Below are 121,896 nucleotides of genomic sequence, written 5' to 3'. Positions count from 1 at the left end.
GACAACCAAGGGCCTTGCAAACACCCTTCTAGAATGACCAGATCTCTCATGTGTGGAGTTAGGAAGTGGCCACTGGCCTCTCCATCATTTCACCCCATCTTGGGTTTGAACCATCCACTCACCCACACTGCCCCTGTCTCTATAAATATCACAGGCTGACAGCCACAGGGCTGGCGATGGCTCTTTCTGAGCTGGAATTTCTGACAGCTCAACTTCCACAAGCTGTTCATGAGTTACTTCAAGGGACATTTGGCTGTCAATCATGCACCCCAAGGTGGACGCAGGGGTTTACCTTGTGCCCCAGGATCATGAGCAGGGAGAGGATAATATTTACTTCTTGGAAATCAGCTCACTGGTTTCTGACCCATAAAAGGAAGCTGAGGAAAGGGATACGATTCTAAACAAGGAGAGGAAACTTCTTACCAAGAATCCGGTCTCATTAAGCTAGCTTGCCGTATCCTCACAAAAACCCTGGCATACCCTGGGGTGCTGGTAGCTCCTGCCTGTAATCCCAACTACTCAGGAGGCTGAGATCTGAGGAGATCTCAGGTCAAAGACAACCCAGGCAGGAAAGTCTATGAGACTCTCTTATCTCTAATTCACCAGCCCCCCTCCCCCCAAAAAAATGCTGGAAGTGGAGCTGTGGCTTTTGAGCAAAAAGCTAAGGGACAACACCCAAGCCCTGAGTTCAAGCACCAGAAAAAAAAAATGCAGCACAGAGAGACAAAATAATGTGCCTGAGTTTGTATAAATAAAAAGATTGAACTCAGCCTGGCTGAAAAATCCAGAAGACTCCCATTTCCAATTAACCAGAATAAAAGCAGGGCTGGAGGCATGGCTTAAGTGACAGAGCATCAGCTGAGCTAGCAAGCCAAGCAGGCAGGAGACCACAAGCTCAAATCCCAGTTCCAGGGCTGGGCTCAAACACTGATCCTCCAGACCTCAGCCTCCTGAGTAGCTAGGATTATAGCTGTGAGTCATCCAACACACAGCTGAGTTTTAATTTTTTTTGGGGGGGGCAGTACTGGGGCTTGAACTCAGGGCCCTGTGCCTACTAGGTAGACACTGTGCCATCTGAACTCAGGTCTGAACCTGGGGCCTGGGGCTGCTAGGCAGGTACTCTGTCTCAGCACTCACTTGTGTTTGTGAAATACTTCAAACCGTTCCTGACACATAATAGGCACGCCTAAATGTTACCTCTTGTGACCTTCCTGATCACCCTTGCCCTCCTTTCCCACGCAGAGTGTGTGTAAATACAAGCGTAAGGCTTGTAATCCTAGCTACTCAGGAGTCTGAGATGTGAGGATTTCAGTTCAAAGGCTGCCTGGATAGTAAAAGTCTGTGAGACTCTTACCTTGAAGTAATCATCAAAAAGCCAGCAGTAAAGCTGTGACTCAGTGGTTGGAGAAACAGGTGAGTGAGAAGACTAAGGGACAGCCCCTAGGCCCTGAGTTCAGTACTGGGGGGCGCAGGGGTACACACACCACAAAGGTGCTGTCCAGGGTTCAAAAGGATTTCCAACACTCCAACAAGAGCTCTACTTCTCTCTGAATCCTGGCTTCAGCATCCTTCTACTGTAACTAGCCGGCCCAATCTGCATTCTGTAAGTCCAGCCAGTCAGATTGGCTGAATCCACTTCCCACTGCCTTCTCATTGGTTGAAGCCTTTTCTTTTCTTTTTCTTCTTTTTGACAGTCATGGGGCCTGAACCCTGGGCCTGGGCGCTGTCCCTCAGCTCTTCAGCTCAAGGCTAGTGCTCTACCACTTGAGCCACAGTGCCACTTCTGGCTTTTTCTGCTTATGTGGTGCTGAGGAATGGAACCCAGGGCCTCATGAATGCAAAGCAAGCATTCTGTCGCTGAGCCACCTTTCCAGCCCCTGGTTGAAGCCTTTTCTAACTAGCTACCTGATAAGACATTGTCTGACTATGAGAATGTCTCTGGTCCAATCACCAGCTACCGACTCAAGAAGACTGTTTTGTGGGTAAGGCAGTTGTCCCTGAAAAGAGAGTGGTGACCATGTTTGTAGCATAATATCTTTAATTTTTACTTTTATTTTTTTGTCAGTCATGGGGCTTGAACTATGGGCCTGGGCACTGTCCCTGAGTTCTTTAGCTCTACCATTTGAGTGCTCTACCATTTGAGCCACAGCACCACTTCTGGTTTTCTTAGTGGTTCATTGGAGATAGAAGTCTCATGGACTTTCCTGCCCGGGCTGGCTTTGAACCGCAATCCTCAGATCTCAGCCTCCTGAGTAACTAGGATTACAGGCATGAGCTACCAGTGCCCGGCCTTTTCTGAGCTTTTTTTTTACTCAAGGCTAGTGCTGTACCAGGGCTCTACTTCCTTTTTTTTTTTTTTTGGTGGTAAACTAGAGGTAAAAGTCTCATAGACTTTCTTGCCTGTGCTGGCTTTGAACCTTGATCCTCAGATCTCAGCCTCTTGTGTAGCTAGGATTAAACGCATGAGCTACCAACACCCAGTTTAGGATAATATCTTACAGCCGCCACCTACAAAGGACTCCTTCCAAATTTAAGGCCTTGTAGGTTTATTTACCTGGTGAGTCTCAACTTAAGAATGACTTCTTCCTTAGTCTCTCTCCCCCGATTTGAATCAGACACACCTAAATACCCAGGACCTGGCCGTAACTTGCCTTGAAGGATTTGTGACATTTCTGTCATCCTCCACTCACTCCAACTGGAACCACCCCTGGTCTGCCAGCTCACCTACCACTTTCTCCCTTGCTTCAAGAGCCCCTTGGGTACTGGCATCTCCAGGAACAGCAACTGCACCATCTTGATTTCCTCAGCCAGGTGTTAACTCCTCCGGCTGTGTGGAGTCTGACAAGTAAGCCTTATCTGATTTCCTCGAATTTATCACTTGGACTGAAGTTTCGTTTCCTCGCACATCTGTCTCTGCCTTAGATGGCGTTTGTGGAGGGGCAGAAGGTCTCCATTCGGAATCCAGGATAGGCCTGGAATGGCATCTACGCTCTGTACTTGTTTGTCAGATGAATGAATGAATGAAGTGTGAAGAGCTATTCCAAGAAAACCCCTAAACCCTGTAACTTAAGTCTTTGAAACGTAATTTTCTTGTCACGGACCTCCTTTCTCCATTGTGTTTGGTCCGACTGAAGCTATTAATCTCGTTCTATTGTTTCTGCAGTTTTCCTGAGCATCTTCCAACTGACTAATAAAAGTGAGGGAATCCAAAAATACTTGATAGGGCACCGCCTGGAGACAGCCGAGACTTGCTGTAAACTTTCCCAAGTGGTTTTTACATGACTGTGTTGCCCAAATAAAGTCTTAGTATTCACTTGGATGAAATGCAACATTCCTCTACCATCCCTGGCCATTTTTTTTAATGATGTTTCTCTCCTTTTCTGGCTTTTGCATTCCTAGGTCTGAAAAATGAACACTATGCAACACGCCAAGGTATCTCTGTAGGAATTCCCACCCCCCCATTAGTACTGGGGCTCAACCTCAGCTGCCTCATTCAACTTTTGTTGTTGTTGTTCAAGCCTGGCACTCTACCATTTGAGACACACCTCCACTTCTGGTTTTCTTGCTGATTCACTGGACACGAGTCTCTTGGATTTGTATGCCTACCACCTCTCCTGGCTCTGAGCACTGATTCTCAGATCTCAGCCTCCTGAGTAGTAGCTAGGATAACAGGCATGTCCACTAGTACACAGCCAAGGAGCATTTTTAACGGAAAAGAAAAACAACCCAACAGAACTTACTTCTCCATGCTTGTTAGCTCGATAACAGCCCTTCCTCACCTTGGACATGAAATTCCAGACCTAAAAACAAAACCAAAATGAAAGACTATGAGGAAGGAAAATAATATCATGTTAAACTTCCATAGGAAAAACACATTTCTGACTGGGGGCTGATGGTTCACACCTGTAATCCTAGCTACTCAGGAGGCTGAGATCTGAGGATCATAGTTCAAAGCCAGCCAGGGCAGGAAAGTCCATGAGACTCTTATCTACAATTAACCACCAGAAAACTGAAAGTGGAGCTGTGGCTCAAAGTGGTAGAGCACTAGCCATGAGCAAAAGAGCTTAGGGACAGTGCCCAGGCCCTGTGCCAGGCTCTGAGCTTAAGACCCATGACCATCACCACCACCACCACCACCAACAACAACAACAACAAAGGATTTCTGAAATACTGCAGGACACTATAAAGAATCACACTAAAGCGTCATCACCAGTAGACTGTCATTCAGATTTGTATCTCCATTACCTTGCTGGATCCTCTGGTCCAACAGATCCTTGCTGAATAAATGAACTAATTATTTAAACTGACATGACCACTTTAGGAAAAAAAAATCTCATTCTTCCTCTCCATTTATCATTAGAATGATGCCTTGGGAAAAGGTTTTCGTTGGGTAACATCTTGTGATGCTCTCAGAGCTAAAGCTTTAAAACACATTTTATGGTGAAGTAGTTGTACAGAAGTTACATTCTTTTTTCTTTTTTTTTTTTGTTGGTTGTGGGGCCTGAACTCTGGGCCTGGGCACTGTCCCTCAGCTCTTCAGCTCAAGGCTAGTGCTCTACACTTGAGCTGCAGGGCCATTTCTGGCATTTTCTGCTTATGTGGTGCTGAGGAATTGAACCCAGGGCCTCATGCATGCAAGGCAAGCACTCTACCACTGAGCCACCTTCCCAGCCCCCAGAGGTTACATTTCTGTAAGTCAGGTTGTGAGCACCATGCATCTTGACCAATGTCACCCATTCCATGGTTCTCCACAGAGACCTAGAGCTTTTGGTGAGAGTAAATAGTGCACATGTTCCTGACAATTTCCCCAAGGTTCCCTTCTGAAACAGACCTCCTAGCCCATGTGGTCCTGACCTCGGGGCTGTGGGAAGTGCAGTTACTGTGGCTTCTGGCTGAATCTTGCAAGCTCCCCCAACCACTGAGCTTTGCTGACTCACTTTCCAGCTGGAAGCCTTTGTCTGCAATGCTTTCATGCATCCTCCAAGGTGTAAATTGCAAATCTTACAGCTTCACTCTCCAGAGCAGGTTAAATGACTTCTCCAGGGCCAGGCAGCCAATGATAAAATACGTGATGTATCAAATTGGAATAGGGGTGTGTGTGTGTGTGTGTGTGTGTGTGTGTGTGTGTGTGTGTGTGTGTGTGTGTGTGTGTGTGTGTGTGTGTGTGTGTTCCTCTGTGCATGCTCCTCTATTTGGCTGCACATTTGTGATCATCAGGGTAAGAAGTCCCTCCCCCCACCCCCAAACACCACAACTACCAGATTTAGTTTTTGAGAGAGAAAATTTTCCCCTTAAGTTGGGCACCAGTGGCTCATGCTTGTAAACCTAGCTATTCAGGAGTTGAGATCTGAGGATCACAGTTTGAAGCCAGCTGGGGCAGACAAATCCAAAAGACTCTTATCTGCCAATTAACCGGCAAAAAGCCAGAAACCAGAAGCTCAAGTGTTGGAGTGCCAGCCTCGAGAGGGAAAAGCTCAGCAAGAGCATGAGGCCCTTAGTTCAAGCCCTAAGGGCACCAAAACAAAACAAAATTTCTAGCTGGGCGCCAGTGGCTCACACCTGTAATCCTAGCTACTCAGGAGACTGAGATCTGAGGATCATGGTTCAAAGCCAGACTGGGCAGAAAAGTCCATGAGGTTTTGGTCTCCAATAAACCACTAGAAAACCGGAAGTGGCTCTATGGCTCAAGAGGTAGAGCACTCACCTTGAGCTGAAGAGCGCAGGAACAGCACCCAGGCCCAGAGTTCAAGCCCCACGACCGACAAAAAAAAAAAATTCTTTTTTAGTGAATACAAGGATGAAAAGGGGATTATTAACCCTTCTCCCATGTAATCCCTTTGCACATTCCAAGTGATGATGGTGACTATTATTATTATTATTATTATTATTGTGTCAGTTCTGGGGATTGAACTCAGGGCCTGGCACTGTCCCTGAACTTGTTTCTGCACAAGGCTAGCACTCTATCACTTGAGCCACAGCTTTACTTCCAGCTTTGTTTGAATAGTTTTTTGGAGATAAGAGTCTCACAGACTTTCCTGCCTGGGCTGGCTTCAAACCACGATCCTCAGATCTTAGCTTCTTGAGTAGCTGGGATTACAGGCGTGAACACCAGTCCTTTTTCTTCAGGTTAACATTTACAGCTCTTTCACTGGAGACTCATGATCATAATCCTACAAGCTGAGCCAGGCCTCCAACCCCATGCTTATAATCCTACCTATTTGGGAAATTGAGAAGATTTGAGATTTGAGGCCAATCCTGGACAGAAAAGCGCTGGAAACCCCCTCTAAACCCATGGCTGGGCACAGTGGTATATGCTGCATGGGAGGCTGAGATTTGGAAGATTGTGATGCCAGTCAAGCCTAGGCAGAAAAGTCTTTGAGATTCTGTCTCCACTGAGGAAGGCTGGACACCAAGGTGTAGGCCTGTGCTCCCAGCAACCCATGAGGAGCCTAAAGTAGGCAGGGGCTGGGAAGGTAGCTCAGTGGTAGAGCGCTTGCCTTGCATGCATGAGGCCCTGGGTTTGATTCCTCAGCACCACATAAGCAAAAAGAAAAAAGCTGGAAGTGGCACTGTGGCTCAAGCCTTGAGCTGAAGAGCTGAGGGACAGTGTCCAGGCCCAGAGTTCAGGCTCCATGACCAGACCCCCCCCCAAAAAAAAAAAATACCTAACCTCTCTAAAGTAGGCAGATCAAGACCCTGTCCTAAAAATAATCATGGAAGCAAAGCTGGAGCTGGGGCTCACACCTGTAATCCTAGTTACTCAGGAGGCTGAGACATACAGGAACACAGTTTGAAGTCAGTGAGACTCCATCTCCAGTTAATCAGCAAAAAGCTAGACTGGAGGTGTGGCTTACGTGGTAGAGCACCAGTTGTGAGCAAAAATCAAACAAACAAAAAGCCAAGTAAGAAAAGCTCTGAGGTCAGGCCCTGGTGCCAGCATATATACAAGAAAGTCTGGAGGCCTGTGCACTATCACACTAATTTAGCAAGCTCCAGGTTATGGCCAAGAACTCTGTAATAGTTCATCCAGTGCAAAAGGGAGTTCATAGTCTTTCTGTGGAATTGACTCAGTTCCAATTTCTGATTCTAGATCAGTTTTGTAACAATCTCCCCCCAAATCTGCCAGCTAAGCAAACATGTCCCCTAGCTTGTGACTCTTCCGTGCATTGGATAAATGAGAGAAGTCAGTGTTAATCTCTCCTCCCACTGTGCTTCTGAACAGCTTCTAGGACATAGATACGTTGGGCCTGTCTGTGTCACCCTACAGTCCCTGAGCGATCTGCAAGAGAGCAGCAGACTTTGCAATTCCAGGAACAGAGTGGAAAGGAGAAACAATCGATGGCTTTCTGGCCGTGTGCGGCCTGCCCCACATGCCTGCCATGATGGGGTCAGCTCTTCTGTCTTCTCTGCTGAAACTGGGCTTTTCTGGAAAGCCCACGGCCACCCGTTGGTGTCGATGACAGTGGGCTAATCTTAGGGAGATGAGGGATCATGACTTGGCAGGTTTTTGGAAGGGATCTGCACATGCGCCAAGCTGCCAGCCCATAATTGCAAGTGTCTTATCATGAGATGCGACCCACATGCATGAGGCCGTAAACAGCGGGTTTTCAGAAAAGGTCAGGTTAAGGACGCACAGGGTTCCACTGCGCAGGTGCCTCAGGGGTTCTGATCCACTGTGTTTCCACGCTCCCGGAGAAGCTCTAACCGCAGACTGACCACAAATCATCCACGGGGCGCGGCTGTGAGGAGGGGCACTAAGGAGAAGCGAGGAATGGAGGGTGTTTGGCATCCAGGGTGTGATTGGGAAGAGGGATTGGTTCTAGCATTCTTTCCCTCAGTTGACCTGTCTCAGTGCCCTGGTGTTGCCAAAGATGACCTGATCATTGGTCTGGATTTTCCAGAAAAGAAATTCCTTAAAACATGAAAAACGGACTTCTTTCCAAACATGCTGTATTCTGTGGCTTAAGGAAAATGGCTGCACCTTAGACCACCCTGGTAATCTGATTGGAGTCTTCTTCCCTCCCCTGAACCTCAAAACCCATACTGCTCCTTTATTTTTGCCCCCGTTCCGTGATAGTGTTTGCCTGAAAAGCTGGCTCTCTTCTCCAGGTTTATTTCCATTATGATTGAGATGGAAGTTCCCTTGTGCCCAATACATTTCCATTTGGAAAATTAAATGAACCTCAATCCATATCTCATGGCCCAAAGACAATTAAATGCAAGAAGGATCTTATGTCTAGATAGAAAAGTCAGAACCATGGAGTTTCTAAAAGAAATCTCTAGAGGAATATGGGTATAACTTTACAGTAGTCAATGTTAGCAGGATACAAAACCACTAAAAAAGAAAAGAAAAGAAAAGAAAAGAAACACCTAGAAAACTAACAAGGGTTTATCCATTTTATTTAACATTTGCTCTTTGAAAAACATTAAAAAAAATTAAGCCAGGCACTGGTGGCTCACTCCTGTAATCCTAGCAAGTCAGGAGACTAGGATCTGAGGATCATGGTTCAAACCCAGCCTGAGCAAGAACTTCTGTGAGATTCCTATCTCCAATTAACTAGCAAAAAGCCAGAAGTGGAGGTGTGGCTCAAGTGGTAAAGCACCAGCCCTGAACAGCAAGAGCTAAAGAACAGCACCCAGGCCCTAAGTTCAAGCCCCAGTACGGGTCCAAAGAAAAATAAATAAAGTACAGTTGCACTTTAATTAATGCAACAGCTTTGTCTTTAAAACAAAACATATTGGCTGTTAACAACACGGAGTAACTTACTCTGCCTTCTTCCCCCTCCTAGAGTTTAAGCCTCAGGAGAGAAAAAGCTTGATCTGTTCTTGCGTCATGCTGGGTACCCTTGAACATTCAAGTCACATTAGCTAATATTGTGACTTCATCCTTGCCTCCGTGCACTGAGCTGTGGTTTTTATCATCTTCGCCTCTGCAGACATGATCTCCTCTTGGCAGCCACCGGAGGCACCAGAAGCTGGAGCACAGGTGCACCGTCTAGGAAGCAAGCTTGGGGGTGGGAGCCCAGCAGGGCCCTGGTGTCCTTGGGCACTGACTGCATCCCGCCACCAGGCAAGCACCATCTGCTCCTGTGAAGGGTGTCTGGCAGCTGCAGTCCGGGGCCTGGAAGGTGAGATCCTCTGAGACCCAATGTCAGTCTCCGGCTCCCATCCTCCCTTCCTGGACTCAAAAAGTCGTGTTAACTCTGCAAGCAGAAAGTCCCAACGTGCCCGCCATGGTGGGTGGTACACACCAACCCAGTGTTTCCCCACAGATGTTCTTACTTCATTCTGTCTGTGACCTTGTAAGGTGGCTATTTAATAGCGTTACAGAGAGGTTGTACGAGTTCCCCAAGGTCACACAGCTGGCGGGGGTATAGATGTGAGACTTAAGCCAAGTTTTCAGCTATTGACTACTATTCTAAGTGTAGTACTGTTGTGTCATTTGAGGATCTTTCCGAAGCAGTTCTTGAACTTTGACCCTTTCGGTAAACATGACTAGACCAATAAAAAGTTAGGTAACAATGCCAGACACTGGTAGCTCATGACTGAAATCCTAGCTATTCAAAAGGCTGAGATCTGAGGATGGTGGTTCAATGCCAGCCAGAACAGGAAAGTCTGTGTGACTCTTATCTCCAATTAACCAGCAAAAAGTCCAAAATGGAGCTGTGGTGCATGTGGCAGAGTGTCAGCCTTGAGTGATAAAGCTTAGAGACAGAGCCCAGGTCGTGAGTTCAAGCCCCAAAACCAACACACACACACACACAGAGTAACAAATTCTTGGCTTAAAAGTAATTTATCCCCTCTGCTCTTGAGAAATTGACCATCCCAGACCTTCTCTGGGGGAATGTCACTATAAGATACCCTCATTTTAGTCACCACGGGAAAACTGAGCAGTCATGGTATACTACTTTTTTTCCCTCACTCAGCTTAACAGACTCATCTTAGAAAACACCTTCACATTCTGGTTAGTTCTGTGATCATCCCAGCTCAATGTCCCCTCCACAAGGAACTCCACTTTTCTCCATCTTGGAAAACTTTCTCATCTTTCATAGATATGTGTGTGTATGTTTGCTGGTCCTGAGGCTTGAACTCAGGGCCTGGGTGCTGTCCTTGGGCTATTCTGCTCACAGCTAGCTCTACCATGCTCAAGTGACTTTTTAGTGGTTCATTGGAGATAAGAATCTCATGGACTTTCCTGCCCAAGCTGGCTTTGAACTTTGAAAAATGATCCTCAGATTTCAGCCTCCTAAGTAGCTAGGATGACAGGCATGAGCCACCAGTGGTAGGCTTATTTTATTCTTTAACCTCACCTGAACTCTCCCAGCACATGGCATTCACTGAGATACTATGGGTGTATTTGTGTCTTGCTTTGTCTTCTTTATTAAATCTCAGGTCCCAGAGGTTAGATGACTGAAGCCAGAGCCAGACTGGCATAATTGTTTACCCACAGTGGATATTCCTTACTCTGTAAAGAGAACAAGTCACCACTTTTCTCCATCACTCTTCATGTACTTCGTTCTCTTTGGTCTGTGTAGTTGGAAAATTATTTGCATTTTGATTATCTCACAGGTGTCTGGTTAACACAGTGGCCCAGATTTGACACCCACTGTATAAATACCTAAATTTTCTTTGCAAATAGGACGGACACACCTGGGGGGGGGGGAACACACGGGGAGCCTGTGGGGGATCAACACTTTTACAGGGCCATTCTCTGACCCTAGACAAAATCAGGACTGGATGTGGGATCTTATGGGACCCTGTCTAGTCCACGCCACTGATTTGTGTCTTTAACTCGCAAGGATGTTGGGAGGATACACGGAAGGACGGGTGTGGAAGTGCTTCGTGGACTCTAAGTCACCAGGGAGCGTTGCATCGTGGCACCTGAGTTGGATGGACACCCACTTTCCGTGGCCAGCAAGTCCAGGCGCCCTAGCCTTGGTGGCTGGAGGCCTGCAGCTGGATGGGGCCCAGCTCTCATGGCTGGCTGTCTACCCACCTGCTCCCCACACAGGGTGCAAACGCTGAAAATCCCTCCAGGGATACAGGATGGCGTCAGGAAGTACCACACCGCGCAGCCAGTTCCAGAAACTTCTCCAAGTCCAAGCCCCTCTTCATAGGCGAGAGGAGGCCTGCTCATGGCGGAAGTGACTGATGTCGCCCAAGGTCCGGAAAAGCCCGCTCAAGCAGCCTCAGACGTCCCATTGGCTTCTGCAGCCGGGAGGGCAGGCCTTTAAGGTCACCTTGCTTTCTGATTGGCTTGCTGCCTGGCGGGGGGGGGAGCCTTTCTCCACCGGAAGCGCATGCTCGGGAGGCTGCACATGGCGGCAGGTGCGGGAAAAGTGGCCGACTTGGGACTTCTGGGAGAAGTGGCGCAGTGGCCTCTGCAGCGGTATGGCCGCTTCATGCTCTCAGGTGCCCGAGAGTCGTCCGAGCCTGAGCCCGAAGCTGCCACGGCTCCTTCTCCTACTTGGAAGGTGAGGCCTGAGGGCAGCAATGGCGTCGGGCGCTCCTCAGGGAGGGAGGAGGAGGTGAGGTACAGGGTGGGGAGTGGGAGGAGGGCGGAGGTGAGCAGGGGAGAGGGGAGGGGAGGTGGTGGAGGGAGGGGGGAGGTATGATGGGGTGAGGGAGGGGTGGGAGTGGAGAGAGGGGAGTTGAGGGGTGAGGGGAGGTGGGGTGAGGGGAGGTGGAAGTAGGGGTGAGGGGAGGTGGGAGGAGGAGCCACATTTGGTCTTAGGCCTCCTGGGCACACATGGAAACATTTCCTTCAGCCAACAGGTATCTGTTGAGCGTCATGTGTGTGCAACTTCCCGTGGAGTCCTAAATTCAGGGATCGTAGTGGCAAGCAAGAAATAACAAGACTGTTATCCTAGTTTTTCATGAGGCTGAAATCAGAGTGTGGTTCAAAGCCAGCCGAAATTCAAAGTCCATGAGACTCTTACTTGAAGCTAGAAGTTGAGTGGGGTGGCTTAAGAGGTAGAGCGCCAGCCTTGAGCAGAAAAGCTCAAGGACAGTGCCCTGGCCCTGAGTTCAAGCCCCAGTTCCAGCATTCAAGAGAGAGAGAGAGAGAGAGAGAGAGAGTGCCACTTGTCCCTGAGCTCTTTTTGCTCAAGACTAGTGCTCTACCACTTTGAGTTACAGCTCCACTTCCAGTTTTCTAGTGGTTCATTGGAGATAAGAGTCTCACAGACTTTCCTGCCCAGGCTGACTTTGAACAGTGATCCTCAGATCTCAGCCTCCTGAGTAGCTAGGATAACAGGCATGAGCCACAGGCATGCCCAGTTTTCATAGGATATATTACTTTGCAGTAACGTATCAATCACCTCACACAGTGCCATAACAAAAATGGCATATGGTGTGTGTTAAATTGTACATGTGTATACACACACACACATATACATATGTATATTTATGTGTTTGGGGGCAGCTGTGCATAGTGGAAGAGTACAAGGAAAGAGATTAAATACTGCAAGTGGAAGACACTATGCATGCAAAGACTATGCACCTGGGAAAACCTGAGTACTTACTGAGGAGAAGGGTGAAGGAGAGAAGGGTGGTGATGATAAAGGAATATTTTAGAACCAAAGGAAGGTTGGTAAGATAGGGCTGTCTTGGGACGTAGGCAGGTGTCTTGCGTTATTCTGAAAATCAACAAGAAGCCACTGGAGGATTTTTTTTTTTTTAAAGCAGGGGCATTTTAATCCTGGAAAGCTCACTCTGTTGAGTGTAGTGGGACTGGGCAGTAGTGGGAAGGATGAGTAGATTCAGGAAGGTCACTTAGTGTAGGACAGAGATGGTGCTATGGGATGATGGGAAAATGGGATATGTATTTTGGAGGCCCAAGATGGCGGCCATGGTCATTGATTGGACATGAGAGTAGGAACGACTGGCAGTTGCTTGGGGAGTGGGAAACGTTGGAGAAGGGGAAGATCACAAACACATTGGCTTGGGATAGAGTGGCTTTAAGACATTTCTGAAGCGTCCCGCGGAGACACTGAGTGGACGGTTGGGCATACTGTTTTGGACTCAGAAGGCAGATCTGGGCTGGAGGTGTGAGTCAGCAGCTTGAAGGTGACATTTCCAGTCACAGGGTTAGATGAGATTCCAGCACAAGCCCCAAGGTAGTCCAAGGTCTGCAGGGCAGGTAGAGGGGCCGGAGTCCCAAGAAGATTGGCAGGGGACAGAGATGGGAAGTTCCCAGGGGATGAAGGAAGGTGTTGGATGTTGCAGCAGGAAGATCTTTCACGGTCTTTACCAAGAGGTGTTTCCCTCAAGCCAGACAGGTGTGTACTGAAGAATGAGGGATAGAAAAGGAAAATGAAGTAAAGCACTAAGAGACAGGCTTGTGAATGGGAGTAAAGGTAGGGCATCATGAATTATTTGTCACATTCCAGAAGACTAAAGGGCACTCCAAAGCTTGAAATCAGTGTGTGTGTGTGTGTGTGTGTGTGTGTGTGTGTGCATGCGTGCCAGTCCTAGGGCTTGAACTCGGGGTCTGGGCTCTGTCCCTGAGCTTCTTTTTGCCCAAGGCTAGGACTTTCCATTTGTGGCTTTTTCTGAGTCATTTCTTGAAGACAAGAGTCTCACAGCCGAGCGCCGGTGGCACACGCCTGTAATCCTAGCTACTCAGGAGGCTGAGATTTGAGGATCATGGTTCAAAGCCAGCCTGGGCAGGAAGCTCCGTGAAACTTTTATCTCCAATAAACCATCAGAAAACCGGAAGTGGTGCTGTAGCTCTAGGGGTAGAGTCTCACAGACTTTACTGCCCCTGTTGGCTTCCAACTGCAATCCTCAGATCTCAGAGTACCGAGTAGCATAAGGCACCAGCACCTGGCTTGTAGGCCCATTTTTAAAAGTACTAAACACTAGTTGTGCTCTCTGAGGAACTGTATATCCTGAAAAGTGACTCAGACTGAAACTACAACACGGGGGAAAGAGTTAAGTTCAAGAGTGATGGATCTGCTGGGCGCCAGTGGCTCCTGCCTGCCATCCTAGCTCCTCAGGAGGCTGAGATCTGAGGATCGCAGTTCAAAGCCAGCCCAGGCCGGAAGGTCTGTGAGATTCCAGAAAACTGGAAGTGGTGCTGTGGCTTAAGGAGTAGAAAGCTAGCCTTGAGCTGAAGAGCTGAGGGACAGCGCCCAGCCCAGAGTTCAAGCCCCACAATGGTCAAAAAAAAAAAAGTGATGGATCTGTAACTGGGGCTTGGGAAAAGCTAGAACTGTTTGAGTGCTGGCAGATCTTACTTTAGAGACGGATCCAGAAGGTTCCTTAATAACGTCTCTCCATCCTCTTCTAGCCCTTTCTCCTAAGGCATCTGTGTTGGATACATTGGTGCAGACACAGTGCGGTCCCTCGTACATGACAGAGGCATATGGATGCCTGGCCATTTGGTAGAAGTTAGTTTTTATGACAGTCCCCCATTCCCTTTACAGAGCTCTTTATAATTGCTTATAAGAAGCAGCACTGTATTCTACAGTTCTCAAATGCTTGGCATAGATCCATGGCCGTGGCCACAAGAGATGAAGTTGGCTTTTGCAGAGCTTTTGAAACGGAACATTTGTACCTTTCTCTGAACCTGTGCTGAGCCATCCTGCCTGCTGTGATCTGTTACAGCCTAGAAATAAGATTTGTTCTATTTTATGGGCACAGTGACTATTGTGCAGTAATATTAATAATAAAAGATGAGCCATCTGAAGAACGATACCCTCTTTAAGTCTTAGGTGAATTTCTTATTTTAAAAATATGTGATACCTGCAGTTTTAAAAAAATCTGTTAGGGTAAATTAAGCACACATAAAAAATTATGGTGAAGGATAGAGTCATTCTGGTGGCTTCTTTTCCCCCTGAGCAATTTGCAAAATCAACTTTGGATAAGCCTATTTTGAATTTTTTTTTCTCTGAAATTGTGGAATCTGTTCTCCTGGTTCTGTGATGTATAACTTGTTTAGTTCTAGAAAAAAAAAATTTGCCAGACCTGGGCTTGAACTCAGGGCCTGGGCGCTGTCCCTGGGCTTCTTTTGCTCAAGGCTAGCACTCTGTGTATGTGGTGCTGAGGACTTGAACCCAGGGCTTCCTGCATGGTAAGCCACACTCCCAGCCCAAAGAAAATTTTTATCACAGTGGCCATGTGCGAAGACAGAAATGTCAACCTGAAAGGAAAAAATGAGATTCCTCACACTTGAAGTCCTAGCTGAAAGATAAGACTGTCTGAGACATAAAGATTATTGTATAGAATATGTGTGTGCTGACTGATGTACTGTTCTGAATTGTTAACAAGTCACTGTCTGGAGAAAATTTGACAAGAATTTTTAAAAAAAACATTTCTTTAAGTAGTTGTATAAAGGAGGTTCAGTTGAACCACAATTTGGACGTAAATTTCTTTGTAACCATCCAAGAAAAAAATAACAACTCTCTTTCTCTCTCTCTCTCTCTCTCTCTCTCTCTCTCTGTCTCTCTGTCTCTCTCTCAAACCAGCTAGGTGCTGGTGGCTCACGCCTGTAATTCTAGCTACTCAGGAAATTGAGATCTGGGAATCGTTGTTCAAAGCCAGTCCAGGTTATCTCCACCATGAACCACCAAACATTCAGAAGTGGAGCTTTATTCCAGTGGTAGAGTGCTAGCCTTGAGCAAAAAAAAGCTCAGGGACAGCACCCACAACCTGAGTTCAAACCCCAGGAACGGCACCAAAAAAGAAAAGAAAAAGAAAGTGAAAGAAAACCAAAAAAAAAAAAAAAAAACCCACAAAAATTTCACAGCCGCGTCCGCTGGTCTACACATACTTAAAATGCATAGGAATCATGTGGGATTTTTTGTTAAAGTGCAAATTCTGGCTCAGAATAGATGCGGCATGGGAGTGTGTGCAGTTCTAACAGCCTCCAGCTGATGCCCAGGCTGTTGGCTGGACCACTCAGAGTGACAGGTTTAGGAAACTGAGTCAGGTGGGCATCCGTGCAGTGGAATTCATAATGTGAGTTTTTGGAGTTATAAATTAAGTTGATCAGCTGTGTAATGAATATTCAAGTATTTTATTAATAGGGTTAATATTTAAGCCATCTGCCATCATTGAAGGAAAATGAGCAAATGAAATACAAACTTGAACTTGATTTTTGTTCCTTACATCTGTTGGCCCAGCCTTGCTGAGAAGATTACCATAATAGCAGATCGGTCCATCTTATGTATTTTGGCTGAATATAATTTAGTTGGCTAATTTGAGAATAATTTTGAAAGGTGATGTTAATTGCAGGTTGCTTTTAAATTAAAGTTTTACCATATTTTTCAGATTCCAAGTGTTTCACAGACATGCCCTAATTGCTTGATCCTGACAACTTTTTAGATTTTTTTTTTTTAACTTTCCAAGGGGAAAAAAATCATCCTCTAATTTTTATAGGAGGAACTTAAAATAATTGCCCTACTTAGAAATTAAAAAACAGAGTATGAAGCTTGACTTGCAATGAACTTTTAAATGTGGGTTCAACGCAAGCTGTTCTTTGGGTCCTTTTTTCCTTTTGTATCCCTAGTACCAGCCTACTGCCCAAGCACCATGGGCCTTTGAAAATATTTGAGTATGTCGTGTGGAAATGTGTTATTAGGAAAGGATAGCTATCTCTAATTAAATATATATGCTATATATTCATACACATACATATATATATGTATATATATATATATATACATACATATATACATATATATATATATCTGCTGTTGCAGCCATGGGAAGAAAATAAACCCATTTCATGGAAAAGTCCACTGACACTCCAGAGTTTCCCCGGCTTTTCTCCAAACTTGGAGATAAGTTAGGAAGGAAGAATTCAGACCTGGTTTTCTTTTTCTTTTTTGCCAGTCCTGGGGCTTGAACTCAGGGCCTGGGCACTGCCCCTGAGCTTCTTTTGCTCAAGGTTAACACTCTACCACTTGAGCCACAGTGCCACTTCTGGCCTTTTCTGTTTATGTGGTACTGAGGAATCGAACCCAGGGCTTCATGCATGCTAGGCAAGCACTCTACCACTGAGCCACATTCCCAGCCCAGACCTGGTTTTCTTGTCCCCAGAACTTGGGTGCTTCCTGTGGGCACTGGCATGCAGCCATTGCAAAGGAGAGATTTGGGGATGATCATTGAAAATGATAGAAATGACAGTTTCTTTTTAAAGAGAAATCGAAGATTCTGTAAAAACCCCAGGGAAACTATTTGTGAAAACAGTAAGAACTTTGCACTCCTGATGGGTTTTGACAGAATCATTATTGTGAATTTTACCTCATTGACTACAGGGTATTTTTGGACTCCCCTAGGGATTCTTGAGGGCCTTCCCACCTCCACTGCCTCCCCTTCCCCCGTCCCCCGTATGTTATTTGCAAACAGATCCTTTCAACGCTTGCTTTTAAACCGTGTCAGGCGAGACTACAGGAACATTTGGTCCAGGATTGATTTTTTTTTCCCCCTACTCTTGAGGCAAAAATCTTCAGAGAACTCCACCTAATACCCCATAAATTAAAAGATTTTTCAACTCTAGCCGATTCTCTGTCCCGTGTGAGCTCTTCGGATTGCTTCCTTAAATCCTCTCAGGAGGTGTTGCCCAGCCTACCTGCCCCCAGCTCTGACGAGGGCTCAGCAATCGTCTGCATTCCCTGTCCACATAGCCCTCTCCTCTTGTGTTCTGTCCTGCCTGCCTTTGTTGGCCTTTCTCTCCGCACGTCAGGCTGGAAACCGCAGCAAGTAAGCAACCCGGGCAGTGGTAGGACTTGCCTGCACCGTTTCTTGTCCTTCCTTGGGAGTTGTGTTGTGCCTCCTGATGCTAGCGGGTTTAGTTCTTCCATTGTTTCAGGCAGGAGAGTGACTGATCCTGTCACTCCATGCCGCCCTGAGATGGAGTCCACTTTGCTCTGTTCCACCACTGTTACTAAATAGCTCCTGGGTCTCAGGAGCTGGAGGTGTGAGCTTGCACATCAACTTGGTGTTTGGTTTGGGTTTGGGTTTTGAGACAGGCTGGCCTCAACTTCACCATCCTCCTGCCTCAGCCTCCCAAGGGCTGGGATTACAGGACTACACTATACCTGCCCTCACTTCTTTTTCCTTTCCTGCCAGTCTCAGGGTTCAAGCTTGCCCGCTCTCAACTTGCTCGCTTGGCTGGCACTATCACTTGAGCCAGGCCTCTAGCACAGCTTTGTTTTTGCTGGTTATTTTGGAGGTAGACTCTCTGTCCAGATTGTCTTGGAGCTGCCCTCCTCTAGATCTCAGGCTCCTACAGTAAAGTAAGCAAGGATTACAAGGGGAGCCACTGGCGCCAGGCTCGGCCTCACCGTCTTAAAATAGGGTTGTGTATGTCCATGTTTCTCTTTATGACAGGTCTGTTCTGAGAAATGCATCACGACACAACTTTTTTAGTCACGCAGACGTTAAGTGTATATATTTTGTACAAACTAAGAAAGGCTGCCCTGTCACTGGGCGGTGCATTGGTGACTAAAACGTGTTTCCTCAGCCAGGACTGTGTTAGTGGAGCCAGGTTCCCAGGCCACAGTTGGGAAAACAGTGCTTCGTGCTTCCCAGGCCAGACCAAAGCATCAGTCCCCGGAGAGGCTCTCGCAAGACATCCCCGGTTCTGAAGGAAGGGGCAAAGCGGAGAGAGCTGACACGGTGTGGTCCTTACACTGTGGCACCGCTTATATTTCCATTGACCCCTTCCCACAACCCAGACAAGTGGCCATGGCTGGGCTTGGTTAAGTGGCCCACAGGAAGCAGGGAATGAGTTCCAAACCCTGGTCATCTTCAAGCCAGGCGACCTCCAGCTGTGCCCTGTAGGTGTATCTTCAACCGTTATTTCGTAGCACTGATACTGGGGCTTGGAGGCAGGGCCTCTGGTTAATGGGAGGTCAGTCTCCTGGATTTGCATCTGTGGGGCTGGCTTTGTACCATAATCCTCAGATCTCAGCCTCCTGAGTAGCTAGGATTCCACTGGCTTTCAATCATATCTTTTACGTGGTAGTGACATCTACCAAATGCTCAGATGTCACATACGTGTCGTGTGAGGGGCTGGCCAGTGGGTGTGGGCAGGGCTGACCCCAGCCATGGTAGAAGCTTCAGGAGCAGGGCCTGGCATCTGTGGCCCAGTGCTGCAGCAGTGGCTTCTGTGACAGCCGGGGTCCCGTGGTGGTGAGGATGGGTTGGCGTGTAAGCATGAGCTGTCACGGGACGGTCCACGCCCAGATGCAGTACTTTGCTTGGGGCCACGTGGAGCCAGGTTGCATGGCGTATGCACTGCAGACTACGCGGGCATTTGAGGGAAAGCCTTCTACGTGACCTTACAACACTTCCATTCCTCTGACAAAAATCGTCACTTGTTCCAAATACCAATTTATAAAGACCCGTTTCTGCCCAGGTGCCATCTCTGCGCTCTATTCTGTGGAGTACATAGCTTGTCTGCAGAACTCGATTTAAGGTGGAATGTATCTGGATAAACTGCAAAGAAGATTTTTTTCCCCAGCTGTAGTGCTTTCAGGAGATTAAGGAAGTCACAGTTTTAAAACGAGCCCATGATAGAATTCATTCATCCTCCCCACACCCCGGAAGTGCCAGGCGACACGGTGCCAGGCTGTGGAGATGGCCAGGGGCTCCGCTGGGACAGGGTGCCGCATCAGCTCTGACACTGCTAGGGTGTGAGCGTTGCTCAGTCCCGGGAGAGGCCAGCAGGAGGCGCTGCTGTGTAGTCTCGGGGGCTTCGTAAGGTTTGTTACTCTGGGAAATCTTGGGTGATGCTGGGGATTGAACGCAGGGCTTTGGGCTTGCTAGGTAGGTGCTCTACCACTTGAGTCACACCACCAACTCTTTCTTCTTTCATTTATGCCCAAGCCAGCCCGGACTTGGGTTCTCTTATTTGTGCTTCCCACACAGTTGGGATGGCAGGACACAGCCCTATGTTCAGCCATTGGTTGGTTGAGCTGGGGTCTTGGGAACGTTCTGCCTGGGCTGGCCTCCCAATCTCAGTCTCCTTTTGCTTTTAGTTGGTTTTTGAGATAGGGTCCTGAGCTCACTTTGCCCTGCCTGGGCTGGCCTTGAATCACGGTCCTCCTGCCTCTGCTTCCCCAGCAGCTGAGATCACAGGCACGTACTTTCACACCTAGGCGCAGACTTTTGAGATAGGATCTCACTAATTTGCCTGAGCAGGCCTCAAATTGTGATCCTCCTGTCTCTGCCTCCCAGTTAGCTGAGACTGCAGGAGCTGCAATGGTAGTGGCTGAGATTGCAGGGGTAAGGCACCATACCCAGACCAGTCTGAGAAACCTGCAAGGAGAAGCATCCTCAGAGGTGCCTGGATTGATAATTTCAAAGACAAAGAACTTGCTCCTCGGGGGCATGAAAGATGTTTTGCATACATCGTATTCCATGTTAACTCCAAGAGCTAGGTTTGAAGACCTGGGTGCTCTCGGGGTCAGTGCTCCTTTGTAGGGCCTTGTGGGAAAGAAGGAATCACACCTCATGCTTTGGTACAAGAGGTCTGTTTTTGTAGGTTTTAAAGGGAAAAAAATTCCCATGTGTGTCTTTGCTCTTAGGAGCGGGGAAGGTCTGTGGCTTTTCACTCTTAGCCTTGTTTTTATTATTGCTCCTAGCACTCTGCATTTCTGTGGGAAAAGCCAAAAGGCATGAAAGTTCAGCTGGCTGCATCTCTGTGCCGCAGGTTCATGTGATTTTTGTTGTTGTTCCGTCTGCTGTTTTCTTGTGAATTGATGGTTGAATAAATAGAGGTTGATCAAATTCAGTCGTATTTCCCTGAGAGGAGATTACTCCAGGTGGTTTGGTTCCTATTGGGTATAATCTATTTTTCCCTTTTTGATGTCACAATGCCTACAGGCATTAACTGGGGATTACAGAAGGCTGATAGTGTACTTTTATCATTTTTCTTATCCCAGTACCCAACTACTTATGTAAAGATGGGCTCCCTGCATCCACTCTAGTTACCATGTGGTGGGATTGGTGTAGGGGCCGTAGACTAAATGCTTCTCTCCATTTACCACTTCTACAAAATTACTTACCTGATGGGCACTGATGGCTGAGATCTGGAGGGTTTGAAGTTAGCCTCGGAAGAACAGTTCTCAAGATCTTATTTCCAAAATAACCAGCAAAAAGTTGGGCTTGAGGCATTGCTCAGGTGGTAGAGTAGCAGCTAGCAAACTTGAGGCCCTGAGAGCTGGGAGTTCACACCACCCCACAAAAGTTCTCTAGAATCCTCAAGAATTGAAGTCGGACAGCGTGGATGGATGGATGAATGGATGGATTTTGCCAGTCCTGGGGCTTGAACTCAGGGCCTGGGTTCTGTCTCTGAGCTTTTTGGTGGTTAATAGGAGATGAATCTCATGGGCTTGGGAGCCTAGGCTGGCTTCCAACTGTGATCACATCTTGGCCTTCTGAGTTGCTAGATTACAGACATGAGCCATGAGAGCCTGGCCTGTTTCTGTTTTTAACTGGAAGCTTTCAAGATCACTGGGAAGATGAAGTTCATTGGGAACTCTCTGCTAGGGCTGACCCCGTCCTCACATTCCCTGTCCATGGATGGTCCCGAGGTTCAGCGGAGGGCCAGGAGTTAAAGGAACTGGACCGCACTCCCGGCAGGCTACCTTGTGTCTGGAATTCACGATGCCTAGTTGTTGACTTTTCCTCCACCCTGATTATGGCTGGAACCTGACCCCTTTCCATCTTTCTGTGGCTATGGGGTGTTTTCTGTTACTTGCTGAACCAGAGCCTTTCTTCGCCCCACTCTAGCGGGTCTGTAACATTTGTTCTCCTGTGTATCTGCATCTTTGCCACAGGTCTTCTATTGCATTTCTTCTCGGCAGTCTTGTTCTGCAGTTCTAAATATCTCTGCTTGATCTCGCCAACCGTTCATTTTGGGCTCAGCTGTGGTCATATAGTTTTTAAACTAACTGTTGGATTTTTACATTCACAAAGCACACTTTTGGCTCTGAGGCCCTCCTTCAGTGTCATTACAAATAATCATTATTTTGGTTCAGACTATTGATTTCCTTCAACAGTTTTGTTCCTCTAAACCCAGGCTGGGTGGGTTGGTTCTTTTTTTTTTTTTAAGTGTATATTGTACAAAACAACGGTTTCATTATGATGTTTTCATACATGCATCCTTCAACGCAGTAGCCTGGTGAGTGTGCGTTTGAGTTCTTCTGACTCCTGGCCCTCTTCACCGCTGAGCCTTGGTGTCATCCACAGACACTGAATGAGACGGGATCAACCCTCGGGAGTTCCCGACGCACCTGATCTTCCTTAGTACAACTTTCAAGGTGTTCAAATTGTGTCCGGTCTGGGAAAGTTGATATTATTAAGAGCTTCACTTTTGATTTGTAATAACGTTTACAACTTGATTTTTTTTTTTTTGTCGGTCGTGGGGCTTGAACTCTGGGCCTGGGCGCTGTCCCTCAGCTCTTCTGCTCAAGGCGAGCGCTCTACCACTTGAGCCACAGCACCACTTCCGGTTTTCTGGTGGTTTATTGGAGATAGGAGTCTCACGGTCTTTCTTGCCCGGGCTGGCTTTGAACCGCGATCCTCAGATCTCAGCCTCCTGAGTAGCTAGGATTACAGGCGTGAGTCACCAGCGCCCGGCTCACAACTCGATTTTTTTAAAGTCCAATGAACTATACTTGTTAAAGATCTTAAATTTTTTGAAGAAGTTATACTTGGAAGCGCTGGTGGCTCATACCTGTAATCCTAGCTAATAATCAATGATTAGCCTTGTGCAAAAGCAGCTCAGGCTCAAGTTATATATGTAATTCCAGCCCTGTGAGTGGTCAGCCCACCAGGTCCTCCTCCCCTTTGTTCAAAGACTATATTTAGGACTTGGACCAACAAATGTTGTGTGCATGTCATTGCTGACATGCGTGGTAGGTAGCAGTGGCTGATTATTGGCGGGTCTCCCTGGAGACAGGGCGGCCCTGTGGCTGCTGGGGTGCCCCGCCCGCCGCGGCCCCACCCACCGCAGCCCCGCCCGCCGCGGCCCCGCCCACTGCGGCCCCGCCCCCGCGGCCCCGCCCGCCGCGGCCCCGCCCGCCACAGCCCCGCCCCGCGACCCCGCCCGCCGCGGCCCCGCCCACCGCGGCCCCGCCCGCCGCGGCCCCGCCCGCCACAGCCCCGCCCGCCACAGCCCCGCCCCGCGGCCCCGCCCGCCACAGCCCCGCCCACCGCGGCCCCGCCCGCCGCGGCCCCGCCCACCGCGGCCCCGCCCACCGCGGCCCCGCCCGCCGCGGCCCCGCCCACTGCGGCCCCGCCCCCGCGGCCCCGCCCGCCGCCCTGGGCCGTGCCTCTGCAGCCCACCTTCGCCCTGGAAGGCAGGGGTGGGGGGTCCAGCGATGGAATGGAACGCCCGGAGTAGCCCTTGGCAGCCAGCGGTTGCCCAGCAAACATTTTTCTTGCCCAGCTTATTTGTAAGAGGGTCCGGGTGTCACTGGCGCCTTGTTAACGTTAGCTGCCTCCATGCCCCGCGCATGGTCTCTCTGCTTTGCACCCTTGCGTTTCCATCGGAATCTTGGAAGTAGCTGAATTTCCACCAAAAAAAAAAAAAAGAAGTGAGGCATTTGGGTGGTTGTCACCAGTTTGCATCGATGGAATTGGGGAGAGTTAGCGTCTGGTTCGCCACATGTGGTACACCCACCGTGGCGGCCTCACGCACTTAGCTTGCAGGTCTGGGCATCACACTGGTCTGAAGGGGGGGGGGGGGCTAACCTTTATGTACGGGTGGGGCTGCGTTCCTTCTATAGGCTCTGGGGAGAATCTCTGTCCTGCAGCGGCGTCTGCAGCCAGTAGGCTGCCCACGTTCCTGTCCTGACTTCCTCCTCCTCTTCTAAGGACCTTGGGATTTTCTGAGCCCACTTAGCTGATCTAGGACAGACTCGTCTCCAGATCCCTGAGCACATCTGCAGAGGCCATTTGCCATGGAAGAGCATCCATGTGCTCCAGCTGTTGGCTGTGGACATCTCTGGAGGATGCTGTTCTGCCTGCTGACACCTTGATCATCCCAGAACCTCTCTGCTGGTCCCTAGATCCTCTCACATCTCAATGTGCCAATCTTCCATTAGATGTATCCCAAAGTTGCTCCTGTTTTTGACGTACTCCAAATTTTGATGTTTCAGAAATTAAGTTCCAGGTTTTTTTACTAGTCTATGTAAATGTAATTGCTTTTCCCTTATCAATCTTGCTTATGCAAGCTTCTTAAAATTAATGTATTAGTTCTAGTAAAAATCAGTTAGATTTTTCCACATAATCATAATGTCTGATTAAAGACAGCTTTGCTTCTTCCTTTGCAGTCTTGAGTGCTTTTTATCTCTGGTCTGATTGCAGTGGTTAAGAACCCCAGTAACAACACTGAATAGAAGGGGCAAGAGTGGACACCTTGTTTTTCTTCTGTACGGAGGGAGAAAGCTTTCACTGTGTGAGGTCACGTTAACCGTGGCCGCCTCCATAGAATGCCACAGCTCTTCTGCAGTCAAGAATGAAGGCTGGATTTTGCCAGGTGCTTGTCCTAGTTTTTCATAAGATGGTACTTTGTGTATGTGTATGCGCATGTGCACGCTCGCATGCATGTTATTGGCTTGAACTCAGAGCCTGGGCACTGTCCCTTAGCTTTTCCCTCAAGGCTGGTGCTCCACACTTGAGCCACACTTCCACTTCTGGTTCTTTGGTAGTTAATTGTAGATAAGAGCTCTTTACATGGACTTTTCTGCCAGTTTTGAACCAGTCCTCAGACTTCAGCCTCCTGAGTAGCTAGGATTATGGGCAGATGTGAGCCACTAGCACCGAGCTTGCTTCCACTGTTTCTCAAATAGGGCTTCACTTTTTGCCCGGGCCCACCTAGACCACAATCCTCCAATGTAGGCTCGGATGACAGAAGCGCTACTACACCCAGTTATTAGTTGAGACCCATGAGGGCTTGGGAACTTTATTCATTTTTAACCAGGATAACTTCAAACTGAGATCCTCAGGTTCTCAGCCTCCTGACTAGCGAGGATTAGACATGCACCACCATGCCTGGCTTCTCTTGTTTGTGAATCTTGTTTCAAAATGTTAGATTTATGCTTTTTGAAAGCCTAGCTGATCGCTCCTATGTGTGTAAGAGGAGACACTTCTCTGTAAGGCAGTGATTACAGGTTCAATAGGAAAGATCAAGATAGAAACACTAACCAGCAGTTGGTTATTAGGCTTGTATGTTTCACTAGTACAGAGATGTACTGGTTTTGCTTGCTGTTGTTTTGTTTTGCTTTTAAACCTATTCCTCTCTCTTCCAAGGTTTTTGATTCCAATGAAGAATCTGGGTGCCTCGTTCTCACCATAGTCATATCCGGTCACTTCTTCATTTCCCAAGGAGAGACACTACTGGTATGTACTTTGATATATATATGCAGGGTTTGTGTGGATCCTGGGGCTTGAACTCAGGGCCTTCTGTTCTCACTTGTCTTTTCCGTTCAAGGCTGACGCTCTACCATTTGAGCTATACCTCCACTTTCAGCTTTTTGCTGGTTAATTGGGGATTAGCGTTTCCTGACCCAGCTGGCTCTGAACTACAGTCCTCAGATCTCAGCCTCTTGAGTAGCTAGGGTTACAGGGATGAGCCACTGGGGCCTGGCTGCTTTCCTTCTTTTTGAATAAGGTCTCATTTTTTTTTGCCCAGACTGGTGTGGACTGTGATCTTTCCATTTCTTCTTCCTGTATAGCTGGGATGGCAAGCATGTGCCACCATGCCCAGCTTGTTATTTGAGATGGAGTCTTGCAAACTTTTACCCGGGCTGGCTTTGAACTTTGATCCTTCCAATCTCCAGGATCTGAGTAGCTGTTAGAGGCATGAGCCATTACATCCAGTGTGATTTTTTTTTAAATATATTTTTAGTGTCTTGATGAATAGACCGAGTTTAAATTTTTGAAGTCTATATTTTCTCTTCTACTTCATACTTTTTGACTGCTGTTTAATAAACTGATGCCTGCTCCAAGATTGCAGAGATAATTTTGTTTCCCTCTCGAAGTTTTATGCAGTTGTAGCATCTATATTTAGACACATGATCTTACTATTTATTGTTTTTATCATTTTGCATAGAATCCTTTCTTCCCTCAATTAAAGCAATCCAGTATTCATAATCCTCATATTTAGGGAGTGTGATCATAGGTCTGGGGGGGGGGGTTGCTTCTTGCGTTTTTGTGGGGCAGTTGGGAGCATAGTACTGGGATTGAACTTGGCCTTGGCCTTGCTGAGCAGCCTCTCCACCACCTTAAGCTGTACTCCAAGCCCCTTGGCTTTAGTTTGTTCTTCAGACGAGGTCTGGTGCTTTTGTCTGCATTATTCTCTGACTTGTGATCTTCCAACCTCTACCTCCCAAGTAGCTGGGATTATAGGCATCTACCACCATACCTGGCTGACATCATTTATTTTAAATATATGGTGAAAGTTAAAGGATTTGGGTTTTCTTTTTTGGCACATGGGCATTAATTGATCCAGCACCTTTAGTTGGACGGTTTTCCTCGTTGTATTGATTACCCTGGCTCGTCTATTGCAAACTCACTGGCTAAGTCTCTGTTGTTGTTGGTTTTTTTTTTCTGCACTCATTTCTAGCCTCCCTTGAATAGCACTGTCTGGATTATGTTTGCTTGGTTGTAAATTTTGAAATCCATAGCGTAAGTTCTGGACTGTTCCCGCCCAGAGTTGTTAGGGCTCTTCCAGGCTGTTTGTGTTTCCACGTAAATGTCGGGATGACCAGCTGTTTGTTGTTTAGATCGGGCTGCTCTGAAGTTGTCCATCAATTGGGGCCGAGGCTGCCGGCTGTTGAGTCTCCATGCTGTGAGCGCTTTACCCGCTCCTTCCTCCCCCCCCCCCCCCCCCCCCCCCCCCCGCCCCAGCAAGTCTTGCAAGTCCTTAGCTAAATCTGTCCACAAATACGTCATCTTTTTTTTTTTTTTGCTGTTGTAAGGAGTTCTGAAATTTGAATATCTAATGGATTCCTCTAATGTGTAGACACATGAGGTCAGTATTTTAGAGGTCACTCGGATCTTGTGATCTCACTAAGCTCCTTTCTGTTGCTTGAATGTCAACTCCTTAAGGTTTCTCTGCATAGATGACCCCATATCCGTGAGGGAAGGTTGACGCTCCTTCCTTCCCAGCTCTGCCAGCGGAGCCCGCCCCCTCCCACCAGAGCCACTGGCCGAGCCATCCTCTACCTGATGCCTAGCAATGCCCACAGGGGGCATCCCGGCTCGGTCCAGGCTTGGGGAGGAAGCACTCAGTCAGCACCATTAAGTAAATGCTCGCAGAGATGACGTCTTTGTGGATAGAACGAGATTGAGGAAGTTGCTTCTATTGCTAGACGTGCCTCCTCCTCTCCCTTTGAGACTGCTTTCAGATGAAAATGGTATGTATTGTAAATGAATGTATGTACTGTGAATGATGTGTGTGTGCACTGTATTCAGGTCACTGGGTGTGTCCTTGAGGGGGTAGTGGGGCGCAGGCCTCCTCTTGTCCTCACATTCTGCTTCCTGACCATAAGAGGCATGGCTTCCACCTCCAGCACCCACCCCACCTCGTGTCCTCCCCCCCGAGCAGGCCAGGCGCATGCGCAGGGGGAGCCGCACCTCTGGGAGCCGAGTGAGCCTTTCTCTCCCTGAGCTGATGGCAGGCCGCACAGCATGGCCCTTGGCCTGGGCCGGGGACTGAGCAGATACTTGGCCCGTTTTAAACCGGGTCGGTTCGGTGTTGGCTATTGAATGTGAGTTCCTTATTCATTTCACATATTAACCTCCTGTCACACTGAAGGTTTGCAAATATTTCCTTCCATTGTATGCACTGTGTTGATTGTTTCCTTTGCTACGGTTCACTGAGTTTTTAATCATGACCAGTTCAATTTTTGTTGAATGCTTTTCTGTCTCCAGAGGTTCTGTTTTTTTTAGTTCTGTTTAGCCCTGTTAAAATAAAAATTTTAAATATTCAGTAAGGTTGATTCGGGAAGCATCAACCTTTGTTGTAAAAGTATGAAGTTTAAAAGTAAAAAGACTTTTAAAAGTATGCACATGTGTGAGTGTGATAAAAAATACAAATACATGTTTAAAAGATATTTTTCTGCCTACAGCACTTTGTCAGTTTGTATAATTTCTTTTTTTTTTTTTTTTTTGGTCATTCATGGGGCCTGAACTCTGGGCCTGGGCGCTGTCCCTGAGCTCTTCAGCTCAAGGCAAGCGCTCTACCACTTGAGCCACAGCGCCACTTCCAGTTTTTAGTGGTTTATTGGCGATCAGAGTCTCATGGACTTTCCTGCTCGGGCTGGCTTTGAACCATGATCCTCAGATCTCAGCCTCCTGAGTAGCTAGGATGACAGATGTGAGCCACAGGCGCCCCGCTTGTATAATTTCTTCAGAGTATTTTCTGAAATCCATAAAACTCACATCTAGAAGAGCAAGCAATGCATAGTACCACTTGTCAACGGCAACTTTACGTTGCTATCGCATTTACAGGCCCTCGCTCCTCAAGTGCCCTGGGATGGAGTATATCTTGAGAGTTTTCTAAGAAAAGGTGGGGAGTGGACCGCTCGCTCGCTGTTGAGAGTTTTAGCCGTTCAGTGTCTGTATGGAATGCAGTTGTTGGCATGGATTAAAATGTGCTCAATTCATTCTGAGTTTTCATGGCGGCTACACCCCCTCTTCACCCCCAGAGTCACTTCTTTCAGGGAAATGGATGGCGAGGACCCAGTTAGAGCTCCGTGGGTATCCCGCAGGCCGGGGGGCCGCAGGCTCTCGGTGTGGTCCTGAGCAGCCGTGTGAACACATCCGCTCTGCAGGGCTGGGCCTCACCGCCGTCAGCGCAGGCGGTCTGCGCGGGGCCTACCAGCACCCGCTTCCCACGCATAAACGTCAGTTGAGTCTCTGCCTATACCTGGGGTACACTGTGGGGAGGCGCAGTGCAGATGCCCCCCGGCCTGCTGTGTCCTTCGTGTCCAGCCCCTGCTCCAGAGTGGCCACGGCTGCTCTCCTCTTCCACTCTTGGCAGTCTGAATACATCCCTCCCCCCCATTTCGGGCTTTTTATCTTTTTTCTGATTGTAGTAAACACATAGAATTGACTATCTTAACCTAAATTGTGTGAGGCGGTCCTGGGGTTTGGACTTAGAGCCTGGGTACTGCCCCTGAGTTGGTTTTTTTGTTTTTGCTCAAGGCTTGAATCACAGCTCCACTTCCCAAGTGTCGGTGGGGAACTGGAGATGAGTCTCACCGACTCTCCTGCCCGAGCTGGCGTTGAATTGTGATCCTCACATGCAGCCTCCTGAGGAGCCAGGATTACAGGCATGAGCACCAGTGGCCGGCCAGGGTTTGTCTTTTTGAGATGGGTTCACTTCACTAAGCTTACTGTCCTTAAAAACGCATCCAGGTTGTGTCCTGTGGGGCTAAGTAACAGTCTATGGTATTTATATACTATATGTTGTTTGCTCCTGTCAATGGACTGAACATCAGTATACGGGTATCTCTGGAAGTCTGCTGTTTTGGGTCTCTGCCCATAAGTAGAAAGGCTGGATCAGATGGCAATTGTATTTTCAGTATTTTTTGAGGCACTTCCATATTGTTTTACCCACTGGCTGCACCATTTTACATTCCTTCGAACAACGTACCAGATTCCAGTCTCCACACATGCTTCGCAGTGCTTGCTCTTTTCTGTTCCCTCGGGGAGAGGGGCGTGCGGGGCGGCTGTGGCAGGGTGCAGCCATTGTGAGGCTTTGATCCCCAGCGCCGCAGCTGCTCCCCTCCCCTCCCGCAGTGGACACAGGCTGGGGCCACGCGTTCTGAATGGTGTTAACGCTCCCCCTCGCTGCGGCTCCCTGTGTGCAGGGCCACGGGTTGCTGGGTTCCTGGTTCTGCCTCCGGTGATCCCTGCCCGCGTCTCCGCCCTGCGCGGTCTCCAGCTGCGCCTCCCAGGCCACCGGGCCGCTCTGAGCGCGCACGTCCCCGCAGCCGTCCTGTCTGCACCTCCCCACCCAGATGCCCGGACGGGGGCAGTTCCCACACCCCGCCGCTCCCTTGGGCTTGAGTGGGTTCTCACCCAGCAGGCCTGTCTTCACCTAAGAACAGTTCCGCCCGACACCTGGAGGTCAGGCAGGCCCGGCGCGTCCTGGGAATGATGGACGGGCTCCGGGTATGGTTTGGCTTTAGATGCCTTTGTTTTCACACCCCGTGCAAATACTCTTCCAGAAGCACTGTCTTTGCGTTCACCGAAGTATTACATTCCTATGTATGTGACCCTTGTAACTGTCACAAACTAACTTCCATCTGGTTCTTAAAATGTCCAATTCACTCCCAACTGTGTGGGGTGGGAGTGGGGGGGGGAACCTCTAACTTGGCCTGTGTTCACTTTTCTTGCTCGGCACTCTACCACTTGAGCCACACCTCCAGCCTGGCTTTTTGCTGGTTAATTGGAAATGGGAGTCTCATGGACTTTGCCGCCTGGGCTGGCTTTGAACTGGGAATCTTGCAGGTCTCATCTTCTAGTATTACAAGCACGAGCCACTACCATCTGGCAGCATAAACTTCTTTTTGGTCAGTCATGGGGCTTCACCTGAAGGCCTGGGCACTGTCTCTGAGCTTTTGTGCTCAGCTGGAGCTCTACAACTTGAGCCAAAGTCTGCTTCCAGCTTTTGGCTGGTTAATTGGAGTCTTACTGTCTTTCCTTCCTGGGTTGGCTTCAAACCACAATCCTCAGATCTCAGCCTCCTTAGTAGCTAGGATGACAAACGTGAGCCACCAGCGCCCAGCTTCATTTCGCTTCCTAGAGTAACGGCCAGCCCTCCACACTCAGGACCACATTCTCGGTGTTCCCTTCTTGGTGCTTTCTGTCTGTCACGTTAGCTGTTTTGATAGATGTGCAGTGACACGTGTTTGTGGTTCTCATTCGTATTTTATCAACTGCTGATGAGCACGCTATGGCTTGAATATGGTTCGGGTTCTCCAGAACTCACATTGCAACGAACACAGCCAGGGCCTGGTGGGAGGATTAACGTGCATTGCTACAGGAGAGGTTCTTTAGTTATTGCACGTGAGTCGGCCATTCTTGCTTCTCTGCACACCAGGCTGTTTCTAGCTTCTGTCATGAGTTAACCAGCAGAGTCCCCAACAAAAGCCGCGAGAGCCAGCATCACGCTCACAGACCTCCCCGCCTGGAGTCCTGGACCAAAACAGCCCTCGGCTCTAAGTCACCGTCTTAGCATCTGTTGTGTTCAGACAATACACAGAGAGGACCAAGGCCCTTGCAGCGAGTACTCGGCTCAGCACCTGCTCTCCTGAGCAGTCTGTGAAAACCGGCTCATTTCCACCGTGCTTTCATGTAGCCTTTACTGCGATTAGGATTTTTTTTTTCTCCCTCTCTTCCTGTTTTTCTTCATTCTTCTGTATCATCATCCTTTTTCTACTTAGGAACCGTTGACAGCCACGTCAGCCAGAAAGGGGAATGAATGACTACAGCATACAACTGGCTGGCGGAAAGAGGTGTCCTTCCCATTTATGCTTAGATTTAGACCTTAGATTTACTTATACTTCCTTGAGCGGCAGGACTGGGTTTGAACTCAGGGTCTTGCACTTGTTAGATGCCGCAAGGCAGCCACACTTGCCATTCTTGCACTGATCAGGGTCTTGATTCCTGTAAGCCTGGACTGTAATCCACCCCTTTGGGGCTTCCGTTCTTAATGGGATGCCAGCCATGTGCCACCACAGCCAGCCTCTTCCCACTGCAGTGGGATCTCAATTGCAATGGAACTGCTCTCCTCCCAATCTCGGCGTCTTGCATGTATGCGCATGCGCGTGGCTGGGATGGTAGGCGTTCGCCATTGTGCCTTGGTATTGAGGAGGAGCCTCACGTGTATGCCTGAGCGGGCTGTTTTCCTGATGTCAGCCTCCTGAGAAACCAGGAACCCAGGTAGGTGCTGTTGGGTGGTATGGTGCAGATGTGTCAGTGTTGGGGGTTGGTGGTAGGAGAGTGGGTTCTTCAAGAGGGAGCCCCTTATTTTTTACCAGTTCCCTCTCTCTGGCCACATTTCTTCGTGGTGGTGTTGCCTGAATCTCCTCTGTTCTCTGCCACCTCCTGCTCAGGAAGTCGGCCGCTCATTGACGCCTGGCATCTTCCTCCGAGCAGCTCTGGCCTCCGAACCAGGTCTCACCCAAGTCCTCGGCTCATCGTGGGCCTGGCATTCCTGCCTACTTGTGCTGGTGTTCTCTCCTAGTCTCTGTCTCAGCATTTTAGCTTGGCTAGATGAAGCCTCGGTTCAAACTGTGTTCTTATCTGGGAATCTAAAACATTTAGATTCGGGCTGGGAAGGTGGCTCAGTGGCAGAGCGCTTGCCTTGCACGCCTGAGGCCCTGGGTTCGATTCCCCAGCACCACATAAGCAAAAAGAAAAAAAGCCAGAATCTGGCACTGTGGCGCAAGTGGTAGAACGCTAGCCTTGAACTGAAGAGCTGAGGGACAGCGCCCAGGCCCAGAGTTCAGGCCCCATGACTGGACCCAAAAAAAACAGAACAAACAAACAAAAAACCATTTAGATTCCTTTTTTTTTTTTTTGTCTATTCCCTCCTCCCCACCCCTTTTCACTAAAATCCTCAATTTAAAAAGTACACCTTTGCTCCTGGTGAAGTAACCAAGAGTTCAGTTCTGGGGGCATTTCAAGTCTTCATGGTATCTCTATATGACGAGGTGTCTGCTATCAGTGGGCTGAAATTTCTAAATATAAATCAAGAACATTTCTGTGGATGTAAATAATTCACTCAGCTCTCTAACCGGGCAGCTGAATGGTGATCTTTGACCGGAGCCTTCCTACCCTGGGATTGTGTGGGGAAGGAAGTCTGTGTCGTTTCCTGACACGGTAATGGTTCTGATAGGCACTCGGCTTATCAGCCTGCCTTGCTTTTAAAACTGTAATTATGCATTTGTTCCATTGCATTTCCATTGTGACCTCTCTGTAGTTTCTTGACCTTCTTTCATTAGGACTATCTCTTGGCAGTACTTTTTTTTTTTTTAAGAGGCTTCTGTTGTGTATTTAGTAAGAAACGTCTTAGGCATATGAAGCCAGCAGTAGTGACCAGTTCACTTTTCCTTTCTGCTCTCCCTAAGGTGAGTCATGACTTTGGATAATACCCCGGTACTCAAGAAGACAGTAATTTAGACACTTAAAAACCTAAGTGCCTTTTTCCCCCACTTTTTTTTTTTTTTCATTTCCTAGCATTGTAGCCTAGCAGATTTGGCAGATTTTTGTAGATGGGGTCTTTATTTTTAGCTATCCCATTGTGTTTCCTACAGTGTGATTTGGAAGGGAAAATGCCATTGAAACCGAGTCCTCCACGTGGTCCCTGTCCACAGAAGGGACAGCTTAGTGCTCACTGAGTGCTGCTGAATCATGGATGTCAAATGTCGTATCTACCAGTCCTCAAAACATTGTTTGGGGGACTGGGAAGGTGGCTCAGTGGTAGAGTGTTTGCCTTGCATGCATGAGGCCCTAGGTTTGATTCCTCAGCACCACATAAGCAAAAAGAAAAAAGCTGGAAGTGGCACTGTGGCTCAAGTGGTAGAGTGCTAGCCTTGAGCTGAAGAGCTGAGGGACAGTGCCCAGGCCCAGAGTTCAGGCCCCACAACCAGCAAAACAAAAAAAAACAAAAAACATTGTTTGGTATCCATCATTTAAAAACTTATTACTTTTACTGTAATGAAGTAACTCTTGGAGATATATATATATTATCAGATGGCATGAGGTTACTTACTTCATGGTATTCTGCCAGAATTCTGGATTCTTTCTCTTGTGAAGAGGTAGAGCAGCTTAGCACTGGTGACTCATCCCTGTCATCCTAGCTACTCATGGGGCTGACATCTGAGGTTTGCTGTTTGAAGCCAGCCCTGGCAGAAAAAGCCCATGAGACTCTTATCTCCAATAAATACTCGAAAAAGCTCAAGCAGTAGAGCACTAGCCTTGAGCAAAAGTAGTTCAGGCACAGTGCAGGCCTAGAGTTCAAACCCCAGGACTGGGAGACGAAAAAAAATACTCAGAACAGTGCTCAGGCCTTGAATTCAAGCCCTAGGACCAGCACAACAACAAAAAGGTTATAGAACATAAGGTCTTTTTGAGAACATGTATTTGGAGTAAGATTCCTTCCTTCCTCCCTCCACCCCCAGAGTATCTAGGTTCAGTTAGTTATGTTTTTTTTAGTAGTAAGTCTTTATTATTATTATTGGAGAAAAGCTGTCATTTGTAAAAAAAAAATTATTATTGAAGGGGAAATGAGCAAATTTCACTATTATTGTTTGCACTCTATGTTCCAAGCTTTCAGGTAATGAATACTGGTCCTTCGGTAGGGTTTACTGAGGAAGCACAGTTTAGATACTGGAATCAAGGGAAGTATAGTTCCAAGTGACATGATTCAGATGAGCATCAGGATTGTCAACTTTTTTTGGGGGAGAGAAGGGGGGCCAGTCCTGGGGCTTGAACTCAGGGCCTGGGCACTATCCCTGAGCTGCTTTTGCTCAAGGCTAGCACTCTACCACTAAGCCACCTTCCCAGCCCAGATTGTAACCTTTTGTGATGAACACCTCAGGCCGCAAAAATAGTATACAGAATTTCCACTTACCATTCCCCCAGCATGAATGGCACCTAGCATGTGGTAGGAGTCCGAACCAGGAGGTGACCCTGGCACCAAATCCTGCCCTGGAACATGCGTGTCTCTAGAGCGAGCTCCCAAACTGTGCTCAGGTGTTAAGCAAATGGATTCTTAATGCATGGCAACTGTGGCTGGTTGGCTTCCCCAGCCTGGGACAGCCCCTCCCACCCCCACCCTTTGTATTTGATGGCCTTGACGTCATCGAGCAGCACTGGCCAGAGGCATTCAGCCCTTCTCAGCCCAGCGGCCCAGGAGCCTTGTAAAGTGGCACTGGGTTAAGGCCTGGCTACTACTCTCCTCCATGCGTGATCCCTCCTTCTCCCCTTGTAAGCAACAAGCGCTTATGAGGATGACAGCCTGTTTCTCCCTTCTCCGAGTCCACTGCTGTTCCTTCCTGCCCCGGCTCCTGCTCCAGAGTTTGCCTAGTGAAGGCTTTTCTATTCCTGTCATTCCTCCTGTATGTTTAGTAAGCGTTCTGCCGGCTTTCCACCTGCACAGACTTCGTGCGTCACTGTGGACTCGTTTCCTCATTGGGCATCCTCCACCTCTGTTACTTGCTCCTTGACCCCCGCCTTCAGCACTGTATTGTCAACGATCCAGTCTCCACCCCAAGCAACCAGCTCGCTTGGTGCCGGGGAATGGCACGTGCTCACCTGGATGTGGACCATTCAGTCCAAGTGGCTGTGCAGTCTTTCGGTTGCTTGATCGCCTGTGGCAGTCGGAGCAGTCTCTCCTGGAAAGACTTGAGAGTTCATTCTTTAACCCTCTGGCTTCCTTTTCCCCTCTGGCTTCTGGAGGCTGGAGGTGACGAGGACCAGGTGTGTGGAGGCCAGAGGCAGAGGGACACCCAAAGGCCACGCAAACAGCGGTGCACGCTCCCACGTTTGCCATGTGCACACGTTTTCTGCACCCCTTAGAAGATTACCCAGTCATACATCTACTTCTTTTCCTATTAAGTTTTGAAAACTTGGTTTCATATAAACCAAATAGATGACTACCTTAAACATGGCTTCTAAAAGCATGCACTGACTTCCTTCTGCACCTTGAGCAGTTTGGTTCTGGAGGGACACAGAACCCTCACACTGGGCTTCATCCTCCAGCCACGGGTGACCCGGAGCCCGGCCTTGACCTGGCTTTTCCTATTAACACAGGACCACTGGCTCCTCCATCCCGTGCGCTATACATTTACAGGATTGATTGAGCACAGACGGGTGGTTTTAAGTTGGCTCCTCCCTGTCCTCACTCCCTTCTTCCCCCTGCCACTATCTTTGGGGATAAAGGTTTTATTTCTTCCACAATAACTGGGCAAAAATAGTAGACTCAGCCGCTAAGTAGGTCAGCCTGCCTGCGCACCGAGGGGCGGCAGGTGCTAATGAGGGTTCCTGACTTCAGCATGGCGAGGGGAGCAGTAGAAATAGCAGTGTCTGCACTCAGATCCCGGGAACCAATAAGAGTTCCTGCCTTGGTCTAACGTAGGTAACTGAGGAAGTGGCTTTCACACCATCATGGGGGGGGGGGGGGAGGTCTTACATGATTTTTAATGAAGATGGCCAAATAAAGCACAGGACCTGCCGGGAGGAGCGCAGAGCGCGGCTGATGGTTCAGTTACTAGATGGAGGCTGCCAGAGGCTCGCTCACTTGAATGCACGGGAAAACCAGTGGACGAACCGAAGCTATTAAGAGGGTCACTGGTTCCAATGACTGAGGATCCCCCAAAAGGGGTCTGAGACAGAACCAGGAGGGACACCGTGACTCCGCTTGGGGCTCTGGGCGCGAGCTTAGCCCTGTTCTGTTTGCAGCTCCGTCTTTTTCTTGTTTTTCACTGGCGTGGCCACTGCCCCGTGTCCTCGCGCTGCACTCCCGTGGTGGGGAGACCGCTTCGACTCCTTCCATGAGGGACACGTGCTGTGGAAAGCCGTGTGCGACTCCCGCGGAGCCGGGGGCTGTGTTAACTAGCAGAAGCCACTATTTCCTCATCAGCACGCACCTGGCCACGGGATAACTCCATCTTTCACGCTGATTGGCAAAGGGCAGCCGGGCAGCTCTCAGTCATCAAGCACCTGTGGCAGTGGGGTCAGCCACAGGCCCCGCAGCGCCCCCTCCTCTCTTGCCGGGCTCTGGGGCGCTGCCTGCGGCCACCTCCTCTCCCATCCCAGCAGTCACTGTAAAATACGAATCTGCCCATTGGTCCGTGTGTCCGTGCATCCCACGGGGTGAGCTTTTCGACCCACCGCCCCCCTGGGTGCCCCAGGGGCAAAGAAACGTATTGTATGTGCATAATGTGCAATTGCGTGGCATCGCCCAGGGCAAGGTGTGTTTCGCACAAATATTGCCACGTTCCCTCGGTTGATGTGGGGGTGGTGAGGTCAAGGCCACGGAAAGATCCAAAATGCTGGGGTGCATTTACTTATCCTTTGGGTCCCTGCAAGCGGGCGGACTTGTGATTTCTTCCTGTGGGCCGAGGCCCTGGCGTGGCCAGGGCTGTGTGGAGAGCACTGGCAGCCGCCCGTGGGTGGGATGGCATCGTTCTGTCAGATTTCTCCGGATTTAAGAGCATCGGGTTGTGCCCTTGGTGGGGCAGGCGTCATTTCAGGGCCTACGTGTGGCGCCTCACCCTCTGCCGCCATGCCATTCAGGGGTCACCCGTGCTGTGTGGCAGCACCCGGGTGAAGGGGGACTTTCCCTAGTCACACCTTTTCTCACAGGACTTGGAGGTTTTGCTTAAGCAGAGTCTGCTGTCAACCTTGTGTGCCGATAGCCCTGCAACCCTCGCCCGTTCCGAGTCTCCTGCCTGCCCTGGCCCTACCTTGACCGTGGAAGCTGTCCTGACGCACGCATGCGCTGTGAAGCCGCTCGCTCTCAGGCCCGGGAGGAGGGGGTGAGGCCAGCCTGGCTGTGCCTAGTACTCCCTCCCCCCACTGACAGTGGACAGTACCCCCACCCCCACACCTGTACCCCCCACCCCACCCCCCCGCCCCCGCCCAGCTTGCTTGTTCTCTTCGTAGCTATTTTTGTACTGATTGCAAGTCTCAGAAATGAAAACTATTTCTTAGAAGTGAAAAGTTTTCCTTTTCTGCACTTAGTCTTTTGTCCGGTCTATTTTCTTTTCTTCCTTAATGGTCCTGGGCTTGAACTCTGGGCAGCGCACTGTCAGCTTTTGTGCTCAGGCACTAGCTCTGCCACTCAAGCCACAGCTCCACTTCCAGCTTTTTGTGGTTAACTAGGGATTAAACCTTGCAGGCTTTTATGCCCAGGCTGGCTTTGAACCGTGGTCCTCAGAAATCAGCCTCCTGAGAAGCTAGGATGACAAGCACGAGCCACACCCCCACCCGTCTGTTTTCCTAATTCTGGATGTAAGAACTGGGAGCAAGGCTCCGAGGCCCGGCTGTGTCCTGGCTCCTGCTTCTGCTGTGGCTTCTTGTCATCTAAGCTGTACTCAAATAGCAGGTGGTGGCATTATACTTACCTCAGCCAGGTTGCTATGTGCTTATATTTACTACTAAACTTCCAAGTTTACAACGACGCCTGCCGTGCCGACACACATGGTGGAAGCCACTAGAAGCAAGAATGTGGCCAGAAGTGACGGGGATCTTTAGAATCACATCTGGTCATTTGCCACCGACGGGAACCCAGCGGGTTCCACACAATGAGGTTTCGCACATCCTATTTTGTGCCTCAGACCCCAGGGACTAGTCCCGCTCGCAGGCTCTGTGAACACCAAGAGCAACACAGGCAAATATCTTGTGTTGGCTCCATTGAATTCTCACGTGTGTGTGTGTGTGTGTGCATGCTGCTCCCAGTATTTGAGCATAGGGCCCACCCTGTAGGGCTCTACCCCTCGAGCCATGCCTTCAGCTCCGTCTTTCTGCTGATTAACTGGAGATGATGAGAGTCTGTTGTACTTCCCTGCCCGGGCTGGCTTTGAACTGTGCTCCTCCAGGTCTCCACTTCCCTAGAACAGCTAGGATCACAGACATGAACTCAAGGCTTCACATTTTTTAGGCAGGTGCTCTCCCACTTGAACCATGCTTTCAGCACAGGAAAGATTTTTTTTTTTTGGTCGGCCATGGGGCTTGAACTCTGGGCCTGGGCGCTGTCCCTCAGCTCTTCAGCTCAAGGCGAGCGCTCTACCACTTGAGCTACAGCGCCACTTCCGGTTTTCTGGTGGTTTATTGGAGATAGGAGTCTCATGGTCTCTCCTGCCCGGGCTGGCTTTGAACCGCGATCCTCAGATCTCAGCCTCCTGAGTAGCTACGATTACAGGCGTGAGCCACCAGCGCCCGGCTCAGCACAGGAAAGATTTTTAAACCACATGGAAAAGAGCACTGACTGCATAAAAAAATGGAAAACTTGGGTATGTCAAGTAAAATTCATAGCCAAATTAAAAATTAACCCTTTCCCCCTCCCCCACGGTATAACCCGTTTTCACTGTATTTGATGTTGGTATAATTTGGGGAAGGGAAGGGAAAAAAGCAAAATGTTTAAATAGGGATACAGGTTGACCCACTGCGACAATGAGATGTACAAGACACTATGTAAAAAAGCAAACTTTAAAATTGGGGGGGGGGGGGGGAGAGGGAAGGTAGGTGTAGGGTGTAGTTGTAGAGGTGGGAGGGAAGGGATGGTAGGGGAAAAACAAAGGAGGAGGCAACAATGCTTGTTAAGACATGTACTCATTACCTTGCTCATGTAACTGTAACCCCTCTGTACAGAATTCTCACAATAAAAAACTTAAGAAATGAACACCTTTCCAATTTTTGTGTGCGTGTACACGCGCATGCGTGCACTGATCCTGGGGCTCAACTCAGCCTGGGTGCTGTCTCTGACTTTTTGTGCTCAAGGGTAGAGCTCTACCACTTGAGCCACAGCTCCATTTCTGGCTTTTTTGGTCATTAATTGGAGATACAAGTCTCACAGACTTTCTAGCCAAGCTGGCTTCAAACTGCTATCTTCACATCTCAGCCTCCTGAGTAACTAGGATTATAGGCATGAGCCACTGGCATCTAGCCCAAATCAAATTTCAAAACGTATAATCTATAGTAAGAACAATTAAGTTAAAATTTCTGCTCAGAGACAATCCTCTAAACTAAGCTTAAAAAAGAAAATCGGGGCTTTGGGCTGGGAATGTGGCTCAGTAGTAGAGTGCTTGCCTTGCATGCATGAGGCCCTGGGTTCGATTCTTCAGCACCACATAAGCAGAAAAATCCAGAAGTGGCACTATGGCTCGAGTGGTAGAGCACTAGCCTTGAGCTGAAGAGGTGAGGGACAGCGCCCAGGCCCAGAGTTCAGGCCCCATGACTGGCCAAAACAAAAAACTGGGGCTGGGAAGGTGGCTTAGTGGTAGAATGCTTGCCTTGCATGCATGAGGCCCTGGGTTCGATTCCTCGGCACCACATAAGCAAAAAGAAAAAAACAAGAAGTGGCAGTGGCTCAAGTGGTAGAGCGCTAGCCTTGAGCTGAAGAGCTGAGGGACAGTGCCCAGGCCCAGAGTTCAGGCCCCATGACCGGACCCAAAAAAAAAAAAAAAAAAGACTAAAGCTGAAGTAATAATTATAACCCAGCTAAAGAATGGCCACAGGCTACAGAGACTGTCAAAATGATTAAATGTCATACATGTATCTGTATATACACATACATACATACATACATACATACATACATACATGTACACACATACACACAGTCCAGAGGTTTCCTAAGAATTTTATTTCAGTGACTGTCTCCAGAGAGGGGAACTGAGTAGATAGAGGACAAGGATGAAAAGAGGAATTAACTCTTGAAAGCAAAGCATTTTGTCACCTTTGGTGTTTATAGACATATGTATGTGTGTGTGTATATGTATAGTAAGTGTATATATAGTGTATACACACTGGCATCGGCTGCCCTGTGCTGGGACGGGATCCACGGATGAGGCTCGAAGCTTGCCATTGAACTGGCTGCACCTCTTCTGACCTCCTTGCTTCCGCTGCTAATTTGTCTAATTCCTTCATTTCAGGAAGGATTTTCACTCATTGGCAGCAAGAACTGGCTGAAGATTGTGAGGCGCATGGACTGTCTGTTGTTTGGAACGACAACAAAGGCAAGATGAAGCTAGCGCTGGGCTCAGGCTGACACGGGGGAGGGGACAGGGCAGGGCGAGGCCTCCAGCAGCACGCCTTCACTGGAAGAGAGTTCCATCTCAGGGGTCATCAGAGAAATGGGATTTTGAATTTGGGGGTACAGCCTGAGCGGTAGATGCTTTCTTTAGCCAGTGCCAAGCCCTGGGCTTTATCTCCAGTATGGAAGAACACAAAGAGCTCTGTTCGCTTAGTGTGTCTGTGAGTGTGTGTGTTGGGGGCAAGGATGCTCTCTCCCAGCCAGGAATTTGCATGGGCTCTAGCAAGCGGATTCTAGGTATGGACCCTCAGACTTGGGGGCTGATAGGAAAAAAACCAACCGGATAGAACCTAGATGTTGGTTAGTAGGGGTCAGTTAAATAAGTAGCAAGCTGCATTTCTATTTTCATATACCAACTGTAAAATAAAAAATTAAGCTACAGAGCAGCAGTGTCGTTTTAAGTTTACACGAGGTATGTAACCTATATTACATGTAAGACCTCTAAAATATTTGCGTATGTCCCCTGATGTCTTTGTATACATTTGAAGTGGCCTTTTCCCGTTTGTTCAGTGTGGGAGGAGGTAATAATGAGTCAGGTTTATTCTAGAGAGAATCAAACGAAGTAAAACGCAAAAAGTGCCTGTCTTCCTTCATGCCTCACCTTTGCTAGCCTGGCGGACAGAAGGGTGGCCCCAAATCTGTAGCTCTATTCAGGTGGCTTTTCTGTAAATCCACTCATGTAGTCCAGGAGTATGAGATAGAGAAGACACCGGAGTCCTGGTGGTCAAGTGTGGTCAACCTAGGTCTGCTTACCTCAGTCATGGGCCTGGGCGCTGTCCCTCAGCTCTTCAGCTCACCACGAGCGCTCTACCACTTGAGCCACAGCACCACTCCCAGCCTTTTCTGCTTATGTGGTGCTCAGGAATTGAACCCAGAGCCTCATGCATGCAAGGCAAGCGCTCTACCACTGAGCCACCTTCCCAGCCCCTAAATGTAGTAAAGGAAGGCTTTTCTACAACTGTTGAGTTGCATCTGGCTCCCGTGTCTGATAACAGGTGCACCCCACTCTGCTCCCCCCGTGAGGATGGAGATGCAATCCTGACCTGCCGTGCCAGGCTGGTGAGCACCTGGGCTTCCCCACTTCTGCTGTGTAACTCAGGTCTCCACAGGAAAAGCCTTCCCAAAGGGGAAAGAAAGGGAAACCCTCGCCTTTTCTGGCCCTGCACCATGACAGCACCCTCCCCGCCAAGGGCACGCTTACTAGGAAGCCCTGGAGGAAGTGGCGCTGTGGCTCAAGCGGTAGTGCACTCACCATGAGCTGAAGAGCGCAAGGACAGCGCCCAGGCCCAGAGTTCACGTCCCACAACGGACCAAAAAAAAAAACAAAAGGAAGTATAGAAGGCCCTGGAGGTCGCGCACCATCAGGATGACCTCTGACCTGTAGCCTGTTCCCACAGGACAAGAGCCGCATGTTCCGGGTGCAGTTCGCTGGAGAAACCAAGGAGGCAGCCCTGGAGCTGTGCCGCGCCTGCGTGCGGAGCCTGGCCCAATACATCACCGTGGAGGCGCCCGATGGCAGCCCGGAGCCTCGGCCCAGCCCCAGGCCCCAGTGGGCAGGCGGAAGCCGGGAGGACAGTGCAAAGCCTCCGTGGCACAGGGTGAGCACACTTCTGAAGTGGAGGCTGGTGGTCGGGGGCAGGGAGGGAGGCCTGGGCTCCTGGCACTCAGTCACTTACGTGTCTCCCAGATGCTGTAGCCAGGGACTCTTCTGACCTGTCACTTGTTCTGAACAGACGTGCAGACACCTAAATTAGAGCCATTTGGTCCTGGCCTATTTCTTGGCGGCTGTGTGAGGTCCTGCAGGACACAGGGAGCCGCAGGCCACAGCGGCCAGCCCCTGACCATGGCCTGCAGTTACCTGTCTGCCTGACCTCAATGGGCAAATTGCATCCGGGCCAACTGGCGGGGACCAGTCAGGAGGGGACGGAGGACAGCAGCCCCAGTGTGGCAGGCTGTGGCCAGGCTCCGGCCACCATGCACCCGCCTTCATTTTCTAGTTCCTGTGTTCTTTAGTCTGAAACCACCGTTGCCTTCTTCGAGGCTGGGATGAGTCCATGTCTATTTCAAGTGCTTGAGTCACTTCCTGGCTCCTGCTTTTTAACTTTTTGTTCAGCCTTGTAATCTTGTTAATTGCAACCTAACCACCAGGTGTTTCTCTGTCTGAGAGAGGCGGGGAGTAGGGATGTTTGTGGACGCTTTCCTATGTAGCCGGGGGCTCCAGAACCTTCCCCCCCGCTCTCACCAGCCTCAGGAGCTGCGGTGACAGGTGCGTGGCACAGATCTGCTCAGCTAAGGAGCACTGGTTCCTTCCGCCCAGCCCCTCCCCACTGACTCGCTACCTCCAGACAGGACAAGAGCGTGTCCACCCCTGCCTCCTGGCATGGGGTGGGTGGGCCGAGGCAGCCGGAACACAGCCAGGGGCTGCAGGGTAGAGGCGCGGCTTCCTCGCAGCTCCTGACCATGTGGTCTCATTACAGCCCTGCCCAGACCTGGAGCGGGTGCGCACCATAGCTGCCACAAGCATGGCTGAGGAGAGGGTGTCGGTGCCACGGCTCGCTCAGGTACAGTCTGTTTCTGGTGGGGGGTTAGGAAAGCGTGCTCTGAAAATGGTATGACAGTAGAGAACCCGTAGTTATTAGAGAAGATGGAGATCAATTCAATTTCAGAAATGCAATTCGGGAGCTACTGCAAAACGAATAGCGGTATGGGCTCTCCATTGGCCTGTGGCTGTGGGACCCGGAAGGACACAGCCCACCGGCTGTGACCCCCCCCCCCCCGCCCCGCATCCTGAGCACCAGGTGCTGGCCACACACTGTGGGAGCGCAACAGTATTAAGGATTTTTTTTTTGGGGGGGGGGGGGGGGTCAGTTGTGGGGCTTGAACTCTGGGCCTGGGCACCATCCTCAACTCTTCAGCTCAAGGCAAGCGCTCTACCACTTGAGCCACAGCGCCACTTCGTTTTCTGAGTGGTTTATTGGAGCTAAGAGTCTCACAGACTTTCCTGCCCAGGCTGGCTTTGAACCACGACCCTCAGATCTCAGCCTCCTGAGTAACTAGGATGACAGACAAGAGCCACCAGCACCCGGCTAAGGATGACTTTTATGAGCATGTGTTACAAAAATAAGGATCCTCAACTGGGCAGTCACAGAATGAAGAAGTCAAGAGGTCAGAAGACTTGACTTGGGCTGGAGGCAGAGTGCAGGTCCGGGTGCCCACCCCAACACTAAAGCCGGGCGGGGGTCTTTACCACAGCAGTCAGTGCTGTGTTGGCACAGGGAGAGTTTGAGTCCCAAAGAACTCTGCTCGTGTCTGCGCTGGTGTGCCAGCCCGGCCAGTTTGCACAGCACACATGAGCCGCGTCCCAGGAGCAGCAGCGTGGGGTTGGCGCCCTTTGCGCCCACCTTTCCACATCCTGGCAAGTTGGCATAAACCCTGTCCCGGAAAATGCTCACCGCACGTTTTCTTTGAAATAAGGTGAGATTCTGCCTGTCATAAGCGCATACAGGGGAGTGGCAGCACCATACTAACTCGCCTTTCCTTATAACTTTAGGCAGAGCCTGAAACGCTCCAGCAATGTTAGACAGTGCTGTTTCTCCATGTGTGTGTGTGGGGGGGGGGGGGGGGGGGGGGGGGAACACAGACCCACATCCAGGCCACATGCAGCAGCAGGGCCTGCGTGATGGCGCTGTGCACCCTGCCCACCACACCTCCCTTTTACTGGAACTCTCCCATGGCTAAATGTTTGCAGTGCGCCCCCGTTTCATAAGAACTGGATGGCAGATAAGCCAGGGAAGGGGAACGGTGCTCAGCAGCGTCCCTGCACGCGTCACGGGTCTCCCAGTGACAGGTGACAAGGCTGCGCCCGTGCAAGGGTACACATCCACAACCCAGCACAGCATCCCATGCCGGGGCACTGACTCAGCGGAATGAAAAGTTCACCAGGGGGTTGGCACACGGCCTGCACCACAACCGCAGCCAGACCTTGGCGCCACACTGTGGACTGCGCTACAGAAATATTATCCTGTGTCCAAAGTGCACGTCACCTGCGCAGCTCTGGAACATGGCTTTCAGCTGGTAGCATGCTGGTGAGAGGCCTCCACCGCCAAGAACTAGCCAAGTCTGAAGCGCAGTTTCTATGGGCCATGTTGCCGTCACCACCAAAGGAGGAACTGCAGGAAGGCATCTGCCCTGTCTTGCCATGGTTGCATGATAAGTTTGTAACCATTCTTTTCCCCTTCAGTGCTAGGGATCAATCCAAGGCCTTGTGCATGCTAGATATGCGCCCTAAGCCCCACTGTTCTTCCACCCTGGGCTTCCTGTGCCCACAGCACAGGTACAGTGAGAAAGATGAGCACCCCCAGCATGCTGTGAGGGACCAAGGTTATCTCCCTTTCTTGTGTACTCAGAACACGCAGAGCCTGCACCAAGCACGTCAAAACTCAATCACCAGGGCTGGGAATGTGGCTTAGTGGTAGAGTGTTTCCTGGGTTCGATTCCTCAGTAACACACACACACACACCTAGAATGGGTGCTGTGGTTCAAATGGAAAAGTGCTAGTCTTGAGCAAAAGCAGCTCAAGGACAGTGCCCACAGGACTGGCAAAAAAAAAAAAAAAAAAAAAGGAAATGGGAGAGCCAAAAATGAGGAAAGGAGTAACAAGTTTGACAAGGAATATACTTATTATCTTACTTATGTAACCCCTCTGTACATCACCTTGACAATTAAAAAAAAAGCCAGGAGTGTTGGTGCACTGGACTACAGAATGAGACCCTATCCTGAAAATGGAAAGTGTAAATACAAAATAGACACACATTGTAAGGCTAAGCTGCTGTCTCTTATTTTGTCAGACTCTCCTGGCATCGGAGGAACTGCTGCTGAGCTGTGAGCAATCGCCATGGTGTGCAGAGGAATTAGGCCCCTTTCTACGCCTGTGCCTCTTGGACCACAACTTTCCTGCCTTTGTGGAAGAAGTGGAAAAAGAGCTTCAAAAGCTGATGGGGCTGAGAAATTAATGTTCCATGTGTGATTAAAGAGTACCCCAGAGACCTTTTATCAATGATTTATTGTTAAAAACGTGAGTCCACTTTTTGTACATCATTGCACTTCAACAGTTACACAAGTGCATGCATCTACAATTATATACCGGACCTGACCGGGTTATAAAACCTGCCATCAACCACTTAATCAGTGTGAAAAATACAGTGCCAAACCAAAGAGTCTAACTAGAGTTGCATAGAATCTCACCATGCTGTAACATTTCAAAGTCATTGAAAACAGAAGGTAAATTATAAAAGTTTGCCTTGAATGTACAAGAAGGTTCAACACAGTCAGTGCAAAAGGATTTAAGAATTTACATTTAACAGGAGAAAAAATAGTCACTTAAAAAGCAATCTTCTACATTTATACTGCAACTCGTTCTATCCAGCAAGTGGACTGCTCCAGCTTCTGAAAGTTGTAGGTTAAGCCCTTAGAATGAGAGACTTCAGTTTATATATATGACTCCTCTCTATGGACCAGAACCACAGTTTCCCATTGAACATGACCAGAATGAGATCAGCAGCTTAAATATGAAACAAGCATTTATTTTTGGATTTCTCCCACCCCCAAAAATATAAATATATATTTATATATATATCTATTTGTATACTGTATATATCTGTAGGTTTTGCTGTACTTTACAAAAATTTACCACTAGATGGCAGCAGTGCGTTTTTTAGAGCTTTGCCTTAAGTAAAAAATGGCGCATGCATGAACTGATCCCCAGAGGACCTTTTCACTTCTATTTAAATATTTGAACAAAGGGGGGATGGAGGGGGAGGGGGGGGAAGCAACATTCACAGCACATCAAGCCCAAAATAGTTTACACCTTCTACACTGAAGCGTTGTTTAAAATGTACCTGGCTAGGTCACCCTTACAGGAGAGGCTATGTAAGGCATGCTTTAGACGGTCGTCGTGCTGCTCACTTGAAAGGGGAGACACCAGAGGTCCAAGCAGACAGTTGAGCAGGTCAGGTTGCCACCAGTGTCAGGAACCTAAAGATCTACAGGGAGATAAGTGTGTGGAGGTTAAAAGGGAACATTTCCCGGCACTCAGTGCTCTTCTCTACCAAGGGCCACTCAAACGCATGCTCAGGGATGTGGCGTGAAACTCTGATCTCCATGTGCTTAGCAGAGAGCCGGTGCTCTGGTTGCCATCCTGTCCTTGTTCTGCCCTCAGAGGTAGACACTGCAGCACTGAGACTAAGGTACTAAAGGTAAGGTGCTTATTATGAAACATCATAATAGACTCGAAAATGGCAGGCACTTGGCTTCTTTCTCAGTACTGGCTGCTCTGAAGTGAGCTACAAGGACTTCCTACAACACCAACCACTGGCAGTTTGTTACAAGGTCAACAGCACAATTCATTTGCAAATCTCTAAAGAAGGCCATACTTACATTATAAGCGGTACTTAATTTGTGTTTCTCTGGCGCAAGTTTTTATCTTTGTGATTGTTGGTAGAGTTGGTTTTCCTTTGAAGGAAAAAATTGCACTGTATGAGTTAAGATGACATTTGAAATGTAACATGGAATACGAGGGTTGTTAAACTAGCCACATCTGAACACATGGAAATACAGGGGCTCTTTCACTTCTGCCATCCCTGGTGTCCTAGGAGACGTGAACACACGGTCCTGTGTGTAACAGTATTCCATAGGGAAGATCTCTCCATGTCTTCAACTAATGGATCCTCTTTGACTCCCAAGGCAGACCACATACAGGCAACTTTCCCTTTGATTTGTGGACTGTACAATTCAATCACTGTGAATGGGAGAGTCACTCTGCCAATTACTTCTCAATCACCCTCTGGCATTTATTGATAGGTACTGGGTGTGCCTCCTGCCTCTAGGAGACTCTGCCAATCTGTGGTAAGATTCCACACTTGCAGCTCCATCTCTCATTATTGGAGCTAGTTTGTCCAAATTTACCAATAAAGCCATGGCATCATGGCAGACTGGCCGTTGCACAAAGCATCAACTCAAACACAGACAGTGCAGAACTTTTAACAACTTTTTTTTCCCCCTCGGTCGTGGGGCTTGAACTCTGGGCCTGGGCTCTTTAGCTCAAGACAAGTGCTACACCGCTTGAGCCACAGCGCCCCTTCGGGTTTTCAAGTGGTTTATTGGAGATAAGAGTCTCTTGGACTTTCCTGCCCGAGCTGGCTTTGAACCGTGATCCTCAGATCTCAGCCTCCTGAGTAGCTAGGATTACAGGCATGAGCCACCAGTGCCCAGCTAACTTGTAACCACGTTTAGCATGACATTCCACTTGTGTGCAGACTGACCTGGGATCAAATGGTCTTTGGTCAGGCCAAGACACACCCCCCTCCCTCCCATTTAAGCTGCAAACACAACAGAATTCAACTGATACTTACATTGGCCCAGCTGGTTCATCATCTACATGGGTTTCATTTTTTTTTAATCCATGAGAAGAGAACAAAGGAGAAAATTATTAGCGTGCATAAGGATAAACAACAGAGCAAACTGTAAGTGGCAGACATGGCTGTCAGCACTGACTAAAGGCCATTCCATCTGGAGGTGCAGCAGCTCATGGAGTCACTTCTAAGGTCAAGTTTTAATGACAGGTATGTAGTTTCGATGGTTTCAGTTAACACTTTGAATGCTTGTCATGAAAAACTGCAACTGTAGCGGACAGATAGGCTGCAATGCCAGTCGACTCATCTTGTCCCCAAGTTCCAGTGGTTCACTCTTAAGTAGATGAGAAGACAAACCAACATTTCAGTTGTAAAATCCTGCTGTTAGTTTTCTCGTGGGGGGTGCTTGCGGTTTCGGCTCGGTCCTGCCATGTAACTGGACGTGTGCCTGCGTACGCTTAGCCACGCATCCTCACTGCCCCAAGGGCAACTTTTCTTGCTGTTTTGTCATCTCTCAATCTTTAGGAGATGTTTTTAAGTCTGGAGATAGCTCAACGTAACACTAAGTCAGCCAGGGCTAGGACAGGCCAGCAACAAGCTACGCACAGCAGAAGATGTTCTGTGCCACAGAACAGCGGGTGGGGAGCTGAACAGTAATGTCGTTCTAGAAAAAGACTTCACGTACAAAGATAGGCTGGCTTACTCTGTGCCCTGGCCCAAACCACTCAAAGCCAGGAGACAGCTTCTGGTTCTGTTTTTTTTATTTTTAAATCAAAACGATTATATTATCTGAGTTTAGAAGCCTTCTTAAATTGATACTTTATCATTAAAAAGTTTTCTTTCCTGTTTTAACACTAAGGGCAACTTAGTTCCCTGTTAGCAGACACATGAACATAGTGTCATCTTTTTTTAAAAAAAAAAAAGAAAGAAAGAAAGAAAATGGAAATAGAAGACCCACAGAAGGGCGGGAACAAGTGCACGTTCTTAGTTTGTCAAGTAGACAGGACAGTCTGATTTCACTGATGGCCTAGAGAAAACCTCGAGCAGGATTCCACAAGGGGCTTGGTGCACATGAAGAAGCCATTATGGAGGCTGCAGGCTCGCAGCATCTGCAGGAGCACACGCTGGGAGGAATGTCTGCGGGAGGGAGACATTGCTCCACCTGTTCCTTCCAGGCAACGGAGAGGCAAAGCCACTGCCAGCACACACAGTGACTGGAGCAAAAGAGGGTTTCAAAAAAACAAAACAACAACAAAAAAAAACAAAAACAACTAACCACGTAACCACGTATTGATGACTCATCAGCCAACAGTAGGCTAGCCACACCAGTGTCCACAGGAGTCCACTACCAACAATACACGCTCGGAACAGGAATGGAGAACAACAGACTTGGACTCGAGGACACCCAGGAGAGCTACAAAGACGGCACACAAGCCCTCACAGGGCTCGGACCTTAGCATCCCAACTAGGCCCTCAGCTACGGGCTAGGAGCTGAGAATCAGCACCTTGAGGATTTAGAGAAGACACAGGAGCAAGCAGTATTTTTAGTGCTCTGGCTGTGCACCCCAAAATACAAAATTCCAACACAAGATGGCCAAATCAAGAGTACCAGCAAGTCTACTCCCAACTTGCAAAGGAGAGGAGGGAAGAGCACAAGAGCGGCTAGTGCTAGTCCTGGGAGCCTGACTGTCCGCACAGCCCAAGCACCTTGGGCCACAGGCCATTTTTCTTTGGGAGGGCTGGTCCTCTGGTGTCTTGTCAGAAACATCGCTTGACAACCTAATAAGCTGGTTACATGCACAAGACTACACACCACATGGCAGTGTTCTAGCCATGCCTAGGAGTGGGAGCAGCAGGATTCACACCAGGGCTGGAACCCCAGAGGTCTCCTCCTCTCTCCCCAAATCCACCTTCACACTCAGAGAACCACCACCCACCTCCACCCGCCCCCCACCTGCGCTGTCCACAGCACTATTCCTCGCAGCGCAGACACACGCATGACTTGGCCCCTACGAGGGAAGTCAGGAGAGGGGGAGAGAACAGAACTACAGAAAAAAGGGACAAAAATCAAAGTAAATGCAGATTAAACAGCAAACTGAAATCCAAATTAGTCGTGAAAGTGAATGAAGTAAACTTGAAGTTGTGTTAACATTATGAACTGCATTGTAGACTGAAGCGGATTAAACGAACTCCAAAAGCATGCATTTTGCTCACTTACCACCAAGTTTTAAGGGTGTGATTGCAATTGAAGGGGGAAAAAAAAGAAGTCACAGTAACCGACAAACATCAGCACATCCCAAACCCTCAGGCCCTCAACAGTGAGTGTGCTCTCCACTTGGGGGCTGCACACAGCCACTGGCTAGATGAGAGGAAGAGGGCTGGGGGATGGAAATAAGATGCTTCTGGAATCTTCTGAGGAGTGTGACATTCCTGGAGGAGCTGGTGTGCACACCACCCAGTTACCTGCGTGTCTGGTTCCCCGCTGAGCGTGGGGCAGCTCTCCTCCCACCCTCTTTCCACCCTCCACACCCATTTTGTGAGACCCCATAAATAATAGATTGTTTTAGAGTCAAAAGAACTGGCTCAGGTCAAGTTCCTTTGTCACTGGCTTTATATTGCTCAGAAAAAGTTTGCTTCTGCGGAGATTAACTTAAATCTCCTTCCTCCAGTTTCCTGAGCAATGGGATTACAGGCCTGGACCATCACACCCAATTCGAGTTTTAGGTTTTGCCTGATCTCAGCAGCATAGCAAACTTCATCTCCTACATTTTGCACTTTTTCCTTAAGGGAACTTGTAGATTTTTTTGTGTGTGTATATGCCAGCATGACCTGAATTCAGGGCCTAGACACCACCCCTTAACAAAATTTTTTTGCTCTAGACTGGTATTCTATCTATCACCTGAGCCACATCTCCTTTTCCAGTTTTTTGGTAGTTATTGGAAGTAAGAATCTCAGGCTTTCTTGCCTAGGCTGGCTTGGAACCATGATCCTCAAATCTCAGCCTGGGATTTCAGGCGTGAGCCATTGGCACGTAGACATCTTTTTCAAATGTCACATTTCTTTTGCAACAGTCCTATCCTCCTAGGAAGCTTTGTAGGGCACCAAACGCTTTAACCAACTAGGAGGTTGGGGGACGTGACCAGTGCACCAGATGCACTGCTCGGAAAGGACATGCTCGGAAGATGTCCTTCACCAATGACTTACTTTGTTTGTAAGAACTGACTGGAAAATAGGGAATCCAATCAGTTGTAACATCTGTGAGATTGCTAGAATGTCCAGTACAACGAATAGCCAGAGACTGAGCAGGTTTGCCCCAACTCTGGGGGGAAGAGGAACATGCTCACTGCACTCGCGTGCTCGGGCTATGTCCAGCTGAGTAGGCAAAGACTTGATGGGAACATGCTCAAAGCAAAAAAGCCCCAAAAAAACCAACGTTCTTATTTTGCTCCTGATTCCCGTTCCTGAATCACTGCAGGTAAAATGGGCGTGTACAAGGCAACTCATTCCATCTGGTCCCCTCCTCAAGGAGATCCAGAAGGAATGTAGGAGACGAGATGGCCTCTGTAAACTGGCCTGGGCACTGCTGGAGATAAATGGATGAGGATGGCCATTCTTAAAGCAGCTAAGCTTTTAAATCTAAAACAATACCTGCTTTTCTAGTATGACATATTCAAGCTAAATTCTGTGTAAGTTCACATTTGTATGGCTTGTACTTTGTTTGGTACCTGGTTCTCAAGCTTTTCTAGTAAAAGGAAAAGCCACCAAGAACTCAGACTGCACAAAGTAGGAACACTAAGAAATCAAATTAAAACAAAGTTCAGTGCTGGTAACAAAGTACCTACTTAGCATGGGAAAAAAAAGCAAGTCAGGCCTACAAAAATATTTTCCATTTTCACAAAAGAATAAATGAACACGGAGCCAGAAGATGGTTGCAGGCAAAACATTTTACCTCCAACACTCCAAGTTTGTATCAGACAGAATAGACCTCTCCAGTCATCCTCCTAAAATGTAACACGTATTTTAAAATATAAGCATGTATCTGCATGTAAATTTGAGAAGCCAAGAGGTTGTGCACACAGCATCAATGAGTGGAGAAAAGGCCACAGCTCAGGGAAAGTTCACTGGAGATGAAAATACTAACTTCAAAAAAAAAAAAATGCTTCCAGAAGAAGAAAGGGAGCAGAAACAGGAGGCTTTTGAGAAGAGGTAGACGAAGCAGGGGATTATGGAATGGAAGTGCTGGAGGGTGAAGAAATGAAGAGCGGAGCTTGAACAAACGGGCGGTTAAGGAAGGAGTGGAGAGAAGGCAGGCACCGGTCACCGCTCCAACCACCCACCACTTCAGCTCAATTCAACAAGAAACGAGACCGGTGGCAAAGAGGTTTTACTCTGCACTTACCCTGCAGACACCTTACTTTGTGTAGCATTCATTCACTGTCTACAATAGTTTAGCCTAAGCGCTTACTGTCCCTCCAGGACACTCTTCAGAAGACTGGCTGGCCACAGACATCTCTCACCTGAGTTCAATAATCAAGGAACGCTGAGAAGAGACATCTTCAGTTACACACCAGCACTGACTATTCCTCAAGTCTAACCTGAGGGGTGTCATGTTTGCTAGAACAGTTACCTCAACAATAAAGCAACCTGTTTTCCTCTCTTCCCTCTTGGAGGTGAGAAGGGTCAGCACTGGGGCTTGAACTCATTGCCTTGCTCTTGACCTACCACCTGAGTTGTTTCAGATAGCATCTTTGCCAGGCTGGCCTCATCTCTGCCTCAGTAACAGCTCTGAGTGACTTCTCATCAAGAGGACTGGATCTCAGACACAGTAAGCCAAGGTGTTGTCACCATGTGAGCTGCAGCCACATTCATGTTTAAAACCAGCCCTTGAGGCCCATCTCTGCCTTTCTTGGCCTGACTTTTTGCTTTTCCACCTTTGTAAAGGGCAGACTGAGGAATAGGGTATCTGGCAAAGCGTCTGGAGTTAAAGCAAGTGTTCTACCACTTGACCCACAATTCCACTTCTAGTTTTTTGCTGGTTAGAAATAGTCTGTTGTACTTTTCTGCTTGGGATGGCTTTGAACATGCTCCTCTGATCTCAGCCTTTTAATAGCTGGCATTACAGGTGTGAGCCACTAGTGGTGCCCCACAAAGCTAGAATTCCGAGGTAATGAAGAGGGCCTTTTTAGGAATAAGGCATCTTTATTCCCAAAGAATGAAAGTTGAAAATTTATGAAAAGACAGACAACTTCCTTTATACTCCGGTCTAAATGTCTGCCTTGGTAGTCTTCACATATAGCAGGCAAGAAAAAGATCTGGAGGAAAAAAACAGCACTGGGGATACATGAAAACCCCAACAAAGGACTCTCAAGGTATAAGCTGGGGGCTTCCCCTACTGTGAGCAAGGAGATGAAGGCCTCTCTGCTTCCAGGGGGTGCCCAGGCATTCGTGCATCCACCCTGTGAAAGGCCCGGAGGGCTTCCCTGCAGAGGTGCCTTCGTACTCACTCGGCAACACACTCCCCTCTTGGTGTAGGAGAGGGCTTTGGGCTGCTGAGAAGGAAGCAGGCCTGTGCTGCACGCGGAGGTCACACCCATTCCACTTGGTGAGGCACAGCAGAGTCTGCACTGCACACCAGGGCTTGAACTGCACAGGCCCAGGACAGCCGGTTACCACAAGCAGCCCTCAACCACCCCAGGTGGGTTTGCTCCAAGCTTGGGGCACATCCTTCTAGTCTAGCCAGTGATAGGGAAGTGGAGCTTTCTACTGATGAGGTGACAGGTGGGAGGAGAGGGAGCTAGTTAGGAATCTGAAGTAGTGACGCTACAAGTTTCCATAGTAATGTCCCACTAGTCATAAGCACAGGGTTAAGACATTAAAATCTATGCCCAAGGCTTCAGCTCTTGCTCTGGTGTTAATAGTTCACCATGGTTCTGCTGCCATGGGGGTGGAGGGGTTAGTACTTAGCTAATGTCTTAAACTGAGAGGTGAACAAACCGCCTTCCACCATGTTTGTTTATGAAGGACAAAAAAGCCCAACCAAGGAACCAACCCCTGGACTCAAAGGCCGGCTTGACTGGTAGCTTCCAGAGACAGACTGCCTGGGCTGGGCAGTCACCTACAGGGGCTACACCAGGCAACCATGTGATTAACCAATTAGATACCTTAAATCTGCCTGAAAGGACAGGTGGCCTGCGATGTTGGGGTGGCTTCTAGGCTTGACTTGGATTCTCCTCAAGCTCAATGTGCCTGATGATCTGTATTGAAGGAGGACAGAGCTGAACACAGAAACTGACAGCTACCCATTTGCCACTTGGCTTAAACAAGAGGGTCTGGGGTTTGGAAAACAAAGGTTCGAGCTAATTAAAACTCCCAGTGACTATTCCAAGAAATCTTAAGGATAGAGGATTAAGAATTAGTATTAAAAAAATGTCCTTTCCTTATGGGACTGAATCCCAAATCCTTCCTCAGCTCTCCCCCCAGGGAGCAGAGTCATTGGGACCAAGACTGGTCTGCAGGGTGCCCTTACCGTCAGGAACCTCATCCGGCCTCTTCCTCTTCTCATACACAATGATGATCACCACAAGGATGATAATTTCAGCCAGAATTCCCAGAAAAGGCCAGAGTGGGGCCAGGTGGCTCCGTACCCTGAGGATGGTGACAACTGAGGTCGTGCCAATGGAGTTGGTGGCATTACAATGATACTCGCCAGGGTCCTCAGAGATCTGGAGATTAATAATATTCAACTCTGTGTAATTTTCTTTGTTGATGATAAAGACACGGCCCGAGGTATTATGAACGTCCTGTAAGGAGAGTAAGAACACACAAACATCAGACTAGGTCACCGAGTGCCCAAGGGAAAGTGACCTGTCCTCCTTTCTAGGACACTGGCCAGAATTGGGCCATGCCTTTCCTTCAATACTAACCACCACGAAGCTTCTGATAGTGTGTACAAGCCTCCCCTGCCCATGGTCCTCTAGACTTCAGTTTCCAGAGTGAGGAAGGTCTACTGCCTGTGGACCCCCCTAAAGCCTGACAATCTGATGAACACTACTTCAAACAGCAGGTAGGAGACTAACAGGAAGAGGTCACAAGTACAAGGCCTCTACAAGATGGGGAAACCTCAAGACTACCTGGTCCTCTGAGCCAGGACATTTACCTCACACTTGGTGAGTGCTGGTGAGCCTGCTTAGAAAATTCAAGCATTCACTCTTAGAGCGGGGGAAATTCACAACTGACTTTCATTGCAGAACCACAGAGCTAAAGGTTATTCAAGCAGTAAACCATTATCTGCTAGTATTCACCTAGCATTTTATGTCCTACCAAAGGTGAGATGGGCACAGAGAAGTAGGATACAAAATGCGCAAGGCATTCGGCTTCACAACCCAAGGCATGACTATGTATGGCTAAGAGCCAGCGGCGGTGCATGTGGAGTGCTCTGGGGACATATGGGGAGTGGCCAGTGCAGGGAAGTCAACAGAACTTCAGGTAAGAGCTGACAGCTATGGTGGTAGAGGTAGCTGGAGGGACAGGACTGTAGCAATCCGGGCAGGGACTCTGCGTGCATGCAAAGCATGCATGAGATAGCACAATATGGGTGAAACCAAGAGGACCATGCTGCTCTCATTTCAGGGGCCATTGAAGGGAAAAACATGAGCCACGTGCCGAGAGCAATACCCACACCACAGAGGAAAGAAGGGTAAGATTATCTTCAAAAATCTTCTGGTCAAAGTAGATAATCATATCTACAGTTCAGTGTGGTACAGAGCTGATTTATGAGGTTCCAGGATTCCTCTTTTAGGGGATGGAAATATTACTGGGTAATTTCACTCTGCTTTGGCAAATACCTGGTCTGGATCCTTCTTCCCGAAAGCTGAAGGTGTGTTATGTGAAAAAAACTGTCTTTTAAAAGCTACGCACTTAGATAAAACATTCCTGCTTTGTCCCTTTTTAAGAAAAAGAGAGCCGGGCGCTGGTGGCTCACGCCTGTAATCCTAGCTACTCAGGAGGCTGAGATCTGAGGATCGCGGTTCAAAGCCAGCCTGGGCAGGAGAGACCGTGAGACTCCTATCTCCAATAAACCACCAGAAAACCGGAAGTGGCGCTGTAGCTCAAGTGGTAGAGCGCTCGCCTTGAGCTGAAGAGCTGAAGGACAGCACCCAGGCCCAGAGTTCAAGCCCCACGGCCGACAAAAAAAAAAAAGAAAAAGAGGAACATGTGTGGGACAAGGACCCTTTGAAATGTAAGATTTTTGTCTTAAAATGGTTTCTTTCCAAGTAGAATCAAAACACACCTGAGATTGTTAAATAGCCGAGGGTGTGAATGTGTGCATATTGATGTATGTGTGTGTACATATGTACATATGTATGTGTTCATATTTTATATTTTTATAATATACTTTTGTTTTTTGGGTTGTTTTTTTTTGGGGGGGGGGGGTTGTGGGGCTTGAAAATTCAGGACCTAAATGCTGCCACTAAGCTCTTTTGCACAAAGGTTAGACTTTTAACACTTGAACCACACCTCCACTTCTGACTTTTTAATCTCACTGGAGATAAAAGGCTCACAGACTTTCCTGCCTGGGCTGGCTTTGGACTGTGATCCTCATTAGTTAGGATGACAGGAGTGAGCTACCAGTACCTGGCTTGTGTGAGTATATTTGAGACCACTTGTATACAGGTAATGTGATTTCCAAGCCACCTTACACCAATACATTTTACCCTATTCAAATTAGCCAACCACAAGCAGATGATGAATCTGAGTTCAACCAACCTGAGTAGAGGAGTGGGCTGCTGCATTGGCGCTAGGGATAAACAGCAGGATGGCCTGCTCTCTGTGTGCTTGCTTTCCACGTGTTTGGCTGCCAGTGCCCCCGTCTGCAGAAGTGCCCCCTTCTGCAGAAGTAAGTGCCCCCTTCTGCAGAAGTAAGTGCCCCCTTCTGCAGAAGTAAGTGCACCCTTCTGCAGAAGTAAGTGCCCCCTTCTGCAGAAGTAAATTTTGCCTTGCTGAGACAATTCTTTATTTTTGTCTCTATGGTCTGTGACTCCAGTGGTTCTTTTTTCTTTTTTTTCTTTTTCTTTTTTTGCTTATGTGGTGCTGAGGAATTGAACCCAGGGCCTCATGCATGCAAGGCAAGTGCTCTACCACTGAGCCACCTTCCCAGCCCTCCAGTGGTTCTTGAAGAGCATATTTGTAACACTTATCTTTCAAGGACTTGCCCTAAAATCCCCACTCACCCGGATCCCCCAAGAATGAGCTTCTGAAATCTGGACATCATTGTTGATTTGGGGGTTATTATTAACCCCTGACACTTTTATTCTCAAGAGGCCACAGAGTAAGAATAAAGGATGTGAAAATTTAACAGCTGGATATGTGTGACCCTTGGTTTTGCAACGAATTTACTTGTTACTTTGTACACCTTCCTTTTCCAAAGAAGTTGCGTTAGATGATCTGCAGTGTCCTTTCTGATCCTGTGGACTGATAACCAAAGAGGATGAATGCCAAGAGTAATGCCTGTGCAAGGCCTAGGTAGAAAGACATTGACAGACCCTCTCTGACAAATAAGGAATCTGCAGCAGAGAGAAAGAGTCAAAGGCACAACCTAAAACACCATCAAGAAACAGCCGACTGGCTGAAAAAGATGCTCTGTCAGTATTTTCCTATAATATTGTCAGATTGTTAAGTGTCTAAGGCTGCTGCTGGGTCTGCTAAGGTTGCTCCAATCCTTTATCAGTATTGTCTGAATAAACTTATAATTGCCCCAGGCCCTTGTCTCCTCCCTCCCCCTCCCTCTCCTCCAGCTCCAAAAAGGCACTCGCATGCAAAAGAATATTAGCTAAGATTCTAAGATTAGGCTTAGTTCTTTCTGTTTCCACTCTCTTACCAGACAAGACAGCTTTACCAAAGGGTACATGCTAAACAGACTGTCCCTATCCCTAGAGTCATGGGGTAAACCATTCATCACTGTACAAAGAATGACCCAAGCGATGCCAATATCCAAGGGTATGGTTGTGGCAACTGATCTAGATGTCTCAGCTTCCCTGGGAGAAAGTCTAGCAACCACCGAGACTAGGGCTGCCACCTACTCACCATAAGAATGCCATTTTCCATCTTGCGCCATATCCACTCTGGGTGGGGGTAGCCAACTGACTTGCAGTACATCATGGCATCCTGCCCTTCATTCTTGTTCTCACTCCGTTTATGGCCAGTGATGTCAGGAGCAGCTGTAAAAATGTTCAAACAGTTTGTTACCTTGAGAGCCTACTCTGACCAGGATACAAAGGCCCCACCTACTGTGGCTTTGATGAAGAGCAGTTCAGGTCAGCATAGACTAATGGACCAACTTATTCCCCAGTCCCACTGCCAAAGCAAAGACCAAAGTCATTAGTAACTCATCTATGAGGGTCTACTAAAATGAGTGGTTCTCCAACCTACTGGAAAAAGATACCAGTTCAACTGCCCTAATGAATGCCTTCCTTACAGAACATGCAAACAGAACCTGCTCTTTCTTAAAACACCTGTAACTAACAACAATTACAGAGCATGTCACACCTTCCCTCAAGGAAATGGGAAATAAAATCCTATTATACAGTACGTGAAACCAATGCATGCTTGGAGAGGCTACTCCACTATTCGAAAACCAAAGCTGTGCAGAAAAGAGCATTCACAAGAGGAAAGAAAGGAATGAACAGGAATTCATCCAGTATTACAAATCTTTTATTACCAGTTTAAGACTGACTTGAGCCCAGTGCGGTAAACTTGCAATTCCAGCAATGAGGTATAGTCAAGGAGGATCTAGAGTTCAGACCCTGCATTGGGTTCCACTTGACTGGTGAGCAACAATCTTAGTGAACCCGATGATCTTGGGGTATTTCTGCAATGATCCTGGGGTATTCCTGCACTTGCTAGGGGTTCGTGATCTCCCTACTTTTAGGGATAACTTAAGAATAAACAAACAGCACTACATCAATTTCAAGGATCCAAGAAGCCTGATATGGAGCTAATTTTCTCTGACTTTAACGGGGTTTTTTGGTACATTTTTTATTGTAAAACCACTGTACAGAGGGGTTACAGTTACACGAGCATTTCCTAGTGAGCATTGTTGCCTCCTCCTTTGTTGACTTTAACTTTCTTGTTAACTATTTTTTTCCACAAACATCTGACCAGTTTACATAACTTAAAAGCAATAAAACTCAAAGAAGGCCAGATTGATAGCCAAGGCAGGAAAGAGCATAGACAGGCTTTGCTTGAACCAAATTCCAGTTTTGCTGGCTCTTTAAAATTCTGTTTTAGTTCTGCCACCTTTACCAAGCAGAGATAACTGCAGTTCCTGCTGACCTCCCAATTCTGAAACAGACCACGTGAATGTTGAGCATCTGTCCTGAGATGCTAGGATCCTCTAGAATTATATTACATCATGGGCGGACCCATGTACCTTTGACTGGCTTGCCTATTTGGAGCTAAAAAGGTACACAAAGTGCTTCCTAGGCACAAACAGGTCTTTTACTCAGCTTCAAGAGGCAGGTGGACAAGACAGCAACCAATAATTAAGACTCCACACTGTCCTTATCTAAAACCAGTTCCTGCCAAATTGAGAACCCCTCTGTGTGAGATATTTGTTAGATTGGATGTTATAAACGAAAAGTCTCTTTTTCCAGGCAAATTTCCAGGCTGTTTCCATCTTATTCTCATGATAGCAAACTATGGTGGGAACATACAGCTAATGTCTCTTCTCAGGCTACTGGTCACCTTTCTTCACACTTTCTTCAGTGAAAAAAAAAAAACACTACAAGGAGTAAGCTCCATAGCTATGCCCCAACCAAAACACCATCTCAGGGAGACAGAGCAAGGAAAGCTAGCATGTGTCTCTGGTTGTGTCTCAGTCACTGGACAAATACTTGATAACCTCCTACAGGCTAGACGTCAGGAGGGTTGGAAATGCCTTTCTGATAAGGCACATTTTCCAGCAAATAAAGCAGCCAGTCATTCCCAGGTGAGGAAGAACACTGCAAGAAGACAAGGTCCTGAGGGAGATATAAGCTTGCTAGGTAGAATCAAGCACCACAAGAACTGGGATGGCACATGGGAAAACAAGGAAATGCCAAGAGAAAATAATCAGGTGGGACCCAAGACTGTAGAGGATTTTGGAGCCACTTGAGTGATCAGAACAGAAAAGAGGCGGGTCACCAAGGGCAGGGTTGTGGGAGTGGAGAAGTGACAAGATAATGAATTAATGAAGCTATAGCACACTTCTCCTAATGGGAGTACCACGTTAGCCAGTGGGTCACCACAGGGTCTGGGGTTTGTGTCCTGCTAGGTAGGACAGCACAGCCACAGCAAGGGAGGTACATGGGTGCTCAGAACACGGATCAGATATTTGTTAGGTAGGTCCCAGCCAGGGTGGTGGCTTTTAAATCATCCATAATTTGTTGGATATGGCCTTTAAAAAAGAAAAACCTGGGCTGGGAAGGTGGCTCAGTGGTAGAGCGCTTGCCTTGCATGCTCGAGGCCCTGGGTTTGATTCCTCAGCACCGCATAAGCAAAAAGAAAAAAGCTGGAAGTGGTACAGTGGCTCAAGTGGTAGAGCGCTAGCCTTGAGCTGAAGAGCTGAGGGACAGTGCCCAGGCCCAGAGTTCAGGCCCCACGACCGGACCCAAAAAAAAAAAAAAAAAAAAAACCTAATTCCCCACTGATTGGGGTCTGGATTTAGAAGTTCACAAAAGGCCCCCCCCTCTGACAGACACCCTCCTTGAAGAAGCCCTGTGACAACCCTCAGGACACAGAAGCCCGCAGTGCACAGCACCTCCCTGAAAGAGCCTCTGTCAAGCGTACAGCTGTCTGTCAACTTGACAGAGCTCATTAAAAAAAAAAAACAAAAAACCTTTGGCCAAGGTATCCTAACTCCAACCCATGACAAGTGTTTGTTTTCCTTTTTGCAGGGCTGAAGTTGAACTCAGGGCTTCATGTTTATTAAGCAGGCACTCTACTACTTGAACCTCAACTCTAGCCCTGTGAGCTCAGTTATTTCTGAGGTTGGGTTTTTTGTTTGTTTGTTTTTTTTTTTGGGGGGGGGGTCAAGGGGCTTAAACTCTGGGCCTGGGTGCTGGCTTCAGCTCTTCAGCTCAAGGCTAGATAGAGCTCTATCACTTGAGCCACAGCTCCACTTCCAGCCTTTTCTGTTTATGTGGTGCTGAGGAATTGAACCCAGGGCCTCATGCATGTGAGGCTGCCTTCCCAGCCCCTCAGGTGGAATCTTTTTCCCAGGGGCAGAACTCACACCACAATCCTCCTACCTACTGAAAATTGTATGGCAAACTGTTCAAACGTTCTTACCGAGACCTGAGCTAGGACTGACTTACCTGTCATTTTTCCCCATGTAGTAAAATAAATAAAGATCAGACAGAACGTTGGATTTCAAACTCAAAGATATCTGGGTTGTTTATCAAGGCTATCTTGCTTAACCAACTTAAAGGTGGTCATTTTGTAAAACAGAAACCGCACTTTAATTATATCACGGTCCTGTGAGGGTTAAATGGCATCTGTGGCTCATCAGCCCAAGGTTAAAAGCTCAGGATGATCTAAAATAATCATTCAGACTGAACCACCAGACAAAGAAGCTCCAGCATTGTTAGTTCCAGAAAACTAAAGAGATGCTAGTTGTGTGCTCCCCTATCTGCTGACAGAAACAAAACTTTGGCTGCAGTTCTAATAAGTCTTTCCGAGTTAGAGTAATAGCCTTCATTTGGTGTTTCAATTTTTTTTTAATTAGTCATGGGGCTTGAGCTCTGAGCCTGGGTGCTGCTCCTTAGCTATTTGACTCAAGACAAGTGTTCTATTACTTGAGCCACAGTGCCACTTCCAGTTTTCTGGTGGTTTATTGGAGATCAGAGTTGGCTTTGAACTGCAATCCTCAGATCTCAGTCTCCTGAGTAGCTAGGATTACAGGATGAGCCAAGAGCACCCTAGTGTTTCAATTTATACAGGCTTGTCACTTAATAATGGACTACCTAACTGGGTATTGTTTGTTTGAAAGGTCTGGAGTCTGCCCAAGCCTTCATATGGTGAAGGAGGCAGTGGAAAAAGTCCTTGCTTCACTTCTCAGCAAATATCTATGTCATGCAATAGGTACTACTGTCCTCAAAATCCCTTTCTTACTGGTGTGGTAGTGCATACTTATGATCCCAGCACTCAGGAGCCACAGGTAGAGGATGGCAAGCTCCAAGCCAGCCTAGGACCTATCAAAACTGTCTTTTTAAAAGGAAATAAGAAATTTTCACTTTTTTGGAAAGCAATTACTGGCTAAAGTGAAAACACATGGTCACCACAGCGCAATTCTAAAATATGGACCCTCCTAATTCCTTTACATCTCAGGGTAATCTGGTAGTTCTGACATTTCCTGTCCAGTCCCTCCTCCCTCCTTGGCTAGGCTAAGTCCTTCAGTCTCCACAGAGCTGAGCACAAACATCTCCTGAAATATTCTGCAAGGTAGGAAAAGCTGCATTGGGAAGAAAACGTTTGAAGGGTAGGTGTTAGGTGTGTGTGTGTTCATATACAAGCACACATAGATATATGCTCTCAATTTCGTTGCCCTAAGTGATGAATCAGTTAAATTTTTTTCTGAAGTTTATAGAAATTTATAAAAGTTATAAATAGCTATTGGTTCAGACCTACCATCATAGCTACTCAGGAGGCTGAGATCTGAGGATTACAGTTCAAAGACAGCCCAGGTAGGAAAGTCCATGAGACTATCTCCAATAAACTATTCAGAAAAAGCTAGAAGTGGTGTTGTGGCTCAAGTCATAGAGTGCTAGCCTTGAGCAAAAGCAGCTCACAGTATCCAGGCCCTGAGTTCAAACCCCAAGACCAGGAAAAAAAAAAAAAAGTTATAAACAAAATTTCAGAGACTCCTTTCAGTGAAGACGTCACCAACAGACCCTAAATTCCCCAATCACCTCTCACTTGCTCCCTTTCTAATTAGAAATACTTTTCTAATCACTGCTACTCTAAAATATTAACTAATCCCACCGTGGAGGCATTGAAGGAATGAAGTAAGAGCTGGCATGACAATGGTTCAGGAATTAACACACCCCCTACTCTAAACACAAGGCAATTTTTCCACTCCACCACAACTGGAGGCTAGCTTAGTATATGATCTTGGGCCTATGCACAGCTTTTTAAACTTTTAACACACATAGGAAATGTCACTGTGGCTCAAGTGGTAGAGCACTCACCTTGAACTAAAGAGCTGAGGGACAGCGCCCAGGCTCAGAGTGCAAGCCTCACGGCCAACACACACACACACACACACACACACACACACACACACACACACACACACACACACACATGCACGCACACACGCGCCAAGTGGTCACAGTCTTTACCAGACTTAATTCTCCAACTGAAAGACCATACACAGTAGTAAAAGACCAGAATTCCTTATGAATTTTCTTGAGAGACTAATGCAAATAAATCTGCTCAATGTAAACCATGGAATTATGCTTTAAGATATCCTGAAACAGAATTTCTTCAACATCTACCTCTTTTAAAGAGGCCACATCTTCCTCCTGGCTGTGGCACAGTAAAAACGTAGTAGTCAGCAATTTCAACATGAACCATTTTTCTGAAAACACTCCTGCCCACAGCCTCATCTCTGCCTCTTCCTAACAATGCCTTTGGGGCTGCACCTACTCCTGCCCCAGACTCCTCAAGGAATCAAGCCAGTGAAAAGCCCATTACTGTTTCCACTCCTGAAGTTCTGCTTAGAAATCACTTACTCCAACTTACTCCAACTCTGAGGAGTATAGTTAGTGGGAACTTGTGATTTTAATTATATAAAAGGTCTGAGGAGGGCCACTAGCTAGACACATCCCCTGTACCCCCATTCATCTTGACCTGCTGCACCCGAACTTTGTGACAAGCACTCAGCCAGGAGTACTGCAGGGCATCATTCTGCAGTGACAGCCACATACAGCTCAACTCACCTGGGCAGAGTGAATACCCTTCATCCTTAAGCTAACCTCCTGGACCTGAAAGAGGCCATGGGAAAACTAAATTTGGAAGCCAGAGGCACTGCCCTCCCAACTTAGGAAACTTCACCACATACTACTTTCCTTTCATCCAACATACATAACAAACCTAACTCCTCTAAGCCTTTCTTGAATTTACATTTCCCAGCCTCAAATGTTTAGAGGATCTCCTAACACCTGTTACACAGGTGCTCTTCCCCAATCTACTGTTCCAGCTTCCAGAGATAACCATATGGACAAGTTTGTGTCCTTCCCAAACAAAATGAGAAACACTAAAAAATAAAAATACACTCACCTCTGCTGTATGACTCAAATAGTAGCCCTGACATTCCTGGTCATTTTACAACAGTAGGAAAAACGCTGTCCGGCTCTAGGCTGCTTCTGCCACAGTCACTATGGACACAGAGCTGGTGTTTTTGCACTTTGCAGGGTCTCACCTGCTTCCCATGAATAACATGGAAAAACTACTTTTGTTATTTTATTTTCCCTTCCTCAAGTTCCCAGCACAGCCCCGTCTCACACACCCATTGACTGGCTTTCTAAGAAATTCCTAATAGATTCCTGACAGTTTATTTTCACCTTTCCTGTTAAAATTTTCCACTTCCTTCTAGCCACTCAAAATATATGTAGAGCTGGCACCAGTGGCTCATACCTGTGATCCTAGCTACTCAGGAACCTAAGATCTGAGGCTTGAGGTTCAAAGCCAAAGTGGGCAGAGAAAGTCCTGTGAGACTCTCATCTCCAATTAACCACTCAAAAATAGAAAGTGGAGCTGTGGCTCAAAGTGGCAGAGCACTAGCCTTGAGCAAAAAAGCTCAGGGACACACCCACGCCCTGAATTCAAGGCCCAAGCCCCATGACCAACCAAGAAAGAAAAGATGTATGTAACAGTATCTGAAAGGCATAACACTGGGCCATGTAAGATGCTGACATTTAATGCTACTGTACTAATCTATCAAGCCTCTGAGATAAGAGGTATTGACATTTTCATTTTGCAAATACAAACTAGAAGAATAGGGGTTAGTAACTCACCAAAGTCATATGATGAGTAAATGACAGGATTAGATTTAAACTCAGGATCAGGACTCCTGATTCAGGGGTTCTAACTATAATATTACATTGCTTCTCAAAATGGAATTAAGAAGAGCATCAACAGCCAGGTGCCAGTGGTTCATGCCTGTAATCCTTACTAGCTATTGTGAAAAGGCTGAGATCTCACTATCATAGTTCAAAGCCAGCCCAGACAGCAAAGTCCAGAGACTTTGAACCACCAAAGAGCCAGAAGTGTAGCTGTGGCTCATGTGAAAAGTGCCAGCATTGAGTAAAAATCTAAGGGACAGGTGCTCAGGCCCTAAGTTCAAGCCCCAGGACTGGCACCACCACCCACCAAAAAAAGTGTGAACATCAGGAGTTCAAAACAAGGTAGGGTCTCAGAAGGAGTGACAGGCTAACCAGAGGCAGCTTCTGCTAGGTTGTACCTTTCACTTCAATGGTGGCATTTGCTTTAGGAGCGCTGACAAAATGATATACACAGTGGTATTCTCCTGAATCCTCCGCTCTTGGCTTGTTGATCCTGCAAAGATGAGAAGAAAAGCAAAGTAAGATAAGTAGGAACAGTCAAAATATACAACCAAAAGGAAATCAAAGAGGTAACCAGGAGCCATGCTTTCCAAATCCTGTTCCTTATTATACCTCGCCTTTTCCTAACTAAAAGCACAAAACTGTATATCCCAAAACATGAATGGCACACATACTCCTGACTGGGTGCTAGAGATACAGAGGTAGAACAGTACATGGTCCCTAACCTATTTACTGCAACTTACTGTAAGGAGAATGAAAAAAAAGGAAGGCCACATCATGTACTATAGTTTTAAATAGGTGAATAGTTGAATTATAGTTGAAATACTGAGGAAGCCATCACTAAAAACTTGCTCACCTGGTGATTCCAGTCAGATAAACAAGGGGGCAATGTCTGTCTGTGATAATATAAAAGCCTTTTATGGGCTTCCCTAAAAAGACTATTATTTCAGTTTATTTTTCCAGTTAATTAAGCCTACTAAATAATAGGACTAGCCATAGTTGTGTGTTTTCTTAAGTGCGAGAGGTAGAGGAATAACCACATTTATCAATTGAGTATTAGCCACAGAGATGCAGCTTTTAAAAAAAAAATCCGTTATCATAAAGCCAAAGGCCTGAATGACTACCTCCCCAGTTAGATCTCATGACATTTTCTAGCTCTGCCATGTGCCTTGCAGTTTTCAACGAGCCAAATGTGTTCCTATCTCAGTCTTCACATAAAGTGTTCCTTCATACAGGGGTACAAAACCCTTTTTCTGCTAAGGGCCACTAGGTATTTATAACATGATTCACGGGCCATATAAAATTTCAATACAGGCCAGGAACAGGTGGTTCATACCTGCAACCCTAGCTACTCAATCAAGGCTGACATCTGAGGATCAGGGTCAAAGCCAGTCCAGGCAGTAAAGTTCATGGGACTCTAATCTCCGATTAAGGACACCCAAAAGCCAAAAGTAGAGCTGTGACTCAAGAATGTCAGCCTTGAGCAAAAAAACCTCAGGAACATCACTTAGTTGACCTCAGGCTGAGTGTCCCCAATTCCCGCTTCACAGCGATGTCTTTCTCATCATTTTCAGCCCACCTAACTCCTTTCATTGGGTATGGGCTTACATCTCACTTCCACCCTCCAATCTAAATTTCTTCCTCTATTATATCCTCTCTCGTATTAGCCTGTAATTGCTTAATATCTGACTTCCCAACAGACCAAGTTATATGTAGGTACATATGAACCTAAACGCTGGTGCAAAATTCTCCACCCAGCTGTCACCTGAATTACAGCAGGGGAATAGACAAACAGTAAATGAACACTACTTCAATGAACAGCTGTGCTCAGACCAGGCTAAGTTGAGTGCAATGCTGTTAAGAGGACTGTATGAACACACCAGCACACCCCTCAGCCTCACAGGAGATCCCAGACCTTCCGGCCCAAGGGCTACTACGCACACCCAACACATACAGGATGCCTTCTGGGTCAACTACAAAAGCAGAACCAACAGCCTCCAGAAATAACTATTTATATACAGGACTGGCCTGCAGTTTTTATCATGACTAATAAAATCTCCTAATCTCATTACTGACTGGCTCAATACAATTATCTATTTTACTGTTATTCCTAAAAAGGAGTTTATGCTAAGACCAGATGAGGAGAGGCCCAGCCCCTCTCCAAGGCTGACAGCTTGTGTTCTGACAAAATACTCTAATAGGAACAGTTGTCTTCTCAACTCAACACAAATAATCTATCTTCAACCTATACTACTGTGTATGTACTCCAGAGTTTGAGGAAGGATCAGGAGCTTTATCTTCAGAGTTTAAGCTGACTCCAGGTTCCTTTGGAAATACTTGAGAAGCAGACTCTCAAGCTTGAGGACAAGCCTTACAGGCTCAACTGTCTTCATATCATTCCTGTGCACTAAAAATCTGGAAGGAGACCAAGTAGTTATTTCTTTCAAAGGATGTGGAATCCCTTTTAAAAAAAAAAAAAAATGTAGTGATGTTGAGCATAACTGGGGAGTTTCAAGTAAGCTGAAGTGAAAAAAGGAACAATGACTACATGTCTATTACTCTCAAAGAACAGAAAAATGCCTTTCATTCACCACGACTCTGATCAAACCTTGCCAAACTATGCAGACTTACACAACTGAGGCTATACTTCCTTTCATTTTTATTTCTTCTTTTGGCAGTACTGGAGACTGAATCAGGGCCTCATGCAATCTAGGTAACTTTCTGCCACAAAACTAGCTCTCTGGCCCTGTGTTTTCAATTGTCATCGGAAGAAAGCACAGTGGAGAGTGGTACAGTGCAGCTACTGCACAGAACACCTTAGTTACTCAACTTCAGCTATCACTAAAGTAGCCTAGCCACAGGCTATGTTCAGAAGGCTGTGGGGGCATTTTCCATTTGTTTCAATTCTTTCCAAAACTCAGTCTCTAGAAAGCTGGAAGATCCTGAACTTAGATCTGAAATGCACTAGACACAGTTTTAAAGAGTTATTCTTTCAGTCTCAACTTCCTTACCAAAAAAAAGTTCTGCAAACCCATGTGGATCTATTAGCCAGAGAGTAATAAGACTTTGCCTGCAAAAAGCCCTCTACTGTTGATATATCTCTCTTGACTCACTCCGATGCTGTTTCCTTACAATGCCTCAACCAGCTGAGAACAGACTATTCTAAAAAATGAGGTGTCACGTCTCTAGATATTTCAGAAAACAACAAATCTGCCAGGCCCCAGTAGCTCATGTTGAAATCCTAGCTACTCAGGAAGCTGAGATCTGAGGATCTTGGTTGGTAGCCAACCTGGGCCACCAGTTTATCTCCAATAAACTACTCAGAAAAAAGTGAGAAGTAGAGCTGTGGCTGAAGTAGCACAGTGTCAGCTTGGAGCCAAAGAAGCTCAGGGGCAGTGGCCTAAGTGCCAGAACTAGCCAAAAAAAAAAAAAAGCACCAGCCAGGCACTGGTGGCTCACACTTGTAATCCTAGCTACTCAGGAGGCTGAGATCTGAGGATCACAGTTCAAAGCCAGCCCAGGCAGGAAAGTCCGTGAGACTCTTATCTCCAATTAACTACCAGAAAACCAGAAGTGGTGCTGTGGCTCAAGTGGTAGAGTGCTTGCCTTGAGCTGAAGAGCTCAGGGACAGTACTCAGGCCCAGAGTTCAAGCCCCACAACTGACAAAAAAAAAAAAAAAAAAAAAAAAGCAAATAATCTTTTAGTGCCAGGTAATTCAACTATCTTTTTTTTTTTTTTGGGGGGGGGGGGGAGGGGCGTTGGTCGTGGGGCCTGATCTCTGGGTCTGGGCGCTGTCCCTCAACTATTCAGCTCAAAGCTAGCGCTCTACCACTTGAGCCACAGCGCCACTTCTGGCTTTTTCTGCTTATGTGGTGCTGAGGAATCGAACCCAGGGCCTCATGTATGCAAGGCAAGCACTCTACCACTCAGCCACCTTCTCAACCTTCTCAATTATCTTTTTTTTTTAAAGGTGGGAGAGGCAAGGTACTGGGACTTGAGCACAAGAGATTCAGGCTTGTTCACAGGTGGTGCTCTACCACTTAAGCCATCCCTCCAGTCCATTCAAAGGTTATTTGTATGCCATCATCTCACCTCAGATCAAAGAGTCTTATATCCACAGGTCCTGTGGTTGTGGTAATCTTCTGGAAAGATCACTCAGGGAGATGTCTGCTCAAAGCCAACTTCAATCTCTGAATTAAGAGACTTTTATAATGCAATTGCCCTATGTAGCAGAACCACTCCTTGTTCACCCCTCATGTTTTTCTCTGATCATAATGAGGGGTAATCTACGACTGTCAACCCTGGCTGGTCATTAGAATCATTTGGGAATCTCTTCTAGATCTCTGGGCATTGCCTCAGCTATACTGAATTAAACTACCCAAGAGAGGACCAAATATACTTCACAGTTTAGTAAACAGTTTGGTTCACTGAAATAGAAGAGTTCACATTGCATTTTTCTTATGCATCAGTCTCAGATTCATCTTTCCAGCACATATTTGTAAATTCCTACTAAGGGTTCTTGAAATTCTTTATAAGAAAAGTCCTTACAGAACCAAGAAAAAGCACAGTATCATAGAGGTCACAGTGTAGTAGTTAATTCAATTCATTTTATAAAAAAGCGGTTCAGGGGGCTGGGAAGGTGGCTCAGTGGTAGAGCACTTGCCTTGCATGCCTGAGGCCCTGGGTTCGATTCCTCAGCACCACATAAGCAAAAAGAAAAAAGCTGGAAGTGGCGCTGTGGCTCAAGTGGTAGAGCGCTAGCCTTGAGCTGAAGAGCTGAGGACAGCGCCCAGGCCCAGAGTTCAGGCCCCACAACCGGACCCCCCCCTCCCCCCCCAAAAAAAGCAGTTCAGTGCATCTTTCAAATAACATCCTCAGATTCTCATTTCAACACATACATATAAGCTCCTAATGTGTACAGATTGTGTCAGCAGCTTGACCACATTCCTCCCCACATCCCCAGGAGCTGTCAGCCCCTCTCACCTGTATTCCATGTTGCTGGCATTCTTCCGGGTAGTCGTCAGCTCTACCCCATTCTTGGTCCAGTAGCTATAGGTAAGGGTGTGAGAGCTAGAGGTGAGGTTACACTGCAGGGTGATGGGAAAGTTGTCTCGAATGGTGACCTCTTCACTGGTGACAATCCTGGGCTCTGTAAGGAGAGTGCACAATGACAGGGGCCAGAGCTTCCCACGTCTGCAGCCCTGGCCTCAGAGTTGGGGAGGGAGGGAGGGGGAGACTAGAAGAAGAGGGAGGGAAGACAGGACCACATGAGGACTTTCACTGTACCACTTTGGAAGAAGTCGGGAAAGGAAAAACAATGATTATAAGCAAATGACCACTAGCGCAGACACAGCCTGAAGACCAGGTGGCCTAGACGTGAAAGAATGGGAGTATTACAGGTGCTTATACTGGTAACAATCCACTTACGATGAAAATCCCACCATTTTATGATATAGAACCACAACCAATTCAGCTTCTATTAGAAAACCGGGCTCCATCTTGAAGTTCTGAAGACAAAGGTAATGTAACTTAACTAATAAACTCCCTATGGAATTACTGGGCCTTAGAACAATGGGTGTAGTTTGATATGACATATCCATTAAATCTACAGCATGCAGAAGTAACAGATCCTAAAAGCAAACTTCCCACTGGAAGTCTCTTAAGTTTTCTGAATTTTAAAGAGAGAAAATTCTTTAGGAAATTTATTCCAAATTATTTGTAGTAATTATTTGGGTTTATCCCAAATTTATTCCAAAACAATCTTTTCAGAAGTATACTTAAAAATATATTCCACTTAAGGACAATATAATTATGGGATCTTAAAATGTTATAGTCGTGATACTCTTAAGAGTTTATGGGATTTCTCTTTTTAAGAGAAAGATGAAACAATTTCTACAGGCTATAATTTGTTGTTATTGTTGCTGTTGTTGGTCATGGGGCTTGAACTCAAGTCACTGTTCCTGAGCTCCTTTACTCAAGGCTAGCCCTCTACCACTTTGAGCCCAGTGTCACTTCTTGTTTTCTGGTGGTTTATTGGAGGTAAGAGTCTCACAGACTTTCCTGCCCGGGCTGGCTTCAAACCGCGATCCTCAGATCTCAGCCTCCTGAGTAGCTAGGATTACAAGCATGAGCCATTGGTGCCCAGCTGTAATGACTATTAATGGCAAAATCAAAGCTAGAAACACAGCTGACTAAATTCTCTCTCCCCTTCCCCCAAATATACCCCAGCTTTCCACACTAAGCGAAGCAAGGTATATGCTTAACTTTCTGGTTCTACCCTAGGGTTGAATAAACCTAGAATCACAATTGTAACTACAAATAATATCCTCTATCAGTCAAATGTTATTAACACATGAAGTAGAAAATTTTAAATCACACTGTATCATCCCTAGATTTGTCTTTAAAGCACTTTGAAATCTTCAGTGCTAACGTTTCTTGTTACTGGTCTTTTGTTGTCATGGTAACTTTTTCCCCAGATTTAGATCCTTTACTTTCAATCAAGCATTTTCAGGCATCCACAGTAAGAGGCACCTGCCCCAGCCATCCACCCCCCGCCTCACAAACCATGGCTGACTTCCCATTTCCCTATACCTGGCTACTTTCTGTCTGCACTTCCAAGCAGTGCCCCCCTCCATCACTTATTGCTGAAGGGTAGAACTGCCTCCCTGTCTTGTTTGTTGTTCAAGTGGAGGAAGCGGATGGAGAAGTCATGAGACACATGAAAATGTGAAGCCTTAAGGACCTCATAACCAATGTACTATTCTAACTATAAAGTTAGTATCTGCACAGAAATGTATAGTAAAGGAAACCCTTACATTCCTCAATTACCAAACTGGCTCTAACTCATTTCCAGTTCTGGCAAAATGGTAACGGCCATCTTCCATTCAGCACTGGTCCTTACTGGTAACATCAAACAGGGTCTCATGTACAGATAATGAAGGCATAGCAGCCACTAAGACAAAAGCAGATGCACGTGAACATGTTAGCGCAGTGGTGTCCCATGGTTTCAAGACACACTGGACAGAAGCCAAGTCCTTGGGCCTTAAGAAGTAGAGCAGAACAGCTGCAGCCCTGCAATGGAAGGCGCACACACACCATCAGCAGAAAGCATCACAATTCCAAGAAAAATCAAAACCAAGCAAAAAACATGAGAAAGATAGAACCAGTACTTCACAGAAGAGATTGAAAAAATATCAAGGCAACATTAAAGCCCAAAAAACGCTTTTAGGTTTTCACTGAATTTTTATTATCCAATTTCATGTTCTGTCCTCTTGGGACTCTCCTTCTGGTTCTTCCTCTCAGATTACATACACTGAGGAAGGGTGAACTCTGAGAGTGAGGCCAAGCGTTTCCAGATGTTTAAACACAAGGAGGCCAAAGTAAATGCTCCTCTTACCTGTGGCGGTGCAAATGACCATTGTAGCTCAGAGGGAGATTAAGAAGTTGAAGGAAGCAACCTGGAAGACTTTCTGCCAAGAACTCTTGGAAGGCAAAAAAAGAAAGCACTTTTTCCCTTAACTGGTAAAGATCCAGGAAAGAGTCTGGGAGAAGTGGACAGTTTAAAACAGACTTAACTATGACTGCACCACAGGAGGGCTCTAGGGCGGGGCATTGCCTCAGACATGGAAGTCAGTGTTGGACTGTGTTCCTAGGCCACGGTGCCATATCAGTATACTGCACCGGGATGATGGTGGGCTTTTATTTCTGTGGCTGAGTGCTGCCTAGTCAAAGTCCAAGAGAGATGAACATTCAGGAGAAGCTCACACATGTTTATCTGCTACCCACTATTTAGAAGCACTGGGTGGGAAACCCTCACCCCGGCCACCACCGTAGAGGATATGATGTTGGCCAGAGAGACACCAAAAGAGCTGGGCACATTTCTCTGCCTGCTTTACATTATTCAAAGAGCTTTAGGATAAGCATTGCTAAGAAGTCATTCTTAAGAGACTTCAACCTCCCCATCAGAAGCAATATATTTGGGGATACCTGAAATCCTAAAACAATATGATCTACAACAGCTGAATTCAGGGTGTTTAAAAAAAAAAAAAAAAAAGCAGCAATAAATATCCTGGCTGACTTGTGTTAGTTGACTGAGAGGGTGGATGGGGAGACTAGCTAGGATTTGATTCACTATATGCAAATACTCCTAACCTGTTTCTAATTCAACTGGGGGGAGGGATGTTATACTCTCAGAATCAATGGAAGCTAACCCTGTCTTTGTTAAAGATAAAGCCATTTTTTCCTAAAGCCCAAATGTGGCCTTTCTAGATGAATCAGCTGTTGGAAAGAAAACTATCAAATGCCCAGTCCAGTCCATGCCAATAAACTTCTGAAGACCTCTGTGGCCATTTGGGTATTTCTGCTTTTATAAGGAAAGGTGCAAGGGGCAGGAGAAGGAGGCGTGCAAGGGGAAAATTTGTTAAAAAGAAAAAGAAAAGGAATGGAAAAATTGCTGGGTTAATGTGCCCCATTTTCACAGACAAGTTTTCTTTTCCTCTTTACAGAAGCAGGTTCTCTGGCTCAGCAGCACCCACTGCGGCAGCCACTCCTGTCCCTCCCTGAGCGCCCTCTCCCCCTCCCCCCAAGTTTTCTGTGTGGCTACAAAATCCACTATTTTACTACTTTCCATACAAGTATGTAGATTCAGGGCCTACGTATGACCTACTGTGTTACTACCAAATCCAACTTAAAAAGAAAATAGTACTTTACTTTTTTTTTTTTTTTGTCGGTCGTGGGGCTTGAACTCTGGGCCTGGGCGCTGTCCCTCAGCTCTTCAGCTCAAGGCAAGCACTCTACCACTTGAGCTACAGTGCCACTTCCGGTTTTCTGGTGGTTTATTGGAGATAGGAGTCTCATGGTCTCTCCTGCCTGGGCTGGCTTTGAACCACGATCCTCAGATCTCAGCCTCCTGAGTAGCTAGGATTACAGGCGTGAGCCACCAGCGCCCGGCTGTACTTTGCTATTTTTATTCTCCCTTCGAACTAGTCAGTTCCTCAAGTTAGAATGGCTAGATGTCTTTCACTGATCCTTAGGTAACAGGAAAAAGCCAGGCTATCCTTCCATTAAACAGAGATTACCCCCTTAATCACAGCCAACTCTAATGAAGCCTGGAAGTCTTCCTGGCCAGGAGCTTTGGTTCTGTAATAGCTTCTTCCTCCTCCTTACTGTACAAGTGCTCTGCCACTTTCCACAAAGAGAAGTGGTCATCAAAGCTGCTCCATTCAGGCGTCTCACGTGTACCTGCTAAAATACATGAGGAGGAAGATTCTGACACAATAGCTCAACTCAGAGGAATACAGGTGGGTGTTTAGTTTCCTCTCTTTTCAAAACACAAAGCAAAAGCCAGTGTGAAATGGCTTCAAAACTATTTCTGAGCTTGCCATCCTTTGGGACAAGGAGTCTGAGCCCAGTCAGTCGTCAACATCAAACTGCCTATGAACAGAGGTCAGGATCTAGAGGGACCTCACCTAGCTCCTAACAGCCACACAGAGGGTCTCAGGCTCTTAATGGCCACACAGAGGAAATCTGAGGCTCCTAACGGCTATACAGAGAGAACATTAAGCTGCCACTTGCTTCTAAGGGAGGAGACAGAATGGGTAGGCGCAGAGAGGAGTGACTGCAGCACTGAGCACTGTCGTCAGAGAAGCTCATGCCACTGCTGAGAAAAGAAAAGAGCCACTACAGAAACACCAAGCTTACATGCCACCCAGCAGTCAAAACACATCACCACACTGTACCCAGGGCAACATTCCCATCACAGCACAGGACACCAAGTCACAGGAAGGGAAGGGACCAGGCAGACACAAACTTAAAACCATAGAGGTGAAGGCAGCTGCTCAGAGAGCTCCAAACAGATGAACAGAAGAAATAAAAAGTAGTTAGATTGGGGAGATAAACAAAAATAGAAAGGCACCAGAGAAGAAATCAGCAAAAGAATAGCAGGAAACCCACTACACAATTCAAGAGGAGGAAGAAAATTTCCACACCCCTCACATCTGACTGCCTGGTTTTGTTTGAAATGAGCCTTCCCAGCGTTCCCTCCCCACTTCTCCTCAATGCAGATGATTTTGGACAGTCACGGATTTCCTCAAGTTCTCTGTTCCTGAGGAGAAAGACACAAAGAAGGGTTGGGGATAAGGGAGGCAGAGAAGAAAATAAAGTTGCCACAGATGTTTCCATACACTACAACCAGAAGGGTCGTGGGGTTTGAAAAAACAAGACAAAGGGTGGGGTGAGCGATCATACTGGGAAGAGGGAAAGGAAGCAGGGGAGGGGGTCATTGGGCCACCTCTAATGACTACAGTACTACTACTGTAGGGTGCTGGACTCACTCTGAAGGACGCTTATGGTGGCCTGGGCTCGAATCCATGTTATGGAGGGGTTTTGCCTCAAGTCATTCCTCTTGGGGTCGTTGCTGGCCCTGCACTCGTAAGTCCCAGAGTCCTCCAAGGTGAGCCGGGTCACTCTCAGCACACTCACGCCGTTTGACCCGTAGGCGGTGTTTACGGTGACACGGCGCTTCCGAGCACCGTCCCACAGCTGTCTGAAAGACTCTGCCCGGTTGACTTCTGCGTACCACCACTGGATCTCTGGTGTGGGGCTCCCGACCACGTCACAGTACAGCTCAAAGGCGTCCCCCGTGAGCTTAGTTTCTGACATGGGCGACTTGACAAACCCAGCTAGAGGGAGGGGGAGCAGGAATGCAGTGACAGGCCAACCAGAAAAAAAAAGAATCAACAGGTGTTAATAGTGATTTAAAGAAAAGAAAAGAAAAATAAGCAAATGAGTTGCAAAGAACAAAAAAGGATTCATTTCAAAACTATAGAGAGACAGTAATAGCAATTCATACAAGCTTTTAGAAGAAGAACCGCCCTGGAAGCTTATGAAGCAAAGGCAGGCCAATTACAAGCTGGGCAGCCCAGGTGCTGGCCAGGCAGAAGCAAGCCCACTGGAAAGCATTTGAGCAATGGGCCCAGCTGGTAGGAAGGAGAAAGCCTCGGGTCTTAGGGAAAGAGCCTCTTTCCTTAGAGCACAAACCGTTACCTTTCAAACTCAGCCAAGTGATGAAAGATAACCGGAAGTGGCAGTAGGGTTTATATGCCAAGTCAGGGTTTCTTTTGGATGGGTTAGCATGATGTTACAGATGCAGTGTCTTCTGTGAGCCTCAACAAGAAGTATTAACTAATGTACTGGTTCTCTTTGAATTCACATTCCAAATTTCAGCTAAAAGGTAGCACGTTTCTCACATGCAGGATTCTACCCTGAATTCAGACTAGACTTTCCCCATCTCCTAGTCATTCCTGGATCTACAGCAAACACAGGGCCCAGGTGTCTGTGATTAAGTAGCCTCCAGCTGAACATAGACCCTCAGGTACAAAACAGGACAGTCTACAATTTACACACAGTGAGGATTACTCTCAGTGCCAGCTTAAGAGCTGAACCAGTAGGAAAAAACCCCAACACTGCCAATGAGCAGAGCACTATGCCCTCCCGGTAGTTCACACAACTAGAAAAATCTGAAAAACAGTCCTGAAAACCATCATGCTCCTTGACAGGCTCTCTCTACATAAGTTAGTTGTCTGGCTTTTAGAATCTAGCTCAAAAGAATGAGAAATGTACAGACAAATTAAAACTAAATTCTAGGATTCAACCAACATTGTCAGATACTGCCCTAGAACTCTTGAACTAACATTGCACCTTCTACTTTCATTAGACAAGGAGGTAATGGCAGAAAGAAAAATATAATCATCATCCAGACTTACTTTGAAAACTTAAGAGTAGGTCATAGGAAAAGAAATCACAGTGTAAGGATACTTTCTACACCCACTCACTTCACCCAAGTGAGGTTTAATATTTTTACCAATTCAGGCAATGTCCTACCATACAGGGCAAGAAGCTAAAGAGGGCATTCTGAGTGACTGGGTGACTTCCATTGGGAGGTATGGCTGGTGAGCAGCAGTATGAGCTCAGGATCTGCCAGTATTAGACCAAGAATACTCCAGAGGAGAAGAATAAAATGGAACTGTTTTCTTAGAGTCTTGAGGCCAAGGATGTATAACAAATTGGAGGTTAAGTGGAACTACTTCTGTTTATACCTACAGCAACACTTACGTTTGGAGATTAACTGCACCTGCGCATTGATTTAGGAAAAAGTATATGAGGTACTATATTTAACTCTAGAGGTTAAGACCCTCAAATGCATGCTCACCTTTCAGTTCCTGATTCTTTCAGAATCTGAAGAGTGTACACTAAATGTTCAGCCTTGTTCTAAACTACCTCTTCAGATCCAGAATTCATTCCCTGTAAGGAACTATTTTAACACAGGCCCCAAGCAACCAAACAAATGTCACTCTCACATACTGAAGTTTCCCAACTGCAGACCAGACCCACAGGTCTTGTGTGAAGACGTAAGCCATATTAAAAGTAGTATATCTCAGGAGCAATTTCTCAGTCTCACAAACTGCCACCTCTGCCTATCTTCAAAGACAATGCCAACAAATACCAAGGAAGAGTTTCATACATTTTACTATCAGTGCATCCTTTAGAGAAAACTGCATTATCAGTATATTTCTAGAATAAAAAATATTACTATTTTAATCATATTCTTGACCTTCAAGTGGAAATCACATGAGCTTATTTTCACATTCTCTTGAACTTGGAGTTCAAGAGAATGTACTTTATTATGCGTGGACTAGTTTGTATTTCTACTTTCTCCTGAATTACACCTTCAAAGCATGTTTAGACTTGTTGGACCATACTCACATGAATTTGCAGAAACACCCAGACGCAATCCCCAGTATAACCCCAAATATGAAAAACATGCAATTCAAAAGTAGCTGTGAGCTGGGCACCAATGGGTCATGCCTATAATCTTAGCTACTTAGGAGGCTGAAATCTGAGGATCCCGGTTCAAAGCCAGCCTGGGCAGGAAAGTCCGTGAGACTTTTATCTCTAATGAATCACCAGAAAACCCTAAGTGGTGCTTGTGGGGCTCAAATTGGTAGTGCGCTAGCCTTGAGTGAAAAAGCTCAGGGACAGTGCCCAGGCACTAAATTCAAGCCCCACAACCTACAAAGAAAAAAAAAGGTAGCCAAGAAACCATCTCAATGTAATTCCCACCACAGAAAATCATGCGAGTCACTCAGCTTGACCATGTCACGCAGGCAACCTTCTCTCTGAGGAGGAAATGCTAATGAGTCAATTCAGTTTTCTATCTCAATGTACTGCTTGAATATCTGGGCTCATAGGTCAACAAGGCTTAAGTATGAATATTAATGAAATACGGGAGGGAGGACATGTGAAAGACCTGACCAATAATTTACATGGGACCTCATTTTATTCTGAAATTTAGCCTCTGACCTACTGCAGCCCTAAAGCCAGGAAATACTGCAGAAAGCTAAGTGCAAACAGTTCTTGGAAAACTGCAGATGGTGCTTGCCTAAGATAAGCCGAAGGTCGAATTGTCTGAGATTCCAGACAGCCCCACTTAGGAGTGGTGACCAATATCTAACCAGAAAGTCCTGCAGTTCTGCACATACTCCCTTGCACCACCTTTGTGACTTGAACCAATCATTTTAAAGCACATCAACCCCTTGATCTGATCAATAACCCTTCTAGATTCCTTCCCGCCATTGGTCACGCAAATCATGTTTTAGAGATGTTTTATGATTTTCCCACAGTGTGTGTTGATTTGTCAAGGAATGATATGATGAGTGCAAAGCCCCAGCCTTCCCCAAAGAATGTATAAAACTGCTGCAAACCCTAGGCTTGGGGCCTCTCAGCATCACCAGTTGTTTGCTGTGTGCGCAGAGGACCGACCTAGCTCACAATAAATACCTCGCTGCTGATTACATCGATCATGGTCTCTGGTGGTCTTTTTGGGGTCCCGAACTCGACCAAGCCCTCTTCCCAGTATCAGCTCCATGTACTGCTTGACTATCTGGGCTCATATGTCAACAAGGCTTAAGCATGAGTATTAATGAAATATGGGAGGAAGGACACGGAAGCTGGTGCTGGTGGGGGGGACGGCAAGCACAGCATTAAAAAGGAAGGCAGCAAAATTAGTGAAAGTGATTGCTTTAACTGAAAATGAGGGGGGGGGGGGCAGAGATGACAGCAGAACTAGCAGCTGGTGAAAAGGAGAGCTCTCCAGCAGGAAAAACTAGATGGGTATATATGGAGCAGAGTGAGAAGGGAACATGGACAGAGCAAGTTGAGCCGAATCCCAAGAATAACTGCTTTTATGTGTGCCCTAAGGAAGAAAAATAATAATAAAGCTAGCCTAGTTCTATGCAGGAGTTCTCAATGGTCTCCAGGATACCCATAGAATAGGTAACAAGACTAATTTTTCTCCACCATCTGCTGACTATGCCCCAGGCCCAGGCTTTAAGACTTGTCTACTTTCATCAGTTTAAGAAAAAAAAATGTTCCCTTCTTCCCTTCTATACCACTAATTTCCTGTGGGTGGCTCATACTGATCTTTACTTCATGCCTCAGGAGAAAGAGGACAGCCAATCACACAAAAGCACCGCTTTCTCCTCTCTGAATGCCTCACTTAAACATGTGTGCATACGGGGCTGGGAAGGTGGCTCAGTGGTAGAGCGCTTGCTTTGCATGCCTGAGGCCCTGGGTTCGATTCTTAGCACCACATAAGCAAAAAGAAAAAAGCCGGAAGTGGCACTGTGGCTCAGCCTTGAGCTGAAGAGCTGAAGAGCTGAGGGACAGCGCCCAGGCCCAGAGTTCAGGCCCCAGGACCGGACCCAAAAAAAAAAAACAAAACATACATGTGTGCATACACATTCAAACCATCTACCTCAAAAAGAAAGACTGAGCAAGACCCACTAGTAGCTACACGTGGATGTATGGACTGTGTATTCTGAATCTGAGTAATTGCTGTTAAGACTGGTGTTCATATGCAGCCTGTCTATCCTAACTGCTATAAACAGAACATCTATCACTATTTCTTAAAGCCAAGGCAGGTCTCAAGTCCTTATGCTCTAGTTTCTTGTGTGCCACCCAGAATAAGACACAGGGCTAACACACACATAACCTCATTCTCTGAAGCAGGAAGAAGATATATATAGGTCTGATCTTAGGGACTAGCCTGATCCTCTAGCAATTACCAGACATTTTTCCAAATTCAAACCTGCTCTTTCACAGCTACCTCAATTAGGCAGATAAGACAAAAGTTTGGAAATTAACTTCTACCATAGCCCATTTTTCTGAAATCATGCCATCTGAAATAGATAAAGGTTTCTGAGCCGGGCGCCAGTGGCTCACGCCTGTAATCCTAGCTACTCAGGAGGCTGAGATCTGAGGATCACTGTTCAAAGCTAGCCCGGGCAGCAAAGTCCTTTTGAGACTCTTATCTCCAATAAAACCACTAGAAAACCGGAAGTGGTGCTGTGGCTCAAGAGTGCTTGCCTTGAGCTGAAGAGCTGTGGGATAGTGTCCAAGCCCTGAGTTCAAGCCCCACAACGAACCAAAAAGAAAAGGTTTCTGGTATATTAACTAGACTGCAGTTTTGAAGAAAAGGTAAGCCTATTTAATGATTAAAAGTGGTAAACTATAAAATCAAATCTCCTGGGTTCATATGAGGCTGTCACAAATTTTTTTTCCCAAGTCCTAGGGCTTGAACTCAGGGTCTGGGCACTATCCTTGAGCCTTCCTCTTTGTACTCAAGGCAACCCTACCACTTGAGCCACAGTGTCACTTCCGGCTTTTTCTGAGTAGATTTTTGGAGGTAAGGTCTCATGAACTTTTCTGCCTGGGCTGGCTTCAAACTGCAATCCTCAGCTCTCAGCCTCCTGAACAGCTAAGATTACAGGCCTGAGCCACTAGTGCCTGGCCAGTGACTATTTGACCTTTGGTAAGTAACCTAACTTCTCTGATCTTCATCTTCCTTATCTGTAAAACAGGGCTAATAACAGTAGCTACCTTGTAGGTTACTATGAGGGTTACATAAAATGACATAGTTTAGCCGGGCACTGGTGGCTCAAGCCTGTAATCCTAGCTACTCAGGAGGCTGAGATCTGAGGATCATGGTTCAAAGCCAGTCTGGTCAGGAAAGACCTTGAGACTGCTATCTCCAAAAAACCAATAGAAAACCGGAAGTGGCGCCGTGGCTCAAGTGGTAGAGCGCTCGCCTTGAGCTGAAGAGCTGAGGACAGTGCCCAGGCCCAGAGTTCAAGCCCCATGACCAACCAAAAAAAAAAGACAGTTTAAACCAGGGTTTGGCATATCAGCAGAGCAGGTTACTTTCTGTTATGTCTCCACAGGAAAAATGCTAAACAGGGTTATTTGCAACAGATTTCAGCACTGCTCCCCAACAGGCTAAACTGAACTTTATGTCCAAAATGAACTAGAATCCTAAAATCCAACTCCTTCAAAGAACAAGAAATCAACCTTATCCTTTCAAATAAAATGGGAACCAAAAGAGAAATGTTAGTTGCAAAAAGCAATGAAAAAGAAGGTGCCAGTGGGTCATACCTATACTAACTACTCAGGAGGTTGAGATCTGAGATCACCGGTCAAAGCCAGCCCAAATAGGAAAATCTGAGACTCTTATTCTCCAATTAACCACTCAAAAACCAGAAGTGGAGCTGTATCTCAAAATGGCAGAGCACTAGTCTCTAGCAAAAGAGCTCCAGAGACAGCGCCCAGGCTCTGAATTCAAGCCCCACCAAACAACACATACATACACACACACACACACACACACACACACACACACACACACACACACGCGCGCACGCGCGCGCGCGCTCAATGAAAAATAAGGGCATTCTTCATTCCTTCCTATTGTTAGTACACACATATATACACATGCACTCCCTCAAAGACTTTGCAAATGTTTTTAGAGTTACAAGCAATTGAGTCTGAAATGTTGTTACTGTGGAAATCCCAGTAAGAATGAAAAGAGGCAATATAAACTCTCCTTAAAAAGAATAGAAAAACACTTGGTTAGGCCAAACTGTAAATTCTTAAGTTTTAGACAAAATGATAGCTACAGGATTTTGCTTCAAGTTACAATAATTTCATTCTTAAAAAAAAAGAGGTACTTTTTGAGTCAGTATTTCCAAACTTAAGTTTCTTGCCTTTAAGCAGTTTCTTCAAATGTGAATGATACTGTGAAAATTGTGTTAACATATACATGTTCATAGTCATACATACATATAACACACATACATGTAAGGAAAGTTCACTAAACTGAACAGCTCTATGCAGGAAAAATGAGCTAAGCATATATAAATAAGACCAATCAATCTTCAGTAAGATTCAGCTTTGTTGTCAATTACCACTGACAAGCTAAGTGAGATAATCTTCCTAGACCCATGGGTCTAAAAAGTTAATGACAAAAAAAAGACATAAATTACTGAGGGAGAGCTCTGGTCTCTTTCATTTCAGAAAAATACAAGCATACAATTTAGGAGTGTTCATAAAATCCAGACCTTAAGATTTGATACCCTGGATCCAGAGTATACCGCTGCTGCATGAGTAGAGACATAAGGACCTCTATAAAACTGAGGGCTCACCTTATAGGTAAATGAGTCAAGATTTATAGCATTTGGATTGAACTCTTCCTTTTCTTCAACCTCAGTTTCCTCATCTGAAAAAATGGGAACAACAATTCCTATCTTAACATTAAGATGAAGTTCACATCAATGGATACAAAAATAGCCTTGTAACCTCTGAAGGCTACAATGTGATAACATAAAATGGCAAATTCATGAAAGCATTCTACTACTTTGCAACCTGAAGAATAAACTAATCCTGGGTATTTAGTTGAAATAGTTCAAAAGCAGCTGGAAAAAAAAAATGGGAGACAGGGCTCGGAGACATATGGGTTAGGACGGGGTGGAGGGGGGAAATTAAACTTCTAAAAGGAAATTATGTAGTTTACAACTGTAAATCCTAGCTGCTCAATAGGCTGACATCAGAGGATCCCTATCCAAAGTTAGTCCAGGCAGAAAAGTCCATAAAATTCTTACCTCCAGTGAACCTGAAAAAAGCCAGAAATGGAGCTATGGCTCAAGTGGTAAAGCAGTACTGACAACCACACATCAGTGCACACACACAGAAAACCACTGAGCTAAGAACTGCAACATATTTCAAATATAAAGTGACATTAAATAAGATAAAATTACTAGCAATTAAAAAATATTTATAATAAATTCTGGCACACACAAAAAAAAACTAAAGGTCTTATAAACAAGTTTTCCACTCAAATGCCACTGGAAATTAAGACCACAGAACTATATTGGCATTTTCCACCTAATGAAGGTTTTCCCTACTTGGAATGAGAGAGACTCCCTCAGAAGGCCACTTTCAATACCATGATTCCTTTCAGCAACAGCCAGTAACCACATGCATTCTAGTACCTCCAAAGATTTACATAAATGAGAATAGTTCACTCTAATTACTATATCCAAAGATTGGAAATACAAAAATGTATTGTTTATGTATATATAGTATCACAGCATAGTTACTGTTACTAAAAGCAAAAGCATCACCATAGGTAAATGGTATGTCTACACAGAATAAGCTTTCAAAGTATACACAACCAAGTGTTAATAAGGCTTATACCTAGGAAGTGTCAATCAGAGGGTGAAGGAACAAGTTCAGTAACTTTTCCCTTACAAAAAGTGAAACAGTTCCATGTCAAAATTTTGGCTAAGTTGGGAGCCAGTGGTTCACACCTAATAATCCTTGCTACTAAGGAGGCCGAGATATAAGGATCATGGTTCAAAGCCAGCCTAGGCAGAAAAGATCCATGAGATTCTGAGCTCCAATGAACCAACAAGAAGCCAGAAGTAGAGCTGTAGCTTAAGTGGTAGAGTACTAGCCTTGAGCACAAAAACTCAAGGACAGCACCCAGGCCCTGAATTCAAACACTAGGACTGGCGTGCATGCATGTGTGTGTGCATACACACACAAAAATTGGCTAACCACCACCCAGTGCAAAAAGGGTTTATCCTTCTGTCTGCTGATGACATATCTTCTGTATTTAGCTGCATCACTCTGAAAATTCAACACTGTGAAATCTTAATGACATCCTTATGTATCTAGTTACCTCAAGTTCACTGGTGCATTGAGAGTTTAGCACTTGCTACTATTCTTGAGCTCTTTCACCAGCAAGCAGATAGTATTACAGAATGGTAAGGTGATGCTCTACTGAGACACCACAAAGAACTCTTTCCATTCTGGCCTTAAAGAGATGCAGAAATATACACAATTGTTACTGAAATGCAGGTGCCAAAAACATTTACTTCTGGTAGTTACTGAGCAATGTTATTCCTACAGTAAGAGCTCTACTCTACAAAGGGTTTTTCCTCTGCCTTTTCATCCTCCAGCTGTAAGGCAGGGCAATCCCAGCACCACCCACCTGGTAACATTTCAAAGTTAGTGGGTAGAGCTCACTACCTGCCCCAGGGGTGGACAAAAGTTCTAAAATTCATCAGTTCACAGCAATCAACATTCACTTCCAGCCGCCTGCCCAAATTCTTTGTATTGTCCTCAGCTCCGCCATGATTAATCCCCTTTGTGACTAGGCCTGGAAGACTGGATAAGCCGTTTCTGAGAAATATGGACATTGTGACTCTGTGGATTAAAGGATTATATAAATATGCTAAAACATTCTCCATCATAAAAGACAATCACTAGCCAGGCACTGGCAGCTCATGACTATAATCCTAGCTACTCAGGAGGCGGAGATCCAGGGACTGTGGTTCAAAGCCAGCCTGGGCAGGAAAGTCTGGGAGACTCTTACTATTCTCCAATTAAACACCAGAAAACTGGAAACAGAGCTGTGGTTCAAAGTGGTAGAGGGCTAGTCTTGAGCAAAGTGGACTCAGGGACAGCATGGAGTTCAAGCCCCACAACCAACAAAAAAGAAAAAAAAAAAAATTCACTAAACAGATACTACTAGGACATGTAAAAATACCCAGAATTTACAATCTGCTAATGTTCCTGTTCAAATGTGCGTAACAATCTAAACTATTAAATTACAAGTATAATACAATAAGCCACCCTTCTATTTTTGTTTTGTAGGTCGTGGGGCCTGGGCATTGTCCCTTAGCTCTTCAGCTCAAGGTGAGCACTCTTACCACTTGAGCCACAGTGCCATTTCTGGCTTTTTCTGCTTATGTGGTGCTGAGGAATCGAACCCAGGACCTCATGCAGGCAAGGCAAGCACTTTACCACTGAGCCACCTTCCCAGTCCCCCCAGATAAAAGATTTTTAAATGCCAAATGTTTATCTACAAAAAACTGAAGATAATGGATAGTAGAAAAATCAAGTAAGTACAGGAAACAATAAAATTAAAATAGGAAAAAAGTATAAAAATATATCACGAGTGATGGCCTAGGGCTCTTCACAAACAGTGACAAACAAACGAATTTTGGGATAGGAATAAAGCATGTACTAGTTGAATTGCTCTAATTAGAAAAGCAAAAATTCTTTATTCTGCTAAAGTTTTAAAGCAAGAATGTACAGCAAGACTACGTGTATGCCTCACCATTCATAGGAATCAACACGCAAATGTGGTCACAGGATAATGGAAAGAATATCATAAATCAGATTCTCCTAGTAAAAATCATGTTGCTAAATTTCTACTTGAGAGTCACTATAAAAGCACTTCTATAGCACATCTACTCAAGTCACTATAGAAACAATTCTATGGTACAATCTAATTTTGAAGATGCAGCACTAACAAAATCACCTGCTTCAAGTTTACATGAAAATTAAAGACAATGCCAGGTATAATGTGGTACATCTATAATCCCAGCACTCAGAAGCCTAAGGCAAGGTCTGTGAATTCAAGGCCAGCCTGTACTATTCAGCAAGTTCAGACCAACCTGGGCTACACAATGACACCCTGTCTCCAAACAAACAAACAAGCACATCATTACCTGAAACCTGCTAATATAGTAATAAGCAGCCTCAAAGACTGAGGAACATGAGCTACCTGCATGTACACCTAGTGTGTCCTACCTATCAGGCTCCGAATACAAGTATTAACAAATACTCTTAAGTGGTAGGTATGATTGTGTGCTAGGTAATCAACAAAAGTTATCATATTGATGACTTCTTTGCTTCTGTTAAGAATCAAAGGAAAACCAATACTCCCTTTATTTAATATTTCAAATTTCATAGCCATTCCACTATAGAACACATAGCTAGCTAGCTTTCACACAGTAAATTAACAAGCAAAAACAACTGAATACAAGTTGGCAGAGGGAACTTGCCAAGCACATACCTTTGTGAATACACACATGAGGAAAAAGAAGCAGAGAGGTTACGAGACCCACCGATCTCAGGCTCAAATCTCCTAATAGAACCCTCTGGTGAAAAGGCTGCAAAAATGAGGGCACTAACCATTTTATTTGATCACCACAGGTTTGTACAAGCCCACCATCCATTATTTTCCATCATAAACTGCATTCTCCAGTTTAGCAAACAGTCCTTTCGCCTTGCTCACTGCAGCTCTCCTTCCTTGCCTTTCAGTCCTCAAAAAAAGAATGGCTCTGACCAGTGGTGGTCCAGGGGACTGAGAGCTGCAGTCCTGGCTAGAGGGCAGGATGGAGATATTCCCAGTGGGGACCACCTGCCTTTTAGTGCTATTGAAATTCATGGGTGGATTTTTGGTTGCTACTATGATAAAGGTAGTACTGCTGGCCTTTAGTTGGCAGTCCCTAAGGATTCTCAATATGCCACAAAATAGGGAAGAGTCTTATAAAATAATGATTTGTCCTTCCGCCTACACAACTTTCAAATGACAGTCAAGAGGAAAAACTTGTTCAGAGCCTAAAACCTGTTTTAAATACAACACAAAGTGCTCTTGCATAGTTTGTCATCACTCACTTTTCCAGGAAGGCAATCCTGTTGTAAAGTGAAGCTAGCTTATTCTTTGTTACATTTGGAACATAAACACAAGCTGCTCACTTTTTCAGAAAACCACATCGTTAACAACAGCTTCACCTGTAGTATGAATCACCATTACAGTACAAACCTAGCAGTCCCGGTAAGTTGCTGTCACATTCTTGGTGTTTCTACATAGAGATACTAACAAGCTTGTTTGCATATCCTCCTTAAGATGGCCCTGTCACTTATTAAATAGTTTACAAGCTTTTTTCCCTCAATATTACATTGAGGGCATCACACACTTTTGGGTTTTTTTTCTTTTATAATGTCTAAGCAAGTTAAAAATAACCTATGAATTTCATTCCAAGATAGGATAGTAAAGGAGTTACAACATCCCCCCCCCCACAAAAAAAAAAAAAAAAAAGATGTTACTGGGTTCAGCACAGAACGAAGATCTGAAGTAGATAGCCTGACATCACTTTGCTGCCCACCTGAGACATAGGAAATGGGATAAAGGACTGAGTCCTTATTTAACCCGAGGTGAGAGCAGTAGGTATTCACTTCAAAGACAGATATTCTTAGGAACTTTCCTTAGGTCTATTCATAACTACCTTAAAAAAAATTTTAAATTACCATTTGTTAACACACACACACACACACACACACACACACACACACAGAAAAGAATCTGGCCTTCTCAACAAGACGTTATTTTCCCTTCACTTCTCAGTAGGACATTATTTTTCCTTTGGATTAACACTGTAGATACCTCAGCCTTAAAACTAAAAACTACACAAACAGTCATTTCACCACATAAGATCACTATGCACTTTGCCATATATTATCACAATCTCACAATAATTTTATTAATTAACTTATATTAATTTTAAAAAGAACTAAAAGTATAGTTCCTCCTTAAGGAACAAGACTGGGCTGTACACCTTTACAAGTTCCCTGCCTCACATGAGACTTTGTGACAGAGCTCTCATTTACATGTGATTTACAACGTTAAGAGGGAATGGATTTATCACTTCTGTGTCATTGCCTCCACCACAGTTTAAGCATCATGTTTAAATTATAATGGCTCACCCCTGTAATCCTAACCACTCCTGAGGCTGAGATCTGAGGATCATGGTTCAAAAGCCAGCCTAGGCAGGAAAGTCTGTGCAATTCATCTCCAATTAACCACCAGAAAACTGGTGGCTCAAAGTGGTAGAGCACTAGCCTTCAGTGAAAAAGCTCAAGATCAGGGCCCAGGCCCCGAGTTCAAGCCCCATGACCAACAAAAAAATAAAAATAAAAAAATGACTTCCTAGTTCCATGAAAACAAAGGTTTTGTTATTTTTATTTTGAGACAGTGTCTCTCTTCTGTAGCTCAAGTCATCCTTGAATTCAAGATCTTCCTGCCTCGGATTACAAACAAACAGGAGATAGATCTCATATACTGAATTACTGACATGCAGTGAAATATCACTGCTCAAAAAACCTATCCAAAAAAAAAAATTAGAAAACCTCAAGAGACCATGACTTTGCTTAGTACAATTTTTTTTTTTATTTTTTGTTTTGTCAGTTGTAGGGCTTGAACTCTGGGCCTGGGCATTGTCCCTCAGTTCTTCAGCTCAAGGCTAGCGCTCTACCACTTGAGCCACAGCTCCACTTCCGATTTCTGAGTGGTTTATTGGAGATAAGAGTCTCAGGGACTTTCATGCCCAGGCTGGCTTTGAACCGTGATCCTCAGATCTCAGCCTCCTGAGTAACGAGGATTGCAGGCTTGAACCACCGTTGCCGGACTTAATACTGAAATTTTAACTAAAAAAATTACATTCCTACTCTGGAGACTGTGGTTCTCTTTCTCTGACTCTAAATCAGGTGGTTATATCTTTGCAAGTGAAAATTATTCTGAACCACTAGAAAGAGAATGATGGGGCTGCTCATATTTATTCACCTTTTCTTCTTCCTCTAAGTCAATACTACAGGCCTTTAGACAAATTCTGAAAAGAACAAGCTTTGTACAATGGTCCCAGAAATACCCTTCATTGTTACCCTCAGACAATACTGCCTAAATTTAAAACCAATTTAAGTAAACAAATGAGGAAACTGCTAAAAACAGCCTGAGGCTTCCAGTTTACCTCCTCCCGGAAAGAAGTTTTCAGAGAATTAGAAAATTACTCTGGGCCAGGCAACCTTAGCTCACACCTGTCATCCTAGCTACTCGGGAGGATCACAGTTCAAAGCCAGCCCAGGCAGGAAAGTCCATGAGACTCTTATTTCCAATAAACCACTCAGAAAACTGGAAGTGGCATAATGGCTCAAGTGGTAGAGCATTAGTTAGCTAGCCTTGAGCTGAAGAGCTGAGGGACAGCGTTCAGGCCCAGAGTTCAAGCCCCATGACCTACCAAAGAAAGACAGAGAAGGGGGGAGGGAAAAGAGCGAGGTGGAGGGGCAGAGAGGGAGAGAAAATTATTCTGACAAACAGTAGGTGAATGGCAGGTGCTAGTGGGCTCATGCCTGTAACCCTAGCTACTTAGGAGGTTAGGTCTGAGGATCAAGGTTCAAAGCAAGCCAGGCAGGAAAATCCATGAGAGACTTATCTTCAATTAACCAAAAAACTGGAAGTGGAGCTATGGCTCAAAGTGCAAGAGCACTAGCCTCCAGTAAAAAAGGTCAAGAACACTGCCCAGGTCCTGAGTTCAAAACCCCATGAACAACAAAAACAAACAAAAAACTCTAGGAGGGGGCTGGGAAGGTGGCTCAGTGGTAGAGCACTTGCCTTGCATGAATGAGGCCCTGGGTTCGATTCCTCAGCACCGCATAAGCAGAAAAAAAAAAAAAAAAAGCCAGAAGTGGCGCTGTGGCTCAAGTGGTAGAGTGCTAGCCTTGAGCTGAAGAGCTGAGGGACAGCGCCCAGGCCCAGAGTTCAAGCCCCATAACTGGACCCAAAAACAACAACAACAACAACAAAAAAAAAAACCCTAGGAAGCTGAACTGAAGAAAAAGTGTGTAACTATGCTAATAAACAAAATAAATTATTACTAGCATAAATCATACTTTCTCAACAGGAAGGTTGCTAATGGCACCACAGTTTTAAGCCTGGTTTCTAACAGCTGCTTTAATAAATTCTAAAGTTAATCTATCATTTTTCTTGAATTTTCAAATTGCAACTTTTAGAACTAGAAATAAACTAAATCTCAATCCTTTAAAACTTTTGGAAAGCCCATTTCATTATACATTCATTTCCATAGTCTTTTTCTGCCCAGCTTCTAAAGAAATACTGGATGTAACCAAAAGATCATCCTTTCTAGCCAGGAACTGGTGGCTTACACCTGTAATCTTGGCTACTAAAGAGGCTGAGATCTAAGGATTTCGGTTCAAAGCTAGCCTAGGCAAAAAGCCCAAGAGACTCTTATCTCCAATTAATCACAGAAAAAGCCAGAAGTGGAGCTGTGGCTCAAGGGCTCCTTGAGCTAAAGGACCTCAGGGACAGGCCCAGAGTTCAAGCCCCACTACTGACAAACAAACAAAAACAAACAATCACCCTTTCTGTTGTTTGAGGTCTCAACCATCTATTTCTTTGCCCTACTTACAGTAATGCAATGAGAAAGTACAATAACTGTTCTTCCACAAGTGTCTTTAAAACCAATCTTCCTAATACCAAACAGAGGCTTCTCTTCCCCGTGCTCTTGGCCTCTGCTCTCCGATGCAGCCCATCACCTTCCGAGACTGTTTAATTCCCTTACTTCATTTACACTGCTACCTTGAAGGTATTAATAGATAATCATATCCCTAGTGCTCCCTTTTCCTGAGTTTAGCTCTTTCAAGGCTTTTCTCCTAAATATTAAGCTATCATCAATTCAGAATTTTCTACACCTTTTCCTCAATGTGATTAGAAAGTATTCTTAATTATCTAAAGTTCAATCTGAAGAAAACAGTAACAATATTAAAATACCATAACTTTGTTATGTGATCACCATGTCTAAGGGTAATTCAATGACAGATCTCTGCAAGCAATCTGAAACCTCTTTATACTTGCTCTTTTCCAGGTAGCAGTTTCCTGGTTTGCATTAAGGCCATGTATTTCATCTCCCTTGGCGAAAGACTTGAGATACAGCATTAATGAATATAATTTCAGTGCTGGAACTGCTGTGCTACTTTTTCCCCCCAGTAGCTGTAATGATCCCCAAATCTGCTAAAACTTGAATAATAAAAAAAAAGAAAAAAACCCGAAATTAAACCTAGAAAAAAAAGAAAATCCAAAATTAAACCTAACAGTTCCTTACACCTATACATTGAAAATATTCCAAACAGCTGCCAACAAAGGAGGACTGTGCTTCAAACAGTATCCAAAGTCGGGCACTGGTGGCTCAGACCTATAATCCTAGCTACTCATGAGGATCACGGTTCAAAGCCTGCCCGGGCAGTGAGATTCTTATCTCCAATAAACCACTCAGAAAACTGGAAGTGGCCCTGTGGCTCAAGTGGTAGAGCGCTCGCCTTGAGCTGAAGGACAGCGCCCAGGCCCAGAGTTCAAGCCCCATGACTGACCAAAAAAAAAAAAAAGGTATCGAAGCAAGCATTCATCTCCAAATAAACAGTAGTTCCCAGCCCTTAACTCAGCCAGGAACACAAAAGAAATTAAGAACATAAACTAGGAGACAGGATTGCTAAGCTGACTAAAAGAAAATTATGTTTTATGATATTCAAATTACTGTTTCTTTTTCCCAAAATTTAAAATATGAGGGGAGGGGCTGGGAAGGTAACTCAGTGGTAGAGTGCTTGCCTAGCACGCATGAAGCCCTGGGTTCGATTCCTCAGTACCACATATACAGAAAAAGCCAGAAGCGGCGCTGTGGCTCAAGTGATAGAGCACTAGCCTTGACCAAAAGAAGCTCAGGGACAGTGCAGTGCCCAGGCCCTGAATTTAAGCCCCCAGGACTGGCAAAAAATAAAGTATGAGGGAAAAAATGCCCCATTTGCCAGACCCTGAATTCAAGTCCCCAGCACTGGCAATAAATAAATAAAATTATGAGGGAAAAAAAATGTCCCATTTGCCAGACATGGTGGCCAACCAGGGATATATAATAAGACACTGTCTCAAAAATAAAAAAAGTTTGGGGGGAGTGGGGGGAAGATGGGATGGGAAGGGAAAACAAAGGAGGAGGCTACAATGCTTGATAAGAAATGTACTCATTATCTTGCCCAGGCACTGGTGGTTCATCCTGTAATCCTAGCTACTCAGGAGACTGAGAGCTGAATATTACAGTTCGAAGCCAGCATGTGCAGGAAAATCTGTAATATTCTTTTTAACAGTTCAATTATATGTTTATTGTGGAGAATTTTACATGCAAGAACCCAAACTAGAGAGTTGGCATCTAGAGGGAGAGCCTTGATCCACCCTGCAGAACCAGCTCTGCCCACAGAAACACAAGACAGCAATGAGACACCAGACTTCTGGGACAAAGAGACAGAAACTCAACACATTCCTCTGTTCAATAGCCCCCAACAATCCTGAGAACCCTCACAAATGAAGTGCAAGCTCCTGCTACCCAGGAGAGCTTGGAGGTTTGGAAATGGCAGGAGCAGTTCTGACACAGGGGCTGACAGCTTACCCAGAAGGTGCTTGGCCAACTGGGAAGTCAGGCATGGTGGTGTTGGAGATGGGCACAGGGTGGAATGGGGAGCATCTTTAGGCGGAAACATATTCCTCTGGGAGTGGCTGTGCCCTGCGGCTGCCCTCTGTGGTGGAAGAACCCAGCTCTCCCAACAAGAGATGGTGGAGAGGCCAGGGGGCTGACCCAGCAGTGCAAGCTGTGAGATTCTTATATCCAACGAACCACTAGAAAACCGAAGTCACACTGTGGCTCAAAGTGGTAAAGCACTAGCCTTGAGCGGAAAAAGATCAGGGACAGCAGTGTCCAGACCCTGAGTTCAAGCCTGATGAACAACAAAAACAAACGTTTAAAAGAAAATTTTAAGAAATCATATTTTCGGGCTGGGAAAGTGGCTCAGTGGTAGAGCGCTTGCCTTGCATGCCTGAGGCCCTGGGTTTGATTCCTCAGCACCACATAAGCAAAAAGAAAAAAGCCAGAAGTAGTTCTGTGGCGCAAGTGGTAGAGCGCTAGCCTTGAGCTGAAGAGCTGAGGGACAGCGCCCAGGCCAAGTTCAGACCCCCCGACCGGACCCAAAAAACAAAAACAAAAACAAAACTAGAAATGATTCTGTGGTTCAAAGTGGTTGAGTGCTAGTGTTGAGTGAAAAACTCAGACAGAACCAGGCCCTTAGTTCAAATTCTATGACCAACCAAAAAAAAAAAAAGTTCAGGGACAGTGCCCAGGCCTTAAGTTCAAGCTCCATGACTGACCATAAAAAGAAGAAAAACTAGCCGGGCATCCGTGGCTTACGCCTGTAATTCTAGCTACCCAGGAGGCTCAGATCTGAGGATCAAGGTTCAAAGCCAGCCCGGATACAAGTCTGTGAGACTCTTATCTCCAATAAACCACTAGAAAACCGGAAGTGGTGCTGTCGCGCAAGTGGTAGAGCGCTCGCCTTGAGCTGAAGAGCACAGGGGCAGCGCCCAAGCCCAGAGTTCAAGTCCCATGACCAACAAAAAAGAAAAAAAGAAGAAAAAAAACTAAGAACTGAACCTAATAGATAACAAAGCAGAACAATGAGCCAGTTACATACTGTTTCTAAGGGTTATCAATCTAGGAAATTCCTTGGCTTAATTCAGGTAATATTTGTGTTGCCCTATTCATCTACAATGGACAGGTTTAAAGGTCTTAAATACCGAAAGGACAGATTAAAAAGGTTTACATGAAGCCATATTTTCAGGGTGAGAGGCGTGGCTCAGGTGGTGGGGCACCTGTCAGTGAGTATAAAGTATCAGATAACAACTGAGTCCCAGTCTGGGATAGGGAAAATATAAACAAAACATTCTTTCTCAAACACAACACAAAAATATGTGTTATTTCATTGTCTCTTCACTAGCCAACCACTTTTCAAAGGAAAAATCACATACATACACACTCACTACAACACACATCCTATGTGGCAGGAATTTTCATCTTGCTTTAAATCTATACTAACAATCTCCTATCAAGGTTAATATGAGATCACTGCATAACAGACACCATTCTTTGAAACAAAGTTGTACAAAGCAGATTCAGATGCACTTCAGGGATGGAATGGGAGAGAGTGAGGGAACAGAGGAAATTGTACGAAAGGAAATCTATTTATTACCTGACTCATATAAATGTAACCCCTCTGTATATTACTTCTACAATAACAATAAAATTTTTTTTTAAAAAACAGTGCCTGCCTTAATTATCAATTTTCATTCCTTCCAAAAGTAAGTTTCTAAAAATCTTTTAGAACACCAAGTATTATCTTCTCTGGGTTCTTATTCACTGGAGACAGTACCTAAGCTCTAAGGTCAACAGAGCTAGACAATTTTTAGACCTGAAAGGGAATTTAGACTACATCTAATGTATGGGGGGGGGGGGGGGTCTTCAAATACTACCATCCATCAAGGAGAAAATATTCACTGGCGTAATGTATGTATACAAATACACTCTTGCATTGCTTTATTTTCACATGGCATGTTTATATGTAATTTAATGCAAATGGAGAATTATGCCTTCTTAATATATAATAGAAAAGGATCTTTTGTCATGACATCTGCCATATTTTATCTTTAATTACTTCTACAATGAATATTCATTTGTATATGATTAAATTACTGGTACATGGGGCTGGGAAGATGGCTCAGTGGTAGAGCGCTTGCCTTGCATGCAAGAGCCCTGGGTTCAATTCCTCAGCACCACATAAACAAAAAAGAAAAAAAGCCGGAAGTGGCGCTGTGGCTCAAGTGGTAGAGCACTAGCCTTGAGGTGAAGAGCTGAGGGACAGAGGCAAGGCCCAGAGTTCAGGCCCCACGACCGGACCCCCCCCCTAAAAAATAAATAAATAAATAAATTACTGGTACAACAGTTTTAACCTTATCCAAATTTGGGACTAATTTTTTTTTATAGAACCTTGCATAATACATAGAGCCTCAACACATTTGGAGTCATTTCACATCATCTCCTTTATATCTCAGTGTCTAGAGTAAGTTTAAAGCAACACCTGGATGTAGCAGTAATAAAGGAAAGCAAAACTTTGATGACTTAAACTGATACATTTCTAGAAAATTCCATACAACATACCATAGAGTTTCAGTAATTAACATTATTTGGTTATTAGACTAGTCCTGAAACATTTCATCTTTTTTGGAGCTATACAAAGGAATACCATTTTGTACTTTTTAATATAAAAAACTTATCGTATTTCCAAACTGATCATATTCTATTTTTTTAATTGGTTAAGGTTTAGGGGTTTTTTTATTTGAAAAACAAAACAAAGGCTGGCAGATAACTGAACAATATTAGATATAGTTCCCCAAACTTGCTGTGAACACTTTCAGATTTCCTTAGTAAACTTTACATCTGGTACAGATAAATAGATGTAAAGTTCTTGAGTAATCAGGTCAAAATAACTTCTAGTCAATTAGATTTGATTAAGATATGGTTTATATATCTACAAAAACAAAAAAGTTAGATTTATTCTCTATTTGAGTTAACAGTTAAATTCCAATTAGGTTCAAATGTTGAATCCCTCCCCCTAAATTGAATAAACTCGTATTTAGACATCAGTATCACTAAAATAGTTTTAATTAGCTTACTTATGTATATAAGGCTACAAAATAAGTTGATAGTCAATTTTACTGGAGGAGTTCCCTGTCTTCCCAAAGCTAATTTTTACTAAAATTAATAACATTAAAGACAAAAAAAAACCACAACAACTTCCCAAACACGTTTGAGAATGTCATGACCTACAGTTCCTAAAATTAAACCTCATATTGTCATCAGCTTTTATTTATGTGAAACAAAGTTTTGCTTAAAGATGTGCACGGCAAGCCAGGCACTAATGAATGGCTCTTGCCTGTAATCCTAACAACTCAGATCTAAGGATCACAGTTCGAAGCCAGCCCAGGCAGAAAAATCCGTAAGACATTCTGATCTCCAGCTAACCACCAGAAAGCTGGAAGTGGCAGTATGGGTCAAAATGTAGAGTGCTAGCTTTGAGCAAAAAAGCTCAGAGGCAGAGAATTCAAGAACACACACACACACACACACACACACACACACACACACACACACACACACACACACACACACACACACACACACACACACACACACACACACACACACACACACACACACACACACACACACACTAGAAGGCATACTGCATTTCCAAGAAGAGGTGGCTCTCATGTTGAGGGTGTCCTCAGAGATGTTCACTCCTCATTCTTGCATCCCACTGCAGCCTTCCTATCTTTACCTTTTTCTTACAACTTCATTCTCCAGGTTTGATCCTGTTCAGACTGGGTTCTCACTGCAAACTGTACACTGAATACTTAAGAATAATTGTCACAAATTTATTTCCCAAAACTCTTGTATAATTTTATTCAAATTTAAATCACCACCTCCTGTATAGTCATCATTATCATTCATTTTTCTACATACATTATAATACTAATTTCTTCTCTCCTTCCCAAATTGGTGTAAAAAAAAAAATCTTTGCATAGCTCCAGCTATGTTTAAGGTCTTACGTGTGAAATATCTTACCTCTACCCTAATCACTAACTTTACTTTCAAACTACTTACCTCAAGCTAATTAAATTTAAAAACACCCAAACTCATTGGAAACTTGTCATTTATTAAATCCTAATTACTTTTTATTTAAAAGATAAAATTGGGGCCTAGGGATGAGGATGCAGGTCAGTGGTAGAGTGCTTGCCTATCATGTGATCCCCAGTATCAAAAAAGAAAAAAAAATTTAAAACTAAGACAAAGGCAATAACATATTATCTTTACTTATTAATGTCTAGAAGTATGGTCCATGAGAAAAAATGTCTCACATCAAAACCTATAAATACATGTTGGGGGGAGGGTTATTAGGGAAAGGATATGAACCGGGGGGAGGTAAGCAAACAGGGGAGGTAAGCAAACAGTCATTATAATCAAAGCACATTATGAGAAAACTGAACTACATAGGGTAGCAATTGGAGGAGGAAAATGGGGGAGAATGATAGAAGGAGCAACCTGACATGGAACTGAAACCTCTTAATACAAAAACTTAGTAATAGATTTTAAAAATTGCATTAATGAGGGAAAAAAATTTAACTCAAACATCTCATGAGAATCTGTATACTTCACATAAAATCAGACACATAATTTCTGGCAAATAAATTGTTGAATACATTTGTAATTAAGAATCTCTTTTTCTTTTGTTGTTATTCATAGGTTAAGCTCTGTGTTAGACAAGACACTAAAAAAGTCTGTGTCTCCATTTCTGGTAGATCTAGTAGCCTTGTAAAACAAAGCAAGGAACAGGTCCTCATGTAGTAACATGGCTTTTCCTTCCAGATCTATGGCCAATTTCTCATGGTTGGGTGCTCCATTAGACCAACTGTGACATTTCAGTCTCTTGAGATACTGAGGCATATATCTCCCAAGGAAAGGCTCTATTACAAGGTCAACTATTTAACTGGCCAAATAGTATTTGAATTAATTTTGTTAAGATCCATTGCTTGACATTGGTGCCACAGCCATCATTACTAGGGTTTGCATCTGCTGTTTATTTTAGTTCACCCAAAGAGGTGACTCGCCATCACTAGTAAATTGCCAAACAACAGAAGAGATTCATGAATTAACTACTGCAAACATGGCATTGTTACAAAGCACAACATTCACAACTACCTAGGTGTAACCCAAGTGAAATGATTCCTAAAATTTTATCTTAATAAAATTCACTTCTTAGTTTCTCACTGAAGTCTTAATTATCCAATCTGGTATTTTCAGCATCAATATATTACACACTTTTTTATTTTTACACTTCATATTTATGTATTCAGCTAACATTTATGTGCCAGGTATTACACTGCATTTCTCTTATTCTCAACAATGTTGGTATTCTGTGGAAAAGTAATACCTGACCCATAGGAAGAAATACTACTTTGCTAGAAGAAAAAAGAGCTAATGCCATCAATTTTCCTAGAAACTCAAATGGAAGCATGAACTTCTTCCCCATAACTTGCAACAGAAAAGAACAGCTAGTCATTTTTCTAACAAGTACACAGCAAAAATCAGTCAGCCTGGAGTCTTCAAATGGCCTGTTTAGTTTTATTCAAGATGACAGAAGCAATAAACAATGAAGTGTTCAAAATATACATGAAGAAATAATTAATATTGCTATCTTTTAAAGGATAATAATGGTGATGGTAACATTTACTGACACAAAACGCCAGTAGACATTTTAATCATTTATTCCACATATCATCCCTAGGGGACTGGCATAACCATAATCCCCATTTCAAAGGTGAAACAGGCTTGTCTTACTCAAGGTCACTCAGCTACACAAAGCTGTAACTCAAACCCAGTTCTGGGCTGGAATGTAGCTCACCAACAGTGAGTGCCTTTGCCTGAGTTCAATTCCTGATACTGCAAAACAAGAGCAAACCCAGTTCTATCACTGTTCGCTACTTGGTTTACACACAATTTCCGTTTAAAAGGGTTCTTTGTTGTTGTTTTTGTCCAATATGGAGTTTGAACTCAGGGCTTTGCACTTCCTAGGTATGCACTCTACCACTTGAGCCACATCTCTCATCCAGCTTTGTTGATTATTTTGGAGATGCAGTCTCCAGACTTTTCTGCCCCAGTTAGCTTCAAACCATCATCCTCCAGAATCTGAGCTTTGTAACTGGGATAAGTAGCATAACCACTAGTGCCCAGAGAGTCTTAAAACTTTTAAATTTCCTAAGTTTCTTCCTTACCATAAATCACATTTTTGATGATACATATAGAAATCAACAAACAAGAATATTCATAAGAACGAAAGCCTTGATTTTGAAAGAGACAATGGGGTCATCCAGTACAAATTGTTTATTTCAGGAATAATTAAGACAGAGGTCTCTTTTGTTTGGGTTTGGCTTGGTTTTCTGAGTCAGGGTCTCACTATAGCTCAGGCCGCTTGGAGCTTGGAATTCTGCCTCCACCTCATGTATGTATCACCAACCTGGCAAAAGGGAGGCCTTTTGGGAAACATCTATACTCATTCTAACACATCCTCAATCCAGAAAAGGGTCTTTTTACTTTTTCAAGTATCACTTTAATATATAATCTAACATCTTAATAACATTTTTAACATTTCATCGCAGCATGACCACTCTCTCTGAAGCACCAGTACAAAGCACTAGCACAAAGTAAAGACTCCATTACATGAATTCAGTACTGCAGGGCTGTACTAATTACAAACTACATTACAATATGACGTTATAGGAAATCATAAAATGACATCCTTAACCATATAAACTCCAGCTCAAAAATAGCTCTTGCTTCCTTAAATTCATTTGGGTCAACTATGGGCTCAGTTTCACTTCACAGGTCACATCACGTGACTGGATTCAAGCTCACTTTAAGAGAAATGTACTATGCTGTATTTAGAACACATTATCACTAAGAGCCACCAGATGAGGCTTTGGAGGTCTATCCAAAAACCCTGCTTTAGTTGCTTAGAAACTACATTTCACCACTTTATAAGTTATGTCAGCAGAAATTACACATGTACGATCAAGAACCTATTATGCAAAATGAAACCATGCTATTTCCATAAATTGAATACCGGAAATCAGAATTATGCTTAACTCACATTGTTAACACTGAGTTAACCGCTAAGGCAAATCAGACTCTGTCTTCTACAACAGCTTCATACTTCGAAAAACAGAAAAAAAAAATGCCACTATGCTTAACATACTCAATAAAATACTGACCCTTTGCAGTGATAAGGCTTGACTAGCACAATTTGGTGCTACCAATTCTTACATTAAACAAGCAATTTTTTTTCCATCCCGTGATATATTTTCCCTGAAATCTTCAATACTTTAAGCCTAGTTTCACTTTAGAACACAATTCCACTAGCTCTATCATTTACTTTTTAAAGTCATTTAAGTTTTAATTGTTCTTGTATAACAAGGAGGAGCACTGATTTGTAAAAATAATTCATAGTTCATGCTCCAGTAATCATAATTTTTTATATTAAAAACTATCTCTAAAGCCGGAAGTGGAGCTATGACTCAAGTGATCTCCAGGCTAAGGGACTGTAACCAAAAAATAAATAAAAGTCTCTAAACCTGGTTAGGTGGGACAGTACTGGGGCTTAAACTCAGAACCTGAGCATAGCCCCTTAGCTTTTTTTGCTCAAGGCTGTAACTCTACCACTTGAGCCACACAACTCCGTTTCTGGTTTTTGGTGATTACCTACAGTTAAGAGTCGACTTCTGCCTGCGCTGGCTTCGAGCCCAGATCCTCAGATCTCAGCCTCCTGAGTAGCTAGGATCACAGGGGCAAGCCAAGGGCTCCACACTTGAAAACTCTTAATAGTCTCTTCCTCCACAAGAGCAGAAACAGGTGCACAATCTCTGTAGTTTCACTTAAAGACCAACTCAGCAGCTGATGCTAACACATGCCTTCGATCAGAATCTGCTTCGTTTGGATCCCCCCCAGCCTCTAATCCACCCTGCCCCCGCCCCCGTTCTCCATCTTCTTTCTCAAAAGAGCGTCAGTTCAAAACCCAGTTCTCCCATTTTCCACTGCCCCTCGCTTCCATCACCGAAAGCATCTTTCCTATTCCTCGGAAGTAACACCTTTTTCAGCGTTGAAACTTTTCCGTCTCCAAAACCCACTCCCCCTCGGTCTAGCTTTGATCCTTCCTTGCTCCCAACCCTCCACTGCGGTGACAGCTGTGTCCCTGCCTTCCCCAAAGCCCGACCCATAGCATCCAGTGTTTTGGCCACCACTCTCCCTCCTTTCCCAATAATCTATCTTCCACTCGGCACGCCGACATCCCACCCCCACCCTAGCTTCCTGCATTTTACTCCCTTTCCCGTCTTCCCCCACGCCCAGGCACCCTTACTTTGCTAATAACTCTTCCTTTTAGCTTGCTTCCCATCCTCGGCTCGTTCTCCTTTCCTTATTTAGAAACTCCTTTGCGCTCTACCCCAACTGCCACCCTGGAATGCCCGGGCACTGCACCCCATCTTCGAGCAGCTCGCGGGGAGACACCGCGGCTTCCCCTTCCGCGTCCCCGGCGGCAGTCGGCCCACTCACTCCCTTCCGCCCCCACCCCGTTACCCCGCGCCTCGGGAATCGAGTACTCAGCTCCCCACCACGTCCTCTCGGGGCCGGGCCCGGCCTCCCCTCCCCTTCCTTCCCCTCCCCCCTCCACGCTTCTCCCTTTCTTTTGAAGAATGTCACCAGGGTGACGAGCCCCGCGGAGAATCCCCGGTCGGCCTCAGCACTGGGGGGGGGGGGGGGGAAGAGCCCTCCTTCATCTCGGGTTCTCCGCGGCGCTGCACCCCTCCTCATCCGCTCCTCCTCCTCCGTCAACCTCCCCTAACCGACCCGCAACGACGCACCCCGCCGAGCCTTGGGGTCACCGCACCCCGGGCTTCCCCGCAGGACGCCCCCGCCTCTCCCACCGGCGCCTCCGGGCCCCCGCATCCCCGGGCCCTGGCCTCGCGCCCGCCGGGCACCTACGCCCTGGCCCCCGCGGCCGCCGAAGCCCCTCAGACCAGGCCCGAGCCCGCTCCCGGCCCCACTCGGGCCGGCGCCCCTCAGCCCCCCGGTCTCCGGTGCCCCCTGAGCCCCGCCGGCCCCCGACCCCCCCGGCCCGCCCCCGGCGCCCCGCAGCCCCGCGGGCCCGCCCCTGGCGCCCCGCTTACCGTTCTGAGCGGCGCCAGGCCCCGGCAGGACCGCGCCAGAGACCAGCAGCAGCGTGAGGGCCAAGGCGCGGGGGAGCGGAAGGCCCGACATCCTCCCCGGTGGAAGACGGAACGGCGTCTGGGCCGGAACCGGGGCCGCGGAAAGGGAGGGAGGGAGGGAGGGAGGAAGGGAGGGGGCGGGCGGGCGAGCGAGCTAGCGAGGGAGCGAGCTGGCGAGGGAGGGAGGGAGGCCGGGCGGGAGGCAGCCGCGGCTCCGTTCCGTCGTCCTTCCCCCGTCCTCCGCCTACCGCCGCAGCGCCCAAGCCTCGCGAGATTTCTGTCACCGGACGTGGGCGGTAGAACGGTAACGGCTGGAAGTCTCGCGAGGAGAGGAAGCAGTCGGCTTGTAGCCCCGCCCCTTAGGCTCGGAGGCCCCGCCCCTGCGGAGGCTGATTGGCTCCGCGCTAGGTGGGTCACGTGGCAAGGGCGCTCTAGGCCACGTGACGAGGAAGGGGGCTGCACCTCCCTCCCGCCCCCCTCCCTGGCTGGCCTGGGAGGCTCCGGGCGTCCGGCTCGTAGCCCTGGAGCGCCCATAAATAAGAGGCAGCCTCGGGGATCCGACGTGCTCTCTCCACCCACCCTGCCCCTCCCGGGCTCCCCCCTCGGCCGCGGGCCGGGCTAGCTCTCCCGCCCCCAGAGCCCCCCTTCTTTGTCCCCATAGGAAACCTGCTCTTTCCTCCTCCTGATCTGCCAAAGACCAGCACCCGTGTCTGTCCCCAACCTCCCTCTCTTTATTTTATTTTTCCCCTTCCAGGCAAAGCGTGGCAGTTGCTGAGCCTTCCTGCTGGGACATCTGCTCCGGCGGCCTGAAATGCCCTCCTTTCCAGCCCCCGCCTTGCTTCCTCCCCCTCCCCCCCCCCCCCCGCACCCCCATTTCGGCCTTATTTTAGTTCTCAGGGCCTCAAGTTCAACCAGCCTAATTGCATGTCCGCAGATACAGTTCTGCGAAAGGGACTCGGGCCTGTGTCTAACTTAAGTTACCTCGTCGGTGGTATTTGAATACAGCCAGCATTTATTGAGCCCGTGCTGTGTGCCCAGCCCAGGATGAAAACCTACAGGGAAATAGTTGCAGCTCTTGCAGAATTCACAACCTAATCGACCGTGTATGAGTAAGAAAAGGGGCGAATACCCCATAGATAAAAGAACTGAGAAGAGCCCTCAGGAGCTTGGGGGCACGTGGGGTGGGGGGTGGTCACACCTTAGTTGCCTGAAAGTTGGGGAAGAAAGATGAACTATTTATAATGGGACACTTTGTTCCACTCTGGGCATTGGTGGTTAGCATGCAAGGAGGCCTAGATCATTCTTGTGTCACAGTCCTGGGTGTTTCTGCCACACAGAGTTGAATCCAGAGAAAGTAGATCTCAGCTTCAACTACTATGTCCCGCTTTCAACAGACACTGAACAATGTTCCAGTTTTCTAGCGATAGCCACAACTATGACGAGATTAAAGATAAAAGATAGATATTCCTAAATCTCAGGTGTGTGTGACAAAACGATTGGCATGTGTCTCATCTGAATGGACAAGACAGCTTCAGGTCAATCTGTGAAAGGTCCAAGATTCTAAATTGATGTTAACTTTCCATTGGATGCAACCATTCTGCTGCATAACAAATATCCCAGTTGGATTCTTGCAACAAGAAAACCTTAAACAATGATGCCCATTTTGTGCCATAAGTAAACAGACCCAGAGAGAACATGACTTGTCCAGGGTGCTTGCCTTCATTCATGCCAAACACTCTGTTCTGCCTGTTTCTAGGCTCATTTTAAAAGTACAGCCTCCAAACTGGCACTAGTGTACATACCTGTCATCCTAGCTACTCAGAAAGCTGAGATCTGAAGATCGTAGTTGAAAGCCAGTCCAGGCAGGAAAGTCTATAAGATATGTCCAATTAATCACCAAAAAAGAAGTGGTTCTGTGGCTTGAGCAACAAAAAAAAAAAGCTCAAGGACCCAGCACCTAGGCCCTAAGTCAGGACCAGCACACACACACACATACGATTGACAATCAGGAAAAAAAAAATCCCTACAAGATGTCTAAGCTCCAATATAACACCTCAGAAGAACCCTGGGGATCCTCAGAACTCAGCCTGAGACAAACTTTGCTGGCCTCCAGGGATGGTATAGCTGTGAGCTTTCCAGTAGTTCTTAGCGCACCCTGGTGGGAAGGTCTGAAATAAAGCATGCCCAATTGAGTGACTTCAAGATGATTGATGAGGTATGGGTCCCACGACCCTGGGAAGGAGACTAGTGAAAATAATACAGTAGTAATGTTCCCACAGTTGAACTTGAACTTCCAAATGGGTTTCCACTTTCCTACTGCACAGATCCTCCCTTAAAGCTCTTGCTATTCTGGTATATATGCATATCTTGCTTGTTATCTTTCAGAGTTCCCAATGTAGTCTTCGCCCTGCCCCATATGACTCCTGGAGTCATCCTTGAACTCCATGTACCAAGTTCAGCATCCATGTTAAGTGACCAACTCAATATCCTGGCTGCCTCAATCCTTTAAACTTTTTTTTTTTTGGGGGGGGTCTGGTCGTGGGGCCTGAACTCTGGGCCTGGGCGCTGTCCCTCAGCTCTTCAGCTCAAGGCTAGTGCTCTATCACTTGAGCCACAGTGCCACTTCCAGCTTTTTTTCTTTTTGCTTATGTGGTGCTGAGGAATTGAACCCAGGGCCTCAGGCATGCAAGGCAAGCGCTCTACCACTGAGCCACCTTCCCAGCCCCCTCCTTTAAACTTTCTAAATTCTAATCACCTCTTCAACTCAACCACGTCCTCCAAGGTTACACCCTACAGTCATCCCTAAAAAGGGCTCGTATATGTAACCCCTCTGTACATCATCTTGACAGCAAAAAAAAAAAAAAAAGGGCTCGTATGTGTAGGTATGTCAGTACCAGAACTTGAACTCAGGGCCTGGGTGCTGTCCCTTAGCATTTTTGCTCTTGTGCCCCAGCTCCACTTCCAGCTTTTGAGTGTTTAATTTGAGATAAGGGTCACACGGACTTCCTGTGCAGTCTGGCTTCAAACTGCGATCCTCAGAATCAGCCTCCTGAGCAGCTAGGATGACAGGTGTGAGCCACCAGCAAATGGCTTCACCTGGGGGACTTTTTAAATTTTCAATCCCTTAGACATGATCAATGCAATCAGATTCTGGAAACTTGGAAACTTAGTAGATCATTAATTCCAGGTAATTCCAACATATTGCAAAAATTGAAAATAGGTGTGTGCATGGATTTCGGTTGTTTTAAATTTGACAACAGCACAATCATATGGAAGGCCCCTGAGAAGACATTTTGTGCCAAGCCCTGTCATCCTAGGAGGCTTGAGATCTGAGGATTGAGATTCAAACCCAGCACAGGAGGGCAAGTCTGTGAAACTCTTATCTCCAATTAAACAGTGAAAAGCCAGAGATAGCAGTAGAGGACTAGCTTTGGAAGGAAAAAACAACTTAAATGAGAACTTGAGGCCCTATGTTTAAGCCCCAGTACTGAGATCGAAGAATAAAAATAAGGACTGGGAAGGTGGCTCAGTGGTAAAGTGTTTGCCTTGCATGCATGAGGCCCTGGGTTTGATTCCTCAGCACCACATAAGCAAAAAGAAAAAAAAAGAATAAAAATAAAAACGGTTACTGGTGGCTTATGTTTATAATCCTAGCTATCCAGAGGTTGAGATCTAAAGATCATAGCTCAAAGCAGGAAGGTCTGTGAGACTCCTACCTCCAATTAACCACCAAAGAAGCTGGAAGTGGAGCTGTGGCTCAAGTGGGTAGAGTGCTAGCCTTGAGCAAAAAATCCCAGGGACAGTACCCAGACCCTGAGTTCAAGCCACAAGACCAGCACCACACACACACACACACACACACACACACACACACACACACACACACACACTGCTGGACCCTACTTCCTGACTTTCTGACTCAGTAGATCCAGTGTGAGGCCTATATAGATTTCCAATAAGCTCCCCAGGGATGGTGGTGATGCTGGTATGGAAACCCCCATTTAACATCATTCCTGGACTGGTAATGTGGCTTAGTGGTAGAGTACTTGTCTAGCATGCATGAAGCCCTGGATTTGATTCCGTAGTACCACATAAACAGAAAAAAAGACAATAGTAGGGCTCTGGTTTAAGTGGTAGAAGGCTAGCCTTAAGCAAAAAGAAGCTCAGGGACAGTGTCCAGGCCCTAAGTTCAAGCCCTGGGACTGGCAGAGAGAGAGAGAGAGAAAGAAAGAGAGAGAGAGAGAGAGAGAGAGAGAGAGAGAGAGATCTGTCCCAAGTTTAACCTCCAGAAAATTACATAGCCACGTTGAGGCCTTGCTGTGATCATGTTCACATGGTGAAAAGTCCATAGAGAAATAATTGTGCTAAAATCAGTCAAATTGACCCACATAGTATTTTTTAAGAGAATTAATAGGTTCTGACTCTAGAGGAGAGAATGTGCGACACTAAGACTAACGTTGGAATAGCCCAGATGCTGTCTAGGTGACTGATCCCCTTCCCAGAGTCTGGAGAGACTAGTGGTTTGTCAGGTTAATAGTGGACACAGTGGTCACACGGTGACAGATGTCTGGGCAGTCTGCCTTTTCTCCTGAGAAGTGTTCTGCCTTACAACATGGTTCTAATCAGACCACACCATTCCTCTGAACCCCCACCTCATCTCCCTGTTTCGTTTCAGGATGGTTAGCAAGTGCAAACCAGGAAATCAAGAAGCCCTGGAAATTTTTCAGATTAAAATTTAGGAAAAGAGAATCTCTCCTTAAGACATAACCTAGGTTTGGGCTGGGAATGTGGCTTAGGGGTAGAGTGCTTGTCAAGCACGCAAGACGCTCTGGGTTGAATTCCTCAGTACCACATAAACAGAAAAGGCCAGAAGTGGCACTGTGGCTCAAGTGATAAGAGTGCTAGCCTTGAGCCAAAGAAGCTCAGGGACAGTGCCCAAGCCCTGAGTTCAAGCCCCACGACTGGCAAAAACAAAAAAATATAGAACCTAGGTTCTAGTGACTAACATCTATAATCCTCACTACTCAGAAGGATGAGATCAGGATTTGTGGCTCAAAGCCAGCCTGGGCAGGAAAGTCCATGTGACACTAACCTCCAATTAACCAGTTAAAAACAAAAACAAAACAACCCCAGAAGTAGACGTGTGGTTCATGTGCTAAAGTGAACAGCCTTAAGCAAAAAGGCTGAAGCTGAGGGACAGTACCCAGGTCTTGAGTTCAAGCCCCAGGACCAGCACACACACACACACACAGACACACACACACACACACACACACACACACAGACACACACACACACACAAGGTCATTGCAATTTGGGCTAATGATAAGCATGGTATGGTATGGATAGGAGGGAAGACCATAACAGCTCACCTTGTTTCTTTGGAAGATAGAGCCAGGAGTGCTGATGTGGAGGTGATCGTAGAGAGAGAGGGAGGGGGAGAGAGAGGAAGGGGGGGGCAGAGGGAGGGAGAGGGAGAGGGAAAGAGAAAGGGAGACAGGCAGGCAGGCAGGCAGGCAGGCAGGGAGGGAGGTTTGGGCCTTGATATTTTGGGAGACTGGACTTGCCTGTCTGAAATGGAGATGCTTTGAGACAAACAGCACAGTTTTGTTTTGTCGGGGTGTGTGTGGAAGTTTCATTGGAAATGTGATCAAATATAAGCAGGCACCTGGATAGGCCACGCTCAAAGGCAGCTTCCAAAATGGAGAATAAGATTGGAGATAGCATGTAAATACATTAAAATCATCAGGCTAAATGAGATGACTAAGTGTGTACTTGGAGTGGGCGGCAACTTTGAAAAAACAAGTTCTCGGTACTAGGTTGTGGGGTTCCCCAATATTAAGAGGCTGAGGAGAGATGAACCAACCTTTGGAAACTAGAAAGAGCCACCAGTGAATGAGAGGAAAAGCAAGCAAGGGCAGGGCTCCAGAAGCAGAAAAATCTTTCTAGAAAGAGTGACCAGTTTCAGGGAGAGGGAAGGTTGGTTGATAAAGCCCCTGGAATGGATGGGAAAGGAAGCACTGCTGTTCTATTTACCTGCCACAGGGGGCTCTGGAGAGCCAGAACCTATGGCAACCTTGATTGGAAGAACTTGGAATCTACGTGTTAGTCCCTGATCCCTGGTGACGCTGCGTTTCTTAAGTTTTCCTGCTAAGGGAAACTCCTCTGCTAAGGGAAGACACTTCTTGCTCTCTAGGTGAGAACCAGTGCCTCCAGAAGCTGCAAGGACCCTAATATCTCCAACCTACTGCCTGCATGCCACTCCCACAAGTATTTAACGTCGCCCTGTTGTATCAGCAGTGAGGAATGAAGGAGGCTGTGAGGAAGAGCAGAGGAGAAGGAGCTAGAGTTCCTGCCAAACTCTCCCCCACACACACCCAGAGAGATTTAATAACTCTCAAGGATTATGACAGACATGACAGAGGGCAAGCAGAGTTAAGGTTGGAAACTGAACGTTAAAGGAGCCAAGGAAATGCATAGATCTGCCCAGTTTAGTGGGGACACCTTACAATGGACTCCCTATGGAAAGAGAAACAGGGTGGTGTGAATATTTATGAAGGGTATGAAGTATAGAGGCTCATGTGTAATAAAGCCAAGAAACTTGGGGTGAGTGTGTGTGTGTGTGTGTGTGTGTGTGTGTGTGTGTGTGTGTGTGTGTGTGTGTGTGTGCTGGTACTGGGATTTGAACTCAGGGCCTGGGCATGGTCCCTAAACATTTTCACTGAATGCTGGCATTCTACCACTTGAACCACACCTCCACTTCTGGCTTTTTAGTGGTTAATGGGAGATAAGAATCTCACAGACTTTGCTGCCCAAGCAGACTTTGAACCACGATCCTCAGATCTCAGCCTTCTGAGTAGCTAGGATTTCAGGCATGAGCCACAGAGCCCAGCAACAGAGAAAACTTCTATTGCTGCTGAAATTCCCCCTAAGATGACAGAGGTCTGATGCATGTCTGTGAGGAGTCATGTTGCCAATGAAAGGCTGATTGTAAAGATTTCTTTAGGAGCTCTGTTGGCCATGAGCTCATCATGGGAAGCCAGGAAAGAGGATGTGCTATTGTGTTAAATGTCCCGCTCCAAGAAAGCAAATGCCAGATGTCATCATTAGCAACTGCTAACTTCAAAAATGGAAGAAGACAAGTACTAAGATCTGAGGACGGAGGTTCAAAGCCAGCCTGGGCAGGAAAGTCCATGAAACACTAATCTCTAATTCACCACCAAGGAAACCGGAAGTGGTGCTGTGGTTCAAGTAGAAGAGCACTAGCTTTGAGTGATACAATTAAAGGACAGTGTCCAGGTGCTAAGTTCAAACCAACAACAACAAATAAAGGAAGATAACAGAGCTAGATGCTGGTGGCTTAGCCCTGTAATCCTAACTTAGGAAGCTAAGATCTGAGGCTCTGGGTTTAGCCCGTACAGGAAGACAAAATCCAAGGGGCAGAAACAAGCTACAAGGGAAACTATGGGAGTTAGCAGGTTAAGAATACAGGTGGCAGGTTAAGAATACAGGTGGTATACATATATGCGCACATCTGAGGGAAGCTAGGAGGAGGACACAGAATCATAGGGAAAAGGGGAAACATACAACAGAGGGGTCCATCAGCTGCACTGGACATTGAGGAAAATGAACTAAGCAACTCAAAGGCAGCGATGGGAGGGAAGGAATGAGAGGGAAAGAAGGAACAGTTTACACTAAGCAAAAGGAAAGAAATGTAAATATCACCTGATATGGAAGAAATAGTTGTATTGTCAAAGTTCACAGAATCCACAAACTTTATTTATTTTTTTGGGTCCAGTTGTGGGGCCTGAACTCTGGGCCTGGGCGCTGTCCCTCAGCTCTTCAGCTCAGGGCTAGCTCTACCACTTGAGCCACAGCGCCACTTCCGGCTTTTTTCTTTTTGCTTATGTGATGCTGGGGAATCGAACCCAGGGCCTCATGCATGCAAAGCAAGCACTCTACCACTGAGCCACCTTCCCAGCCCCATTCACAAACTTTATAGACCATGGTAATGACCATTTGCCTTGTGAAAGTTAAAATGTGTTTGTGACTTTAACTAAGTATCACTATCTCACAATTCTGTGAAATTTGTGAAATTTATGTAATCACCTAATCTCAATAAAAATCATATTAAAAAAAAAGAATACAGGTGGTCTAAATCTATACTCCTAATCAGGATGCTGAGATCTGAGAATCACAGTTTGAAGCCATCCTGGGCAGAAAGTCCATGAGACTCTCATCTCCCAATGAGCCACCAAAAAGCCAGAAGTGGTTCTGTGGCTCAGGTGGTAGAGCTCCAAAGGATGCCTCGTTGGGGAGGATTAGGTACAGGTCTCTCACCATTGAGATGCCTGAGCCTGCCTTTGAGGTCTGAAATTGTGGTAAGATGTCCTATACCTGTCTAGACAGTGTCTCAATTCCATCTGACCACAATGACCACAGAGGGACGCTGACCCTATGAACGTATGTTCAATTAGTACTGAGTTCAATACTTAGATGGAGATTAGGTCTCTGGGTTCATGGGTTTATCCCCTGTCTTCCCTGAGAGGGAAGTTTTTGTTGATCCTGGGGCTTGAACTCAGATCCTGGACACTGTCTCTGAGCTTGTTTTTGCTCAAGGCTAGTGCTTTACCACTTGAGCCACAGCTCCACTTCCCACTTCTTTTTTTTTTTTTTTTTTTCATTAACTTATTGGAGATAAGTGTCTCATGGACTGGAGCTAGGATTACAGGCGTGAGCCACTGGTGCCCGGCTGCTCACGGTATTTTTTTTTTTTTTTTGTCGGTCGTGGGGCTTGAACTCTGGGCCTGGGCGCTGTCCCTCAGCTCTTCAGCTCAAGGCGAGCGCTCTACCACTTGAGCCACAGCACCACTTCCGGTTTTCTGGTGGTTTATTGGAGATAGGAGTCTCACGGTCTTTCCTGCCCGGGCTGGCTTTGAACCGTGATCCTCAGATCTCAGCCTCCTGAGTAGCTAGGATTACAGGCGTGAGCCACCAGCGCCCGGCTTTGCTCACGGTATTTTTAACCTTTCTGATATCTTCTGTGCTTTTGTCTCCCCTTAGCACAACGGCTGTTCCTTGATAAGCTTTCCTCTTCCCCAGAGTTTTACTTTCTTCTCATTGGGCAAACTGAGTCATGCGACAAGCTGCAAGGGAATCTTGAAAAAGGATGTCTTATTTTTAAGTTGGCATCGAACTTGTTAGAACAAAAATTGTACTCATGCCAGGCGCCGGTGGCTCACGCCTGTAATCCTACTACTCAGGAGGCTGAGATCTGAGGATCATGGTTCAAAGCCAACTCGGGTAGGAAAGTCCGTGAGACTCTTATCTCCAATAAACCACTCAAAAAACTGGAAGTGGCGCTGTAGCTCAAGCGGTAGAGCGCTCGCCTTGAGCTGAAGAGCTGAGGGATGGTGCCCAGGCCCAGAGTTCAAGCCGCACGACTGACCAAAACAAAACAAAACAAAAAAATTGTACTCAGTAAGGAGTAGAATAAATTTTAGAGGAAAATGAGCAGCCCAGGTTTCTGGGCCTATTTATTTTTTTTTTTGTAAAGATACTATACAGAGGGTTACAGTTACATGAGTGAGGTAATGAGTACACTTCCTCTTGTCTGGGCCTATTTTTGAGGCCTACTCATCTGGACTACTAAGAGGCCAGTCCCAGGTTGGACAGGTGAGGCAGTGGGGAGCAGTAGGGAGCAGTGGGGATTGGTGCAAAGTCTCTTGGTGGTTGATGACATGCAGAGGCTTGTGTACATAGACTCAACCACAGCTTCTTGTATGTGTTCAGAAAGATATGCCCATGAGCCAGTGCCCTCTATGCAACATATTCGAATAGATTCAAGGAGAGCAAACCCTGGCTCCTCCCTCACCTTTTCTTCTTCTTTTTCTTCTTTTTTTTTGTTGGTCATGGGGCTTGAACTCTGGGCCTGGGCACTGTCCCTCAGCTCTTCAGCTCAAGGCGAGCGCTCTACCACTTGAGCCACAGCACCACTTCCAGCTTTTTCTGCTTATGTGGTGCTGAGGAATCGAACCCAGGGCCTCAGGCATGCAAGGGAAGCGCTCTACCACTGAGCCACCTTCCCAGCCCGGCACTCTATCTCTTGAGCCACATCCTCAACCCATACTTGCTTTGGTTATTATTATGTTATTAATCTTGGGGGCTTGAACTCAGGGTCTGGGCACTGTGGCTGAGCCTTTATGCTCAAAGCTAGCACTCTACCACTTTGAGCCACAGTTCCATTTCTGGCTTTTGAGTAGGTGATTGGAGATAAGAGTCTACAGGTTTTCCTGCCTGGGCTGGTTTAGAACCCTGATCCTCAGATTTCAGCCTTCTGAGTGGCTAGGATTACAGATGTGAACTACCAGTGCCTGGCTACTTTAGTTCTTTTTCAGATAAAGTCTCATGTTATTTTTTGAGGATGGCCTCAGATCATGATCCTCCTATCTACAGCCTCCTACATATCTAGGACCAGTTAGGGAAACTCCCCTGCCTGGCAAATTGATTGAAATGGCGCTGTCCTCCAATTTGATCCTGCAGATCTCAGACTGCTGAGCAGCTGGGATTACAGATAGGCCTGAGCCCGATGCACAAAACCCTTGGCTTCCATATGGGGAGGGGTGGGGGGGAGAGGCGGGGTTTGTGGGGCTTGAACTCAGGCCTGGGCACTGTCCCTGAGCTATTTTTGATGAAGGCTAGTGGTTAATTGGAGAGAGTTTCACAGACTTTCCTGCCCAGACTGGCTTTGAACTGTGATCCTCAGATCTCCACCTCTTGAGCAGCTAGGATTTAAAGGCATGAGCCATCAGCACTCAGCATCCCCGACTCCTCTGAAGAGGAGGAACTTACTTGGGTGCCCTCAAGTAAGTTACTTAATCTGCTTGTGTTCAAAACGATAATGGCACAGGACAACAGGCTGTAACAGTTAAATGGATAAAACTGCCCCCAGATGCAGACGTAGACACATTCATTCAGGCACACTTCCTAAGCGGTCTCCTAATACGGCTGCTCTCCCTGGAAGGGCTAGTGTCCCTTCATCCCGAAATCTGTTTTCTCATCTACTCAGTGGGGCTGCTGTGAAAAACCCAAAGGCCTAACCCAGAAAGCGCTCTTCCCACAGCCAAGTGGGAAGAGATTACAGGAGCCAAGAGATTACAGTTGTAATCCTAGCTACTCTGGAGGCTGAGAGCTGAGGATTATGGTGGTTTGAAGGCCAGCTTGGGCAGAAAAGTGCCTGCAACTCGTATCTCCCTAACCAGCAAAACAAAACAAAAAACAATCAAACCAAACCAAAAGCTGGAAGTGAAGGTGTGATTCAAGCGGTAGAGCGCCAAATCTTGAGCAGATAAAGCTGAGTTCCAGGCCCTGAGTTCAAGCCCCAGTGTGTGTGTGTGTGTGTGTGTGTGTGTGTGTGTGTGTGTGTGTGAGAGCGCGCGCGTGCGCGCTGGGGTGGGCAGACACAGGGACAGGTGTCACACCCGGATGTGACACCATCCAGGCTGGCTTGAATCGCAAGGGGAGTGGGAAGAGGTTGGGGCACCGCCTGGCACGCAGTGGGTAGGGCTGGTCTGGTGGGAAGAAGAGGAAAACCACCCCGGGGGGAGGGCGGGAACTTGCCCTGCGGTCGGCCCAGGCGCCCACGACGCGGTATTTATAGATCTCTGCCCCCTCCCCCCGCAATCGCCTTAACCCTCTCCACTCCCCGCCTCGCTGCCAGCCCAGGGCTGGCATTCGACCCCAGGATTCCAGACCTGGGGGGGCGCCAGCGGGCTCTCCGGAGGGGTGTGGCCGGCCCCCCTCCGGGAGGTGTGGGAGGCAGCCTGGAGATCGGCGCCCCCTCCCCAGCCCCGGACCCCCCCCCCCCCGTAAACAGAGGCGGGCTTGGTCTGGGGACTGGGGTGCAGGCCCGGCCCAGCGGGTCGACCCAGGCCCGAGCCCCAAACCACTGCCACGGGCCCAATCGGGCTCCGGGGGCGCCGCCAGGAGCTTTTCCGGCCCGCGATTTCCTCCCGCCCCGCCCCGCCCCTCGGGCTCGAGGCCGCCCCGGTCCCCATTCGGGCCGGGCCTCGCTGCGGCGGCCGCTGGGCTGCGTCCCCGCCACCCGGGAGTCGGCGCGGCGCGGTGAGTGCGTGCGGGGCGGCGCGGGGCCTTTGTCCGCCTGCTCACCTCGCCCGGGCCGTGCGCGCGGCTGCTCCGGGGGCCCGGAGCTGGCGCCCCCTCCCCGCGGGCCCCCTTCCCGGGGAGGGGGAACGGGGACCCCTCTCCCCGCGGGCCCCCTTCCCGGGGGTGTCCCCTCTCCGCGGGCACCATCCCTGCGCCCACCCCCTTCGCAAGGACCCGGCCCCGCGCTGCGCGCCCTCCCCACACAGGCCCCTCCCTGCGGTGCGCCCCCCTCTCCAGAGCCCCCTCCTCGGCGCCCCCCCACAGAAGCCCCTCCCCGCGGGGCGCCCCCTCTCCGCACCCCCTCCCCACAGAGGCCCCTCCCCGCGGTGCGCCCCCCCTCCCCATAGAGGCCCCTCCCCGCGGTGCGCCCCCCCATAGAGGCCCCTTCCCGCGGTGCGCCCCCCCTCCCCACAGAGGCCCCTCCCCGCGGTGCGCCCCCCTCCCCATAGAGGCCCCTCCCCGCGGTGCGCCCCCCCCTCCCCATAGAGGCCCCTTCCCGCGGTGCGCGCCCCCTCCCCGCGGGGCGCCCCCTCTCCGCACCCCCCTCCCCACAGAGCAGGGCCCCTCCCCGCGGTGCGCCCCCCCTCCCCACAGAGGCTCCTCCCCACAGAGCCCCCCTCCCCGCGGTGCGCCCTCCTCCCCGCGCCCCCCTCCCCACAATTCCTCCGCAGGCCCCCTCCGCGTGCCCCAACTTGCCACAGAGGCCCCCCCTCTCTACAGAGCCCCCTCCCTGCGCCCCTCTCCTCACAGTCTCCCCTCCTGCGCCCCCACCCCGGTCTCCCCTAGTCCCGCCTGGGCCCGCGCGCACGCGGAGCTCCCTCCGCCGACCCGGCTCTAGGGCCCCTCGGGAACCGCGGTGCCAGGCCCCATTGCACCCCCAACTTGGCCACTAATTCCCCGGGGCGGAGATGGGATGGGGGGGGCGGTCCCGGACCCCAAGGCCCCGCTGCGGGAGGCCAGCTGGGTGCGGCTGGCGGCCGAGGCCGCGGGTGTGGAGCGGGTTGGCACAGCCGATCCGTCCCGGTGTGGACGTTTCTGGAAGGCCAGTGGCACTTCCGGCCGGCCGGATGGTGGGGGGGGGGCTCCCCCACCCCCCCGGGCCTGCACAGGAAAAGACCCCGCTGAGGAAGTGGGGCCTCGGGCTTGGGGTCGCCAGTATCCCTTGTGCTTGTCTGGAGGAGAAAGGAGGGGTGACCCGGTGCAACCACAGCTTGCAGGAAGGGCTGGGTTTGGGGAACAGCTCAGAAGCCCCCAAGGATAAGGGGTTGGCAGGGAACAAGAAGCCTGGAGGGAGACCAGGGCTCCTCAGGGAGATGGGGTCCCGGTGGAGGGGAGCCCCAGGGTAGGGACCTCGGAGGAGGAAAACAGAATCCAGGGCCATGGCCGGCTGGCGGACTTGTAAGTGCACTGGCAGGAAAGGGGGTTTATTTCTGAGCCAAACCTGCTCTAATGAGAAGTGCGTGATGGGTGACTCAGACAGGCCATCTCGGATGGGGTGTGTGTGTGGGGGGGGGGGGGGTCGGTGTGGAAATTGATTTGTTAGAGAAGAAAGACATCACCTTTAAAGGGTGTGGGTCGGTCTGTAAAGGAACCTGAATCTGAGTTCTATATGCATGCAAGGCCCTAGGTCCTTTATTTTTTTTCTTTTGTGCCAGTACTGGGGCTTGAACTCAGGGCCTGGGCACTGCCCCTTAGCTTTTTCATTCATTCAAGGCTGGAGCCCTATCACTTGAGCCACACCTCCACTTCCAGCTTTTGGATCATTAATTGGAGATAAGAGTCTCAAAGGCTTTCCTGCCCAGGCTGGCTTTGAATTAGGATCCTCAGATCTCATCAGCCTCCTAGAATAGCTAGGGTTATAGGCCTGAGTCAGCAGCACACAGCTCATGAGAACTCTATTTGAGTTTCCTTCTCTAATTCCCTGTGGCTTCCCAGAAATCCCCCAGGAAGCCCGGTGCTAGACCAAAAACAAACTTCCTTGCAGTTTGGGGACCTATGGGCGGGTACTCTAGGACTAGACGCTGAAGTCTGAACCTGTCCACCAGTGGGCGGGGCTGATCTGAGTGCTGGGTGGAGTGAAGCCCTTGGGCTATGAAATGTGGCTCTTGTTTCTAGCTCTCTCTGTGTGTGTATGTGTGAGTGTGTGTCTCACACTCAGAGTTGCTGAGTGGCCACGATAACACTATTATAAAAGTCTTCGAACCGGGGCTGGGACGGTAGCTCAGTGGTAGAGTGCTTGCTTCGCATGCATGAGGCCCTGGGTTCGATTCCTCAGCACCACATAAGCAGAAAAAGCTGGAAGTGGTGCTGTGGCTCAAGTGGTAGAGTGCTAGCCTTGAGCTGAAGAGCTGAGGGACAATGTTCAGGCCCCATGACCAATGGGGTGGGGGTGGGGGTGGGGGTGGGGGGAGTCTTCAAACCATCCACCTTGTGTTACCTGTGCTGTCATGGGAGGATGAGGAGGGTCCCGAGGTCAGTGAAGTTGTCCTACTTTGGGACAGTTTTGTGAACACTGGTTTTGGGTGTTGTCCTTGAGTTTTTTCACTCCAGGCTAGTGTCCTACCCCTTGAACCACAACTCCACGTCAGACTTTTTGCTGGTTAATTGGAGATACGAGTTTCATAGACTTCTCCCTGCTCAGGCTGGCTTCAAACCACAATCCTCAGATCTCAGCCTCCCGAATAGCTAGGACCACGGGTGTGAGCCATTGGAGTGGGGACCCAGTAGGGTCTGCCATCTTGCCAGATGAACAAGGATCTGCCCTCTTGGTCGGACATAGAAAGTTTGGGGTCTGTGCAGAAAAACGATCCAAACCTAAATGGCCTCTGTGTATGGTTGAGTGGAGTCTGAGTCACAGGTCAGGGGAAAAGGAAGAAGGGCGGGGAGGATGAAATCACTGCCCCTGAGCTTATCCTTTGAGTGGGTGGTGACTTCTCATTACTCTCATTTTCCTATAGGACAGAAGTTGGCAGGAAAGCCTCCAGTCAAGTGGGGGAGGGGAGGAGACACCGCCAGAGACTGGGGGTGGAGAGAGAGAGAGACTCCGTGTAGACCACCCATAAGGCAAGGGCCACACATTCTGCTAGGCAGCCTTTGCCCACCACCCCGTGGTCAGCCACTCCTGTGGCCCCAGTGGAAAGCCTTGGGTGTTCAGGGTGAGGGGGCGGGGCTATGATGGATGCTCTTTAATTAGACTTCATCTCAGGTAATCACCATAGCAATCCAGTAAGCTAGGGTACTTAGCATCATGGAACAGATGGGAAGCCCAGGCCCAGGATGACCATGCTGAGAAAGGAGAAAGTAGTGGTGGGGACCGGCTTTTGTTGGCCACTGCACTGGCGCTTTCTGACACTGAGAAAGTGGCCACAGGTCCTTGTAACAAGGCCATTGCTAAGAGTTCTTGCACTGGCTTCCCCCCCCCCCCATTTTTTGGTGTGTGTATGTGTGTGTGTACCTAAGGGCTTGAACTCAGGGCCTTAGCTTTCTTTTTATTTTTGCCTGTCCTGAGGCCAGGCCTGAGCTCCTTTTGCTCAAGGATAACACTCTACCACTTGAGCCACAGCACCATTTCCCGATTTTTCAGTGATTTAATTAGAGATAAGAGTCTTACAGACTTTCCTGCCTAGACCGGCTTTGAACCATGACTCTCAGATCTCAGCCCCCTAAGTAGCTAGGATTAAGAGTGTGAGGCCCCGGTGCCCAGCTTCTCTTAGCTTTTTGACTGGAGGTTGGTTCTTTATCACTTGAGTTACACTTTCAGCCTTTTGCTAATTACTTGGACAAAACCAGCTCAGGCTGGCTTTGAACTGTAATCCTCAGAACTTAGGCTCTGAAGTAGCTAGGATTAAAGATGTGAGGCACTGGCACCCAGCTTCCCTTAGCTTTTTGACTGGAAGTTAGTTCTCTATTACTTGAGTTACACTTCCAGCCTTTTGCTGATTACTTGGACAAAACCAGCTCAGGCTGGCTTTGAACTGACAACCTCACATCTCAGCCTCCTGAGTAGCTAGGATTACAGGTGTGAGCCACTGGTGCCTGACTGCATTACTTTTGTAAATGGGAGGGGGGTTAACTTTGAGAAAGAAATGTTTTTTAATAGATAAACTATAATTCCACAGCAAGCTTAACAATATACAACTATATTACCCTTCACAAAATATGCTTTGTGTAGGAATCAGGAGGTTTGACTTGACTGCTAAGAGTACTGGTGTTGGAATCAGAGACCCAGGTAAACCTATATCCTGAGAGCTCCTCCCAACTAGAATGAACAACCGTGGGACCGGCTGTTGAAGGAGGAGACTGGGTGCTATTTGTGTTTGAAGACTCGTTACTCTGGAGAGCATGTAGATTAGATTGTCATACAAAATTGCTTTGGCGGGGAGGGTGGGGAGGGGGGAGAAACAAAGGAAAAGGAGAGACTGGTGAAGAGGCTTTGCAACCATCCAAGCAAGAAATGATGCTGACTTGGAATAGCCAGGGAGAAAGGTGCAGGAAATATAAATTAGATATATTCAAGGTCTCCTAGTTCAAATGGACTAAGGAAGAAAGACACAGACAGACAGACTAGTATTTGGGAAGTCTAGAGATTTAGCTTGGCTTAGGGACCAGAACATTTGGAGCCGGGGAGGGTGTTTCCATATCCTCTAGCTTTAACCTCTGCCGTGATGATGATGATGATGATGATGATGATGATGATGATGATGATGATGATGATGATGATGATGTTGTGGGGCTTGAACTCAGGTCCTGGGTGCTGTCCCTGAGCTCCTTGCCCAGCAAGTGCCACAGCGCCACTTCCAGTTTTCTGATAGTTCATTGAAGATAAAAGACTCTTATGGAATTCCCACCTAGGCTGGCTTTGCAGCCCCGATCTTCAGATCTCAGCATCCTGAGCAGCTAGGATGACAGGCCTCAGCCACCAGCATGCGGCTTAAAATCAGTTCTTTGACAGTTAATAGCTGATTGCTAACAGCCTAGACTTGAACCTTCCTAGCACCTTTGGCAAGAAATTCTTTACTGTTGGCTGCAGGGAGTAAAAAAGCCCAAGGAAGTCCCTGATTGGGTGTGGCCTAGTTCACAGCCCATTCCTGATCAATGATGGTCTAGGGGTGGGGCTTGGCTCACAGCTCATTGCTGACCAATCAGTTGGATTAAGGGCATGGCAGGAATCCACCACTGAGTCAGATCTGCTCACAGGCCCTGGCCTGTGACACCCCAACCCAGGATGTATGGACTGGATTCTGGGTGTAGAGTGCATCCCTGTTATCCCAGGGGTGCGTCTGAAACAAGAAGAGAGTGCTCTAGGATACCCAAGGGGAGAGAAAACAACAGCCTATCAAGACCAGGGCTCAGCCAGGGGGAATTGGTCTGGCATGTTCTGCTGGGTTAAGAAAGGAGCCAATGTTGTGGTGGGTGCCCAGTGGCTCCCGCCTGTAATCCCAGCTACTCAGGAGGCTGAAACCTGAGGATTGCAGTTCAAAGCCAGCCCCGGGAAGGAAAGTCTATGAATCCCCAAAAAGCTGGAAGTGGAGCACTAGCCTTGGAGCACAAAAGCTCAGGGACACCACCCAGACTCTGAGTTCAAGCCCCAGGACTGGCACAACAAAAAAAATTAAATCAATCAATAAATCAGGAGGAATTGAGCTGCAGTCCCGGTGGGAAGGTGATTGCCTATTTTAACTGGATTTGTCCTGTGGCCCTCAGGATGGCCATGCGAACTTTGCGTGTCATTTGTCTAAGAGAAGTTTCTGGGGCTATTTCAGGACAGTCTGGGGTAGGCAGTAGGAGGTGTGGGCTACGGCATTCCACTTTTCCAATGGGAGCACAATCAGTCAGAATCAATCCAGAGTCCTCAAGTGACCTCTAAGACTTGTCTCATCTCCAGAAGCTTCTCCCAGAATACGCTGTGACGTTGACTGGATCCCTCCTCCTCCAACACCTTTCTCATCCACCCCCTCTGCCAGACAGAGGATGCCCCCCCCTCTCAAGTGCTCCTGACGATCACCCCTCCCCTCCAACATCCGTACTGACTTACTTTGTATAAACCTGTGCCAAAGAACTGGCCACAGATTTATTATCTATATGTTTCCCAAACCTTTTTTTTTAACCCTATATTTATTGTGCAAACAATGCTATTTAAAATATTTATGTCACTTAGCTATATAACCTTGAACAAGTTATTAAATCTCTGTCTCCCAGTTCCCTTGTCTGCCGCGTGAGACAATAATAGTCCCTACTTCGTGCAATTGTGGGAACACTTAAATTCATCTGAGTAAAACGTTTAGCACAGAGCAAACTTTCAGCGATACTGCCTCTTATTGCTCTTTGGCGGGAGCAAAACAATATCCAGGCTAACTTTTGAAATGCAATATTAAACATAGCCTTGATTTAAGAAGGGCAATATTTGTAAATTCATTTTTTTTTGGTTTTGTTTTGTTTTCGTTGTGTTTTTGGTGCCAGCATTGGGGTTTGAACTCAAGGCCTGAGCACTGTCCCTTTTTTTATTTCTGCTCAAGGCTGGTGCTCTACCATTTGAGTCGCAGTTCTACTTCTGGCTTTTTGGTGGTTAATTGAAGATAAAAATCTCACATATTTTCTTGCCTGGGATAGCCTGGAACTTTGATCCTCAGATCTCAGCCTCCTGAGCAGACACAAGTGGAGGTGTGGTTTAAGAGGTAGAGCGTTAGCCTTGAGTGGAAAAGCTAAAGGCTAGCACCCAAGCCCTGAATTCAAGCCCCATTACAGGAACAAAAAAGCAAAAGTAGGAATTATTCTTCCCTAGTCAGACTGCATTCCTAGGTCTCCCATTTTATCCTGGGTGCCCTCATTTGGCCTTTTGTTCTAGGCTGCTAGCCACTCTTTTTTTTTTGGTCGGACATGGGGCTTGAACTCTGGGCCTGGGCGCTGTCCCTCAGCTCTTCAGCTCAAGGCGAGCACTCTACCACTTGAGCTACAGCCACTTCTGGTTTTCTGGTGGTTTATTGGAGATAGGAGTCTCACGGTCTCTCCTGCCCGGGCTGACTTTGAACCGCGATCCTCAGATCTCAGCCTCCTGAGTAGCTAGCATTACAGGCGTGAGCCACCAGCGCCTGGCTTTGCTAGCCACTCTTGACTCTTTTCCGGCCCTTCAGTCCCCAGACCCCATCCATCCTGGACACTTCTGGGCTCAAGCAGCAGTGACTGCCAGGAGACAGGACACAGGTTTCAGATGTGTGTGTGTGTGCGTGTGCATGTGTGTGTGTGCATATGGTTCTGGGCACTGGCAATTTTCAGAGCGGAAAGACGGAGAGGAGGGCAAATGAGGGAGGGATGACTCCTTAAATGACTTTTTCGTTCCAAAATAGCAGTGACTTACACGGTGTGACCGTCTGGGTGGAGCCAAAATTAATACCAGAGTCCCTCAGGCCCCTGTATCTTGCTGCTGTATGGGGTCGGGAAGTGTGGCCTTTGGCCTTTGGCTGGGAAGGCTGGGACACAGGTGTTTTCCAGGAGGAGAGAGGCTGTGACCCCCCTCCCCCCTTTTAAGAGCATGACCCAGAAGTTGTACCTGTCAGTTCCTCTAAAATCCTATTAGTCAGAAAATAGTCATGCCCAGCTGCAAGGGAGGCTGGGATTTGTAGTTTTTAGCAGAGTCTGGGATTTGTAGTTCTTGGCAGAGAAGAGCTGTTTCTGCCTGTGTGATTTGCCTGACAACTATTTGC

General features: G+C 46.8%; 3 protein-coding genes across 4 annotated transcripts in view; 2 read left to right on the top strand and 1 right to left on the bottom strand.

Annotated features, from left to right (window-relative positions):
• Positions 1–11,318: 11,318 nt before the first annotated feature.
• On the top strand, positions 11,319–45,810 carry Rec114 (REC114 meiotic recombination protein). The gene is made up of 6 exons (XM_042697383.1): positions 11,319–11,474; positions 25,273–25,362; positions 40,638–40,721; positions 42,196–42,396; positions 43,276–43,359; positions 45,646–45,810. Exons 1-6 carry the CDS (start codon positions 11,319–11,321, stop codon positions 45,808–45,810), a joined length of 780 nt encoding a protein of 259 aa, XP_042553317.1.
• Positions 45,811–45,841: 31 nt separating this feature from the next.
• Nptn (neuroplastin) lies at positions 45,842–102,173 on the bottom strand. 2 transcript variants are annotated; one of them, XM_042697365.1, is made up of 8 exons: positions 101,993–102,173; positions 70,294–70,459; positions 65,708–65,802; positions 58,291–58,424; positions 54,734–55,007; positions 48,208–48,229; positions 47,234–47,308; positions 45,842–46,839 (listed from the first exon to the last, which is right to left on the bottom strand). In XM_042697365.1, the coding sequence occupies exons 1-7, from the start codon at positions 102,081–102,083 to the stop codon at positions 47,248–47,250; spliced, it is 843 nt and encodes a 280-aa protein (XP_042553299.1). In that variant the 5' UTR covers positions 102,084–102,173; the 3' UTR covers positions 45,842–46,839; positions 47,234–47,247. The 2 variants fall into 2 exon arrangements, with proteins under 2 accessions (XP_042553299.1, XP_042553300.1); XM_042697366.1 differs by lacking the exon at positions 101,993–102,173 and adding an exon at positions 75,642–75,984.
• An 11,909-nt stretch (positions 102,174–114,082) lies between these two features.
• Cd276 (CD276 molecule) overlaps positions 114,083–121,896 on the top strand; it is a 22,707-nt gene continuing 14,893 nt past the window's right edge. Inside the window, exon 1 of the mRNA XM_042697419.1 lies at positions 114,083–114,154. The gene's annotated coding sequence lies outside the window, so the exon portion shown is untranslated. The remainder of the gene's footprint in view (positions 114,155–121,896) is intronic.

Source organism: Dipodomys spectabilis, unplaced genomic scaffold, assembly GCF_019054845.1.
Source record: "Dipodomys spectabilis isolate Male_0828 unplaced genomic scaffold, ASM1905484v1 ptg000219l, whole genome shotgun sequence".
NCBI classification, from domain to species: Eukaryota; Metazoa; Chordata; class Mammalia; order Rodentia; family Heteromyidae; genus Dipodomys; species Dipodomys spectabilis.
The sequence above is the reverse complement of the archived record's forward strand: the minus strand, read 5'-3'. Positions and strand labels throughout refer to the sequence as shown.

Coding starts and splice junctions, on each gene's coding strand:
- Rec114 (XM_042697383.1), top strand. CDS start 11,319: ATGGCGGCAGGTGCGGGAAAAGTGGCCGACTTGGGACTTCTGGGAGAA. Junction 40,722..42,195: donor TGTTTGGAACGACAACAAAG/GCAAGATGAAGC, acceptor CTGTTCCCACAG/GACAAGAGCCGCATGTTCCG. Junction 42,397..43,275: donor CAAAGCCTCCGTGGCACAGG/GTGAGCACACTT, acceptor GTCTCATTACAG/CCCTGCCCAGACCTGGAGCG.
- Nptn (XM_042697366.1), bottom strand. CDS start 75,969: ATGTCAGAAACTAAGCTCACGGGGGACGCCTTTGAGCTGTACTGTGAC. Junction 70,460..75,641: donor CACCATAAGCGTCCTTCAGA/GTGAGTCCAGCA, acceptor CTCTCCTTACAG/AGCCCAGGATTGTCACCAGT. Junction 58,425..65,707: donor TGCCACCATTGAAGTGAAAG/GTACAACCTAGC, acceptor ACATTTTTACAG/CTGCTCCTGACATCACTGGC.